General features: G+C 44.7%; 2 protein-coding genes across 5 annotated transcripts; one reads left to right on the forward strand and one right to left on the reverse strand.

Moving 5' to 3' along the window:
* The first annotated feature begins 16,538 nt into the window (after window positions 1-16,538).
* Window positions 16,539-72,067, forward strand: TBCE (tubulin folding cofactor E). Of its 2 annotated transcripts, XM_004578523.3 has the most exons (16): window positions 16,539-16,658; window positions 25,815-25,899; window positions 50,076-50,258; window positions 56,914-57,002; window positions 59,434-59,533; window positions 61,176-61,278; window positions 62,242-62,318; window positions 63,113-63,208; window positions 63,715-63,779; window positions 63,866-63,930; window positions 64,242-64,400; window positions 64,968-65,121; window positions 66,981-67,049; window positions 67,503-67,562; window positions 71,238-71,329; window positions 71,554-72,067. In XM_004578523.3, exons 1-16 carry the CDS (start codon window positions 16,559-16,561, stop codon window positions 71,644-71,646), a joined length of 1,590 nt encoding a protein of 529 aa, XP_004578580.1. In that variant the 5' UTR covers window positions 16,539-16,558; the 3' UTR covers window positions 71,647-72,067. The 2 variants fall into 2 exon arrangements, 1 of the variants encoding a protein (XP_004578580.1); XR_009246194.1 differs by lacking the exon at window positions 71,554-72,067 and having other exon boundaries at window positions 64,968-65,180; window positions 71,238-71,317.
* A 138-nt stretch (window positions 72,068-72,205) lies between these two features.
* Window positions 72,206-115,820, reverse strand: B3GALNT2 (beta-1,3-N-acetylgalactosaminyltransferase 2). 3 transcript variants are annotated; one of them, XM_058669374.1, is made up of 12 exons: window positions 115,498-115,819; window positions 105,793-105,940; window positions 100,639-100,739; window positions 98,915-99,108; window positions 94,263-94,310; window positions 87,879-87,989; window positions 84,743-84,821; window positions 78,206-78,389; window positions 76,634-76,759; window positions 76,059-76,218; window positions 75,085-75,141; window positions 72,209-72,903 (listed from the first exon to the last, which is right to left on the reverse strand). In XM_058669374.1, exons 1-12 carry the CDS (start codon window positions 115,607-115,609, stop codon window positions 72,769-72,771), a joined length of 1,455 nt encoding a protein of 484 aa, XP_058525357.1. In that variant the 5' UTR covers window positions 115,610-115,819; the 3' UTR covers window positions 72,209-72,768. The 3 variants fall into 3 exon arrangements, with proteins under 3 accessions (XP_058525358.1, XP_058525357.1, XP_058525356.1); XM_058669373.1 differs by having other exon boundaries at window positions 72,212-72,903; window positions 94,215-94,310; window positions 115,498-115,818; XM_058669375.1 differs by lacking the exon at window positions 76,634-76,759 and having other exon boundaries at window positions 72,206-72,903; window positions 94,215-94,310; window positions 115,498-115,820.
* Window positions 115,821-141,162: the final 25,342 nt, after the last annotated feature.

Genomic DNA, 141,162 nt, shown 5'->3' on the forward strand with positions numbered 1-141,162 from the left:
ATTCTAGGCTTTCCTTGTTGTTCTCTATCTATTCTAGATTTTTTGTATGTTTGTTTGTTTGGTTGGTTATTTGTTTTGAGGGGCTTCCGGAGCGATCCTGATGGTCATTGCCAGAGAGGGTGTGGACTCAAAGTTGTAACCAAGTGAGGACCAGAGAGAGCTCCCCTCCCTAGTCCCGAAGGAAGTTTACTGTTCTTCTTTTTCTGCAGACTGCTCAGGGCTCTTGGCTGTTGTTCTGATGCTCTTGGATCCTGCGAGGAAGGATTTGGGTTCCTTCCATCCCATGTGGTAGATTCAAGCGGGAGTGGATGACCTCAGAGTTCTTGGCCTCCGAGGGCACTCCAATTCCCCGTGGTCTCCTTGGTAGTTGGGATGTAGTCCTTGGTGCTCGTACTGATAGACCTTGGTGAGGATCCGGGAGTCTTCAGGGTTGGGATACAAGCCTCCTCCTGTCCCCCTGCTCTGCTCCTCTCTGGGGTCCCCCCCGCCTGCTCCTTGCATATGACCTCCTCAACAGGCTTCTTAATCACTGGTCCAACTCCTGTCCCTGTAGTTGCCTCCCCCTCCCCTCTTTTTTAACGATGGCATTTACTTTAATTCTGACTTGGGTGTTAATGATAAAACAACGGTTGTTGTCCCCGACTTTTAGAGGCATCAAAATTGTCTCCATAACATCCCCGCTGCGTGACAGTATGAAGAAACACGTCAGTGAATCTCACAGGTGTGTAAGTTAACTTGCTTGCCGCGATGCCTGGCAAGCTGCAACACTGCAGGGCTAAGTGGCTCCATCAGGGCAGGTTTCAGTCCTGGGGGCGGGCCCTGGCCCGGGGGCGGGGCCGGGCGCGGGTTGAGAGGGTCAAAGCGCCTGCGACGGTGGCTCACTTTCCGCGGAGGCGGGACTTCCTGTCGTGTCACACTTCCCACTTCAGCGGAAGTTAAGTGAGCTGGAAGGCGAGTGAGCGGGAGGCGTCGCGCCCACCACTGGCTTGATCTTGGGGAAGGTGAGCTTGAGGGGATGGAGGAACTGGGCTTCCCGAGCATTGCTGGCTGGCTCTTGCCCAGACGATGTCATGCAGTGCTCTTGAGGTCTTCTTTCCTATTCTGAGCCATCGTAGAATGCCCGAGTTGGGCGTTGCCTGCCCTTTGCTGTCCAGTCCGGAGGCAGTGTCAGGGTCTGGGGGCGCGGGGCTGCCCGGGGCTGGCTGGGCTGGCACCGTGGAGGAGGTGAAGTGGGCACTGGCGACCGGCTTGATGTCACCTTGGAGAACCAGCCCCGGTCCTTCCAAGGCAGTTAACACGAAGGGGGAAAGAATGTTAAGAACATTTGAAAGGAATCTCCTTACACTCGGATTGCTGCCCACCGGGGACTCTTCTGAGATGCGGTTATCTCCTACACCTGCCTGTGTGGCCGCCCCGTCCGGTCTGTGGGGAAGACAGGGCTAACAGATGGCAGCGATTACGGGAGGAGGCAGAGATGAGGAGAAGAGGCGTTTCTTTTGTCAGACTTAATGTATGTATACCTTCTGTTGCTCTTGGCCCCAGCTTGTCACTTTGTTTTGATTTTTCTTTATGCTCGTGTTTTTGTGTTATAAGAGGATGTTGGTGGAGTTTTAAAAGTGATTTGAAAGAAGCAGTGGCAGAGCTAGCGATCCTGCATTGGTTCATTCCCAGGCCAGCACTGAAACTCCGTGCAGGTCTCCCGTGCGGCTGACAGGTGCAGGTCGGCAGGAAACTGGAGTTGGACCTGCAGGCAGGGTTCAAACGCTGGTACTGCGGTATGGGATGCAGGTGTCGGGCGATGTCCACGCTGGATTTTTTTTTTCTGTGCTTTGTCATCCAAGCCATAGTTTCAGTCCTTTGACCGGACTGTTAGGCTTATTGTATTACATTCATGACGATAAAGGAGATACTTGTTAAGGGCAAAAGCTTTGGAGTCATTCTTGACTCAGCTGTTTGATATATCCACTCTGAGCAAATCCTGTAGGCTTTATCTTCAGAGTTGTTCAGAAGCTCAGATCCTTTTTTTTTTTAAGGTTTATTTTAGGGGCTGGCCTGGTAACACACAGGCTAATCCTCCACCTTCAAGCACCAGCATCCCATAGGGTCACTGGTTCATGTCCTGGCTGCTTCACTTCCCATCCAGCTTTCTGCTTGTGGCCTGAGAAAACAATGGAGGATGACTCAGGGCCTGGGACCCTGCACCTGTGTGGGAGACCAGGAAGAAGCTCCTGGCTCCTGGCTTGCAATCAGTTTAGCTCTGGCCGCGATGGCTACTTGGGGAGTGAACCAGCAGATGGAACATCTTCTCTGTATCTTCCCTCCCTGTGTGAGTCTGCATTTCAAGTAACAAATAAATCATTAAACAAAGATTTAAATCTTTAATTTTTTTCCAAAATATTTCACTATTTGATTTGAAAGATTTATAAGAGAGAAGGCGAGAAAGACAGAGATCTTTCATCCTCTGGTTCACTCCCCAAATTGCCACATGGCCAGAGCTGAGCTGATATAAAACTAGGAGCCAGCTTGATTGCAAGGACTTGAACTGGCACCCGTGTGGAATGCTGGTGGCAGTAGTGGCTTTACCCACTACACCACAACACGAGTCCCTCTGAACTCTTCTTATTATGTTTATTAATCCAAGTTCTGATTGTCTCTCGATAGCTTCTTGGCCTTTCGGCTGAGATCTAATGTGATTGTCTCTCCCTTGTGTGGCTGCATTAGCCATCTAGTCTCTCTGCTTCTTTTTCAGTCTTTGTATCACAGCATCTAGGTTGATTGTTTTAAAGGAAATAATCTTTCTGCTCTAAAAAATATCCTCCAGGGACTGCCTCCTTAGCTCAGAGTGAAGGCCAGGGTTTCAGTGTGGTCAGGTGTGATGGGGGCTGCCTCATGCCTCACCTCTGCTCTAAGCTCCTGGTACTGGCTGCTTAGGTCTGGGACCTCTTCAGCACATCCTGCCCCCTTGCCTGTGGTAGCCCCACCCTGACTGTCCCCAAGGCTTGGTATCTTGAAGGCTTCTTCAGTCCTTAAACATTTTTCATGTGATGTCTTGTCCTTGTGCTTGTCATCAAAAGATGTGCTGTGTGGTGTATTCATTTTTCTCATTTTTCTTTTTTTTTTTTTAAGATTTATTTTTATTGGGCCCGGTGGCGTGGCCTAGCGGCTAAAGTCCTCGCCTTGAAAGCCCCGGCATCCCATATGGGCGCCGGTTCTAATCCCGGCAGCTCCACTTCCCATCCAGCTCCCTGCTTGTGGCCTGGGAAAGCAGTCGAGGACGGCCCAATGCATTGGGACCCTGCACCCACGTGGGAGACCCGGAAGAGGTTCCAGGTTCCCGACTTCGGATCGGCACGTACCGGCCCGTTGTGGCTCACTTGGGGAGTGAATCATCGGAAGGAAGATCTTCCTCTCTGTCTCTCCTCCTCTCTCTGTGTATCTGACTTTGTAGTAAAAATAAATCTTTTATTATTATTATTATTATTATTATTATTGGAAAGCCGGATATACAGCGCCAATCCGATGCCGGGACCAGGAACCTCTTCCAGGTCTCCCACGTGGGTGCAGGGTCCCGAAGCATTGGGTCGTCCTCAACTGCTTTCCCAGGCCACAAGCAGGGAGCTGGATGAGAAGTGGAGCTGCCGGGATTAGAACCGGCACCCAAATGGGATCCCGGCGCGTTCAAGGCGAGGACTTCAGCCGCTAGGCCACGCCGCCGGGCCCATTTTTCTCATTTGTTATGTTTTCCACACTGTGATAGAAATTTAATGAGGGCAGGTATTTTTCTTTGCTTTTGATTCCCTGTGTATGCCTAGTGCCTAAAAAAAAACCCTATGATTGTCAAGTGAATTAATTTAGATTTTTTCTGATGTTTTATGCTTTGTACTTTCTGTGCCTTTTTTTACTTTTGTTGTCTGGATTGAGTTTTTTTTTTTCCTGCTTTCACTTTTCATCATTTACTTGTTTGTAAGATATGTACTCATGTTCTTACAGTGGCTTACATTTGATTTTAAGTTTACTGTGCATATTTAACTGAATCTAATCAAATTTAATCCTGAAGAAAAATTTTGATTTAATTTTTAAGTTGTTGATTTTAATCAGATTTTCTGGGTCATTTCAGATTTTAATTCTTGTAAGATGTGAATGTTCAACAATAAAATTAGTAATTGCTACTATTTTCTAGTGTTTCATTTTTTGGTTAATTAAGTTTATCATATATTTTAATAGAGTATTTATTGTATACCTAGTAATTTTCAAAAGGTTTGTGATACTTTCATTGTATTAACATTTTGCTGGTAATATGTATAGGATGGACAATGAGAAAACAATGTGATAAGAATATTATGAAAGGCGAAATCAATATTATGTAGAAATTAGATGGGGACTACCAGAAAAGGAGCATGTAGTTTGCCAGTTTTAAGGAGTAATGGAATGAATTTGAAAGATTTGTTAGTGCAAAGACAGTCACAAAGTTTAAGACATTTATTTTTATTGGAAAGTCAGATAACAGATTTACAGAGAGAAGGAAAAACAGAAAGATCTCCTGTCTGCTTGTTCACTGCCTAAATGGCCACAGCAGCCAGACTTGAGCTGATCTGAAGCCAGGGGCCAGGAACTGCTTCTGTGTCTCTTATGTAGGTCCCAAGGCTTTGGGCTATCCTCTGCTGCTTTCCCAGGCCACAAACAGGGAGCTGGAAGGAAGTGGAGCAGCTGGGTTACAAATTTGTGCCCATATGGGATCCTGGTGTGTATAAAGTGAAGATTTAGCCATTGAACCACTGTACCAGGTCCAACTCACAAACTTAATGCTACATTAGCATTAGTAGCATTGGTAGTACATTAGTATACAATGTACATTAGTATATTAGTACATTAGTAGTATTAATGCTACATTTAGTTACTTTTATTCTATTTGTTTATTAAAGATTATGTGAAATCAGAGTTAGAGGAAGATCTTTCATCAGCTGGTTCACATTCCTGATGATCTCAACAGCCTAGGCTGGGGCAGGCTGACACCAGGACCCCAGAGTTTCTTCTGGGTTTTCCTTGGGAATTGCAGGGGCCTGAGGGCTTGAACTGTCTTCCACTGTTTTCCCAGGAGCATTAATAGGGAGCTGGATTGGAAGTGGAGCAGCCACTTCAGTCAGTACCTGTATGAGATATTGGCAATGCCGATGGTGGCTTAACTCACTGTACTGCAGTGCCTTTGATATAGTTTTATCATAAAATTGTGTGGTATGGAATTAGGTCATTGGTATTTTGGAGACATGCTTTCAGGCTCTGGAAATGCTACTTAAAATGACAGGAAGAATTCACTTTGTGATGTGAGATTTTTTTTAGTTATTTTGATAATCTTTACATAGTTGGTTAGGGTATAAAGGGTCAAGGGCTACAGGAAAGTCGGTAAGACCATTGGTTACCCCAGATACATGAAAAAAACCAAGGTGGAAATAATAGTCTTACCCCCCCACACACAAAAAAGACCATTGTTTCCACATTTTTTTTTCTGTGTCAGGAGTAAGGAGGGGGGGGTAAAGGGAGAAGCCCCACCCAGCCTCCACCCGTCCCAGGGTCCCTGACATGCAGCATGCTCCGAGGGCACTGCTCAAGTGGTTTTGATAGTTCAGCAGTTCTGAATTGCTGCCAATCTCGCCATTCCAAGCATGATGAAATCTCTTCAGAATCCACTGGCTGACATAGTCTACTTTAGAGTTTCCGTTTGCCCAGATTTGATAATTTAATATGTAAGGGGAAGGAAACTGTGAGTTCGTGGTTCAGTTTTACACAGGCATGGGCAACAGGTACCAGGTCTGTAAAAGAATAGCCGACAGTATGCTAAGTGGAATAAACCTCTATAAGACCGTGCCAAATAATTCCATTTACAGTAGGTAAGGAGACTATGAAACTCAGGAACAAAGTATAGGGACTGAGAGAAAAAGGAAATGGGGAGTTGTTTCTGGTTTGGGTATAGTCTGTTTTGCAGATGAAAAAAATTGGAGATTGGTTGTATGTAACGTAAATGTACTTACTACAACCGAAGTGTATGCCTTAAAATGATTAAGATGATTGTGTATTTTATTAGACAGTTAAATAGGATAGCAGTAGAGTTGTTTAAAGTTAGAATTACATCCTTAAAAGTTATTAATTTTTGTTGGTGATTGAAAAAACAAGTAACTTTGCCCCATAAATGATTATGGGTATTCCCACACTCTTCATTGAGTCTTCAGCATGAACCTTCGCTCAGTGAAACCCTCTTACAACTCACACTTGCAAAACTGCTCTCTGCTGCTGTGGAAGCTGCCCATTCACATCATTAACTACTATATAGTTCCATGTGGAGCCTTCCCTCGCTCTTACCCATCTGCCTTGAACTTGATCCTTGCATTCCTAATTTTAGACATTACAGTTTTTTTCTGTTGTCTTTTTTAATGAGACTAAACTACTTGTAGGAGGCTGTGTTTACTTTCTTATACTCTTCAGCATGACAGAAGGCACTTTGCAGTGCCTGAGCCAGGATTATTGCCCCAGAGCCCCTGAATCTCATTTAAGTGTCACTATTTTTTTTTCTTGTTTGAGTAGTGTCAAAAATAATATCAGTGTGTGAACAGTACTTCAGACCTTATAAATGTGTTTTTGGTAAACCTTTGAACAAACATTGGAGTGATTTAGGAAAATAAATTTAAAAGTACAATGGAATTCATGTTGAAAAATCTTTGATATTTACACAGTGCTATGGTTTTTTGTTTGTTTTAAAGATTTTTAAAACGATTTATTTTTATTGCAAAGTCAGATATATAGAGAGAGGAGGAGAGACAGAGAGGAAGATCTTCCATCCGATAGTTCACTCCCCAAGTGACTGCAATGGCCGGTGCTGTGCCGATCTGTAGCCAGGAACCAGGAACCTCCTCCAGGTCTCCCACACGGGTGCAGGGTCCCAAGGCTTTGGGCCGTCCTCAACTGCTTTCCCAGGCCACAAGGAGGGAGCTGGATGGGAAGCGGGGCTGCCGGGACTAGAACCAGCACCCATATAGAATCCCGGTGCGATTAAGGCAAGGACTTTAGCTGCTAGGCCACGCTGTCGGGCCCTAAAGATTTATTTTTTATTGAAAAGGCAGAGTTACAGAGAGCAGGAGAGACAGAGTTCTTCTTTTTGCTGGTTTACTTGTCAAATGACCACATTGGTTGGATCTGAGCCAGTCTGAAGCTAGGAGACAGGAGCTTCCTCTAGGTTTCCCACTTGGGAGCAGGGGCCAAACACCTTGGGCCATCTTCTGCTACTTTCTCAGGCCATAAGCAAGGAGCTGGATTGGAAGTGGAGCAGCTATACTTGAACCAGCACCCATATGGGATGCTGGCCACAAGCAGAGGATTAGCGTACTACATCATCACAGTGGTCCCAGTCTAGTATTTTTAAAACCTTTCTGCCATGTATCAGATGGCTTTTTGAGAGACAGAGAAAGGGAGAAAGAAAAAGAGATCTTCCGTTCACTGGTTAACTCTCCAAAAGTTTGGGACAACCAAGGCTGGGCCAGGCTGAAGGCAGGAGCCTAGTCTATCAGGGTGTCCCATGTGGGTGCAGGGGTGTAAACACATGGGCCATCCGCTGCTTTCCCAGGTGCATTAGCAGGGAATTGGATCTGACAGAGCAGCCAGGTCTGAACTGATTTCAAGATGGGATGCTGGCATCACAGGCAGTAGCTTAATGTGCTGTATCACCAAGTTAGGCCAAGCCTTTTGCATCTCCTGATGGTGGTAGAAGAAGTTAGCAAAAGTGCTACCAAAATAGCAAAGCCCGTACCTGGTGTAAATAGTATGCTTATTCACAACTACTATAATTCTGAAATTGTAATATAGTTCTTTGGGCTTACAAATTATTTTTCTGTTGTGTAAACATAGAATCTAAGAAATTATTCTTAGTGACTAATACTAACTGTGTATCAGTTGTTAATATTTATCTTGTGTATCAGTTGTTAAATATTTATTTTAATTGTCACAACAGCCCTGAAGTGGACACAAATATTGCCTACATTTTACAGAGAAAAATAACTAAAACAAAAAGTTTAAATGATCCACTACTATAGCTAGCATGGGGTGGGAGCAGCAAGTTTCTACCCAGTGGAGTGGCTGCACAAAATACCCACATTGGCATTGCATGGCAAGTCATATCACCTAAATCTTGGGTGTTTTTCAGGAACCATTGATTTGCAGGAGAAAGAAACCAAGCTCAAATTGGTATAACAACAACAACAAAATAAGAGTAGTCATTGGCTTAACTAAGATAATGACAGCTTTTAGTCATTGTTGGGCAACTCTGTGCTTATTTTCAGAGAAGGGTTTTTGTTTTGCCAGAGTACCTTTCAGTTAACCCAGGTTGAAGTAGTATTTTTGTTTGTATTTTTGTTTGTAGGTTTTAGGAGAAAAAGGTGAATTGTTGCTTAAAGGGGCAATGTCATTTCCCAGAAGACTGACTCTGTTTGAGTCACGGTGTTCACATGCGGGTCAGTTGCTTTACACGAGGAGTTAGAGGTGAGGAGCTATCAAATGGGCTGTCCGGGACATACGAGTACATATGATGTCCACCCATGTGAGCAGTGACAGCCCTACCAGGTAGTAATAGTGCACCGGGCAAAAAAAATGGTGGACTGAAACAGACAGAACATAATCGAGGTCCAATTTAACAGTACAGGTGGAACTTTCCAGGTCAATTTCCTTCTGTGTTTTTTTTTGTTGTTGTTGTTTGTTTATTTTTGTTTGTTTGTTTTAATGAGTCATTAAAAAATTTACTTATTTGGGGCCCACCACGGTGGCCTAGTGGCTAAAGTCCTCGCTTTGAACACACTGGGATCCCATATGGGCACTGGTTATAATCCCGACAGTTCTACTTTCCATCCAGCTCCCTGCTTGTGGCCTGGGAAAGCAGTCAAGGATGGCCCAAAGCTTTGAGATCCTGCACCCGTGTGGGAGACCTGGAGGAGGTTCCTGACTCCTGGTTCTCGATCGGCGGAGCACTGGCCGTTGAGCTCACTTGGGGATTGAATCATCGGACGGAAGATCTTCCTTTCTGTCTCTCCTCCTCTCTGTATATCTGACTTTGTAATAAAAATAAAATAAGTTTTAGAAAAATTTACTTATTTGAAAGGCAGAGTTAGAGAGAGACGGAGAAATCTTATATGCTGATTGATTCCCCAAATGACCGTAACAGCCAGGCCTGAGCCAGGCAAAAGTTAGGTGCTAAGAGCTACCGTATCTGCAACATGGACCCAAGTACTTGTGTCATCCTCAGCTGCTTTCCCCAACACATTAGCAGGGAACTAGATCAAAAGTGGAGCAGCCAGGAGTTGAACCAGTACCCATGCCTACATGGGATGCTGGCATTGCAGGCAGCAGCGTAACCCCATGTGCCATGATGTCGGTCTCTGTTTTCTTTTGTTTGTTTTTTGAATTTTATTTATTTAGAAGGTAAAGTGACAGGGAAAGAGCTCTTCCACCTTCTGTTTCACTTCTCAGATGCCCTCAACAGCCATAAATGGGAACCAGGAGCACCAGCAGGGTCTCCCATGGGGGTGTCAGGGTCCCAAGTACTTGGGTCTCCTAGGTGCATTAATAGGAATCTGGATCAGAAGTAGAGGTGAAACTTGATCCTGGATATGCTAGAATGGAATGTGCATATCCAGGTTGTGGCTAAAGCTGCTGCATCATAGTACCCACCACAGATCCTTTCACTCTTAAAATAACGAAAAATTATTATGATTTTTGACTAATAGTAGACCACAGAAAAAATGAAAGCACTTCACAAAATCGTATATATTTTTTATTTCTTTAATACACTTTATTATTGTTGTTAATTTTTTATAATACAGTTGCATATTCCCTTATCCCTTCCCCAGTCCCCTCCCCCCCAGTTCCTCTATATCATTACTAACATATAGTTCTTCATACTCAGTCATATGTCCATCATTGCGGGCATAGACACTGGCAGAGAGTCCAGAATCCTATTGTCAAGATATAGTAAACAGTTTCATTCTAAGTCCATCTTTGTCTGAAAGTAGAAACGCATACCATGCTATATCCTCACATCTGAATGTTAGTCTCAATTTCACAGCTACTGTACATCTCCTTAAATGAAAAGTCATGATTCAAAATCAACACTAGAAAGAAGAAATTTACAATGCCATAAAGTTAAATGCCATGTTACTAGATATGACAGTTTCCATTACACAGCTACTAAACATCCCCTTAAATGAAAAGTCATGATACAAAATTAACAATAAAAAGAAAAATAGAAATTTACAATGCCTGAAGTTAAATGACATGTTACTAGATATGACAGTCTCCATTACACAGCTGCTATACATTCCCTTAAATGAAGAGCCACAAAACAAAATCAACATCTGGAAGAAAAAAGAAATTAACTGTTGGCAACGCCCGCGTCGCCGTGTACCCCAAGCCGAGCGGAGGGGCTAGGGTTACAGACAGACAACACATAAGACAACACAAGACAACACGCAGTGGGTCACTCTTGTACACAGAATGCCAACTTTATTTGGGGTCCGCCTGCATCTTATAGTCTGCTTAGCCCCTCCCAGTATTATCCCAATGTTCAAGCAACATCTAAGCCCCCTGAGGGCATCTTAACAAAAGGCAAGTAAGGAAGGGCGAACTTGCAGTCAAGCCAGGGGCTAAATGCATTAGGCCAAGATTTCCCACTGTGTTACCTCTTAGAAACAAGCTAAGCTGTGGAATTAACCCTTGGGAGACCGGGGCCTACAATTAACAACATAAACAAGTTGAATAACATGCTATTAAATGACTAATGTGTAGCTGAAGAAATGAAAATCAAGAACCTTCTTGAAGAAAATGATGCCACTTCATGATCTGCGAGTCATTGAATGATTTAATCAGAAGGAAGTGTTTTGAAGAGATGAAAACAACAGAAAACAACAAAACCCATGTGATACAGTTTCCTCTGATATCTGTTGGTGAAATGTGTCTCCTCCAGACAATAAGCAGATGGGTTTTGTTTTTTAATCCATTCTACCAATCTATGACGTTTGATTGAGCTTAAGCCATTTACATTCAGAGTTTAGTATACATGGGTGTTACTTTGGTCCTGTCATTTTAGGAATGGGTTGTTCATTGGTTTAGTCTTCTGTTGTCATTTTATTGGGATGTTCTTCCCATTTGCCTTTGGTTTTGGTAAGTGCTATTCCTCTTTTCTGTCTAGAGAACTTCTTGAAGTATCATTTGTAGGGCAGGTTTGGAAGAGGCAAATTCTTTTAGCTTTTCTTTACTATGGAAGAATTTTATTTCATTTTCAAAGACAAAAGAAAGCTTTGCTGGATATGTTATCCTAGGCCGACATTTTTTTTCTTTTAGAATCTGGAATATGTCACTCCATTCTCTTCTTGCCTGTAGAGTTTCCTGTGAGAGATCTCCTGTGAGCTTAATTGCCATTCCTTTATATGTCAGTTGATTTTTTTCACGTGCACATTTCAGGATCTTTTCCTTATGTTCGATTGAAGTGAGCTTGATGATCATATGTTGTGGTGAAGATTGCTTTTGGTCAATCCTGTTGGGAGTTCTGTGCCCCTCCTGGAACTTGTTTCCCAATTCTTTCTCTAGATTAGGGAAATTTTCCTTAATTATTTCATTAAATACATTTGCAAACTCAGCTTCACCTTCTGGGACTCCCATAACTCTTAGATTTGGCCTCTTAATAGTGTCTTTCAATTCTTGAATACTTTTTTTGGCCTGATCCAGCTCTGCTTCCAGCTTTTTGTTTGCTTCCCCCTGATGACAGGAAATACCTTCCAATTCTGAGATTCTTTCTTCTGCTTTCTTCATTCTATTTTGGAGACTCTCCACTGTACTCTTAATTTGCTCTACTGTGTTCTTAATTTCTGATACACCAGCCTTGATTTGCTTTATTGCTTCCTTAAATTCTTTGAACTCTTGCATGAGCTTCTCATTGTTGATCAGAATCTTTAAAATGAGTCTTATGGATTCTGTGTGCCCCATGTTCTTGATGTCTTTCTCAGTTAACTCTGAGGTTGGCATAGGGTTTTGCTCCTTTGCAGGGGAGTCTTTGGTAATATTCATTGTGTCTTTGTCTCCTCTTTTGCTCTTGTTCATTGTACTTCTGGTTAGCAGAGTCTTGAATTCCTTGGGGCAGGTTTCTAAGCTTTGTCACCCACAGATCTACAATGCAATTTTACTTATTGCAGTTGGTACACAACTTTTTCCTTGCAGCCACTTGTGCCACAACCTCCAGCAAGTTCCAGGTCTGGGTTCTTACGTCAGATTTCCACCGTGGTCTCCACAGCCCCAGCTCTTGGCTCACCACTCTCCACCTCCTGTGATACCGTGCTGAGGCTGCACTGTTGTCACTGCAACCTGTCTCCCACTTCCGGTTGGAGCAGGTCCCAGGATTAGAGAGACACCAGGTGTCCTATATAATTAGGTTGTTGTTGGTGCTGATCTTATTGGAACCTGTTGGACTTTAGGTTTGGGTGCCACACGGACCTATTTTAACCCGTACGCTGCCAGAGTCAGTATTAATTTCCTGTGCGACCTGTGCTATCACGGACCTCAGCAAGTTCTCCCGAGATCAGCACATGCGCAGTTCACTATTGTCCCCTGCAGTCCCAAAGCTATTGCCACAGTGCCCAAAATGGCGCCTGATATACAACCACTACAGTTTTTTTTTTTTTTTTAAGATTTTATTATTATTGGAAAGCCGGATATACAGAGAGGAGGAGAGACAGAGGAAGATCTTCCATCCGATGATACACTCCCCAAGTGAGCCTCAACGGGCCAGTACGCGCCAATCCGATGCCGGGACCAGGAACCTCTTCCGGGTCTCCCACGCGGGTGCAGTGTCCCAAAGCTTTGGGCCGTCCTCGACTGCTTTCCCAGGCCAGAAGCAGGGAGCTGGATGGGAAGTGGAGCTGCCGGGATTAGAACCAGTGCCTATATGGGATCCCGGGGCTTTCAAGGCGAGAACTTTAGCTGCTAGGCCACCGTGTCGGGCCCCACTACAGTTCTTGATCTGCTGCCCGTCAGATCTGAGGGCTACCCAGATCTGTCCTGGGTGGAACCCATAGAATGCCACGTCGTTGCAGTTCACTGAGACAGAAATGAGCTCACTCCCAGCTCAGCGCATGCTCTGTCCCTTCCCTTGCCCTTTTCTCCTTTCGTAAAATGGCGCCCAATTCAGCTCTAAGGAGCTGACTGGGTGTGAAATCCACTCTGTTCTCGCACTGCCCGTCTGAGATCTGCTGCTCTGTCTCTGCTCCTGGTCAAATCAAACGGACCAGCAGAATGGACAGTTCTTTGTCTGGGTTCACCACCCGAGCTCCCAGTGAAAGTCCCTTCCCACCTGGTTGCTGGTGGGGTTCCGGATGCTGTTGGAGTTCAGATCGCCGTGCTGGAGTCTCTACAACTCCACACCGCTGTGTCTGCTGCTTTCCTGTGTCTGTCAGTCTCCAGGTACCCCTCTGCTGTTGTTCTGTCCTTTCCTATGTCCTGAAATATGTCCTCTATGCTTCATCCTGATTAAATGTTTTTCTGTTCGCATAAACGTGTCCTTACCCTATTCCGCCATCTTGATTCTCCAAAATCGTATATTATTTAGTGTTAAGAATTTGTTAATGTTGTTGGGCCCTCACTGTGGTGTAGCCGGTTCAGGTGTTGCCTGCCATGTTGGCATCCCGTATAGATGCTGGTTTGTCTACTAGGTTTCTGATCTAGCTCCTGACTAATGTGCCTAGAAAAACAGTGGGAGTTGGCCCAAGTGCCTGGTCCCAGCACCTATGTGTGGGATGACTCAGTCGCTAAGTCCTCACCTTGCATGTGCTCGGATCCCATGTAAGTACCAGTTCATGTCCCGGCTGCCCTACTTACACTCCAGCTCCCTGCCTGTGGCCTAGGAAAGCAATAGAGGATGGCCCAAAGAGAGAGATTGACCTTCTGTCTGTTGATTCACTCCACAAATGGCTGCAACAGCTAGAGCTGAGCTGATCCAAAGCCAAAAACCAGGAGTTTCTTTTCGAATCTTCCACATGGATGCACGGACCCAAGGAGTTGGGCTAGCCTTTGTTGTCTTCCAAGAAGCAGTAGCGGTGAGCTAATATCCACCATATTTAGCCAGTCCTGACACTAGTGGATGCTTAGATTGCTACCAGGTTTTTGTTATTACACAGGTGAAATCCAACACAGTGCTATCTTATTTTGTGCTGTTTTGATAGTGCTATTTTTTATAGTGTTAGGAGAGTAACAATGTTATTCTTTCCAAATTTTCTAAAAAACTACTAATACCCTCTGCTGCTGCTTTTTTTTTTTCTTTTAGTTTTGTTTATTTTGGAGGCAGAACATGGCAGAGAACTGTCCCATCTGCTGGTTCACTCCCAAATGCCTACAACACGTAAGCCAAAGCCAGGAGCCTGATACTCAATTCTGGTCTCCCAGATGGATGCCAGGAACTCAGCTACTTGAATTGTCATGTTTTCCCCATCTGGCCATCACTCAGTCCTCAAGGGCCAAAAATGGTTAGGCTGAGGTCAGGAGCTTCATGTGGGTCTCACGTGGGTAGCAGGAGACCAAGCACCTGGCCCATTTTTTGTTGCTTTTCCTAGGCCATTAGCAGGGACCTGGGTTGGAAGTGGAGCAGCCAGGATACAGACCAGTGCCCATATGGGATGCTGGCATCACATACCGTACCTTTACCTGGTATGCCACAACAGCAGCCCCACAACTGAACTCAGAAGTTATTCTTTACTAGCATCAAATGTACCTTGTTCAAGATTTGAACTTTCTCATTATTTAAAAGCCTATTTGCAGATTTTTTCTGTTAAGTTTTTAATAAGAATCATATTGCAATTGATATATTTCTTGTTTTAAAAGATATATTTATTTGTTTGAAAATCAGAGAGAGAGATAATTAATGTTTGCTGATTGACTCCCCACATGGCCACAATAGCTGGGGGTTTGCCGGGATGACACCAGGAGCCCGAAACTGCATCTGGGTCTCCTATGTGAATGGCAGGGGCCCAAGCACTGGGGTCATCTTTTCCTGCCTTCTCAGGTACATGAGCAGGGAGCTGGATCAGCAGTGGAGCAGCCAGTGGAGTGCCCGTTTATGATGCCTGCCTCACAGGTGGCAACTTAACCTGCCAAGTTCTAATGTATTTCTTAAATTTCTTGTGTCTGTTTCCCTCCATCATTCTTTTTCACTTGGATTTCCTATCTTGAAGAAAATGACTTGGTTTGTTGGGTTTCCACTTAGTCTGGTTCCAGCTGACCACACCACGGCAGTGTCATTAGCACATCCCCATCCTCTGTGAAGGGAGCTTTGCATTAGTCATTTTTTTTTCCATTGAAGTTTATGCAACTTTATAGAAAAAGAGTAGTACAAAAGTCTGTGGAAGACTGGAATTAAATTTTATTCTGATGCAAAAATTCTGAAATCAGTTATTTTAGTCATTTCTATAGAGATGAAAACTTGTTCTCAGGTGCCTTTAAAGACCTCTCTTTAAAAACAAAAACAAAAAACAACTTATTAGAGAGGCAGACACAATTTCACCAGCCCCTTCACTCCCCATAAGCCTAGGCCAGGTTGAAGCTTGGATCTGGGAACTTGATTCAGTCTCCTCAGTGGGTCCCAGGAATCCAATTTCTGTCTCTCTTTTCCCTTCTTTTAAAGGTTTGTCGATGTAAAAGTCAGTTACAGAGAGAAGGAGAAACAGAGATCTCCCACCCACTGATAGACTCCCCAGATAGCTGCAACAACCATAGCTGGGCCAGCCCAAAGCCAGGAGCTTCTTCCAGGTCTCCTCTGTGCTGCTTTTCCCAGGAGATTAGCAGGGAGGTTGATTGGAAGTAGAGCAACCAGGACTTGAACTGGCACCCATTTGGGATGCCAGTGCCAAAGGCTTTCCCTGCTATTCCACCCGATGCTGGTCCTAGGAATCCAATTTGCTAAACATCACTGCTGCCTCCCAGGAGGGTGGAATGAGCTGCTGCAGCCAGTACTTACTTAGTACTTAGTTATGTGACACAGGTAAATCAATTGGAGTCTTAACTACCAGGAACAGTGCCCACCCTACTCTTAACATTCTGTATCTTCGCTAGAGTTTATTGTTTGCTTGTCATTTATTATGTATGTTGCTTCCTATAATATAGGTTTATGTTTTTTTTCCCCTTGGGAGAGAACATTGCCCATGATGTACATTCTGTTTTTTCATTTTTAGCCTGCTCCCTTCTAGTCCTCTTTCCTTCCCACCACTTTCAATAATTGACAGGTCATGTGCTGTGATCTAATTGGAGTGACATAAGATTTTAAAAATGCTTATAAACACTTAAATAGTAAGGAAGAATCAACGTTTTGCTGAGTAAGGTCCACAATCACTAGGTTCATGTCTTCATCTAGTGTGAACTGTGAGCTGGTCAAAAGCACTAAACACCTACAGGAAGAGAGAGAAGAAAAACCTGTTAAAGGAATTTAATTAATTTCTTGTTAATGCTATAATTTCTTTCCCAGAACTCATATTTTGGCTGCACTATAATGACTGACAGTTGTACCTCAGATGTCATTGGCCGAAGAGTGGAAGTTAATGGAGAACGTGCAACAGTGCGCTTTTCTGGCATCGTCCCTCCTGTGGCAGGTAAGTTCAGAGAGAGAGAGAGAGAGAGTGAGTGTGTGTGTGTGTGTGTGTAGTTACTCCTTGGCATCCTCAGAGGATTTCAGGATCCCTCCCCTATGCCTGCATGGATACCAAGATTTGGTGGTGTTCAAGTCCCTTATATAAAAATCATATAGTATTTGCATATAATCTACAAATCCCCTTGTATATATGCTTTAAAGAATAGATAATAGATTACTTAGAATAGGTGATAAAATGTAAATGTGTAAGTTATTGTATTTTTAGGCAGTAATGCCAGGGAAGTAAAATGAATACTGCTTGGCATATCACAGATACAAATATATGGGATAGGTGGATGCTCTTGCATGGCTTTTAACACCTATGAACACCTACATATTTTTTTTAATTTTTATTTAAAATTGCCTGCAAGTAATACTTCATCAATGATCTCTGAAAATAAACTTGGGAAAGAATGGAGGATGGCCCTAGCTTTTGAGGCCTTGCTAGCTTGTGGGTTACCTGGATGGATTTCCAGATTCCTGGCTTTACCCTTGCCCATCCCTGGCTGTTATAGCCATTTGGGGAGTGAACCCAGTGGATGGACTCTTTCTTTCTTTTTTTTAAAGATTTACCAATTTTTTTTTTAATTGCAAAGTCAAATATACAGAGAGGAGGAAACCCTCCGTCCGATGATTCACTCCCCAAATGACCGCAACAGTTGGTACTGTGTCGATCTGAAGCCAAGAGCCAGGGACTTCCTCCAGGTCTTCCACACGGGTGCAGGGTTCCAAAGCTTTGGGCCGTCCTCGACTGTCCTCCCAGGCCACAAGCAGGGAGCTGGATGGGAAACAGGGCTGTTGGGAGCAGAACTGGCACCCACGTGGGATCCTGGCACGCCAAGGTGAGGACTTTAGCCACTAGGCCACCGCACTGGGTCCTGGACTCTTTCTTTATGTGTCTCTCTAACTCTATAACTGTATTTCAAATAGATAAATGAATCTTTTTTTTTTAGGAAATTACTTAAATTTGGACCCAGTGTGGTAGTCTAGTGGTTGAAGTCCTCACTTTGCACTTGGTGCAGGGTCTCAAGGCTTTGGGTCATCCTCTGCTGCCCTCCCATACCACAGGCAGGGAGCTGGATGGGAAGTGGAGCAGCTAGTGTTAGAACTGGCACCCATATGGGACCCCAGTGCTATAGGGGAAGGATTAGCCAATTGTGTAGAAGTGTGCAGAATAATGACTTCTGAAAGATATCCATGGGCCTTGTGGTTATGTTAGGTTGTGTGGCAAAGGGGAATTGGTTGCAGGTGGAGTTATGGTGGTTGATCCGCTGCTAGTAAGATTGGGAGACTATCTTGGTTTATCCAGGTGAGCCCAATGTAAGCACAGGCATATTAAGAACCGAAAGAGAGGGCAGAGTCAGTTTCAGAGTAGTGCGAGGATGGGAAGGTGCTACGAGTGTGTGTGCAGCCATCAGAAGCTGGAAAACCCTTCCGGGTAGGGAAGTCACCAACGTGTAAGGTTTACCTTACTTTTTTTTTCTCTTTGAAAGTGGCAAATAGCACTTTGAGGTTACAGGCAGCATTGCTACTGGATTGGTCATTGTTTCTAGGCCTTTAAATGGGTGTTCTCTAGGATTAACTGCTGGATATATAGCAGATTAAAAGGTTGCAACATGTAGGACAGGAGAAAGTATTACAATGAATATCTCTATGCTTGTCAATATAATTCTTAGCATTTTGCCATATGTACCTCATCCTTATTTTTGCTTAAGTGTTTAAAATTATACTTATAGTGGCATTTCATCCCAAAATACTAAACTGCATTTCTAAAATTAGGTGTATGTGCATGTACATTCTAAACTTAAGTTTTGGTTTCTGCTGTCAAATTGGTGAGCAGTTTTTTTGTAACCTTTTAAAAAAGGCAGAATGACAGTCTGAGAGCTTCCGTCCATTATTCACTCAACTAATGTCTGCAACATCCAGGGCTGGGCCAGGACAGCACACATTGCAGGCACTGACTTTTTTTTTTTTTTCCAATTTTCATTCTGGTTTTCTTTTTTTCTTTCTTTTTTTAAACATATATTTTTATTGCATTTAATTTTTTTTAAATTAATTACATTGCATTATGTGATACATTTTTTAGGCGCTGACTTAATTGGCTGCACCACAACACTGGTGCTGGGGCTGCTTCAGATTTTCTGCCCTTGCAAGTTAAGTACTATTTCTAAAGCTCACAGTCATGTCAGAGTGGTCTGCATCAGAGATGCACTCATTCATATGTATGAAGCACTCAGAATGGTGACAGGAAATACAAGCATTTTAAGTATTTAGAGGTTTTTGATTTTGCTGTGGTGGATATTTTAGTCACATTAAGTCATTTTATTTCCATTTGTAGGAAAATCATCATAATACAGTGATTTTTGTTAGCATATGATGCTTCCTTGTCACCTGTCAGAAACTTGATATAACAGAAAATTTCAATATATGACCCCCAGGCCAGAAAAGGTGATTTTTATTTCTCAGACTGAGCCGTGATTCAGATCAACCAGGGCGTAGTATCTAATATTATCAATAGAGCAAACCTGTTCTTCAATTCACTATGAGTGACTTTAGATAGAAATTTCTGGTATGTGATTGTAGATAGTGTTGGTACAAACAGTGTCTTCTCAGGAAGGGAAGTGTGATGTTTTTAGCTGTTTGCTCTACTTCTGGAACCATAGAAACCATTGTCACCACCCTATTCAAACACGTATGCACACGTTTGTTCTGTGGAAGGAAGAAACAGGTGTGGCTCATCTGCATTCTATCAACCTGCTTTGAAAAAGAGTATTATACTTAGGATTAGGGTTGGCGATCTGTTGTTCCTGTCACATCTGATTGTATAAAAACTGAAGCATTCAGGTTTTGTGCCCAGAGTCGAAGGGGCAGGTCTGAGTCAGGGTGCCCGAGCTTGCTCCCTAGATGATCCTGGTGCCTACCTACGAGAATGGTTCAGTTATTGTTACTTAAGTTAACATTCCTGTGAAAGGTGACATCACCTGTAAGGTGAATAGAAGCATCTGGGCCTTCTCACACAATGAGGCTGGCTGGCCTGAGTGCTGTTGAGGCCTGAGTTAGCAGACAACTAATTCTGTAACTCCTGTGGATGAATGTGATATGTCAATATCTTATTCCATGTACTTTTTTTTTTTAAGATTTATTTCATTTTTATTACAAAGTCAGATATACTGAGAGGAGGAGAGATAGAGAGGAAGTGGAGCTGCCGGGATTAGAACCAGCGGCCATATGGGATCAAGGCGAGCACCTTAGCCACTAGGCCACGCTGCCAAGCCCCTTTTTTATTTTTTGAAAGTAGAAGTAACAGAGAGAGGGAGAGATGATGGAGAGAGAAGTCTTCTATCTGCTGGTTCACTCCCCACATGGCTGCATTGGCCTGAGCTGGGCTGATCCAAAGCTGGAAACTAGGAGCTTCTTCTGGGTCTCCTGCATGGGAGCAGGGGCGCAAGGACTTAGGCCATCCAAGGCTGTTTTCTTAGACTATGAGCAGGGAGCTGGATCTGAAGTGGAGCACCTGGGACATAAATGGGTCCATTCGATGACAGTGCGTGTAGACAGAGGGTTTGCCAATTGAGCAATCGTGTGGTTCCTTGTGACAGGTTACTATTACCTTAGATGAAATGAATGAAGTGTTTGCATCTAATGACTGATTTCAGCACTGCATTTTCCTTTTTGTAAGGAAGCTCGGCATCACATTTTGTACTTCATTGATGTTTTTTTAAATTGTTCTCTGCTAATACTTCTCATCTCCCTGCCTACTGCATCCCTCCCATCGCCACCCTCACTTTATTTTGTTAATAGCTTTTGATCTTCTAGTACCAATTTTCTTCTCCTGAAAAAATTTTTTTTGAGAGGCAGAGAATGAGTGAGCCCCTTTTAGTGATGTACCCTGAGTGCCTCCAACTGGGAACTCAACCCAAGTCCTCTGATAGGTGACTGGGACATAACCACTTGAGCCTTCACTTACTGCCTTCCACAGTGCACGTTACTAATTTTTTTTTTTGTAAAAAAAAAGATATGTAAAAATTTATTTGAAAGAGCAATAGAGAGGGAGAGATGGAGAGAGGTTTCTATCCATCGATTCACTCCCCGAAGGCCCTCAGAACTGGGGAAAGCCAGGCATAAGACCTGAACTCTATCCAGGTCTCCCAGGTTTGAGCCAAAAGCTCAACTTCTTGGATCATTGCCCACTGGTTTACCAGGAAATGAACAGGAACCTGGGTCTGTTCCTCAGAGTAGCTGAGACGTGACCTGCACTTCCATGTGGTTTGTGGTGTTCCAGGTGTTCCAAGGGGCAGCTCAGCTGGCTGTACCACAGTGCCTGCTCCATGGGTACATAATAGCAGCACCTAGGAAGAGTTGGAATTCAAATGCACGCACTCAGGAAATGTGGACTTATAAATGATGTCTAAACCAGTATGCCAAGTGCCTGCTCCCTGTTGTTTTTAAATTTTAAGTTATTGCTAATCTTTAAAAGACATTTTCAAGTTACAGATTATAAAAGCAAGAGTGGGCCCGGCGGCGTGGCCTAGTGGCTAAAGTCCTCGCCTTGAAAGCGCCAGGATCCCATATGGGCTCCAGTTCTAGTCCCAGCAGCTCTACTTCCCATCCAGCTCCCTGCTTGTGGCCTGGAAAGTAGTCAAGGATGGCCCAAAGCTTTGGGATCCTGTACCTGCTTGGGAAATCTGGAGGAAGTTCCTGACTCCTGGCTCCGGATCGGCGTAGCGCCAGCCATTGCAGATCTTCCTCTCTGTCTCTCTTCCTCTCTGTATATATCTGACTTTTCAATAAAAATAAATAAATCTTTAAAAGTAAAAAAAAAAAAAAAAAAAAGCTCTCCAGAAGACACTAGAACATTCCTAACTTGTCTGCCCAGCATAGTACTTTAAAAAAAAAACAAAACAAAACCCTACTTGGTAATCTCAAATTGTGTGTTTTTGAGAGTAATCTCGAAATCACCAGATTCTAGTTGTAGAGATATTGAAACCTTGGCTTTGTTTTAGCTATTGGCTTTATTTATTTTTTTTTAAAGATTTATTTATTTTTATTACAAAGTCAGATATACAGAGAGGAGGAGAGACAGAGGAAGATCTTCCATCCGATGTTTCACTCCCCAAGTGAGCCGCAACAGCCAGTGCTGCGCCGATCCAAAGCCGGGAACCAGGAACCTCTTCTGGGTCTCCCACACGGGTGCAGGGTCCCAAAGCTTTGGGCTGTCCTGGACTGCTTTCCCAGGCCACAAGCAGGGAGCTGGATGGGAAGTGGAGCTGCCGGGATTAGAACCAGTGCCCATATGGGATCCCGGGGCTTTCAAGGCGAGGACTTTAGCTGCTAGGCCACGCCGCCGGGCCCAGCTGTTGGCTTTAAAGAGATGATTTCTCTGAGACTAATACTGTGGAAGTCAGCAGAGCATGAATCAGATTAGTAATGTTGAGGTAGGTAAGAAGATAGTCCAGGATCCAGAGAGAGCTGAAGGAAATACGGCTTCGGACTCTCCCCTAGAGTTGGCCGCTAGAGCGCCTCCCTAGCTGAGCATCCTGAATTGGTATTGGCTGCAGAACTGCTCCCCAGAACCAGTGCCTCCTTGTAGATGGCACCTGCTCAGGGTTGCTTGTAATAACATTACAGTAAAGTATCATAGCAGACACTGCTACTCTCTGTCCTTGTTCACCTGATCCCAGGACACTTCTGAGACTTCCTACGAAGTCCAGAAATGGGGAAAAGATCAAATTCCTAGAACTCCCCACCAATTCCTGGAAAAGCCTGCCCTAAAAAAATCTTTCTCTCTGTCTCAATTAATTAATTAATTTTTTTTTTTTAAGATTGTATTATTATTGGAAAGCCGGATATACAGAGAGGAGGAGAGACAGAGAGGAAGATCTTCCATCCCATGTTTCACTCCCCTCAATTAATTAATTAATCTTTTAAAGATTTATTTATTTTATTACAAAGTTAGATATACAGAGAGGAGGAGAGACAGAGAGGAAGATCTTCCGTCCCATGATTCACTCCCCAAGTGAGCCGCAACAGCCAGTGCTGCGCCTATCCGAAGCCGGGAACCAGGAACCTCTTCCAGGTCTCCCACACAGGTGCAGAGTGCCAAAGCATTGGGCCGTCCTGGACTGCTTTCCCAGGCCACAAGCAGGGAGCTGGATGGGAAGTGGAGCTGCCAGGATTAGAACCGGTGCCCATATGGGATCCTGGTACATTCAAGGCAAGGACTTTAGCCACTAGGCCACGCCGCCGGGCCCCATTTATTTATTTTTATTGGAAAGTCAGGTATACATAGAGGAGGAGAGATAGAGAGGAAGATCTTCCGTCCCATGATTCACTTCCAAGTGACCACAGTGGCCGGTGATGTGCCGATCCAAAGCCAGGAGCCAGGAGCCAGGAGCCAGGAACTTCTTTCAGGTCTCCCACGTGTGTGCAGGATACCAAAGCTTTGGGCTGTCCTCGACTGCTTTCCCAGGTCACAAGCAGGGAGCTGGATGGGAAGCGGGCTGCTAGGATTAGAACCAGTGCCCATATGGGAACCCGGCACATTCAAGGTAAGGATTTTAGCCACTAGTCACCGTGCCGGGCCCACAACAGCTTTATTTATCGTTGTAAATCAAAAAACTTGTATTCTAGTGTCTGCTGCACTCATTTGTGCATTTGAATTTGCTGGCCTGAGGCTACTGGAGTGTGAGCCTGGGCTGTGGCAAGAAGCCTGGATTATTCCCTGTTAGGACCTGAATGGCGAGGTGGTCTTACCCCGATAGCACCTCTGTCAGCACCCACTGTGTAATTGCTTTGCTTCTTACCTTAGCACCAGAGGGCTGACTTCCCGGTGAGAGCTTGCCAAACAACAAACATTTTTCATGAGTTAATAGGTAATCACACCCTAGTTCTTACTCCCTCCATGCACATCAGCTTGAAAAGTGAATTGTTCTGCGCCATGTAGAACAGTAGTGTGGTATGGGACTGTGTATTAAGATCATCATCCCAGATAGTTTTTATTATGACTAACATTAATTGTACTTCTTACACAGATAAATGCCTTGATTTGCCAACAGGTGTAGTAGGACATGAAATATATGAGTGTGCATTTGTGTGTGTGCACGTGTGCTAGTCCAGTGTCGAGTCCTTGGTACTGGTGTTATTTTTGGAAAGTCACACACTTTCTTTGAACTTCAGCTTCTTTTCTTGGAAAATTCAAATCATTTCTGCCATGCTTATTGAGTCAGGTTTCTGTGAGCAGCATAGAGACCAGGTTCTCCATATTGTTGTATGAGAGTTGAATAATAGGACCTGACCTCTTGTAATCAGGGTTCAACACTATTCATCCTTTGTTTCAAACTTATATGCCTACCCTGACTTCTGAGTGACAACTCTGCCTATATTGAACTTCTTGAAGTTCCCTAAGCAGGTAGAGAAGTCTCACACTGTTTATCTCAGCTCTTTTCTCTTTGGAGTTGCTACTGCATGCCTAAAATGTTAGTACTGCTTTTCTGTCTTTCCCATATCTTGCACCAGTAGTGCTAACTGTTTTTTCTATGTTTCTGTAATATCTGTATTTGCCTTTATTGCCAGGTGTCTCTATCCTGTTAGAAAGTGATCTAGGAGCTGGCACGGTGGCGTTTGCAAACTAATCCTTCGCTTCCAATGCCAGTATCCCCTATTGCCTGTCTCAGCTGCTCCACTTCTGATTCAACTCTTGCTGGTGACCTGGGAAAGCAGCACAGTATGGCCAAGGTCTTAGGCCCCTGCACCCATGTGGGAGACCAGGAAGAAGCTGTTAGTTCCTAGCTTCGGAGGTACCCAACACTGACCATTGTGGCCATGTGGGGAGTGAATCGGCATATGGAAGATCTCTTCCCCTCACCACCTTCTCTCTGTAATTCTGCCTTTCAAATAAAAGATCATTAAAAAGCAAACAAACAAACCTCCAGTCTTACTCATTTCTGCTCTTTAGTATGTTGGTTCTATCTTCTATGGGCTTCATTTTCATGTTCCAGTGCCTCTCAACTTGATACGTACATGTAAGACCATTTTCTATGTCTTTAGCCACATCTTTTGGCTGTGTCCCACAAATTTGAGTATGTATTATTTCTTCATCATTCAGTGAAAATATTTCTGACTTAAGTTGTGATTTGGTTTTTGATGTAAGGTGATTTGGTTTTTGATGTAAGGTGATTTGCAATGGTATTGTTTACTTCCTAACTTAAGGATTTTCTAATTCACTTCTTGTTACTGATTTCTCACTAAATTTTCATGTGGTCCAAGATCATACTCTTTGTGATTCATCTCGCCTAAACTTTTTTCAGTCCTCGTAAAATTTGTGTAATGTACAATTGACTGCCCTATCCATTTTTTAATGTATAGTTCAGTGCTATTACATTCATGCTGTTGTGTTGTTATAACCATCCTTCTGCAAAACAATTTTACCTTAATAAACTGAAATGCCAAACTTTTTAAACAATTTGCCATTCCCTGATGCCATTCAACTTTCTATGAATTTGATTAGCCTAAATGCCTTTTAGAAATGCATCCGCACAGTAATTTTTCCTTTTGTGACTAATTTACTTCACTCAGCTTAATGTCCTCATGGTACACCTACGTTGTGGTATGTATGTGTCATAATTTCTTATCTTTCTGTGCATTTGCTGCATCAATAAAGGATAACATAACAAGAAATGAACCAAGGAGAAAGAAAACATTGCTCAGCGAAAGGAAAGAAGATGAAAGAAAGTGGAAGATATCCCAATATTCATGGACTGGAACACTATATTGTTAAAATGTTAGTCTTCCCAAAACAGTGGTAGTCTATGTATTCAGTACAGTCCCTTATCAAAGTCTCAACAATGTTTTACTATAGTAATGATAGTGTTTAGGCTATTTGTATTTGAGATAGTTGATAATTTGTGTTATTTGCTTTTTGCATTGCAGATCTGTGTTCTTTCCTCATGATGATTGAAGTTCTGAGTGTAATATTACCTTGTCTGTTTCACAAAACATTTCTTTCCATGGTGTGTGTGATAGTTTCCACTGCAAATCCTATTTGCTTATAGGAAAATAAAACTTTACTGTTATCATTATTTATTATTTATTATTCAACTGGCTTTTCTTATCTTTCTAGGACTCTGGTTGGGAGTAGAATGGGACAACCCCAACAGAGGAAAACATGATGGGAGCCATGAAGGGACTGTGTATTTTAAATGCAGGTAATTTTTCTTATGAATTGGCATGAAAATTTGATCAAGATAATATTTAATTGTTAAATAAGGAGGAATGAAGAAGAAACACTGTTTGTCTTATGGTATGGTTATAGTGGAGAATTTGAGATGTTCAAAAATGGCACTTTTTTGATACTTTGCCTTAATCATTGCTGTTTATAGAGATCTTAATTCTGACTCAGTAGTATCAGTGGGGTTGCTTTTTTTTTTTAACAGTTTTTAAAAATTGGATTAGTATCAGCCTTTCTTATTGTTTCATTAACAGCTGACCATGTATTAGCTGAGAAATAACCTATATATCCGATAAGAATAGATTGTTACACAAAACACAGAACATCTGAATAGTAGACTGTTCGCCTAGAGTTAGAGTTCTTGTTGCAGAGTTAACCATTGTGTTTCTGTGTTTGGCTGCCTGATGTCAGAAACTCCACAAAGTTCCGATAAGAGTTGCAGGAAGCTTACAATGTCGAGCCTCTCTCACATGTGTGTGTTATTATGTGTTTTCCTTAGCTTTCAGTGTTTTTGTAAAGATCTATTCCTTGTGAAACTGTTTTTCCTTAAGTGTGGTAGGTGAGCCCACTACTCACCTGGAAATCAGTTCTCTAATCTGGTTTTAATAATCTTGATGGTCCTGAACAAGACCCAGTTGACTGACCTTCAAAATGAATTAGATAATGGCAAATTTGATTCCCTCTTCAAAGTTTTAAGAAAGAAAAATCAGCATGTACTTACCAGACCAGCTGTGTTGGCAGACATGAAGGGGGTCAGTTTCAAGTCTGTTAAGAGCTAGTGGAGGGTTATAATGGGGGAAAATAGTTCAAGCATTTATGCTGTTGTGGAAGTAGAAATCACAAGGCAAGGATCCCTTACATGCATGGACCAGGGACTTACAAATTGTTCAATGAAAAACTGTTTTTTTTGTTTTGTTTTGTTTTTTTAAAGATTTTTTTTTTATTACAAAGTCAGATAAACAGAGAGGAGGACAGACAGAGAGGAAGATCTTCCATCTGATGGTTCACTCCCCAAGTGGCTGCAACAGCCGGTGCTGCGCCTATCCGAAGCTGGGAACCTGGAGCTCTTCCAGGTCTCCCTCATGGGTGCAGGTTCCCAAGGCTTTGGGCCGTCCTGGACTGCTTTCCCAGGCCACAAGCAGGGAGCTGGATGGGAAGTGGAGCTGCCAGGATTAGAACTGGCACCCATTTGGGATCCCGGTGTGTTCAAGGTGAGGACTTTAGCCGCTAGGCCAATACACTGGGCCTGATTCTTTCTTATTTTACAAAATATAAAATTTTTCCAGTGGAGACATAAAAATGTTCTGAAAAGTTTTATTGAAGTTTTAAAAATGTTGCTGCTATTTTTTAAGATTGATTTTGTTATTTTATTTGAAAGAGTTACAGAGAGAAGAAAGAGGAAATCTTCTATCTCCTCAAATGGTCACATTGGCCGGAGCATGGCCAATCTGGGGCCAGAAACTTCTTTTGGGTCTCCCACATGGGTGCAAGGGCCCAAACGGTTGGACTGTCTTTTGCTTCTTTCCCAGGTCATTTGAAATGAGCTGGACCAGAAATAGAACAGCTGGTAACATAGGCCATAGGAATGCTGGAATGGAGGATTAGCTTGCTGTACCACTGTGTCAGCGTCAGATTTAAAGTTTTTAAAATTATCAGATCATAGTTTTTTTAGATATGATTACGAAATAGTTGGCACAATAGTGGTATACCTGTGTTTAATTTTTTTAAAACATTTACTTATATAAAGTAAGCAGATTTCACATTTAATGATACAGATGTAGGAGCCTGTTGATGCTTCCTACCGTAGCCTCCCCCTTGCCCACATTCCCCACCCATCCTCATCCTCTTTTATTTCTATGTTTTCACAAGATACACCTGTTTCAAATAAGCAAAATCTGAGTCAAAAACTGTCAGGTTTCAGGGAATATTTGGCGTATTGTTGAAGTCATTGCTTAAAATTCTCCTGAGAGCCTGGGATTTGAGTTCCAACTCTAGCTTGATTTAGCTTCCTGCCAGTGTGTACCCTTGAAGGCAGGCGGTGATGGTGTAGGTAGTCGAGTTCCTGTTATTCCTGTAGGAGACTCTGTGTTCTGGGCTCCTTGCTTCAGCCCATCCCGCCCTGACTGTTGCAGGCATTTGGAAGGTGAACTAGATGATAAAGGATTTCTGTTTTTCTGCTCTTAAAAAAATTGATGTCCTACAGATAGAAGTATGTCTTAATATCATGGCTGATGGCATGTTGGTTGTATAGTAATGTAGTTGTTGACTTGGACTTACAGATCTGGAAACTTAGTTCCTAGCTTGTAGAGAATATCAGGAGGTGTGGTGTGGAAAGTCTGGTGAACTTATGAATCTTCCCAGTGCCTGGTATGGATGCTGTTCTGTTGTCCAGTTCGGATCTGGGTCTCCAGGACACAATTTAGGAATAGACAATGATGTTTCCATGGGCTTTCACCCATGGAATGGATAGTTTTCATAGTTCATTATCAGTATTTTCATATTCCATCACATGTTCCTTACTCCAATTCTTTTGAGGTAGTTACAGTAAGTATGATTCATTTCTTTGGGGGCCAAATAAAGTAGTCATAAATGCAACATTAAAAAAATCTAGCTTGAGCAAAAATCCAGGTTATAGACTACTTTTCACTTTAGGTTTCTAAAAGCAAGCAGGGCTTTTTGTTTGTTTTGTTTTTTGTTTTTTTTCTGGACTAGTTTGTGGGATACTGTCAGAAAAAGATGAGATAAAGAACCTGAACACCGAGTTAGGATCCCCTTTAAGCATGCGTTTTGATGTTTTTAGGTCACTTTAGTTTCTCTCTGATCTTTTATTTTTGCTTGTGTTAACCTGCTAAATATGGCAATCTGCTGAGCTTTTACATTTATAACATTATCAACTAGTAGTTGCTTATAATTGCATTCAAAGCTATGGCCGTGACCCCATCCTCAGCCTCTTTCCCAAAGATCTTAGGGCATTGAGAGAGATGAATTCACTGATCATTCTGGAAGGCCTCACTGCCTTGTTCCAAGCTGGGAGGATTTCCAGTTTCTTTCTTTGAACCTGAAGTGCTGAGGGTATTCTAAACTGAACTGTGTGGGTCAGTATTCCACCCACTCAGCTTTTATTTCAAAGTTTGGTTCCCAAGCAATGAGAAGATTTCTCAATTCTGGTGAGAAATACATCTTAAAGTGTGGCTTTTCCACAGTACCAGGAGTGGAATCTAACTTTAATACTTGACATCAGAGAGAACGGACTGTTCCAGACTCTGTACATGAAACTGGGCAGCCAAGGAAATAAAACCCTTGCTTGATTCATTGTGTATGAGTCATAAGATTGTTGGAAACTATTTGGAAGCTTTTAGATGTGCCTTATGGATTGGTATTAAAATCTTCTTATATAGTCTAAATGATTAGAGTATTTAAAAAACAGAAACAAAAGTGACAAATATAATGAGAGTTTTCAGGTAGGGCACAGCTCCTCCCAAAACATAAATTTATTTCAGTTTTTAAAAAAAATTTATTTCATTTTTATTGGAAATTTAGATTTACAGAGAGGAGGAAACACAGAAGAAAAAGATCTTCCTTCCGCTGGTTCACTCCCCAAGTGACTGCAACTGCCAGAGCTGAGCCGATCTGAAGCTGGGAGCCAGGAGCTTCTTCTGGGTCTCCCACATGGGTGCAGGGTTGCAAGGCTTTGGGCTATCCTCCACTGTTTTCCCAGATCACAAACAGGGAGCTGAAAGGGAAGTGGATTAGCTGGGATTAGAACCAGTCCCCATATAGGATGCTGGCAGATGTAAGGTCAGGATTTTAGCACTAGGTTATTGCACCAGGTCCTATTTCATTTTTTTATGGTTTATTTTTATTGCAAAGTGAGATATACAGAGAGGAGGAGAGACAGAAAGGAAGATCCTCTGTGTGGGGACTCACCCCCCAAGTGACCGTAATCCCAGAGTTGAGCTAATCCAAAGCCAGGAGCCAGGAGCCTCTTCCAGGACTTGCACGCAGATGCAGGGTCCCAAGGCTTCGGGCCGTCCTCAACTGCTTTCCCAGGGAGTTGGATGGGAAGCGGGGCTGCCAGATTAGAACTGGTGCCTATATGAGATCCTGGCGCATGCAAGGTGAGGATTTTAGCCATTGGACTACTGGTCCTGGTTCCCTATTTTTTTTTTTAAGATTTATTTATTTTTTTATTGGAAAGTCAGATATACAGAGAGGAGGAGAGATAGAAAGGAAGATCTTCTGTCCGATGATTCACTCCCCAAGTGAGCACAACGGCCGATGCTATGCTGATCCAAAGCCAGGAACCAGGAATTTCCTCCAGGTCTCCCACATGGGTGCAGGGTCCCAAGCTTTGGGCTGTCCTCGACTGCTTTCCCAGGCTACAGGCAGGGAGCTGGATGGGAAGTGGAGCTGCCAGGAGTAGAACCTGCACCCATATGGGATCGCGGTGCGTTCGAGGCGAGGACTTTAGCCGCTGGGCCCCCCTATTTTTTTTTCAAAGATTTATTTATTTTATTACAAAGTCAGATATACAAAGAGGAGGAGAGACAGAGAGGAAGATCCTCTGCCTGATGATTCCCTCCCCAAGTGAGCCGCAACGGCCGGTGCTATGCCAATCTGAAGCTGGGAACCAGGAACCTCTTCCATGTCTCCCACATGGGTGCAGCGTCCCAAAGCTTTGGGCCGTCTTCAACTGCTTTCCCAGGCCACAAGCAGGGAGCTGGATGGGAAGTGGAGCTGCCGGGATTAGAACCGGCGCCCATATAGGATCCTGGTACATTCAAGGCAAGGACTTTAGCCGCTAGGCCACGCTGTCGGGCCCAGCTGTTGTTTTTGAAAGCCTCCCTTGAGTCGGGGAGAAATCATAATTGGATCACTCAGACAGTCTACAGCTTTACTATTTGATTCCCCTTGCCCTTCCCCTGTGCAATGGAGAGGCAGCCTTACAGATCAGCTCTTTAATTATTATAGCATTGAAAGCACAGATTTATCGTGAATGGTGGTTATGTGATCTTGCTGAAACGGCTCTAATTATGCCTAGAAAAAATCATCAATATTAACAATATTGTCAAAGTTCACAGAGACCTGGTGTTCCCTAGCATGCTGTATCAAAGGCAGCCTACTGTGGGCACTATAAAATCTGCTGGAGAACCTTTATATGTATGTAGCATTGCCAAATTCTGCAAATGAAAACACCAAATGCACAGTGAAATTTGGATTTCAGGTAGATAGCAATTTTTTTAAAAATACAATAAAGTGTCCCATAGAAATATACTAAGAAGCAGCTTGCTGTTACTCTGTAATGCAAATTTTGCTGAGCTCCTAAAATTTGTCTGAAACCCTCCTGGAGATACAGAGCATACTCAGTTTTGATAATGGCTTTGTGACCCTTTCCAGGAGGGCCATGGTCAAGAGCTTGATTTTTGTTATCAGTGTTTATAATTGGAGGACAGAAGGGGGAAGAAACTTGATAAAGCTGGATTCTTTGAAGGTAACATTGTGAATTCTCCTTCCTATTATTTCCACCCTCCCCCTTGTCCCCCATTTTTCTTTAGACAGTGTCAAACATTTCAGTGTTCAGATGTACATCTTTTTTTCTTCCTCCTTAAAAGGTAATTTCTGTGTAGTCATGTTTAACCTGGTAGTCTGGTGTATGCAATTTTGCCATTCCCAGTTATGTGCACACATTTTTGTCAAGTCCAAAAATGTAATTTAAAATGTTTCTCTGTGAACCTTCATTTTGCTGACTGTGAGAGCGTGCCTCTCCTTGGCAGGGACAGCGCTAAGGGTGGCCACTAGTGACAGGCAGAGCTTCTCAGTTGGCCATTTTGCAAATCTCGTCCACGTCATCCCTATTTAATCTTTCTGATTATTGCGACACTGCTGGATTCTGTTTGGGGTGTTTATGCTCTGCCTAATGTTGGCCAAGTTCATGGCTAGGCCTCTCTTGCCTAAGTGGTTGGTACACCCAGTCCATTGTGGGTAGATCTCATCCAGGTTCCCATCCGAGTCCACAGGAAGGCTGAAGCTGATGATGACAGACACTTGTTTTACATAGACAGCACAGGTACACAAGTTGGTGGTCACTACTTCACTTTGCCTGCTGGGGAGTGCTCAGTCACAGGCACTCTCAGTTCCACCAGTTTTACATCTCAACAAAGCTTGCTGCCAGCCTGCTCGCTGTTATCAGTTATGGAATAGACGGCATAGAGGGGTGATGGTGGCCCTGTACAGGTTGTCCAAGCCTGAAACTTCTTGTCTCTGTTACACACGATGTAATGCTGCTTGCACATGGCTGGTGTTTCCTCCTAACCTTTCAACTTGATAACATTTGGTTCTAGAACAACTTTCTGGATAAGCTTGCACTCCAAATCCTCAAAGGTGGCAGAGGAAAACAGCATCTGGCAGGCAGTTCCTGGGCAGCAAATGGCTCTGATCCTTGTGACCCTGAGGAGCTGTTACTGTGTTAGCCTCCTCTAGAACATCTTGATTCTTGGGGGGTGGTCGGGAGGGGCCAATGAACTTGACCTTGGAGCATCAGCCCAGAGTAGTCTCCATGGTGCCAGTGATGATCTGGTCATGGAACTTCTGACCTCTTCCCAAATTTATTGCCTTGAATAATGTAAGTTAGCATTAGATCACGGTAAAAATTGTCCATCTGCTTGTTTACATTTCCCATTGGGAACGCAAGTTCATGTGTCAGGTGGAGGCACAGGCTGTACTTGGGTGAGCATGACCAACAAAACAGCAGCTGCTTTACCAGTGCCAGACTGAAGCGGAGCCACTAAATTCTGTGGAAGTGCAGTATGCAGCAAAGGCAAAACCTCTTATTTCTTGGATGACAGTTGAACCCCTTGGCAAAGACCCCAGCTTGTTTCTGATAATCTTGTTGAGCATGGGCTGATAGGTCTGTTCTCTTTCTCTTCTCCATCTGTCTTTTTCACATTAACATTGGTCTTGACAGCAACACCAATGGCATCTAGTTCGATTTTGCTCTTGCTTAAGATGGAAGTGGCAGGCGCATTGTAATGGCTCAGTGGCTTTATCTTCGCTTTACATGTACCAGGATCCCAAATGGGTGCTGGTTCATGTCCCGGCTGCTCCACTTCCATCCAGCTCCCTGCTTGTGGCCTGGGAAAGTAGTAGAGGGTGGCCCAAAGCCTTGGGGCTCTGAACTCTTGTGGGAGACCTGGAAGAAGTTCCTGGTTCCTGGTTTTGGATTAGCTCAGCACCTACCGTTGGGGAGTGAAACAGCCAATGGAAGATCTTTTTCTCAGTATCTCCTCCTCTCTTAATTTGTCTTTCCAATAAAAGTAAATGAAAATCTGGGCCCAGTGCCGTAGCCTAGCGGCTAAAGTCCTCACTTTGAACACACTGGGATCCCATACGGGTACTGGTTCTAATCCCGGCAGCTCCACTTCCCATCCAACTCCCTGCTTGTGGCCTGGGAAAACAGTTGAGATGGCGCAAAGCCTTGGGACCCTGCACCCATGTGGGAGACCAGAAGAAGCTCCTGGCTTCGGATGGGTACAGCACGGGCCGTTGTGGTCACTTGGGGAGTGAATCATCAGACGGAAGATCATCCTGTCTCTCCTCCTCCTCTCTGTGTATATCTGACTTTGTAATAAATAAATCTTTTTAAAAAAAATGACAATAAGTAAAAAAGAAAATAATTGAAAATCTTTTAAAAAAATATGTAAGCTGCCCAACTAAATTGAGAATATGGAGGGCAAAGTGTCAGGAAAATCATTTCGAAAGGATGTTTTAAATCAGTAGAGCCTCTAACTCAGCTCAGCTCATCTGCTGTGGGAACCCATTAGTCAATGGTTGTGGCCTCTTGAGTTGTTGGGATTCTCACTTGGGTGGATGTGCCCATGGCCCAGTTGTGTGCTCTGGGGAATCACAGTGAGCCCCCAGATGTAATGGCTTTAGGTTAATATAGGATCTCAGTGTGTAGTCTATGTAAATCATGACATGTTTTTGGAGGTCGCTGTTACTATGTACCCAGTCAGCTGGTGTTTTGATTACTTGGTGGTCTGTTGTGTTTTCTGAGAAACCTGCTGGGATTAATCAGGACAGGTTGGTCTTTGATGTTAGTGTTTGTTCTGTGAAGGACAGAGCATACACTTTGCAATCACCTAATACCACTCCTAACTTTCCTTTCATCTGCTTGCGTCAAAACACTAATAAAGCTCTCTTCTGGACTACTTGAAGTGTACATTATCTTAAGAAGTGTAAATTTAGGACACAGCTGTAAACCATGCCTTTTGTATTTTTGCAGTTGATGTTTGCTCATCATAAGTGTGCCAGTAAAATGTACATTTTCATAGGGCACAGTATTTCCAAACATATATACAGCATAAACTTATCAAACCAGGCAGCTAATATTTCCATTTACTGTGACTTCTTTTTATGCTTGGAGCCCACCAGATCCTCTCTTCAGTTCTTCATATGGGCACAAATTATTGGAACCTGGCTTCTTCGTTGTGCTGTAGATCAACAGAACCTATTATTTCCACCTATCTGGGTTTTGATGCTCATTATTCAAACCTCTGTCTGTCCTCCCCCACAACACATACACCCTCCTCGCCTCTACTAGCCACTGTCCTAAGTTCAGGTCAAATTTTTCTTTTTTGCTCCTACAAATGAGAGAACATCCATGTATATCTTATTACACTTACTGCCTTTCAGTCTTTCCACATTTACAGTGTTTCAGCTGCAAATGTCAGGATTCATTCGTTTTTTTCTTTTCTTGTATGATTGATTTATTTGGGGCTAGTGCCTTGGTAGAGCAGGCAAAGCCTCCACCTTTAGCACTGTTGTCCCTTGTTGGTGCTGGTTCAAGTCCCAGCTGCTATACGTCCTGTGCAGCTCCTTAATAATGCAACTGTGAAAGCGGTGGAGGATGACCCAAGTGTTTAGGCCGTGCACCCACGTGGAAGATCTGAAAGTCCTGGCTCCCACCATTGCAGCTATTTGGAGAGTGAATCAGTAGATGGAAGATTTCTATCTCTTCTGTTACTACTTTTCTTTTCTTTTATTTTTTTAAAGATTTATTCATTTTATTACAGCCAGATATACACAGAGGAGGAGAGACAGAGAGGAAGATCTTCCTTCCGATGATTCCCTCCCCAAGTGAGCCGCAACGGGCCGATGCGCGCTGATCCGAAGCCGGGAACCTGGAACCTCTTCCAGGTCTCCCACGCGGGTGCAGTGTCCCAATGCATTGGGCCGTCCTTGACTGCCTTCCCAGGCCACAAGCAGGGAGCTGGATGGGAAGTGGAGCTGCCGGGATTAGAACCGGCGCACATATGGGATCCTGGGGCTTTCAAGGCGAGGACTTTAGCAGCTAGGCCACGCCGCCGGGCCCTGTTACTACTTTTCAAATAAAGAGATGTTTTCTCAAGAATTTAAGTTTGAAAGGCAATTACGAAGAGAAAAAGAAACCTTCATTCTGGTGGTTCACTCCCTAAATGCCTGGTAGAACCGTGGTTGAGCCAGGGCGAAGCCAGGAACTTCATCTGGGTCTTCCATTTGGTGCAAAGCTTCAAATACTCAGACTGTCTTCTGCTTTCCCAGACCATTAGCAGGGAGCTGGATTGGCAGTGGAGCAGCTGGGACTTGCACCCATTAGGAATGCCAGCTCTGCAGGCAGCTTTACCTGTAGCACTACAGCAATAGCCCCAGGATTCATTTATTTATGATCAGATTAGTATTCCATTGGAAAAAAATACATTTTCTTTATCCATTTGTCTACTGGTAATCATCTAGGTTGATTCTGTATCTTGGCAATTATGAATAGGATTACAGTGATATGGGAGTGTGTCTTAACTGCAGTGAGATAGTATCTTCTTGTTCTTAAAAACTTAAGAGATAGAACCTATATTTATGCTTTTGTATCTGCTCGTTTATTCCCCAGTGGAGTCAGTCAGGAATGAGTCTGGCCAAAGCCAGGCTAGGCATTCAATGGAGGTCGCCCAATTTGATGGTGGGATCCAATTACTTGAGTCCTTAGTGGTGACTGCATTAGCAAGAAACTGGAGTCAGATGCCAGGTGGCAGCAAACACCTTTCTTCATTCTGTGTGTGTGTTTAAAATTTATTTTTATTTGAAAGGCATAGTTACATAGAGACAAATCTCTCACCCACTGGTTCATTCTCCAACTGGCTGTAATAGCTGGAGCTGGGCCAGTTCAGTGCCAGGAGCCTGGAACTTTCTCCAGGACTCCTGTGTGGGTACAGAGGCCAAAAATCTTGGACCATCCTTGGATGCTTTCTCAGGCACATTAGTAGAGAACCGGGTTCGAAGTGGTACAGCCGAGAACTTGAACCGATGCCACAGATGGAGGCTCAGGCTGCCACACCACAGTGCCAGTCCCTCTCATTGTGGTTTTCATTTGTATGTCTATAATAAGGATACTGATCATTTTTTCTGTATATATTTGGCCATTTTAATTTTCTTTTGAAAAATATATTTGGATTTACTGTCCACTTTAAGTTTTTTTTTTTTTCATTGATTTTGGAAATTATTTTTGTATCTGGAGATCAGTGCTTTCTTGGATGATTAGTTTGTAATTCTTTTCTCCTGTCCTGTTGCTGCACTTTTGTTTCCTTTGCCCTGCAGAGCTTTTTAAAGATGTTTGTGATCTTACTTGCTTAGTTTTGCTTTTGTTGCCTGTACTTTCATGGGCTTACTTTAAAAAATCGTTGTACCAATGTCTTGAAGTGTTTCACCCTCTATTTTTGAGTAGTTTCATGTCTTATGTTTGGTAATTGATGCATTTTGAGTGTTTATATGGGGAAAGATGGCTGTCAGGCTTCAATCTTTTGCATATCCATCTGATTTTTTTCAGCACCATTTATTAAAGAGACTGTTCTTTTTCCAAAGTATATTTTTCTGTACCTTTTGAGAATTGGTTAGCTGTAGATGTGTGCATTCATTTCTGGGTCTCCTATTTTTCATTGGTGTGTATTTTTATATTATGTGTTTATTAAAAAAATTTTTTTATTGGAAAGGCAGATATACAAAGAGAAAGATATTCCACCTGCTGGTTCACTCCCTAAGTGGCTGCAGTGGCTGCAGCTGTGCTGATCTGAAGCCAAGAGCCAAGAGTTTCTTCTGGTTCTCCCAGTCAGGTACGGGGTCCCAAGGCTTTGGGCCGTCTTCCACTGCTCTCCCAGGCCACAAGCAGGGAGCTGAAAGGGATGTGGAGCAGCCTGGAAAGGAACTGGGTGCCCATATAGAATCCCAGTAGATGCAAGGCAAGGATTTAGCCACTAGGCTACCATGCTGGAACCCCCTCTTTTTTTTTAAAGACTTAATTATTATTTGCAAAGTTAGAAACACAGAGAGGTTCTCCATATGCTGGTTTCCTCCACAAATGGCTGCAATGCTAGGAGCAGGGCTGGTCTGAAGCCAGTAGGCAGGAGCTTTTTCTGGGGGGCCCACGTGGGGTCAGGGGCCTGAGGACTTGGACCATCTTCCTCTGCTTTCTCAGGCCATTAGCAGGGAGCTGGGTAGGAAATAGAACCCCCATGACATGAAGTAGCACCCACGTGTGATAGTGGCACTCATGTGGAGGCTTAAAATGCTACACCATGGCGTCAGCCTCATGTGTCTGTCTCAGTGTCAATACCATGTTGTTTTAGTTACAGTAGCTCTGTAATATTTGTTGAAATCTGGTGTTGTGACTCCTCTAGCTTTGTTTCTTTTGTTTAATATTGATTGACTACTTGGGATCTTTTGTGTTGCCATGAGTTTTAGAATTGTTTTTTTCTAGTTCTCTGAAGAATGTCTTTGGTAATTTGATGAGGATTGCAGCAAATCTGTTGATTGCTCTGGGTGGTATGAATATTTTAATATTCCATTCAGTGCCTATGTTGTGGCATAGCAGTTAAACTACCATCTGCAAAGATGGCATTCTTTATGGGAACTAGTTTGTCCCAACTTCTGTACTTCTTGTCCAACTCCCTGCTAATGGCCTGGGGAAAGCAGTGGGGGATGCCCAAGGGTTTGAGTCTGTGCCATCCAAACAGTTGACCTGGATATGGCGCTTGCTCAGCCCTGGCTGTTGCAGTCATTTAGGGATTGAACCAACAACTGGAAGATCTTCCTTCCTGTCCTTCTCCTATACCCTTCTTTCTCTCTGTGTATCCCTCTGTGTAACTCTGATTTTCAAAGTAAGTAAATCTTTTTAAAAAATAATTCTTGGGCAAGCATTGTGATGAAGGGTGGGGTAAAGCCACTTCCTGTGACTCTGGCCTCCCACATGGGTGCAGGTTTGTGTCTTAGCTAATCCATTTCCAATCCAACTTCCTGCTAATGATCTGGGAAAGCAATAGAATAGCAGGATCTAGACAATTGGGCCATTTTCATGTCAGAAATCTAGAGGAAGCTGTTGGCTGCTTGCTTTGGCCTGGCCTAATGCTTGCTGTTGAGACCATCTGAAGAGAGACTCAGTGGATGGAAGATCTGTGTGTGTGTGTGTGTGTGTGTGTGTGTGTCTGCCTCTTTCTAATTCTTTCAAAAATAAGTAAATAAATCTTTGAAAAAAATTCTTCTAATCTGTGGATATGGCAAATCTTTTTTCCCCCATTGTCCTCAATTCTTTGTTTTATAATAGGCATTTTATAGGTTATTCCCATTTTTGGTTAAATTTATGAGATTTTTAATGTAATTTCGGATAGCTAGTGTGAATGGAATTGCTCTTATAATTTCTTCCTCAGTGAGTTCCTTATTGGTATATGAAAATGCTACTGATTTGAAAAAATGCTATTGTTTATATTTTGATTTTGCATTCTGAAACCTTACCAACTCTAATAGTCTTTTAGTTTTTTTTTTGTAAAGATGTATTTTTATTCTGAAGGTAGAGTTACAGAGGGAAGGAGAGAGAGTAAGCGAGCTTCCATCTCCTGGTTCACTCCGCAGATGGCTGCAATGGCCAGAGCTGTGCTGATCCAAAGCCAGGAGCTTCCTCTGGGCTTCTGTTGTGGGTACAGAGCCTCAAGGACTTGAGCTATCAAGCTTGAGTTTTCCCATACCGTAAGAAGAGAGCTGGTTTGGAAGTGGAGCAGCCAGGACATGAACTGGTGCCCAGAAGTTATGCCAGTGCCACAGGTGGAAGCTTAGCTTACCATGCCACAGCACTGGTTCTAGTCTTTAGGTTTTCTATGTATATCTATATCTATATTACATAGATATATAGATATCTATATACATATAGACGTATAGATATACATATAGATATAGATTCATATTATCTGCAGACGGAAATAAGTCAACTTCTTTCTTACTATTATCTTGTTTGTTTGCCTTGCATTTCTTTCTTTTGCATAATAGTTTTGACTAAAACTTTTGATTCTATATTCAGTGGGAGCTGTGAGATTTGACATTTTGTGTTTCCAGATCTTAGAGGAAATACCTTGAATTTTTTCCATTCATTTTAATGTTGGATATGACTTTGTCATATGTGGCCTTTATTATTATGTTGAGGTAGATTACTTCTGTAACTTAATCAAAATTTTAAAACAGATGTTGGATTTTACCAAAGTTTTTGAGTCTGTTGAGATGATCATATGAGACTGAGCCTTCATTCTGTTGATGTGATGTATGTTTTTGACTTACATGTATTGAACGATCTCTATATCCCTGAAATATATTCCACTTGATTGTGATGAATGAGCTTTTTGATTGGCTGGATTAGGTTGCTCTGCTTTGTTGATTTTTGCATTTCTTTTCATCTGAGATACTGCTTCTCAGTATTTTTGTGTCCTTGTTTGGTTTTGGAATCAAGGTAATGCTAGCTGGTAGAGCAAGATTGGTAAGGTTCCCTCTCAGCTATTGGGACAGTTTAAGAATAATTGATGTTAGTTCTTCTTTAATGTTTGGTGGAATTGATTTGTGAAGCATGTGGTCTTGAGTTTGCCTTCACTGACTTAAATGTTAGAGAAGAGGAGGATGGGGAGAAAGAGTGCTACTGTTGACTACCTTCTAAATGCCCACAATGGCCAGAGCAGGGCCAAGAGAAAGCAGGAAGCTGGGAATTCAAGCCAGGTCTCCCGAGTGGGGAGCAGGAGCTCGATTACTAGAGCCAACAGCATTGTCAAAAAGTTGGAATCAGGATCTGAGCTGGGAGTCAAACCCAGCTTCTCTGACATGGGGACACAGACACTCTAGAATCTTAGCTGCATGGCCAAACATCACCCCCTTTCTTGACATTTTATTCATGATTCTCTTTATTACTCATTACTAGTCTGTTCAGCTTTCCCTTGTCTTCACAATTTTATTTTAATAACCTATATGTCCACACATTTACTGATTTCTTTAAGTTTTCTGATTTGTTGACGTATAAGTGTTCATAGTAGTCCCTAAAGAGTTTTGAACCTCTGTGTATCAGTTGTGGTAGGTATTTCTTACTCTGATTTTATATATTTACATCTTTTTTTGTAGTTAGTGTAGTTATAGATTTAGTTTAAAAAAAAAAAACAGCTCTTTTATTCATCTATCTTTTATATTTTTTAAACCTCTGCTTAATTTATTTCTACTCTGACATTATTTTTTTTCTAATTTTGAATTTGGTTTTTTTTCTTGTTATCTAAGTCCTTGATGTGTATTTATTAATTTTTTAAAGATTTTTTTTATTTTTATCGGAAGGGCAGATTTACAGGGAGAAGGAGAGACAGAAATACCTTTCATCCACTGGTTCACTCCCCAAATGGCTGCAATGGTCAGAGCTGAGCTGGCCAGGTGGGTACAGGAGCCCAAGACTTTGGACCATCCTCTGCTGTTGTCCCCAGCCATAGGCAGGGAGCTGGATGGGAAGGTGAGCAGCCAGGACTTGAATTGGTCCCAAAATAGGATGCCAGATTGGCTGGCTGAGGATTAGCCAATAGAGCCGTCATGCCAGCTCCCAATATCTATTTTTTTTTAAGATTTATTTATTTTTATTGCAGTATCATATACAGAGAGAGACAGAGAGGAAGATCCTCTGTGCGATTATTCACTCCCCAAGTGGCTGCAGTGGCTGGAGCTTAGCTGATCTGAAGCCAGGAGCCTCTTCCTGGTCTCCTATCTAGGTGCAGGTTCCCAAGGCTTTGGGACGTCCTTGATTGCTTTCCCAGGTCATGAGCAGGGTGCTGGCATATGAATCCACGCTCATGTGGGATCCTGGTGCGTGCAAGGCAAGAACTTGAGCCACTAGGCTACTGTGCTGGGCCCTCAATATCTGTTTTCTAATGTAGCTGCCTATTACTGTATATGCACCCTCAGTACTGTCTCTGCCAAATCCTATACATTTTATTAATTTTTTAAAATGTTTTTAAAAGATTTATTTTTTTTTAAAGATTTATTTTATTTTTATTACAAAGTCAGATATACTGAGAGGAGGAGAGACAGAGAGGAACTGGAGCTGCCCGGATTAGAACCAGCAGCCATATGGGATCAAGGCAAGGACCTTAGCCACTAGGCCATGCTGCCGAGCCCAGATTTATTTATTTTTATTACAAAGTCAGATATATAGAGAGGAGGAGAGATAGAAAGGAAGATCCTCTGGCCAATGATTCACTCCCCAAGTGACCGCAATGGCCGGTGCTATGCCGATCCGAAGCCAGGAGTCAGGAACTTCCTTCAGGTCTCCCACATGGGTGCAGGGTCCCAAGGCATTGGGCCGTCCTCGACTGCTTTCCCAGGCCACAAGCAGGGAGCTGGATGGGAAGTAGAGCTGCTGGGACTAGAACCGGCGCCCATATGGGATCCTGGTGCGTTCAAGGCAAGGACTTTAGCTGCTAGGCCACGCTGCTGGGCCTGATACTGTACATTTTAATGTTGTGTTTTTGTTTTCATCTGTTTCAAGAAATTTGACAAATTTCTTTTTAAAAATGATTTGACTTTATTTCTTCTTTTCCCATAATTTCTTTTTTATTCTTATCATGTTATGATACAATTCCATAGGCTCTTGGATTTCCGCCACTCCCACCCCAAGCTTTACCTCCTTCCAAATTGTACCATGTGATTACAGTGGCATAGCTCCTCATAAATAGTCATAAGTTCATCATTGTGGCTATGGATAGTGGCAAAGAGTCCAGCATACCATTATCAAGACACATCCAACAGTTGCACTGGGAGTCCATCCTCAATCTGGAAGTAGAGATGCATACTGCACCACTAGCAGATCTGAGTACCAGGACAGCATGCAGGAGGAGCCAGATCAGACTGCAACACCAGCCAGTTCACATTAGGACTGGGACAGCAATCAGGCTGGGCTGGGATAGGCTGCAACACCCACCAAAAGGAGCTGGAACAAGGGGCAGACTGGACAAGGCCAGGCTGCTCAATAAGATTATGGATGCTGAGGTGAGGCAACTCATGCCAGCCTTGGCCCAGTGGGGGGCCGGGTTTGTGAGTTCCAGGGATGGGGGATCTGACAGGGCTCAGGTGGCTTGGCTTAGGTTCTGGGGCCCACCTGTGTGATGGGCTTGGGTTCCTGAGCCCTGGAGATGAGGGAACTGGTGCAGTTTGGATTGCTTGGCCCACATCCTGGGACCCTGTCCTCTAGGTGGTTGATGGTTTTATGAACCCTGGGATTGGGGTATCTGTTGTGACTTGGGTCTGCTGGCCTGGGTCTTGGGGCCTGCCCACTAGGTGGGTGTTTGGTTTGTGAGCCCCAGGGATGTGTGATCCAGTGGGGCTCAGGTTGCCTGGCCTGGGTCCTGGGCCCAACCCATGGAATGGGTATCAGGTTCATGAGCCCCAGGGGTGGGGCATCTGCCTGGGCTGGGTCACCTGGCCTGGGTACTTGGACTCACCTGGAAAAACATGTTCTTCTTAATGAAAAAGCTGGAGCAGTAGACATAGGCCATGTTTTAAAAGGAGAATATGGCAGCTCGTTTGGTGCTGTAACAGAAGTGGAACAGAACAAAAAGGACAACTACTCCAAACAATTATGACAGCAAAAATCTTGGTGAATGGAGCTAATGGACATTGAGAGAGTGACATCATCCTTTGATCAGTGAAAACGGCAGCATTTCAGAACTATCCAAACCACTTGGACAGAAGCCTTGAAATATGTACACTTTGAGAATCTGGGTTGATACAACATGGCAGTTCCTCATCCCTGGGTACTGGGACATGTGGAAAGTCTTGAATGGTTTCCCCTTTTGTCTCGTCTCTTCCCCCAGGAACAACTAGAAGAAATAGCAAATGTGAAAGCAATGAGTTCACCCAATTTTCTCTAAACCTTGATCGTTCCCACCCTGATCAACCATATAATCATAATTAAAAAATAAAATTTAAGAGCCCCATATAAAATTGAGATATTTGTAATATGATAGCACTTAGCACAATTCTTGGCACTTAGCACTCAAAAAATATTAGTTAACAACAGTATTTTCTCAAAGGTGTGAAGCTCTCATATAACATCCAGAACATTTGTGTTTAATGTACTTCCATTGTGTAAGCTGAGTGAAAGGAAATTTACAGATTAGTGATGTCATATTTCTTTTTTTTTTTTAAGATTTATTTATTTTTAGTGGAAAGGCTGATAAAGCAAAGAGAAGATACAAAGAAAAAGATCTTTGTCCACTGGTTCACTCTGCAAGTGGATGCAACGGCCGGAGCTAAATCGAAGCCAAGAGCCAGGAACCTCCTCCGTGTCTCATGCAGGCACAGAGTCCAAGGTTTTGGGCCATCCTCCACTGCTTTCCCAGGTCACAGGCAGGGAGTTGGATGGGAAGTGGAGCAGCCAGGACATGAACGGGCATCCACATGGGATCCTAGCACATGCAAGGTGAGGACTTTAGCCACTAGGCTATCGTGCCAGGCCCATTGATGCCACATTTCTTAATTTTTGCTCACAAGATTAAAAACCTTGTTTAAAGATTTATTTACTGGAATAAATATTTACACACAGAGATCTTCCATCCACTGGTTCACCCGCCAAATGGTTCACCCCCAAATCACCCGTGATGGCTGGGTGGCTGGAACTGGGCTGGTCTGAAGTCAGGAGAACTTCTTCCAGGTCTCTCACATGTGTGCTGGGCCTCAAATGCTTGGGCTATCTTTTTCTGCTTTTCTATGCACATTAGCTGGGAGCTGGATTGAAAACAGAGTAGCTGGAACTTGAGCTGGCACTCCTATGGGATGTGTTTGTGACAACTGACAGGCCCTAGAAAAATCCTTTGTTTTTGTTTCCCCTCATTTTAAAATTAATGACTTGAACTAGCTCACTTTTGATTGTGTCTGCTATAGTAAGTTTGGCTAATACAAATCCCATGGTGGGTGATGCTGTATTGCTGTTTGTTTCACAAGACTGGGGCACATCGTATCCTTTGAGTCCACAGTCAAGCTGTGGTAGAGGCTGTGTTCTGCCTCAGCAGTGTTATGTTCATGGAAGTGAGATCACTAGGCCTGGATGGTGAGACGGGCAATCCAAGCTTGCTTAATGGGATGTCTGTTTCGGGAATGAGTAGGGCAGTATGGTAGATTGTCACCAAAGATGGCTGCCAATCCTTGCTAGCCTGGGCCAGCTCAGCCTGCTCCCAACCCCATTTCCCTTGAGTCTCTGAGTTCCATGGCCACACCTAGCTCAGCCCATCACCATCCCCAGCTTTTGTGCGAACCAGTGAGTACTACAGTTCTACAGGGGCGAGCCCACAAATCCCCCACAGAATCTGCTTTTGGATCCATTTCTCTCGTGGGCTGGTGTCATGGCCCAACATTTTGTGGCCCATCCACTGCCCTGACACCCACTGAGGTAATGTGGCCTAACCCTTCCAGGTAGGCCCCCAGCGCTAGCTTTTGTGTGTGCTGGTGTGCAGTACCACCTAGCCCAGCCCGGGGCTCCCATGTGGGTGTCTGCATTATTCTGACCCAGACATGCCCTCCAGTTTTCCCTCTGTTAAACCACCCAGTCTCATCTCCCTCATTTACCTGAGAGTGCTATGGCCTGGTCAATGAAAGATCCCAGAAGTCATTTCACACCTCGTCAAATATTCTCTCTGCAACCCCCCACTCCCAGATATCTCAAACCTCCTTTCCCTGGCGATCCATGGCTGCCCCCTGCTGCCTGCTGGTGTGGGCCCCAACATGGCCTCGTGGAGCTGTTTTGTAGTAAGAGGCAACTGAAACAGTTAACAACTTTCTGAGACTGTTGCTTTTTATTGCTTGTATTTATTACTGTATTTGCTGATGGCAAAGGCTTGCACAGTTCATGTGATGAGATTGTGTCCTCCCAGGTGCTGCATGTCCTCAGGGTTTATCTGACCCAGTGTGGGAGCCACTGGTCCACTTTAGAGAGTATGACCTTCATGTTACTGCAGTGTTTCAAAAGAAGCAGGTGTATTTCTCACAGGATGTTAGTTGCAGTAACTGTTGATAAGTCAGTCAAGTGGTAGGCAGTGAAGGAAGTGGTTTATTCAATCTGCATAGACAGCCTCATTGGATAGGGCCTTACAAATGAGGAAACCCAGGTGGAGGACACACATTTAGTTACCTGAAGACCCAGACCTTGTAAGTAATGGGGCCAGGAATTAAATCCACTTTTGTCTGACTTCAGAGCTCATACTGCCTTCTTTCCTACCTCCATTTTTAGGAATGTGTGTTAATTAGGGTTTAAATTCAGGAGTTATATTTCATTTACACAAATAAGCCACTGATTTGTGTCTGTAAGCCAAGAGAGAAATGTAGGGAAGAACGGAGCATTGCCAGTTAGGGAAGCTGGAAGGAAGAGTCTGTAATCCTGGATAAACCCAGCCTTCAAGTTTGAAGTTCATGCTTTTCTGTGGCTGTACTGCTTTTGTTGGAAATACTCGTTGTTAAGTTGTTGTTGTTTTTTTTTTTTTTTAATTTGAAAAAGTGGCAGAGGAGCCATTTTCTATCTACTGATTCACTCTCCAAATGGCTCACTTTGCAAATGCCTGCGGCAGCCAGGCCTGGGTGAGGATGAAGCCACGAGGCTGGAACTCCATCCAGGGCTCGCACGCTGCAGGCAGGGACCCAAGTACTTGGCGCATCATCTAATACTTTTCCAGATGCTTTAATAGGGAGCTACATCACAAGTGGAGCAGCCGGGACAATAGCCTGCACTCTGATGTGCAATGCTGATGTTGTAAATGGCAGCTTAATGTACTATACCACAATGCCATCAAATTTAGATTTCTTAAACATTAGCGAAGTAAAACTTTCGCTCATGTATTCAACAATTCTGTTTCTTCTAGTGTTAATTGTTTATAAGAATTTTGCATTCCTGTATAAATTTATAATCCTTTATGATCAAGCAAACTTTTATTATTTCTCTTTTACAATGTATTTTATTTTATTTTTTTATTTAACATATTCTACTATTATACCTCAAATACCAAAAATGATAGAAGCAACATACAAAGTAAAATTATAAAGCAGCTTAACACATAAATAAAGATAGAAAGATTCTTGACAAAATGTTGTTAAGTCTTGCCTGGCAAAACTTAAAATGGTAATACATCAAGACAATATATTTTATATCCCTTAAATGGAAGGTTAGTTCATCTTCTAATACCTATCTAATCAACAAAAATATTATCATAACAAATTGGCAAATAAAAACCATGACCATCATCATCAAAGAAAGGGCCTTTCATACAATTTGAACACATCATTTTTAAAAAAGAAAATACTCCTATTAACGGGACATAATATGATTAAACCATCAAAGAAAATTACTTTTTTTTTTTTTTACTATTTTTCGGATTGATATCATTTCATAACAGCCACATCGATCACAGCAACAATAACAACAACAACAAATTGTAGCACACTGATAAAATAATGTGCCACTGAGTAGGCAGCACATGCTTAACTAAAAGGAAACACAGAAGTCTCTTAGGAACTATGTTGCCGTCGCACACTTCATGGGCACTTGATGAATTCTATTAGAGGAAAGAGATTATTTGGAAGCAAGCAAACCGATATAAAAACATCAAAACATATGAGATACAGCCAAAAGAGCAGACAGACACTCAAAAAACAGTATAGATTGGACTGTTGGAGTTATCCTTTCCATGTTGGCTTCCCTATATGAGAGAGAATATATGGTATTTGTTCTTTTGTGATTGACTCATTTCACTGAGCATAATGGTTTCTAGTTGGGACCACCTGGTTTTAAATAGAATAATATCATTCTTCTTAATAGCTTAATAATATTCCATTGAGTAGATGTGCCACAGTTTCTTTAACCACTCTTGGACGCACATCTGGTTTGTTTCTATGTCATTGCTATTGTAGATTGTGCTGCTGTGAATATAGGATTACAGATCCCCTTCTCATGCAGATTTCACTTCTGTTGGGTATATTCCTAAGAGCGGGATTGCTGGGTCATATGGCAGGTTTATTTGCAATTTTCCAAGCACTCTCCATATGGATTTCCACAATGATTGTACTAGCCTACACTCCCACCAGCAGTGAAGGAGGGTGCCTTTCTCCCCACATCCACGCCAGCATATTTTTCGAGTTCTGAATGTAGGTCAGTCTCACAGAAGTTAGGTGGTACCTCAAGGTGGTTTTCATTTGTATCTCTCTGATAGCTAGAGAGCTTGAGCATCTTTTCATATGTCTGTTAGCCATTTGAATCTGTTCTTTTGAGAAATGTCTGTTCATTTCCTTTGCCCATTTTGCTAAGGGCTTGTTTTTTCACTGTCCCTGGGTTTCTCTTTGTAGATCCTAGATATTAGTCCCCTATCACTTGTGTAGAATGCAAAAATTTTCTCCCATTCTGTTGGTTGCTTCACTTTGTTAATTGTTTCCTTTGCTGTACAGAAACTTTTTAGTTTGATGTAGTCCCATTTGTTCTTTTTGGATTTGATTGCCATTGCTTTAGGCATCTTTTCTAAGAAGTCTTTCCCTATTTCTATATCTTGGAGTGTGTTTCCTATGTTTTCCTTTAATAGTTTGATGGTTTCTGGGTGTAGGTTTAGGTCCTTGAGCCAGTTAGAGCTGATTTTTGTATAGTGCGACAGGTGTGGGTCTTGCTTCTTTATTCTACAAGCTGCTATCCAGTTGTCCCAACAGCATTTATTGAATAGACCAGGTTTTTTACCTGGATTGTTTTCAGTTTTCTTGTCAAAGATTAGTTCACTATACATGTGTGGATTCCCTTCTGATGTTTCTATTCTGTTCCACTGATCTTCTTCTCTGTTTCTGTACCAGTAACAGACTGTTTTGATAACCACTGCTCTATAGTATGTCTTGAGGTCTGGAATTGTGATTCCTCCAGTTTGATTTCTATTTTTCAAGACAGCTTTAGCTATTCGTGGTCTTTTGTGATTCCAGATAAACTTCTGTATCATCTTTTCTATTTCTGAGAAGAATGTTGCTGGGATTTTGAATGGGATTGCGTTGAATCTGTATATTGCTTTGGGTAATATGGCCATTTTGATAATGTTGGTCCTGCCAATCCAAGAACATGGTAAGGTTCTCCATTTTTCAAGGTCTTCTATTTCTTTTTTAAATGATTTATAGTTTTCATCATAGAGGTCTTTGAGATCTTTAGTTATCTTAATTCCTAGGTATTTAAGATTCCTTTCCTCTATTTTAAAGGGAACTGTACTTACAATTTCTTACATTCTTTTTTTTTAAAGATTTATTTTATTTTTATTACAAAGTCAGATATACTGAGAGGAGGAGAGAGAGAAAGGAAGTGGAGCTGCCGGGATTAGAACCAGCGGCCATATGGGATCAAGGCGAGGACCTTAGCCACTAGGCCACGCTGCTGAGCCCAATTTCTTACATTCTTACAATTACTTACATTCTACAACACAATCAAAGCAATTTACGATAAACCCAATGCCAGTATCATACTAGATGGGGAAAGATTGGAAGCCTTCCCGCTAAAATCTAGAACTAGACAGGGATGTCCACTCTCACCGCTACTCTTCAATATAGTTTTGGAAGTCCTTGCCAGAGCTATTAGGCAAGAAAAAGTAATTAAAGGAATACAGATTGGAAATGAGGAATTGAAATTATCACTATTCGCAGATGACATGATTCTCTACATAGGAGAACCAAATGACTCAGTCAAAAGACTATTGGAACTCATAAGAGACTTTGGCAGAATAGCAGGATACAAAACTAATGAACACAAATAGATGGCACTAGTGTATACAAATAATTCCACCGCTGAGAAAGAAATTGTGAAATGTATTTTAGAAAGACACACACACACACACATCTTCCATCTCTTGGTTCACTTTCCAAATGAGTGCCCCAGCTAGATCTAGGCCAGACAGAGGTCAGGAGCCTAGAACTTGGTCCAGATTACCCATGTGAATGGCAGGAACCCAAGTACTTGAGTCATCATCATCTGCCGTCCAGGCTCTGCATTAGCAGGAACCTGTGTCAGAAGTGGAAGCAGAACTTGATCCTAGAAACTTTGAAATAGACTGCGTACATCCCAGGTGACAGCCTCGCCCAATATGCCCCCATATATACATCTCTTTTCTTGTTTGGACTGTTTTTTATTTTTTTTTTAGCATATAAAAGTGTTTGAAAACTTTCATACATTGGATTTATACAGTTTAAACATTTATTGGAGGTCTCAGTCTCTAATCCATTGCTTCATTCCCAAGATGCTTGCAACAGCTTGAGCTGGACCAGGTCAAAGCCATAGCCAGGAACCAGCTGGGCCTCCTTAGGTGCCTAACTACTTGAGCTGTCATCTGTTGCCTCCAAGGGTATACCATATCAGAAGTTGGAATTGGAGGCTGAGCTGGGATTTGAGCCCTGGTATTCCAATAAGTCATGTGGGTCCCGAGCAGCCTCCTAGTTGTTAGGCCGAACAGTTGCCTCTATGGCCTTCCCTGATGGACTAGGTTTCCTCTTTTTTTTTTTTTAAGATGTATTTATTTTTATTGGAAAGGCAGATTTACAGAGAGAAGGAGATAGAAAGGTCTTCTGTCTGCTGGTTCACTCTCCCAAGTGACCACAAAAGCTGGAGCTGAGCTCATCTGAATCCAGAAGCTTCTTCTGGGTCTCCTGTGTGTGCAGGGAAGGGGAATGGGACAGCCAGTACCTAAGCCGGTCAGTGCCCATATGGCACCCTGGTGCATGCAGGGTGAGGATTTAGCCACTGAGCTATTGAGCCAGGCCTGACTATGTTTTCTATGTTCTGTTTCTCTCAATTCTCAGGCACCCAACTGGAGGATCTTTTATTCGTCCAAACAAGGTGAATTTTGGAACAGACTTTATTACTGCAGTTAAGAACCAGTATGTGTTAGAAGATGGACTAGAAGAAGATGGAAAAAAAGAAATTGTTTGGGGAAATAAGCCTGTCAAAACTGTTGGTTTTGACCGTCTAATAAAAGTAAAAAGGTAAGTGGACTTAATAATAACAGATCTGGATTTTCTTTTCTTCTTTTATTTATTTTTATTGGAAAGGCGGATATACAGAGAGGAGAGACAGAGAGGGAGATCGTCCATTTAATGATTCTCTCCTCAAGTGACCTCAACGGTCAGTGCTGCGCCAATCTGAAGCTGGGAACCAGGAACCTCTTCCGGGTCCCCCATGTGGGTGCAGGGTCCCAATGCATTGGGCCGTCCTCAACTGCTTTCCCAGGCCACAGGCAGGGAACTGGATGGGAAGTGGAGCTGCTGGGATTAGAACCGGCACCCATATGGGATCCTGGCACGTTCAAGGCGAGGACTTTAGCCAGTAGGCCATGCCGCCGGGCCCAACAGATCTGGCTTTTCATGGTTTCATTAAGGTTCTGGGATGAAGTTCCCCTTGCTGTATTTGGAGTCTGAGAACTTTGCTCCCAAATTAGTTTATCCTTTCTATGTTAATAGTGAATGATAATCTGAGGAGTCCACAGAGTCAAACATTGATTTGGTTACTATTAATGCTTATACCACATGATTATGTGTTGACTATTAAGTAACAAATGCTGTCATTTTGGTCCATTGCTATTGGGTGGTGACATTTTCAGTTGAATGACAAATTAGAAATGGAAGTTGTTCTAAATTGTTACGCGGATCACATGTCTTTATTCTCTGGGGACCTTTGAACCATGCATTTAGAGACAGAGAGATCTTCCCTCTGCAGGTTTATTCCCCAAATGGCTGCAATGATCGAGGCTGAGGCAATCCAAACCCAGGAGCCAGGAGCTTCTTCTGGTTCTCCCACATGGGTGCAAGGTCCTGGAAAGACCGCTCTGCTCTACTGGTGATGCCCAGTGCCCTGGGATTTAACCTAAGGGAGACATCTCTGTAGTGACACCTGGTGGCCGTGGGGAGGAATCACTTGTAGGCACATGATAGAGGTCTGCAGTTTTTTGCTTGCTGAAAAGAATTAGGGTATGGTTTTTGGTTCTTCCAAAGTGAATTCCTTGCCGTATGTTGTCAGAAAAATTTAACGTAATGTAAAATGGAGGTGTACATGAATACAATGAAGAAATTCATTTGCTGACACCTCTTTTTTTTTAAAGCATAGACTGTTGGAAAAAAAATCTTAAAATAAATCCATATATTTTAAAGTACTTGACTTTAAAGTACTTTTAAAGTACTTGTTCTTTATTACAAAACAATCTACTTTTTTGAGAATTTAGAAGATGCAAATTGATCAAAACAAAGTTATGGCTAATGCTGTTATCTGGAGGGCACAGCGCGGTAACCTGGCAGCTAAAGTCCTCACCTTGCACGCGCTGGGATCCCATTTGAGCACCAGTTCTAATCACAGCGGCCCCATTTCCCATCTGGCTCCCTGTTAATGAACTGGGAAAGCAGTGGAGGATGGCCGAAAGCCTTGGGACCCTGCACCCACATGGGAGACCCGGAAGAGGCTTCAGGCTCCTGGCTTTGGGTTGGCTCAGCTCCAGCTGTTGCAGCCAACAGCTGGAGTGAATCAGTGGACAGAAGAGCTTCCTTTCTGTCTCTCCTTCTCTCTGTATATCTGACTTTCCAATCAAAAACAAAAAACTTGATTTAACTAGAAACTAGAAGTTACTCTATGTGAGGGGTTTTTGCTGTTTAATCTACCAAGATTTACTTGGATGTCAGGAACCAACATGCATTCATAGTGTTGAACATCATTGCTTTATTTTTCCATTTAAACACTGATATTTAAGTATCTTGACTCCAAAAGGCAGGTGTTATTTTTTCCTTATTAGTTAATGTCTTTGAGAGAATCCTGTGGAGCAGCAGATGCTCCTCCCCTGGTTCATACACAGCTATTGTGTGACTCCTGAATTCTACTACTGAGGCTTCTTGCATTTAAAAATTTTCCCTGACCAAGAAACTGAACCAGCAGAGATGCTGCGACACTCTGTTATTTATGTTGGCTAGAGATGTATTTAAGAAATCATGATGGACTGGACCCAGGGTCCAGGTCAGGCATGCCGGGTTCAGCTGTGAGCTGCGGCACTCTTCTGGCTGCAACACACGCTAGAAGTTTCCATTCCCTGGTCTATTCTGCCAGCTACAAAATATTACCCAATATGTTGGTCCTGTTGTGAATAAGAAGTGTTACTGTGTACTTCATGGCAGCTGTTCTTGTTAGGGACTGAAACCTCGACTGGAAGCCATTTTTTGTCTTTTTTAAAAAAAAAAATTTATTTTATTGTAAAATCAGATATACAGAGAGGAGGATCTTCCATCTGATGATTCACTCCCCAAGTGGATGCAACGGCCAGAGATGAGCTGATCTGACGCTAGGAGCCTATTCTGAATCTCCCACGCAGGTGCAGGGTCCCAAGGTCATCCTCGACTGCTTTCCCAGGCCACAAGCAGGGAGTTGGATGGGAAGCAGGGCAGCTAGGATTAGAACCCGCTCCGTTATGGGATCCTGGCTCCTTCAAGCCGAGGACTTTAGCTGCTAAGCCACCGCACTGGGCCCATTTCGTTGTCTTTTTTTTTTTTTTTTTAAGATTTATTTATTATTATTGGAAAGCCGGATAGACAGAGAGGAAGATCTTCCATCCGATGTTTCACTCCCCAAGTGAGCCGCAACGGGCCAGTGCGCGCCAATCCGAAGCTGGGAACCAGGAACCTCTTCCAGGTCTCCCACGCGGGTGCAGGGTCCCAAAGCTTTGGGCTGTCCTGGACTGCTTTCCCAGGCCACAAGCAGGGAGTTGTATGGGAAGTGGAGCTGCCGGGATTAGAACCGGCACCCATATGGGATCCCGGTGCTTTCAAGGCGAGGACTTTAGCCGCTAGGCCACTGTGCCGGGCCCCATTTTGTTGTCTTTTAAAAGGTTATCCTATTTGAAAGGCACATAGATCTCCCCATCCACTGGTTCAATCCCCAAATGTTATCTTTTAATATTCATCTGACCAGCTTTGAGTTTGTTCTTCAAAGCAAAGCCTCCTACAAGAAAAGAATGAAATCCAATGAAAACCGGTTGTGTGTAGTTTCTCTTGGAGACACTTTTGTCTGCCGGAGTCCAGCTCCAGCCGAGAGTTCGGAGCTCGGGAAGGGTGCGTGAGATAGGCGTAGAAAGAAGAAGAGAGAAAGAAAGGAGAGACGGACCACTAGGATTCCTTGATGATTGTGGACATTGCGAGAAAGCTGTCCGCTTTATTTATACAGAAGCAGTACAAAGTTTTCTTTTAGGGGCATTTTGACATAGCCTCAGGGGGGCACAATTCACAACTTCTTGAGAAATGATTGAGGAAGGATCCCATATTCCTTGCTTATCTTGGTTTGCCAGTCTTCATCCGCTCTCCTCAGGTCTGGGCTCTAACCTTGGTGCCACCTGTGACAACCAGGCCCCTACCTTGAATTATGTATGGGTTAGTAAGTCCGGGGTCTTGGTCTATGGGGATTACGGGCCATTGGCACTAAAGGCCATTAGGTCAGCAAGCTCACACAGTTTGTTATCTGAACAAGTAAAGCAAGAGTTATAACGGCGGAAAGAATTGTAATTAGCAATGAGCCAAATTTACTCCATTTAAGTTTCAATTCTACAATGGACAAGTGAGTGTTTCCAAAGATAATTCTACAAATTATTTCACCTTAAGACAGGGCATTATCCATTCCAACGTTGCAGCCAAGAATTTCTCAGTAGACAACACATCTTATTCAGTAATACACTCTTACTACAATTCTTATTCTACAACTTATCCATCACTTAATGGGAGAAATACATCAAAAGAGAAAAAACAAAGATCTAAGACAAAAGGTTCCAAACATTAAGTTCCTCTACAACTGCAGGTTCTACAACCTCATAAGTGATCAAACAATAATCAAAAGTATATCTTTGTGATGTTAGTGAAATCAGCCTGTATTTCCTCTAGTTAGAAATTATGAAAGCAGCTAAAGCAACTACAGTTTCTATGTTCTAAAGAGTTGCAAGGACAGGCTAACCCTTAAGGTCACAGTAACTATATTTTTTGCCTTAGCAGGATAGCCTTTAGGGTCCCAGTAACAGGATAGCGTTTAGGGTCACAGTAACAAAATAACTTTTAGGGTCCCAGTAACAAGATAGCTTTTAGGGTCCCAGTAGCTATATTTTTTGTCCTGACAGTCTTAACCCATACTCCCATCATTTCCATTAGTTTGTAAAATTCTTATCGAGCCATTTCCCAGAAAGCATGCTAAATGTCCGGGCCAGATTTTATGGCAATGGGTAGGTACACAATAAGGTGTCTGGAAACAGCATGGGCTTGATTGTACTCCTGTGTGCAGTTAAAGGCCCACTCACCAGGACATTATCAGTAACATTAACTCTTAAGCTCATGTTGGTTGTAAAAGCCATCTCACAGGGGCAGACAATGCCTCAATACAAAATTCTTAGTGGGGTGGTTGAGTGCCCACGCGAAAGGGAGTGAAAACTGCATCAAGGTGGTCAGAGATGAATCCGCTAGGCCCTGCCAAGTAGCTGGAAGCTCCCTGGGCCCTGCCATGCAGGGAGCTGTTCTCTTCACACCTTTGTGTCATTCACACCTACTGCACGGACCCTGGCATTTGTCTCTGGGGCGATGCCTGTTTTGAGACCTGGGTTCCCAAGCTTTGTGCCAAGTGTCTGGGCCACGGAAGAATAGTTCAAATTTTAGAGGGAAATTGCGCCACCTGTCAGACACAGTATAAATTACTAGTTTGAGGTAATTCACAGGTTGGTGAGATTTCTGCAGTTCCTTTTGATGATGTCATATGCCTACAAAGCTGGGTGTTGGATAAGTGCCATGATGAACAGTGGTGTGGAAGAGGAAATAGAGGCTTTGGTGTCTAATCTGGTTGCAGGCTGGGGAAGTGTACGGTGCCCAGCAGACACTAGGTTGGCAGGACCTAGCTGTCATGATATTGTTCAGCCCTAATTATACCCCAACTTGGAACATTAGTTATTTTGGCCTGGGAACACCATGAAAAAGTCAAACACTAAGGGCCCTGTGGACTGAGAAAGGTGGGGGGCCTGTGCCTGGCATGCTGCTGCTGCCTTTGTAGATTTATTTTATTTGAAAGGCAAAGTGTCAGAGCAGGAGAGACAGATCTTCCTACTGCTGGTTCACGCCAGAAATAGCTGTGATGACTGGGACTAGTGCGGCCAAAACCAAAAGCCAGGAATTCCATTCGGGTTTTCCATGCGGGTGCAGTGGCCACTTGGGTCATCTGCTGCTGCCTTGCCAAGCGGATGAGCAGGGAGCCACCACATCGTAAGCAGAACAGCCGGTCCTCTGATGTGGGACGCTTGACCTTCAGGCAGCGGCCACAGTGCCGGCCTTTGCTGCTGTCTCTTCTTCCTAGTTTCTGAGGATCGTAATTGTTCTTGCCTTGCATTTTGATCTTGTATTCCCCTATTGTTGTCAGTTTCAGGTTTATTTTTTAAAATACTTACAATCTGAGAGCTTCACAAATGTTAACTCACTATATCTTTATTTTTAAAAGTTGTAGCAGAACATAAGTTACATAAAATTTGCTTCTGAATTCAATAAGTGGTTCTGTAAGCATTTAGAATGTGCTAGTTCTGCAGTGCTCATGAAGCGCCCAGTTCCCCCTCCCCCTCCTCTGGCTCCTGCCCACCACTGCACCCTTTTCCATGTCTCTGAATTTGCCTGTCCCAGGAACCTCAGGGAAGTGGAATCCAAAGGCAGGTCTCTGTTTGCAATTGGATTAATGAACTCTGTGTAGTATCCTCAAGGGTCCTCTGTGTCAGTGGCGCCACAACTTCCTTTCTTAGGGCAGTCACCCAGTGTGCGCATGAAGCACTTTGTGTGCAGGCTGTTCCCACCATTTGGCTGTCAGGAGTAAGGCTGCTGTGTGCGAACTTGAACATGCACCAGAGCTCTCTAGATCGGGAAGCACGAAGGTAGTCTGTTCCCAAAGCAAAGGAGGTGCTGGACTGCATTCAGCATCGTGATGGTCTGGCTCTGCTTTCTGTGTTCCCCCCCATATCATAATGTGTGGATTCTTTGAGTGTAGCTGGTGGGAGCAGGGAGATAGGGGTGGTAGGGAGGCTGGAACTGTGCATGCTCCCTGGGACCTGCCTTGAGACACGCTTGGGAGTGCCAAAATAATGTGGACATGGCTGGGGCTGATCTAGATGGCAGGAGGAGGACAGATAGGTTTTGACTTATTCCCATGATGGGAAACTGAATGTTCTAGAGCTGCAAGTGCCAAATGTTGAGGGAGAGGAAGGTAAGTTGTAGAGGACTCAATAGAGAATGTCATCTGTGTCAAGTTGTATACTCTACAAAAAGTGCAGGAGTGTTTAGGAGTTCGGAACTATGTAGCAAAAGTAATAAGAAAAACTTAGGATTAAATAAGCAGCATGTGCCTCTGTGGCAAGGGGGAGGTGAGGGCTCTGTTGTGGAGAGGGCACAAGGGCTTCAGTCACATTTGCCACACTTGATTTCTTCTCTGTTCTTCCTCCTGTTTTGGCAGTGATATCTTTCTTGATATGGGGTAGTGGGGATTGGAGTTGGCATATTGTGTTTGCTGTTTTTCTATTTGTCTGTAATGCCTTTTACTTTTTGTGAGGGCCAGGACACAGCCTGAGTGCTCATGTGTACCTGTACACTTTTGTTTCTCATGCAGCCAGCTGAGCAAGTTGGAAAATGCTTGTCTGCAAGGTTGTACAATAAGCTGTGCCGGTGACGAAGGAGTAATCGCCAAAACATGTCCCAGTATCCTTTTTACTGACACTCTGGTGCTGGTCTTGAGCCTTGCTCCTGTGCTGGCTACCCTACCCCACGTCCATTCTACTACCCTCCCTTCCTAACAGACACTCTGTGATGAGGGTTTTCTGCCACATGGTGCTTTTATGCCCCAAATGAGAAACATAGGAGGTCTCTGCTTGACAGTTGATGCTGAAGGTAGCCCAGCTGCTTATGATGGGTTTGATCTTCAGGAAAGATACCAGATGAGCAAGATGCCCTGAGGAAATCAAAGCAAACCTTTTCCAGTCTGTGTGCCTGAGGGGCCATCCCCACAGGCAACAGCTTGGAGATCTTTCTGTCCCCAGCACAGGATGGCTGCTGGCTGAGTGGGTGAGGCAAGCAGTGGCAGTGAGGGACGGCGATGGAAGGGGGCGTGGGAGAGCCCTGGTGAGGAGCATAGCGCACGCTGGTCTGTTCAGAGCAGAGACGGCACCCACGGCGGTTGCTGAGCGGTCACTGCAGGCTGTCAGCACTCCTCACACGCTGTCCTCTAGCAGTTCGTAGGGCCCTCACCTACGTGACAGGAAGTAGGAGTGAGTGCAGAATGGTCGGACATCAACCCTCTGGAGCAGCCTGCTGAGCCTGACTCAGTGGGACTGATGGACAGAAGTGGGGCCGAAAGCACCGCAGCCGGCAGGGCAGACGTCAGGAGTTCGGGCTGCCAGGGGCACCTGGTGGCCAGCAGTGAGCCTGGAGCTGCAGCGCAGGAACGGGTCACGTCGACTGCCCCCTAACCCCAGGCCACTGGACAGCTGTGTTGCCGCAGTGAGGTGGGAGGAGCCCAGGGACTTGGGCAACCTGCGCTGTGTTCATTTCTTGGGCAGTTGGCACCTGCGGCTCCTGCCCGGTCCCCTTTTGTATGTGGCATGTTTGGATGGTTGGCTGTTTTCTTGCGACTATCACAGCTCAAAGCCTGACTTTTCCTTGCCACTTTCCTCTGGCAGTAGTAGGCTGTGCAGGCGCTAGGGCGCAGGGCATCCCGTGGGTGACTGCTAGCCTGGGTTTCTTGGCTGTCTTTTTTCCGTCCTGTACCTGGGCCCCCATTAGGTCACCTTGAGATCAGGGCTTGGGGAGCGTTTCCTTGGCCGCTCCAGGCCTGTGAGAGCAGTAGGTAGAACCGTGTAGGTACCTGTATTGCCACTGGGAATGTAACCATCCAAAAATAAAGAACTATTCTTGGCTCCTGAGCCGTAATAGCCCAGGCAGCTGCTGGCTGGATCGGGGCCCAGGCCCAGCCAACCAGGCTTTGCATCGCTCCGGCCCTTGCATGTGTGCTGCCTTCCTCTCTGTTCCCCAGCCACATACATAGTTTTCCTGATTGGTTCCTGCCCAAAATGGTTTTCTCTCGAGCTAGTCCTTGGGCAGGATACTGCTGGCTTTTTGGAGCAAACAAAAACCATAAGCAAACCAAACCCTTTCCCTATGTTTCAGACATGGTCGGTGACACTAGGTCATGGTAAGGGTATAATGACTGTTAGGTTTTACTTCTCCCCGCAGTGTTAATTTGCACAGCCTAGCATGTTCCAGATGACATCCCCCAAAGCTGGCCATCCTGGAAGCTCTCAGTAAATGACAACCCCACTGCAAGGTCCCAAATCATGGAGTGATTCGGACGGTTTCTCTCCCTCCCCACATGCAGGCGATCCGCATGTGCTCCACCGGCAGGGCGGGGAGTCTGCTGAACTGCCTCACTCCCCTGCAGTCTGTTGTCCAGTGTGCCGCCCCTCCCCCCCCCCCGGCTTTTAGCACTTGACCCTACACCTCTGGTGGCTGCCATATCTATAGACTGGCCCAGATGGTGAAGTGTTCCTCCTGGCCTTCCTCCCCTTGGAGTGGTGGGTTGATCCTGCTGCTCTCCCACATTTTGCTTCCTGTTAGTTCCCTGTCCTGGGACAGCAGGGGCCATACAGACTGGTTCCTTGCCACTGCGGGTTGCTTGAATGAATGTGCACCCAAGCTAACCTGTGGTGTCTACCCGGAGGATGTTCTTCCTTTAGTAACGATATGCATTTTGGGCACAGGGCATGTGCTGGGTGTGAGGACTGTGGGTGCCAAGCTGTACAGAGGGCACGGCCCAGGGGCACACTTGAGGTGTCTGTCCTTTCCTGTTTTGTTGAGTAATGCTAACGATTCAGCTGTGACTTTGGTTCTTACTCATTTGATCATAGATTTTTGCCTCACATTTTGAGTACATGACAAAAAAACCTTCCAGTTTTTGAATGAACAGTTGCATAAGAGATTAAAAAGTGCTGTATGTTCATGAAAAAAATTCCAAGCAAAAGGAAGGCAAAGGGTATGAAGTGAAAACTGAATTCTAGAGCGTGGAATCTTTAAGAGGTAGCTGCTTTTTTATCAGTTCCATGAATCTTTTAATTGCTGTTTCTTAACGTGCTTGTAGATATTAAAACACTAGATTTGTCAGAAAACTTGCTGTCATCTTGGGAAGAGGTGACACGCATTGCGGAGCAGCTCCAACACCTGGAAGTTCTCATTCTCAGGTACGGACTCCAGCCTGTCACACACCCTGCCATTCCCGGCGTCTCCTGGACTGTCCGTCACATGCCATAACATTCCTGGTGTTTCTGGGAGAACAAGATAGGGAAGAGGCTGGAGAGAAAGCTGCCAGCTGAGAGATGTCCTAATGAGGGCAGGTTTGCAATACTGGGTTCACCTGATAGTAACCAGCTGCCAGGCAGCGATCCTCAGGAAGTTTCGCTGCTGTGATCGGGTGCAGGATAAGGTGAGGTAAGCTGATGAATTGAGCTAGACGATCTTCATACTTCTTGTATGTAAGCCTGACCATGAGAAAGTGGAACAATGGGAGAGGTGACACATAGCTGGGGAGAAGGAGAGGGGAGGGATATTTGTAAAAGAGCTGGTCTGTTTGGAAGCTGCTAGTATTTAATTGCATTAGGAGTGAATCATTTCATTGGCCTTCCTAAACTGATGATGATTAGTTTTAGTTGTTTTTTTTAAATTTTGAAAGGTAGATTTACAGAGAGGCTTCACTCCCCAAGTGGCTGCAATACCCAGAGTTGACTGTATCCAAACCCAGGAGCTTCTTTTGAGTCTCGCACATGGATGGTGGGGCCCAAACATCTTCCACTGCTTTCCAGGAATGTTAGCAGAGAGCTGGATCAGAAATGGAGCAGCCAGGATTCTAATCAATGCCTATATAAGACGCTGGCACTGCAGGCGGAGGTTTAACCTACTACAACATGACACCAGCCCCAGATTTTTTGTTTTTGGTTTTAAGATTTATTTTTATTAGAAAGGCAGATTTACAGAGGAAAGGAGAAACAAAAATCTGTCTCCTGGTTCACTCCTTAGGTGGCTGCAACAGCCAGAGCTGAGGTAATTTGAAGCCAGGAGTGTCTTCCCCTGCAGGTTCAGGGTCCCAAGGCTTTGGGCCAACCTCGTCTGCTTTCCCAGGCCACAAGCAGGGAGCTGGATGGGAAGCGGTGCCGCTGGGACACAAACGGGCACCCATATGGGATCCCAGCTCGTGCAGGTTGCAGATTAGCCACTGTGCCAGGCCCCAGCCCCTTTCCATGTTTCCATTTCAGAACCTAATTTTCCAGGGGCTGAGCCAGGCCTTTCAATTTGAGCCGTCATTATGTATCCAGGCCAGTGGTGCTTGGGGAAGGCAGGTAGCCAGGCCTAAATTAGTTGTGCCTCAAGCAGGGGAAATGGGTGTAACACTTGACCCGGGGGCCTCTCCTGTTCTGGAGATATGAGTAATGCTTTTTAATGAGATGGTCAAGATACAGCACTTCTGGAGAGTGGGCTCTCAGGCAGAACTCCCGAGGCTCATGATTTACTTCCTCCATTCTCGCCCCTTAGCAGAAGGGCAGGCTGTTAGATAACTTGGAGCTCCCCACCCCTAGCACTGACACCTGAGGGTGGACTTGGTTTTGCAATGGCCAGAGCTGTCCCCAGCCCTGTTGACACCTCGCGTTGCCTGTCCGATACCCAGAAGTTGTGAGTTGCACATCCTAAACATCAGATGGCCTGGACTCATCTCGGTTTTACTAATTACTGTGAGGTCCCAACAAGCTCAGCTCCTCCGATTCAGTCCCAAGTCGCTGCTGGCCAGCCCTGTCGGTGCCAGGCTTACTGTGTCTGCTTCTTCCTACACAGCAGAAACAAACTCAGATTCCCTTCGGACTCACCGTCTCTAACGGGGACATTCTCGATGCTGAAGGTTTTAGTCCTTAACCGAACAGAAATAACATGGGCTGAGGTAATCCACGTTTCTTTGCCTTACTACACAATCGAAAGTTTTAGATTTAAGAATTAAGGACAATTGTGTTAAACTTACAAAGAGGAAGTAAGTCATTGCTGTTAAACAGAATTTTACATTTAGGGATTCATATTCCCATTTTCTCTTTGCTTTTTCTGGTGTCTTAGCGCCCCTGTTGGTATGCAATGGGCCTGCACCCGGCGCTAACAGCCCTGGTGCAGTTGCCTGAGCTCCGGCTTCCCTGTAGACTGTTCCAGGGAAGGGCCAAAGAGCAGGATTCTCGCATCCTTTTCTTGTCTGAAGTTCAGCTCCTAGAAGCCACTGTTTTCAGCAAAGCTCAAAGTGGATGTGTAGGTGACTGACCAGGGGCACTGGGCACCTCTGGCACACCTATTTCTCAAGGGTGTTAGTGAATCCCCTTGTTCAAGTGAAGTCTATTCCCAGCTCATGAATGAAATGCCAGAGGCAGCGCTGCCCTCTTGCATGACTGCAGCCGTGGCACTCCCTGCCTCAGCTCCTTCCTTGGGAGATACCATCTCCCCCTGCAGGTGCAGGGACAGCCTCTGGACAGAAAGGGTACCTAGCTGGTGGAGAGGGCAGGAACACGACGTGCTTTCAGAGCTGTTGAGAAATCCTCTCTGCCTGGTCCGTTCTTTACACACCCGGGCTGCAGGCGAGAACTGAAGACAGGTGCTTGCCGTCAGTCTCCTTTCTTTGGCCAAGCCAGCTCCTGTGATCAGTCAGTCTCTCCAGGTCACACCTCTGACATCCACCTTGGTGTGTCTATGTTGCGTGCACGCGGGCCTGGGACGTTGTCATCTCTCTCCCATCCCCATACCACACTGGGCCTGTGTGGAGCCTGTACTGAGGTGCCCTGTTTCTGCATCAGTAACTAACTTGTGGTGCGGGGGCGGGATGGTCAGTGGAGGCTGCTGCCTGCCCCGATTCGAGACTGTCCTCCAGGTGCTGGCATGTGCCTCCGGGTGGCCCGTCCTCGAGGAGCTGAGTCTGGAGTCAGACGGGATCTTCATTTCAGAAAGGTAACAAGGCTTGACTTACATCTAGTCATCTGGAATAAATACATGGTTCAGTATTATGGAAATGGTCGTTTTTTGAATGTCTGCAAATAACTTGTGCTTTGTCTTCTACCTCGGATGTCAACTAAAATGTCACCGGTGGGCTTGAATTGAGGGAAACTCATTAAAGCCCTGAGTTATATACACACACAGTCATGAGTTTTTTGTTTTGCATAAATATTTTTCATTTGCCAAATGGAAGCTCTACAGGCTATGAAGTAGGGATTAAGTAATGTCATTAATTATCTGTTTAAGGCTAGTGTTCAGTTAAGCCAATATGTGGCTGCCTTATCTCCTTTTGTTAGTATCACTGAATTACTATGTGAACTTAACATGGGAAAATTTACAGCAAGTTATCAAAGGATTCAGTTTAATAAACTTTGTGCAGAATTTCATTCACTATAAAAGCACATGCAGGTATCACACATTTCAAAATTTCGAGGTATAGACTCACAGATTCACATGCAGTTGTAAGAAGTAATAGGGATTAAAAAAATAATAGGGATCTTCTGCACCCCTTACCCAGTTTCCCCACTGGGAACAGCTTGCAAATCTGGTCCAGTGTCATGGTCAGGACAGTCACGCTATAGTTGGCAACATTCCCATCACACCAGCAGGATGCCCCACGTTGTCCTGGTAGGCAGATCTATTTGTCTCCCACCCCCATGTCTTATCACACTAAATGCAAGTGCTGGACGGGTGTGACCTGGAGATGATTAAAAGGTGATTCAAGCTGAAAACGTTTATTTTCCATACAGGCCAACCAATGTTCTACAGACACTCAAGTTGCTAGACCTTTCCTCTAATCAACCAATGGATGAGAATCAGCTGTTTCTGATAGCACATCTGCCCAGGTAAAACACCTTTTACATTAGTCTTACATTAGTCTTACTTGATTTTCAGGGAATGAATTTTCATGTGATTATACACACACACGCAATATATATATGGGTTAATAATGATGAAAAATTCCTAAATTGAGGAATTTCCTTTGGGGAATTTTTCTTTGAATTAATTTAGAGACTACTTGGGACCCATGTACAATGCAGATTCTGCCTGTACCAGTTAACTGGAAGAATGAGTGATGTGACCCTGGTGAAAATGTCAGAGGGAAGGCCTGGGACTGTCCTAGACCCCCTCGGCACTTGGCGCAGCAGCACACTCCCAGTAGCTGTTAGAGGACTGTGGAATCACCTGGATGCCGTCTGTCTGCATTTCCAAACATGGACTTTGTGGTTCCTATGCATTCCCAGAAAGATGGAAAAAGAGAAACAGAAAAACCTGCAAAGCTAGGCTGGTTGATAAGCCTACGGTGGTTTATAATGTTCTGTGTAATAAAATTTAACGTTTTAAATTTCAGGTTAGAAAAACTAAACCTCTCCAACACTGGAATTTCCTCCATCCATTTTCCAGATGCTGAAATTGGTATATGAGATTGCTAAAGTTTCCTTCTCCCATACTTGGGCTGTTTCTTTCACTTTGACTGTGTAACTTAATTCTCCCTTTTCTAGGATGCAAAACATCAATGTTCCCGTCCTTGCAGTACCTTATAGTAAATGACAACCCAATATCACAAGTAAGAGCGTCTGCAGCATGCAGAACCTATTACTGCTTATTTCCCTTCTCATGGTGGGGCTGGTGGGTTCCTTTAGTTAATCACAGTGAAACTCCTCTTAGAAGTCAAATTCCTCTTAGGAAGTGGGCATGATGCACATCAAGTCTGCCCCGAAATGGCACGGTTACAGAGCTGGTGCGGTGCACAGGCATGACAGGATTCCTGGCCTGGGATCAGAACTCGGGCCTTGGCTTTCCTGTCTCCACTTCAGATCACTGACCATATAGCCTGCAGCGTGGTGCCTTCTTTCTCTGTCCATTTGTGGGTTTCAGTGGTCGTTCATCAACGAGCTGGATAAGCTGCAGAGTCTGCACACCTTGTCCTGCATGAGGATCCCCGTGGTTGGCGTCCCAGACAGCAAAGCCGCACAGACGGCCCGGCAGTTCATCATCGCCAAGATTGGCCAGCTGAAGATGCTCAACAGACAGGAGGTGAGCACCTGCCTCGGGTGGGGTCCCTTTCAGATTGACCAGTAGGTGATCACAAACTCGGAAAGGAGTTATACCTGAGTGTCGCAGAGGCCTGCACTTTGCTTTGGGAAGGTAGGATGTGACCCTAGTGCCTTTGGGTAATGGTTCTGTTCTGACTCCCAGGGGCCCAGGCATTACTTGTGAGACTCCTGCAGAGCAAACCTGCTGTTCTGCCCTGCCTGGCTTCATACCTCAGGCAGCGCAAGGCTGGTCGGCCACTTCTTCCTGGTCTGTGGAACCATGTAGGGAAAGACCAGAGCACAATGTTCCCCTTCTCTGCTTCCCAGCCACTCTCTCCTGCCCGGCCAGCACCCTTGTGCCACCAGAGTGAGCCAGCTTCTCCTGGGTGGGGACTCCAGGCCTGTCCTAGAGAGGTGACTTGAGGCAGCTGGCCTTGTCCTGGAACTGGCTCAAGGACAGGCACTCCCAGGAAGAGAAGTTTGGATTGGAATTCGTTCCCTCTTACTTGCTGCACACCGAGAGTGACAGACTAGAAAACAGACTTGCCTGAATCTCACCTGCACCTAGATTGAACCAGGGGAAAGGCATGGAGCCGAGCTGGATTACCGAAAAGCCTTTGGCAATGACTGGAAAAAGGCTGGTGGCCATCAGGATCCGGACAAAAACAGACCGAGCAGAGACTTCATCGCAGCCCACCCCCGATACCAGCTTCTCTGCCTGAGTATGTACCTGGAAGCAAGCGAGAGCCTGGCTCCAGCAGCTGCCTGTGGGCTGTGCCAGGTGCTCCTCGGGCACTGGGGGAGGTTCTGGATGTTGCTTCTGTTTCTCTTTCTTGGCATGGTCTGCTCTCACCTAAATGACCTCTAGGCCCCTTTGGGCACACAGATGAGCAGGAAGACAGCATAGGTCCCCCAGAGGGAAAGATGAGCTTTTGGTGAAGGGAAGGCACCCTTTAAATAGAAGTCACTCTCCTATCACCTGTTCATCAGAGAGGCCAGGCTGCAGGCAGTGGGTCCTGTTCTGCACCCAGCTAGAGAGGAAGCAGTCCAGGACCTTGTTCCAAAAGCTGCCAAGGATTCACTAAGTCACAGGAAAGTTCTGGAGCCCGTAGTTCTGCCTAAGCTCTGTCCTGAGGGCGTGCTATATTCTGCCAGTCTGGGTGCTTGGTATGCAGGGTGGCTAAGCACTCAGAAATCTTTGTCCATAATGTACTTTCCATTTTGTTTTGACTTCATTATCATTCTATATTTCGCTTTTATGTGATTTTCTTCTTTTATGTATTTCCTAATGCGAGAAGCTCACTGCATAAATGCTTCAGGCTGGAACATTATATTTGAGGAAGAAAAGCTGCCTAAGGGAATTGCTTTCAAATTACACCATTAGCTGGCCCAATTTCCTGGCCACTTTAGGTGAATTCGGAATCCTGTGAGGGTGGAGGTGGGGGCGCTGCAGCAGTGGGCAGGTGTGGGGTTTCACTAAGAATGCCAAGGTCAGGAGCAGCTAGGTGGGGGTTTGCGAAGAAAATCTGACACCCCCCCATCTGAGGCTGCTTTTCTGCAGTTTTATATCATGTGCCATTCTGACGTGCTGAATTGTTGGGACACAGAGAATCCTTTGGTGTGCCCATCCTGTGTGTCCTACCTGTCCTGTAGCCACTTAAGTCACTGTCAGCCTGTCAGGGTGTCATGGTACCTGTATTCAAATAAGCCTTATTTAATAACGGTCCCAAAGCACAAGCGGAGTGACGCCAGCAACTCAGATACGCTAAAGAGAAGCTGTGAAGTGCTCCCACTAAGAGGTGAAAGTACACTAAAGGATTGAGAGTGACCACATTCATGTGATTTTTATTATATTGTAATTGCTGTACTAATCTGTGATTCAGAAATTACATTAGCTTAGGAAATAGCATGGTATATCTAAGCTTTGGTACTCTGGGGTATTTCAAATGGTTCAGGGAAAATGGAATGAAAAAAGTTACAAGTTTACTATAGTATAAGCTGTTCTACAATACATGAAAAAACGTGTATCACGAACTATCCATGCATTTCAAAAACATTTTTTGCTACCAGAATAAACTTAGCCTTGTTATTCCATTTTCCATGAGCTTTTGGAAGGTGCTTCGCGCCTGTAATTGCCAGCATTCTCAGGGGCTCAGGCAACAGGCAGGCTGTTGTCCCACTTCCCTTACGCTCTCACGTAGAGGCTGCCCTGCAGGAGGGGGTCAGTGTGCCCTGGAGTCCTCAGATGCCCAGCTTGGGACTGCAGGATCTGCTGAGGCAGGTCTGAGGACTCGTTCCCCAGAAGCCAAGGTGAGAGGGAGCAGACGTCTGCAGTGTATGGAAGCACAGCCGTGTACTGCTAGTTGGAGTCAGGACTCTGAGGAACCAGAAGGTGGCACACAAGTGACAGAGGGGTGGGTTTGCCCAAACGACTGTGTAGAAGGAAATGGATTGCAGCTTCGCGTGTGTGCAGTCACTTGATGTATCCTGGGAGGAAAAGGGCTCTGCTGACACCTCCCTGTAGGCCCTTGGCCTTGCCAGGCACTGGGTTTACCATCATTCCCTTTTCATTTCTTGTCAGAGTACGGTGCGCCTGAAGATGAGGAACTCCAAACACAACAACCATTTGTGATCAAAAAACAGCTGCTAAGTAAGAGTCCCAAATGCAGTACAGCTCACTTGTGTTAGAGTCCTCGGGCACTAATGCAGACAGCAATGGGGACAAATGTTTCTCTTGCATTTGTGCCCGGGGTTTGAGAGAATTCTAAAACGTTGAATGTGAATTCACTGGATGGTTCGGCAGCTCCGGAGCGTTAAGCCCAGTGGTGGGCCAGGATGGGAGGTATCTGAGTAATGCCCTGAGCTGAGATGTGGACACCAGTTCCGTGTGCCGAGAGGCTGACTGAGGGGACAAGGAGAGCTGCGGGATGGTGGTCCATGCACTTGTGATTGCTGGGATTCAGGAGAATATTTCTAGAAGGAATTTTCAAATCAGATCTGTTTGTTAGGAGTGCGTCAAAATATACTGAACAGCTAGCTTTATCATCAACTATGTGGATAATATAAACACTTGTAGATGTTAATTAGCCTTTTTTCTTTAAAGCACTGAAGATAAAATATCTGAATGAAGTGGGTCAGCAAGTCCTAGAGAAACAACTGCCAGGTAAGAGTGAACCCGTATTCCCTCTGTGTGCGTGGGAAAGAAGCACCAGCCGAGATCTGAGTAGAAGGGAATAAAAACATCCAATTCTTGAAGTGTGGGCTGCAGAACTTAGGACTTCTCATTAGCCCAATCTGTTTTAGAATTCTGCACTTCCTGAAAAAATGGAATGGTTTATTTTGGTGCAAAATTTTTTTAAATCCATGCATTGCTTTTTCATGACACACAGTTTTTAGGAACTATGTGAAGGCTTCTTGTTAATCACTCCCCTAGCCTCCAAACTTTGGGGTCTCCCATAATTGCGTCAGCTTATTTAGAAAATAGTTTAAGAGCAGAAGCCCTTGTAGATGGATCTGGTTTTGCACAAAGGCGGCAGAAGGGTTAGCCTCTCAGGAATGCCCCATGCCCACTGCTGTTTGATTCCTAATGGGGTTGGGGTTACTCCCCTTACTGTTACTTTGGGGTAAGTTACTCTCCTCTTCCCTCCATGAAGGAGTAGGCAGGTCCTTGTGGCCCCGGGCCACTGATGCCTTTCCTTGTAGGCAGTCCTGGCTAGGGGTCCCAGCAGTCACCGCTCTCACATGCTCTTTTAATGGACTCACTGAAATAAGCTTTATAAATACGATAAAAGATCTGTTAGAACATTTGTTCTGTTGGAACCGAATTGGTTATGTGGAAAATGCTTTGATGGAAGTAAATTAAATCAACATACTATACCTTCAGTTTCTACTCCAAAGAAAAATTACATTTGAGTATGCCATGGTACTCTGCATTCCAAAGAATTAGCTGGCTCCTAAACAAATGCTGAACTATAAGCATGTTCAATGTGGAACAGTAAGGATGTGAGAAAGAAATGAAATATAAATCAGCCTAAATGACTAGCAAATGACTAAACCTTATGTGCTTGTCAGTGCAGTAAAATCACATTGATTTTTCAGTCAGATACAGTAAGCTTATCTGATAGTGCTTAAGGAAGGCCGTGTCCTTCATCAACTTTCTGAGAACCATCCAGTTCTCCATTACTTTTCCATTTTTATTTGCTAATTTATTCCTGGGATGTTTGGCTCTTATATATAGTGAATTGACCATTTTTCCCCCCTAACTTCAGTAAAGGCTGTCTTAGGGCAGATGGCTTAGAGGGCCAGGAGTCCTAGGTGATGTCACTGGCTTTAGGTGGCTTTGCATTTTTCCTTTCCCATTTCCAGAAACATGGAATCAGTTCTGGGAATGTCAGCACTGTGGAATATTTTCCTGAGAATGTTGTCCCTAGCCTTCATTAGCTTTCCTTTGCAGGCTCAGAGGACTGGTCAGGCCTGTGTAGGGACGTGCCGCTGACTGCGGGTGACAGGCCCTTCCCCTTCTTTCCTCCTGCATTACGCTCGAGTCTTCACAGAGTTGGTTACTTGTATATCCATGCTCTATTTTCATGAACCTTTGAGTAGAACTATCAGAATTATCTCCAGAAATTCTATGTAATAATTACCACTGTAAGCTATTCAGAATCAGTTCTGTATCCTACCTCTACACATAGCAGCACACGCTTACCTAGTGGCTCCCTCCCGAGAAGGCCATAGCTGCCAGCCGTGGCCAGGAGCTTCATCTGATCTCCCATGTGGGCTAGCTGGCACTGCTTTTTCTGTGCCATTAGAGAGCTGGATCGGAAGTGGAGTGGTCAGGACATGAACCTGCACCTTTTGGGATGCTGCTGTTATAGGCAGTGGCTTTACTAGCTATGCCACAATGTCAGTCCCATGTGTTCTTAATTCTTAGGCAAAACATCATATCAAATTAGCAAAAATAATGACTGGCATGAAAAACTGGTATTTCCTTTTTGTCAAGTCATATTAACTGCTCTGTAAGAAAGTAAATATTTACAGTGGGGGAATGGTTAGATAAACTCGGGTATAACCATAAAACATACTACCATGCATCAAGGAGAAAGTCTTGTATGTTATATTCAATACGGCTGCCACTAGTCTCAAGTGTCTGTTGATTTAAACTCATATAGCTTAGTTTGTAACTTTATTACAGAAGACAACCTCCAAAGGTTCATCTGGGGCCCTGTCACTCAGGTTGGGAGACTTGGCCAAGATAGCCAGGCTGAAGGCAGGAGCTCCTTCTATCTGGGGAGTGAATTAGGATGGAAGAGCTCCGCGTCTCTCCCTCTTTCAAATAATTTTTTAAAAAATTCAAAATAGGCAACTTTCATGAACTTTATATAAATCCGTATAGAAATAAAGCCTGGAAGTATACCCATTAAAATTTTAAATTGATTGTGGAAAGGTAAAAAGGCAAGTAGTTATCAGTTTTCTTATTTTCTGAAGGTTAAAATAATCATACATCACCATATTGCAAATAGTACTTACATTATTCTATGCAAATTGTCCTTTTCTTCTGCAGACCAAGTGCAAGTTGGCAGATGCATTTATTTGAAAGGCAGATATTCTTGGAGCTGGCACTGTGGTGTAACAGGTTATGCCTCCACTGCCAGCATCTGCTGTGGACACCACTTCATGTCCCAGCCTCCACTACTTTGTCCCTGGGGCCCTGCACCCACGTGGGAGACCCAGAGGAAACTCCTGGCTTCAGACTGGCTCAGCTCTGCCCATTGCAACCACTTGGGGAGTGAACCAGTGGATGGAGGATCTCGGTCTCTCCTCCTCTCTGTAACTCTGCCTTTCAAATTAAAATAAATAAATGTTAAAAACAATTAAGTAGAAAGCTTGGGTCTGCCAAGTGGGTAGCTGGGGCCTGAGTGTTTCATCTTCTGCCTTCCCAGTTACATGAGCAAGGAGGTGCAAGGGAAGCAGAGCAGCTAGGACTTGAACCATGGCTCAGATGTGGACATGGCAGTGTGGCAAACAGCGGCTTACTAACTTACCATGCATTCACAGCTAAAATTGTTATTAACATTATAAATCTGTATCCAATACATAAACAAGAAAAAGCCAAGATTTTATTCTAAAATAAAGATAACATTTATTATTACAAGTTGCATAAAAACAGCTTTTAAAAAATGATTTAATAGAAAAATATGTTTGAATACATTTTTTTCAGGAATACCACACTACTGTATTGCCATACCTCCAGCTAAAGCTTCAAAGAAATTATAGTTCTCATAATAAAAATAGCCAGTATTTACCACAACCATCTTTGGAAAGAGACTCAAAGCATTTTCTGAATAAACCAAAGCATTTACTCCTCCGCTTCCTTCCCAGGCAGTCGCTTGTGTAACACAGACGTGGTAATTGTTACGAATGAAGGGATCCTGCAGACCGCCTGGTCTACACTTTGATTTTATAGAGGAGTGAGGTTCCTCGGGGCAGCCACTCTCCATGCATTCTTTCAGCAATGAGAAAGTAACCGCAAAAGTTTAGAAAGAAAATGTAATGATTTCAAACCCTTGATTTTTCTGTGCTGCAATCACTACTTCTGGTTTATTCAGAGTAAAGAAAAAACGAGCAGTATTAAAATGAGTGGTATGAAAACTCACTGTCAAAGGGCACTTGGGTCAGTTTCCCACAGCCTGTCAGGTGACTCAAGCCTATCCCTTTTTACCTGGGTGAGGGGACAGCACGGCCACAGTTGTTAGCCCAGCCACAGTCTGGTCATGTGAGCTTGTAGTGTAAGTACCTGTCATTCTGAGAGAACTGATGGGATTTTTCTTTTTCTTGATAGACTCCATGACTATTCAGAAGGTGAAAGGACTGCTCTCACGTCTTCTCAAAGCTCCTGTGTCAGAACTTCAGCTGTCCTATGAAAGTACCAAAGTAAGTTCCTAGTCAAATATAAAGCCTAGCTCCACACACCTGACAAGCGATTTCAGACTGCTCCTAACACTGTCGGAAGGTCAAGGCGGATCATGCGTCCATTAGATGTATAGGGCGTTCTGCTGGTTGGTTGTTTTTAGGGGACATGGAGGATATGTATAACCTTATAATGTGCTTTGTTAGATCTGTCATAATCACCCTCTCAACCTTTCTTCTAATTTTAGATGCCGGGCAGAGAAATTGAACTAGAAAATGACCTAAAGTCATTGCAGTTTTATTCTGTGGAAAGTGGAGATTGTCTGTTAGTGCGATGGTAACACCAACAAATAAAATTTAAGAGACTAAACTGTATCATGATTAGGGTTCCCCAGAAATCAATGGCTTAGGTATGACAAAGGATGTATTTTTTTACGGGGAGGAGACTTTGTATATAATAGTAATAATAAATGCTTTAAGCCTAAGAGCTTTCTGATCTTCATATTTAAAGTTCACTGTATTTCATTATGTAAAGATTTAAATACATAGTTAATGTCTGTGATAAAACCAACAATCAAGGTCACTACCATGATCTGGTTCCTCTTGCTAGGAAATGTCCCATCCTCCACCAGGTGTAACACACTATTATCTCTTTTCTCAGCTTAAAAACCAATCACATGCTTCCCCTACAGTTACAACTAAACTGAACACATGGGAATATAGGCACTGACAGGAAAAATTCTTTCGAAGTGCCAGTGATTTTGAAATCTTTCTTAATGGCACCAAAAACCCTGAGAAGTACTTGCTTTTTCTTATTCACAAAAATTTGTTTAAACTGTCATCTTTAGGGTTTATTAAATGGCACAGATAGCTACCAATGTACTACACAGACGAACCTGAAAAACCAAGGGCCAGAACTTAGAATGCTATTGGTTCTTTTTCACATTCAAACTGTACTTCAGAGACCTGCACAATCTGACTGTATTTCCATCTCTCTCTCCAGCTCTGGTTTCTGTGACCACCCCGTGATCACAGGGCAGCTGCATTCTTTTTGGTTCATAATTATCTTTTTGAAGCTCCTCTAACATTCATGCTAAAATTCTGTATATACTGAGATTTTCTGAACTAGGCCAAGTTGTAACAAAAGTGATAGGAAATCATTACTAATTATTACTAAATTAGCCATGATGCATTTAGAAATCTTTTTTATAAAATAATTTGGTACTTTTCCTAAGCATCTTCAAATATATGGTTTAAAAACTTCTTTTATGCTACAGTATCCATTGGTTTTTACCAAGGACATCCATGCAAACAGTAAGAATTACCACACTGGGTACAGGTAACAGGGCCAGCTCACACTCCGCCCAGAGGCTGCACATTCTACCACCCGACCAGGAGCCAGCGTCAGCCTCCATATAGCATTCGCCTACCACACCTTTCAACATGGTGGCATCCAGTCACTGCTATCTTGCTTCACACAGGCAGGGGTCACCACACGACTCCTTCCGTTTCCACAGTTCCGTCAGTTCCTGCGGCGAATACTGTGGAGAAGACAACATCCCCGTCTCGCAGGTCTTCTCACAGAGCCACAGGCTGTCCTGTTGGAAAGCAAGACAAGCTGACTTGAGAACTGGGCGCTGTCTGAAGAGATACAGCATGCACACCTGTGGCTTTCCTGTGTCCTATCAGCTGCCAGGCATTTTATGATGGTTCTGGGGTGACTGCCTTGGAGGGGTGCAGCTGGTCCCTCTTATTTTTAGGGAAGGAGCAGCTCCACAATCCAATGGCTGTGGAATACAGAAATCACGTGGTGCGTGCACTAAGGGCAAGCAAATGGAATCCCTATGTGGAGAGTTTCATAGATATATCTACTACTATAATGCAATGTTCAGACTGTACCAAGTGTTAAATATAAATATGACTGAGTTATAGTACCCCTGTGAGGGAGGAATTATTTCCCTTTTACAAACTGAGCTTACACCATTTGCTTAAGGTCAGTGATGTCAAATGCTGGGCAGGATTATAGACCACTGAGGGCAAGGGCTTACCTACTAGGGTACTTTCTAGATTTCTGACATGGCATCTGTATCCAGAAACACAGCAGACTACTTAGCAAGAAACCCGTTCAATGAGAGACTGCAGCGATGTGGGATAGCCAGGTGGGGATGCTAGTGTGAGTCCCAGCTACTTGGCTTCCAATCCGATAGTTGGACCCTGTCACCCACGGAGGGTGATGGAATGGCCGTTATGTCCATTTAGTAAGTAAATTAGCAAAGGGAAGGAAATGTGAACGGTAGAGTTGGAAAGACACTATCTGCTCTTGACTCCCTAAATGGCTGTAATGGTTGGGGTGGAGCTGTGCCAACGTGAAGCCAAGGAGCCTGGAACTCCATCCAAGTCTTCCACATGGTAGGCAGGGGCCCTGACATCAGGGAAACCCTCTGCTTTCCTAGTCACAGCAGGGAGAGGGCTTAAAGCGGAGCAGCCAGGACTAAGTCTCCTAAGATGCGGGTAGTGCAGTTGGTGGCTTAGTCTGCGTGCCACAAAGCAGGCACCAAGAAAACCAGACACTGTATGAAGGGTTTTGCCTTCTCAGGCCTGCTCAAATGGCACAGCAAGGCCTCCTCCATGAGATCTGTCACCATGCAAGCAGGCAGTCATTCTGCAGCCCCCAAACACCAAGTGAGACTCTAAAGCAATCAGAGTGGGGCTCTTGGGTGCACAGCAGAAAAAACACACAAATTAAGAATACATTTTGGAAGTTGGCATTGTGGTATAGCAAATTAGGCTGCTGTCTGCAACGCCAGCATCCTGTATGAGCTCTACTCGAGTCCCAGCTGCAATTTACACCTACTTCCTTGCTAATGCACCTCCTAAAAGCAATGGAAGCTGACTCCCATTAGGGCCTATGCAGACCTGGATCATGTCCAGGCTCCTGGTTTCAGCCTGGCCCAGCCCTGGCCACTGTAACCGTTTGGGGAGTGAATAAGCTGATGAAAGATCTCTCTCTCTGTAATCTGCCTTTCAAATAATTTTAAAAATATACATTTTAAATACTCATCTCCATTTACAAAGATGAGGTCATGATTTAAAAAGTCTCAATAGATAAGCTCACCCTTTCAGCAACCACAGAGCAGCTTCCACAGTCCAGAGTCCAGAACTGAACAGAAACATGAGGCCCACGGCAGCCAGCTCTGGATGCGCTTCCTCCAAGGCTCCCACATGCCCTTTGCTCTCTACAGAAGCAACCTTTTTTCTGGCTCAACAGTTAGTGGGTTTTAAATGCTCTTACAATATTGTATTTATTTAGATAACAGATTGCTTTACAACCAGAAGCTCAAGCCAGCAGGTTCTATCATTTTCAAGATGCAAAGATTCTAATCTACATAGATTCAATTACTGTTTAATGGTAAACCTTCCATTTCAGAACATTTCTTGTTGAACTAAGAAAAATACTGAGTGAGGGGTAGGCACTGGGCAGAGTGGTGAAGAGGCGGTGTAGGCCATCCACATCCCCTCTCAGCTTCCTTGAGTTGGGGTCCCAGCCATCCACCTAGGAGACCTGCATGGATTCCTAGCCAAGCACTGGGTATTGCAGGGACTTGCGGATGAATCAGTCAATGGAAAGATCTCTTGGTCACTTAAATCAAAAGCATAACGATGGCAGATTTTCTATGACAGGCATGGCAGGACTCTGAGCAGCTACTTCAGCATGGGGCCAGATGCCCGCCCCCATTTCCTCAGCTCTCAGCCAGTGCCCTTTCCCCACGCCTGCTTACCTGGTACCTTCTGGGTCCTATGGCAGCCATCCAGATGCCCATGCTGACATCTTCACCCTACACATTTTCCGTAAAGTTTAAAAGCAGAAGTTTACATGCTATTTCAGTTGTAAAGACAATGTCATAGCCATTCTCATAACAAAATCTTTCCATGGCTTTGTTTTGTTATTATAAGAAATGCCAAATATGGATAAACACTCATGCACAAAGTAAAAGCTATGGCCATTAATTTGAAACACCCATAGCACAAAACGAGAATACAGTCCACACTTCCCATGCACCCTCAACTTCAGAGTTTAGGCACTAATAGTATTACAGACACAGAGCTGTTTATCGGCACCATGGCTGGCATCAGCAAGGAGGTACCAGTCTCCTTAGTCTTCTTCCTCAAGGACAGAAGTATTTGTATTCCTGCAGGGGACTGCACGGGTGAAAAAGGCTTGAAAACCAGTCAGGAGGGCCTGGCAGCGTGCCCTAGCGGCTAAAGGCCTCGCCTTGAATGCGCTGGGATCCCATATGGGCGCCGGTTCTAATCCTGGCAGCTCCACTTCCCATCCAGCTCCCTGCTTGTGGCCTGGGAAAGCAGTAGAGGACGGCCAAGGGCTTTGGGACCCTGCACCCACGTGGGAGACCCGGAGGAGGTTCCAGGTTCCCGGCTTCGGATCGGCGCGCATCGGCCGTTTCGGCTCACTTGGGGAGTGAATCATCGGACGGAAGATCTTCCTCTCTGTCTCTCCTCCTCTCTATATATCTGACTTTGTAATAAAATAAATAAATCTTAAAAAAAAAAAGGAAAAAAAAAGAAAACCAGTCAGGAATAGATGGGAGCCAAGGGTTGAGGGCTGGCTACCCAAAGAGGGCTCCCACCCCGGAGGAGTGCCTCCCCAGGAAGACACCTCTGCTTTGGGGGATGGGATGCAGGTCTGGGGAAACTTGGTGTGATGAGTAAGTGCTTAGGTCAGAATCTTTGTTACCTGATAGGTCTTTAACCAGCCTGCGTTGCTTGCCAACCAGCCGACAATGTCCCTGGAGATGACGTACCCCGACCCACAAGCAAAGGCAGGGTAGGCAGGACTTGGGTATTCCAACTCCTGCCACTTCCCAGTTCGGTCAACGGCCCAGTTCAACCTGAAACTGAGAGTCCACATAACGTGGCTACAAAGGCATATACTTGCAGAGGGTGAAATAACAAGAAAACACATCTTAATTTCATAATCATCAATGCTGCATATAAATTATTAATATATTAAATTCTCTCAAAGTTGTGTTTGTGGAGTTGCTGAACGGAATGATTCAGATCACTGTGTACTTTTGGTATATCCCCAACAAACACCCAAATCACAGACCCCCCCCTCAAAATCATGAATCCATATTTCTGAAGAAGCACAGAAAAAAACGGTTTCAGAAATGTGCCACGAATGTATTCTAACATTGGATATTTTATATCTTAACCACCTTTTTCTGTGACAAAGTAACCTGCATGTTTCATTCTGTACTAATAACATTTTGTCAGGTACCTGAGTGACAATGGGTACTAAGGCTAACTTACTTTCCCCACCAAAAGTTGGGCCCATCCAGATTCTTCTGGGTGATTCTGTTAAACACAGCCTCTAGGTCTACGTAGCAGTCATCATCTGTCTTGAGCAACAAATCGAAGCTGACAGTGGCCACAGTCCTGTTGACAAAACAAGATGTGATGGCACTGAAGGGTCTGGGAAGTGACGAGAGACTCTCAGGGCTGCTAAATTTCACTGAGCCTTCTATGTGAGGTTACTTCAAAAGGTTTGTGGAAAATGGAATTAAAACATCACAGAAAAAAAATGTTGAAATCTGTGCATAGTGTTTTCATAATATATATATATATATATATATATATATATATAAAAATATATACTTTCCATCTAAAAAAAAAAAGGATTGATTTATTTGAAAGAGTGTGAGAGGAAGTGACAGAGCGAGATCTTATATCCACAGGCATGCTCCCCAGATGGCCACAACAACTAGGGCTGAGCCTGGTGGAAGCCAGGAGCCAGAAATTTTGCCCAGGTCTCCTAGGGGGAAGCAGGGGCCCACACACTACGCTGCCTCACTCTGCCTTTCCCAGGCCATCAGCAGGGAGCTGGATCAGAAGTGGAATTACTAGGACACGAAGCAGCTCTCAAATGGGATATTGGTGCTGCAAACGGTAGCTTTACTCACTAAGTCACATCACTGGCACCCTTTCCATGAACTTTTTCAAGACTCCTAATCCACCTGGAATTCCCCCCATCCTTTTTTTTTTTTTTTTTTTTTTTTTTGAGCCAAAATAATCTTTTATTTTCCACAAACTTTTTTCCAAGTACTTTTGCATTAGAGTCTCAGACTCGGAACTGACGTGGTGGCTTAGCAAATTAATCTACCACTTGTAGCATATGGGGACCTGTTCATGTCCTGGCTGCTCTATTTCCCATCCAGTTCCCTGTGTAGAGTCAGGGAAAGGGCAGCTGACGGCCCAAAGCCTTGGGACCCTGCACTCATGTAGGAGACCCAGAAGAAGCTCCTGGCTCCTGGCTTCAGATCAGCTCAGCTCCTGCCTTTTGGCCATCTGAGGAGTGAACCAATGGACATGAGATCTTTCTGTCCTTCTCTAATATCTGCCTCTCAAATAAAAATTGAACAAATCTTAAAAGTTTTGAATCAAGGCTGGCAGTTTTTAAATGGGTAGACAAGAGAACGGAAGTAGAAGGCAGAAACTCAGTTGAACAGAATCTAAATCAGTAACCCAGGCATAAATGAATAAGAGGGTCGTTTGGGACTCTGCGTATGAATACAACTGAAAGAGACCATTTCCAAATTCGCATTTTCAGCGAATGTGAGCTTGGCAACCAAGGGGTCCAGGAATGACTCAGCACATCCATTTTTTGCCCTGACTTTGACTAGTTCATGCCCTTCACACTGTGACCTGGTCAGTGGAGGAGGACAGGAGCAGCATTTGTAGATGTGTTCCCAAGGAGCTGGGGCACAACAGGTCACATGCCAGGGGTTCGGGAGTCTTGGACTTCTTTATTTTCCTTTCTGGTTTAATGTTGCTATTTCAAAACAACAAGATCAAGCAGTAAATAGCACAGCAGTTTTAACCTACCAGCTATAGAAGTTGAGCAGTTTTGCGGGAACATTCCGGTAAGTGTCGACTACATCCACAAAAACGATATCATCATAGATGCTGCTCTCCTCCTTCAGTAAGGCATCTTCCTCGTGGAGACTTCTTAGGTGATCAATGAGTCTCCGAGGGCGAGAATGAAGGCTGCGTAACAGAGCATCACCTTCTACAAGGAAAGTGGAGAGTTACAGAAAAGTACTTGTATTGCACACTTAAGACCCAGAATTTAAATGATGCACACTAAAGCTCTTTTTGCAGGAACAGTGTATCTGTTAGACATTTTAGGGAGGGAAGTGGGAATGCTCACACATGGCTAATGGGAAAGTAAACTGACACATGCTTTGTAGAGCAGCATGACAGCATCTGGCCTGAAGCTGGCTGGAGGTGCCAGTCCCGGAGACGGCACTGTACATGGTCACAGGGTATTCATGGCAGCGGGTTCGTAATACGGGAAACAAAATATGGGGGTGGTGTGCAACCAACCTCAATGCCGACAGAAAATAGCCACCGCATGGTAGATTCTTCTAACAGCATACATTGTCTAACCTGACTGTGCATGTTAGAAGGAATGGTACCCAAAATATAACACTGAGTGAAAATTGCTAAGTGACAGTATACATGCTGTTATACCATCGCTATTGCTTGTAAAACACAACTATAAACTACTTAAGATATGCAAATATGTAGCATGACAGACAGTGCTTACGTGAATTTGAGGGTAGTGCATCCGCCCCCCTCCAAGGGAAACAGAATGGAGAACTAAAAGTGAAGGTTTCAACTCTACCTGCAATGTTTTATTTCTTTAAAAAAATTGCAAACAACTATCACAAAACTACCTTGTATTAATTCAGAGCAACTGGTACCTGGATGTGTTTTACAGCACTATTTTTTTCAAAGGAAATTTACTTATTACAATTTGTTTGCTTATTTGTGTGTGTTAGGAGGTAGGGACAGATCCCATCTGCTGGTTCACTTCCCAGATGCCCTGACAGTCCAGAGATGGGTGGCGGGAACCTTGCTACTCAGTCATCCCCACTGCCGCTCAGGCTGTTAGCAGGAACCCAGGAAGAGTGGAGGGAGGACTTCAACCCAGGCCCTGAGATGGGACACAGGCGTTCCAAGTGGCATTTTAACAAAAGACCCTCTCCTATTTCTGATATTAATAATAGAAACAATAACAATGATTAGTGTGACTTAAAGATACCTCTTGTAACTTGTGATGTGTGCAGGAACTACTCTAGGATCCAGGAATTTAAGACAGCCATTTTTTCACTGAAGCAGAGTAGATCAGAATTTTCTTAGTGTCTCATTCATTAAAGGAAACCACTGAAAACAGCCACTAATTACTGTATACTTGTCAATAAAATACAGCAGTGAGATAATTAACCTGACCTGAAGACTTCCTAAATAAACAGCTGCTGAGGCATGGGGGAAGACAGGATAAAGTGGTGTGGCCCTCCACTCACTGCAAACCGAAAGTGTGGGGTGGGGCCCTGAGGACCTATAGGACACCTGACTTCTGCTCCGCCACTATGTCAGTCACAGGACACATTACAGCGTCCCAGTAACCCCAGGGCTGCAACATCCTCATCCATAATGTACCATCTGGGTAAATCAGTGGTTCTGAGGAATGCTTACTAAAATACAGGACCCTGGGCCTCAAGCTAGAAGTCCCAGGAGGTCTGCGGTAGGGCCTAGGAAACTTTTTTTTTTAACATTTTATTTTGTTTTATGATATAGTTCCATAGGTTTTGGGGTTGCCTGTGCCTTTCCCCACGGTCCCTATGCCACCCCCCCCATTTATTTCCCCTCTAGTTTACAATGGATGTCCTTCATGAACAGTCGCAAGTCCATCATGGTGGTGGTGAAGTGTTTCCCAACAATGTAGGCATGGACATTGTCAGGGAGTTCATCATCTTACTGTTAGGATACTTTCAATTCTTTCACTGGGAGTCCATCTCTGGTCTGTATGCATACAGATACTATGGCCTTATCCATGGATGTCCCTAGGCCGTAATTCCAGATCCCCCAAGACCCCAGAGCTCGTAGCCAGGTGGTCAGCAGGTGAAGCCTGGCTCTGTTGTCACTCTGACTGCCCACAAGCCCAGGATTCACCCACTGCTGTGGTGTGGTGGATGGGGAGCTGGGATCCCCAGCAGGAAGCCAGGCTCGGCATGGGTTCTTCCAGTCACAGCCATGTGGCTAGAAGACTCAGACACCCGCACCTCTGAGCGGACCTACCTGGACTCCACCCTATTTTTAATGGCTATCTCCATGAAGGTGAGTCAGAGACTATGCTTCCAGAAGCACAGTCACAAAGCAGGTCTCTTCCCTTTAGACTCCTTACATTCTATTGTTAATATCCCTTCTTTAACATAAAGGATACAGGTAAACGATTTAACACTTAAAGGGAAGTGTGACAAAATCACTTTAGCAGAAAATAGTTGTCAACAGCATGAGAGAAGAAATTAAATATAAGCTTTTCAACTAATAAGCTAAACCTGAAATAAGAGTAAATACAGCAGGAGTAAGAAAGGATGCTCACTCTAACCACTTCTCCACACACTCTACTGTATATTCTATCCAGGATGATTCCATAAGAAAAAAACCCAAGGTATTCAAATTGAAAGCAACAGCAAAACCATTTTTACGCAGGGCCATTACTCTGCTGTAGCAGGTAAAGCTAGTGCCTGTGGTACCAGCATCCTATATGGGTGCTGGTTCAAGTTCTGGCTGCTTCACTTCCGATCAGTTCCCTGCTACTGTGCCTTGGAAAGCAGGAGAAGACAGCCCGCGTGCTTGGGACCCTGCCTCCCAAGAACTCCTGACTTCTAGACCCAGCCCTGGCCATAAAGGCCATTTGGAGAGTGAACCAGTGGATGGAAGGTAACTCACCCTCTCTCCATTCCTTTCAAATAGAAAAAAACAAACTCTATGTACAGGAGACGTGATCACGTATAAAGAAAATCCCAAGGTACCCACAAAGCTATTAACTAACAAATGAGTTAAGCAAGGTTGCAGCATACAAGAGCAATACACAAAAATCATTCGCATTTCCATATAAAAATGAACAATCTAGAATTCAATTCAAATTATAATGGAGCCAAAGTTAACAAATCACTAATATATCTGAGAAGACATAAATGGAATAACATCCCATATTCATTGAGGGCAGAATTAGAGAGAAGGGAAGGAAGGGAAGATTTTTGCATCTGAATGAGTACATCAAACTCAAATATTTGTCATCCCAATTGTTTAATTTCTTGTGTCAAGAGCATTTGAAATGTATTCTCAGTGACTTTCAAATATACACTATTATTTTTAAAAAGATATTTACTGGGGTCCATGTTGTGGCATAGCACATAAAGCCCCTGGTTTGTGATGCTGGCATCCCCTGTGGGCTTTGGTTTGAGTCCCAATTGCCCCACTTTTGATCCAACTCCTGTTAATGACCTGGGAAAGCAGCATCAGATGGCCCAAATGCTTAGGCCCCTGCCACCCATGTGGGAGACGGGAAAAAAGCTCCGGCTTCCACCTGGCTCAGCCCCAGCCACTGCAGCCTTCTAGGGAGTGAACCAACAGATCTGTTTCAAATAAATAAATCTTTTTAAAAATGTATGCATGCATGTATATATGTGAAAGGCAGTGTGGGAGGGCAAGAGAGAAAGGGACAGACTGTTTTTCTATCTACCAGCGTACCTTCCAAATACCTGCTACTGCAGGGGTTGGGCCAGGCTGAAGCCAGGAGGCAGATCTCCAACAGGGTCTCCCATATGGATGGCAGGGGCCCAAGTGCCTAAAGCTGTTGCCCACTGCCTTCTCAGGCACATTAACAGAGAGATCGATTATAAAGGGAGGTGCTGCTATGGAGGAACCAGCTCTCTAACATGGGATTCTGGCACTGCAAGTAGTGGATTAGCCTGCTATGTTATGCTGCTGGCTTCAGTATTCAATTATAAGCTATCTCCACTATGCTGAAGAATCAATCTCAATAAAAGAAAAAGAAAAAAGGTTAAGTCACTGCATAGGATGCCTGTGTCCTACATCTGAATACTTGGAGTTGAGTCCTGCCTCTCCTTTCCAGTCAAGGTTCCAGCTAATGTGCACCTTGGGAGGCAGTAAGGGATGGCTCGAGTCCTTGGGTCCCTGCTAGCAACACAGGAGACCTGGATGGAGTTCCAGACTTCTAGCTTCAGCCCGGTCCAGCCCTAAATACAGCAGTTGTCTGAGGAATGAACCAATGGTTCTGAGTTGTCACTTCCCCTTTCAAATACAACTAAAGGAACATATTCCTTTCATCTTTGTAGCTCTTCATTACAAGCTTCCCACCCCTCAACACTCCCCAAACTCCAGTACCTACCATCCTCTCTGCTTCTATGAGTTCAACTGTTTTAAATTCCAGATAAGTGAGAACATGTGGTATGTCTTCTTGTGTTTAGTTTATTTCCCTTAGCATGTTATTCAATCCCATTCATCTTGCAAAGGCAAAATTATCTTTTAAAAAAGATGCATTTCTCTCAAAGTCAGAATTATAGGGAGAGGGAGACAGAGATCTTCCACCTGCTAGTTCACTCTCCAGATGGCCACAATGACTGGCTGAGCCAAGATGTGGGTGGCTATTTTTCATTGTTTTTCCCAGGCCAGCAGGGAGCTGGACTGCAAGTGGAGCAGATGGGATACGAACCAGTGCCCATATAGGATGCTGGCAAAGCAAGCAGCAGCGTTATCCATTATGTCAAAACACTGGCCTCCAAATTACTTTTTTTAATATTTATTATTCTTTTTTTAATTTGAAAGTCAGACACAGTGAAGAGCAGAGACAGAAGATCTTCTGTCTGCTAATTCACTCCCCAAGTGGCCACAACGGCCAGAGCTGAGCCCATCCCGAACCAGGAGCCTCTTCTGGATCTCCCATGCGGGTGCAGGATTCCAAGGCTTTGAGCTGTCCTTGACTGCCCTCCCAGGCCACAAGCAGGGAGCTGGATGCCAATTACCTTTTCAAAACTGGAATAATATTGCATTATACACACATACCCTATATTATCCATCTGTTAGTAAACACTAGGTTGATTCTATAACTTGACTGTTTTCAACAGTGTTTTAATGAACACGGGAACGCAGAGATCTCTTGAACAAACCGATTTCAAATCTTTCAGGTATATGCTCAGAAGTGGGACTCTGGGTCATATGGTAGTTCTGTTTGTAGTTGTCTGATGGAATGTATTGTGTGCCATAGCGGCTGCACTGCTTCACATTCCTGCGGTCACCAGCTTTCACACAGTGCTACCAGGACACCTTGATCTCCACATGCAAAGGAATAAAGGTAGACCTCTACTTCATGCTGTCTATAAAGATGAATTTCATACAAAGTCCTGCATGCGAGTGCTGACCATCAGCCTCTCAGAAAGCACACATCTCTGTGACCTCTGATCTCAGCAGTTTCTCAGATGCGAGTCCAACCATCTAAGTGATAATAATGGACTGCATCACAGCTTACGACTTTTATGTGTTAAATGGCACCATCAAGAAGCTGCAGAGACAACCCCAAAGCAAAAGTATTTAAAAGTCTTATATCTGATAAGTGACTTATATCTAGAACATATTTTTAAAATCCTTAGAATTGAAAAATAAGAAAATAAATCATCCAATTGTAAAAATAAGCAGAGGCCCTGAACAGACATTTATCTGAAGGATACACTAAGGTCCAGTGAGTACATTGAAAATATGCTTAAAATCATTAATCATATGGAAATACAAGCTGAAGTCATGATACCACATCACACCCACGAGGACAGGACTGTGAAAAGCAGAAGTTACGTGCTGATGAGGACATGGACAGGTTGGAACCCTCACAGGTCAACCATGGAAATGTGAAATGAGGTGGCTGCTCTGGAACCGGTTGGTGAAACAAAGAATTGCCACACAACCCAGCACGTCCACTTCAGACACTTAACCCAAAGAAATAAAAATACGTCACCACACAAAACTTGTATATGAATGTTCACTGGGGAATTAATTATTCATAACTGTAAAGTGGAAGTAATCCAAATATCTATCAACTAATGAGCAGACACATAAAACGTAATGAGGGTAACTATGCAATGGAAGGAAGTGAAGTATTGGTACACCTGTAACATGAACTTTGAAAACATCATGTCAGACCAAAGAAGCGAGACTCAAAGACCACATGCTGTATGGTTCCACTTTCATTAAATCATCAAGACAACGAAAAATATCAGATCAGTAATTTTTAGGGGCTGCTAGCAAACCACAGGGAGAAATTGCTAGTAAATCTGCATGGAGCTTCTTTTGCAGTGATGAATACGTCCTTAAATTAACGGAAATGGCTGAAACGCTTTATGAGAATCTTGTGAATGAACTATATACTAAATATTTTTAAATGTGTGAATTATATTTCAATAAAAATACTGTTTAAATGACAAAAATATGTTATGCCAAAGGATAATCAGAGTAAGACTGAGAATATGGATTCAGTATGCTTTCAAGGAGCCAACTTACCCTGGATAGTATAAATAAAACCACCTGCGACTCCCTCCACACCTTCCATGAGTTCACGAGGCAGTGCACCCTCCCCAGCCTGGAAGAAATGAGAATGGAAGTGCTCAGTGCTCCGTCACTGAAACAGAACCTGCTCCACTTTGAAGCTGCCTGGACAAAAGCCACATTATGATTCCTGTGCAGCAGATAAATCCATGTCAGATTTGCTGGCACACTGGAGTAGGCTGGCATCTAACAGGCTACTATTTCTGTTATCTAAGATCAGGTATTCTTAGTAGTGTTAAGAATTCCAGCTGCTTGTTCTTGTACTTGCTACCATCACAGTACAAAAACCAACTGTTTACAACCTAATATCTGAAAAGAAATTATTATAATAAAACAAACTAATGCCACCTCCAAGTTGGTAGAGTGAAAATTCTCCTGAGTTCAAACACTCTTTGGCATGTTTTACAATGAAATGACCAAGCTCTTGTAATTCAAAAATCTGTCTAAAATGGTTCAGCCAGACGACTGATCAGTGCTGTGGTCTAACAGGTGCAGAGACACCGCACCACTGCCGGCAACCGTCCTTTCTGCCTCCTACCCTACAAGGAGCTTTAGTTATTAGGCCTCTCTTCACCTCAAGTTCCCCTGGCTGTGTGCCTCTGCACACTGCAGGCCAGCAGGCACATGTAGCACAGCCAGTCCCTAGCTGCCATGACCTCGACCAAATAGTTACGGCTCAGCTTTTTTTCAATAGTGCTTTTTTTACATGTTCGTCTATTTAAGGGAATATTGCTTGGTTCTTCTTTTGTAAATATCTTTGCAACAGAGTTGTACTATATGCAATATAAAATTTGTAACTCAACATGGAAGAAAGGGGATTATCTAGAAGAGAATGCTGCAGAACACTGACAACAGGTCAATGCCAAGACCAAACTGTGCAACCCCTCCTGTAAAAGGCTGTTATTTAGTATGATACTCCATACTGTTTCATTTGGTTAGAAAATGGTAGCATTTTCTGTTTACTGGGTTTTTTTTTTTTTTCCTCTCAAGCTGGCTTTTAGTTTGGTCCTAAAATATTTCTGGCATCCTGCTGCAGAGACAGCACTGCTTAGCAAAAACTCCGCTCATTTATGATCAGCACTTTCCTTCACAGGAGAGCTTTCTCAGAACAGACTAATCACCTGTTTTTTTACAGTTAGTTGAGTATTTATCTTTCAACCTCCTGTAACTATTTTTGAGTATTCACACTTGAACTTGGTTCTCAACTCAAAAGTAAACTTACTACATTGAGTGTAACCAACTCAGATAAGAATTTCAGCATATCTTGGATATTTTTAAGTTTCATAAATAGAAAAGGAGGCATGATATTAAAGGCACTTGTCAGGGAAGAAGGAAACAAAAAGCAACTATAAATTCCACTGAACTCTATTTCAATAAAGAACTTTCCACAGTAAACATAAAATTCTGAACACAGCCATAAAGCTAAGTGTGTAATTACATATAAAAACTGACTTTGTCTCTCTCACTCCCTGGATTCTAAGTTCCACTGTGGGCATATAATTGAGCATATTTTGCTTGTCACTATGACTGCTTTAAAAAAAAAGGTTGCAATAAATGTTTTTTGATAATCCTTTCATAATGCAGAAATCAATGCATATGAATAGGTTAATATTTAATGCACCAAACTCATGATTTAATTGGCAACAGTATCCTTATCATGAGATTGGAATATGAAGAAGAACGAAAGAATATCTAAGAAACCACTGTGCAAAGCACATGGTTACTTAAAAATTATTTATTTCAGAGAGAGTACACTTTCAACCACTGGCTCATTCTTCAAGTGCCTCCAACAGCTGAGGCGGGAGCCAGGAGCCCAATCCAGGTCTCAGACCCTCCAAGTGGCAGTGACTCAAGCTCTCCAGCTATCACCTGTTGCTTATGAAGGTCCACACTGGCAGGAAGCTGGAGCTGGAACACAGGCCAGTAACCAAACTCAGACATCCTGACATGCAATGTAGGCAACATGACCCTAGGATATAGGCCTGCCCTGAAGTTTATGACTTTAGGTATGGTTATATATTTTTTAAAAATTTATTTATTTTTATTGCAAAGACAAATATACAGAGAGGAGGAAAGACAGGAAGATCTTCCATCCGATGATTCACTCCCCAGATGGTTGCAACGGCCGGTGCTGAGCTGATCCGAAGCCAGGAGCCAGGAAATTTCACCATGTCTCCCACAAGGGTGCAGGGTCCCAAGGCTTTGGGCCATCCATGACTGCTTTCCCAGGCCACAAGCAGGGAACTGGATGGGAAGCAGGACGGCCGGGATTAGAACCGGTGCCCATAGGGGATCCCAGCGTTCAAGGTGAAGACTTTAAACACTAGGCCACCACACCGGGCCCTGCTCATGCTTTATTATCCTATCCTTACCTTGAGAAATTTACCTGTCAATTTTGTATTTCTTTTAAATTTGAAGCAAACTTAAAGCAGAAATCTGAATGTCAGAAATCCGAGTTGTTTCAACAATATAAATAAAAAGCATTCAATCTTATTTTACAATCTTTTCATGTATAGCATTTTAACTGCAATGATACTATCAGAGAGTGAACATTCTGAATAATACTGACCAAGTGTTGAAGGTGAATTCAAAAAGTCGGGAGGCAGTAGGAGCTCGGCCTAGAGGATAAAATGCCTGGGTTCCCTTTCAGAGCCACTGGGTGTGACTCTCAGTCCTGACTCTTCCTGCTATTGCAGACCTGGGGTGGTTCCAGTGCCGGCTTGAGCACCCGGCCTCCCCACCTGTATCAGCACTTACGGCATGAACCAACTTATGGGAGCACTCTCTTCTGTACTTCGAATTTAAAAAGGAAAAAAAAAACCGAAGCAGTGAAACATTACATTTAAACATGCACCAATCATAAGGCAAATTGTATGTTCCCTAATATACAATCATATAGGGCATCAAAATTTTTTAGGTATTACTATGACAACTCAATATTTCTTGCTACATATGCTCAAAAATATATAATCACTGTTTCATGCTGCCTAAACTCACGTGAAATAAATTTTAAGGCACTTTTATGCATTAAAAGAAAAAGCCAAAAAAGTTACTAAATGATGTAAAAATGATAATACTGAAGATGCCTTACTGTGATGACTCTGAGCACTCCTCCGCCATCATTCACCGTCACTCTGTGGAGATTCCGTGACACCAGGCCCAGCACGTCCTGGCTCTCCCACACTATGGTGCCTTCAAAGCTCTGTTGTGGAAACACGAACAGTCAGTCAACTCCTTTATTGCTGCCATGTATTTTTTTTAAGATTTCTTTATTTTTATTGGAAAGATTTACACAGAGAAGGCGATATAGAAAGATCTTCCGTCTACTGGTTTACTCCCCAAGGGGCCGGAACAGCTGAAGCTGAGTTGATCCAAAGTCAGGAGCTTCTCCCGGGTCTCCTACATGGGTACAGGGTCTCAAAGCTTTGGGCTGTCCTCAACTGCTTTCCCAGGTCACAGGCAGGGAGGTGGAAGGGAAGCGGAGCTGCCAGGATTAGAACATGTGTCCATATGGGATCCTGGCGCTTTCAAGGCGAGGACTTTAGCTGCTACCCTATTGCACCAGGCCCCTAAATACTTCTAAAATACAATTATAAAGAGAGAATTTGGCATGCTGCTCTTGGTCATTCCCTATTATTATCAAACCTTTTCTTACGTTGTTGCAGGTATTAACAATCATTCCCTTTCCTGGGTGTAACCTGCCTTGGGTAGATTCACCCAAGCACACAGACATTTCCAAATGTCTTCAGACACTGGTCTCTGATCAGATATGTACTAAAATAATGCTGGCACATTCTGTTGTCAATGCTTACTTGTCCCTCAATTTAAAAATTTTTTAAAAAGTTCCCAGAGATGATATTAATGAGACAAGAGGTATTTTTGTGGGTTGCACTACACATTGCCAAATTGTTTTTTCAAAGATTTATTTATTTTTATTACAAAGTGTGATATACAGAGAGGAGAGAGAGAGAGGTAGGTCTTCCGTCCGATGATTCACTCCCCAAGTGAGCACAACGGCTGGTACTGTGCCAATCCGAAGCTGGGAACCAGGAACCTCTTCCAGGTCTCCCACGCAGGTGCAGGGTCCCAATGCATTGGGCCGTCCTCCACTGCTTTCCCAGGCCACAAGCAGGGAGCTGGATGGGAAGTGGAGCTGCCGGGATTAGAACCGGCGCCCATATGGGATCCCGGGGCGTTCAAAGCGAGGACTTTAGCTGCTAGTCCACGCCGCCGGGCCCCAAATTGTTTTTCAAAAACATTTTTACTGTATTACGGGGTCATCAGCAGTTTGAGAATCCCAACTGCATCACATGTTCCCTAGGATGACACATTAGCAAAACAAGTTTGTTAGCTTAGCAGATGTGAGGAAAATGCGTCCTCATTGCGTTGTACTTCTGTGTCCAAATTCATGTGAAACATTGGCTGAATGGCTTACAAACTTGTAAAAATCAAAACTCCCTTCTCTACAGGTTAGCTACCGCAAGTGTCCGGGTGCCTTGGGCTGGGAGTCATTTTCTGTTTTGCTACTTCTGAAGTCCTAACGGTCCCACGTGTGACCCCTCAAGTGATGAGAACATGCCATGATGGACACAGTAAGGAAGAGAAGTCATCCAGCTGGGGATCTCAGCATGAACTTGCAATGACCATGAAGCTGCGCAGGTGGGAGCAGCAGCAGCACACTCAGAAAGACGCACTGCCGTGACTTAAGACTGGAAACGGTGGGGCTTAGGGGCATCAAAGGCAGGCTGCAGGCCGTACAGCCTAAGCAACAGTCGGCCTCTCCTGCTATTCTGACCTCCACAGCCGGCGGCGGGGAAGAATGAGGGCTGTTGCAAGCACCAGGGTGATACACAGTTCCAGCTTCAGCAAGGCCACCCCAGCGGCAGGGGAGAGTTTGAGGAGGACAGTGGTAACTAAGATACTGCAAAAAAAAAAGTGGGGAAAAGCACCTATTTAAGGCTGTGACTGGACAGCAGGCAGACATTAAGTTTGCCCTTTGAGTTGATTCAGCAGTTACATAAAAAGAGCCCTTGTGTCTCATGGTTTGGAAGGCTGTAGACTGAGGCTTAAGAAGTAAAATCATGGGTCAGGAGCAACAGCCTAGCAGCTAAAATCCTCGCCTTGCACGTGCCAAGATATCATCTGGGCACCACTTTATATCCGGCAGCCCCGCTTCCCATCCAGCTTCTTGCTTGTGGCCTGAGAAAGCAGTCGAGGACAGCCCAAAGCCTTGGGACCTTGCACCTGCGTGGGAGACCTAGAAGAGGCTCCAGGCGCCTGGCTTCGGATCAGCTCAGCTCCAGCTGTTACAGCCACTTGGGGAGTGAATCAACGGATAGAAGATTTCTGTCTCTCCTCCTCTCTGTATCTCTGACTTTCGAATTAAAAAAAAAAAAGTAAAATTAACACCTTAGAGCAATGCATTAACTGGCTATAACAAGAAAACTGCGGGCCCAGCAGCGTGGCCTAGTGGCTAAAGTTCTCACCTTGAATGTGCCGGGATCCCATGTGGGCTCTGGTTCTAATCCTGGCAGCTCCACTTCCCATCCAGCTTCCTGCTTGGGGCCTGGGAAAGCAGTCGAGGACGGCCCAAAGCCTTGGGACTCTGCACCCATGTGGGAGACCTGGAATAAGTTTCTGGCTCCTGGCTTTGGATCGACGCAGCATTGGCCATTGCACTCACTTGGGTAGTGAATCATTTGGGGAGTGAATCATCGGATGGAAGATCTTTCTCTCTGTCTCTCCTCCTCTCTGTATATCTGCCTTTCCAATAAAAATAAACATATCTTGGGCTCGATGGCATGGCCTGGCAGCTGAAGTCCTCGCCTAAAATGTGCCGGGATCCCATGTGGGTGCCAGTTCTAACCCCGGCAGCCCCACTTCCCATCCAGCTCCCTGCTTGTGGCCTGGGAAAGCAGGAGAGGACGGCCCAATGCTTTGGGACCCTGCACCCACGTGGGAGACCCGGAAGAGGTTCCTGGTTCCCAGTTTCGGATTGGCGCAGCACCTGCCGTTGCGCTCACTTGGGGAGTGAATCATCGGACTGAAGATCTTTCTCTGTCTCTCCTCCTCTCTGTATATCTGACTTTGTAATAAAAAAAAAATAAATCTTTAAAAAAAAGAAAGAAAATTGTGACAAGAGAAAAATTTCCATCATGTAGCAAAGTCTAGTGGGAGAAAGGAGCAGTGACTCGCAGACAGAACCATCTGGTCACAATCTACCAGGAAGAAACAGCACTGCAACCACTCACTGTCTTTAATGGTCATCAAGTTCAATGTGCAAACCAAGCACTGTGCAGATGCCAGTCTTGTTAGCCCCTTACATAGCATGCTGAAGCTCCTAGAAAGGGATTATGAGCACTCACATTATCCTAACGTGCTGGCCCGATCCAACACCACAGCTGGATCAATGTCCACCCTCTCCTGTGACTGGCCGAGTGCCCTTCCCACGATGGAGTGCTGGTGCAAGTCCCAGCTGCTCTGCTCCCGACCCAGCTTCCTGCTAATGTGCCTGCAACGGCAGCAGAGGGCCAAAGTACACCGGTCCCTGCCACCTATGTGAGAGATACCGATGCAGTTCCCGTGTCCTGACCCAGACCTGGCTGCTGTGACCATTTGGGAGCAGGAAACAGTGGAACGATCTCTGTCTGGCTATTCTTTTCTTTCTCTGTAGCTCTGCTTTTCAAATAAACAGAAAATAAATACATAAACCCATCTGAAAGAAAAAGTTTCCACCTTCTCAATAGTGTAACATGGAAGACTTTAAGAATCAAAGTCCTGGGACCTGGCGCGATAGCTAGTGGCTAAAGCCCTTGCCACGCACATGCCAAGATCCCACATGGGCACCGGTCCTAATTCCAGCAGCCCCGCTTGCCATCCAGCTCCCTGCTTGTGGCCTGGGAGAGCAGCTGAGGACGGCCCAAAGCCTTGGGATCCTGCACCTGCGTGGGAGACCTGGAAGAGGCTCCTGGCTTCGGATTGGCACAGCTCCGGCTATTGCAGGCACTTGGGGTATGAACTAGCAGACAGAAGATCTTCCTCTCGGTCTCTCCTTCACTCTATAAATCTGACTTTCCAATTAAAATAAAAATAAATCTTAAAAAAAAACTCCTGCATAAGTTCGGGTAGAAGAAATGATATTCAAGCCATGACACCTGTGCTGTGTACTGTACTTTCCTCTAAAACTCCTTGGTACTGGCAGGGTCTCAGTGCCACAGTCACCTCCCAGAAAAGGCTTTCTGCCACGAAATGACAGAAGGTACCAGCTCCCAACTTCCAGGACAGCTGGCCTGAGATTCCTACACCATTTGCCATTCTGCCCATAGCAGACTGGAACAGAAAGCAAAAGCTGACTTGCTTCAGTACCAAAAGAACTTAACAACTAGTTAAACACACACACACACACACACACACACACACACACACACACACACAGCTAACAGTAGTACACAGCACAAAGCGTTAGTTCTTCTTTCTCCAGCAGTGAACAAGCTGCTTTCGGGGCAAGGCTGTCTGTCTTGTATCTTAACAATGGCCCCAGTGCTTAAGTTCTCCATAAATACACTGAGTAAATAAGTCAAAGAATGGTTTCTTTGAAAAACTGAGATCCAGGGCCTCGACAAGACTCTCACTGGAGCCACTATTCTAGTTAAATGATTAACCTTATGGCACAGTCTATATTTAAAAGGCAGTAAAGTTCACATATGAAAGTTAAGAAATTAAGATGCACAGGAAAACAGATGTTCTCACATACTGCTAATGGCCATTCAGGCTGATACAAACTGCTTGCTACTACTCAGAGGAGGACTGCACGCTTTAAAAATGTGTATACTTCCTAAGAAAATAACCAGCTATGTATGTTCAGTCCTCATTCTAGGGCACTGAAGCACTAGAAATATATCAACATCCACTGTGGGGTTAAGTAACAATATTTCCACACAATGGTATTCTGCGCAGCCAATATAAAATAACGAGTGTATATCCAAAGAGGGTTATGGCAAGTTGAAGAAAGGAGGTAGGAAGATGGGATGAACGGAACAGTCCTAGTGTCGATACATGCAGAGAAGCAGCACTGGTAAATGTGATTAGCTCTGGATTATGGAAACCTGATCATCTTTAGTGCTTACCTTTAGCTTAACCATGCTTTCTACTATCTTCTAGTGTGCTTCAGTTGTGCTTGTGCTTAAAATGTTTTCATAGAGGCTTACATACAGGTGTAGAGGGCATCTCTCTCACAGTCACATAATTCACGTAAGTAACTTTTTTTAAAGATTTAAAAAAAATTTTTTTTATTGGAAACTCAAATATACAGAGAGAACGAGAAACAGAGAGGAATATATTCCCTCTGCTGATTCATTCCCCAAGTGGCCACAGTGGCCAGAGCTGAGCCAATCCAAAGCCAGGAGCCAAGAGCCTCTTCCAGGTCCCCCACGCGGGTGCAGGGTCCCAAGGCTTTGGGCCTTCCTCGACTGCTTTCCCAGGCCACAAGCAGGGAGCTGGATGGGAAGTGGAGCTGCTAGGATTAGAACCTGTGCCCATTAGAACCTGGTGTGTGCAAGGTGAGAACTTTAGCCCCTAGGTTACTGCACTGGGTCCTCATGTGTGTAACTTTAAACACATGCTCTCAACTTAGAAGACCTGCAGCATATTCATATGAGCACATTCCAAAAGGTAAGTGCAAATAAAGTCTCCCAGTTAGCCGGGAGGGTCAGTTGGTTGTGCAGCTTTCACAGCCTGAGTCAGCTTTGGTGCTGTAACAGGAACCCTACGGCAGATCCACAGCAACTCTCAAGAGATGGCCAGTAAATAGATTCGCTATTCTGGTTCCCAAAGCACTGCACTCAGGAATGTATGCAGACCACACTAAAATAGCCTGGGGAGGCTGAGACTCAGGCAAAGCATGTGTTTCTGCAACCACCCTGTGTTTAATCCCAGGGCTCAGGACACTGGGGAGATGCCAGCACACGTCTACTTAAGAATGGACCTAGAGAGACCTACAGGGGACAGGCGTTGTCCACCACTGTCCACCCTGCAGGGAAGGTCTTATCCAGACTGCAAGTTGGGCCCATCTGATTTCTTCCTCCCATTCTTCAGGTAAGTAAACTATTTGATTTGTTCTTCTGGTCTTCTATCAATCCATCACTAGTTTTCTCCTTTGCTATTACAACATTCATGCAGTTCTCTACTCCAGAAAGTAAAAACAGGCCACGTGCCACACCTGTCAGAAAGAGTGACCTTGGAATCTGAGGTATCAAGTTCTCTGACGAGGCAATTATGGAGTGCCTCAGTCAGGACATCCACGCTGGGTCCCCTCACCTGCCACTCTGAGAGCTGCCCTGAGAGGACATAACACCAAGTGCCCACCTTGCAGAGCTCATGTCCCACTTCCACGGAGGAGCAGATGCACACACCTCATTTCACCCCGTACCTCTGGCAAGATGAACTGTTCCACAGGCTTGTACCACAGCTTATTCACCTGCACACCACAGCTTGGAGGACTAAAGCGAGCAACGAAGAGGGCCTCCTACAAATGGGGGAGGGGAGAAGAGGCAGAAGAAAGAGAAAAAAACCTTGATGTCATATACTACATATGCAGTAAGTTTTTAAACACCTTTCATCCACAATGGCCTCAACCAGACACGAACATTATTCTGGAATTTCAAGAGCACTTGGGTCTTCTAGTTATCAGTTTTAAAGATTTATTACTGGAAAGGGAAAGTGACAGAAATTTTGGGACAAACAGATCTTCCTATTGAGTCATTCCCCAAATAGCTGCAACAGCCACTGCTGGACCAGGCCAAACCCCCAAGGGTGGCAGACCCCCCAAGTACTTGGGCCATCCCCTGCTACCTTCTCAAGTGCATGAGCAGGCAGCTCAATGGGAAGCAGAGTAACTGGGACTCCAACTGGTACTGTCATACAGGATGCAATGTTTGCAAGTGGTAACTTAACAAGCTGTGCCTCAATGTCAGTGTCTCGTGGTTATTAAAGAGACATTAAAAATAATTAAAGTCGTCATGAAATTCTCATTTCATTTCTCACTTAACTTAAAACATATATAAATTGACCTTGCGATGAAAAGCACCACAGGATATAAGAAGTGTTATTAAGTTAGGCCAAGTTCCTAGATTCCTAAAACTCCCTCCAGGGGCAGGGGATAAAGGGAAAGGTCCCAGGTCTCAGTTGTCAGGAGTCTCCACAACCAACCTTGGGCAGTGGGGCGGGGCGGGACATGCAGTGACGTGGTTAAGATGCTGCTTAGGGTGCTCCCATTGCAGACCAAACTGCCTGGTTTCAGAGTCCTGGCTCTGTTCTCCATCCCAGCTCCCTGCTAATGTGCGCCCCTGGAGGCAGGGACTGATGATTGCTCCAGTACACGGGCCCTACTACACACACAAGGGAGGCCCAGATTGAGCTGTAGTCCTCTGGCGCCAGCCTGGCCCAACTTTATTTATTGTGGGTAGTGGGAGGAAACTAGTGGATGGAAGATCTCTGTGTCTACTTCTGCCCTTTAATTAAATTTTTTGTTAAAAATTAAACAACTTTTGGGCAGGGAGTTGTGAGATAAAACATTAAGCCGCTGCTGCAGCCTGAGTGCTGGCACTCTGTGGGGCATCAGTGCGAGACCCAGTTGTTCCACTTTCAATCTATCTCCTTGCTAATGTATCTGGGAGAGAAGCGCAAGAAGGCCACAGGGGAGGCCTGAAAGACACTCCTGGATTCTGCCTGGGGGACTGACCCAGTGAATAGAAAATCTCTGTTATCTTCTTATCCAACTCTACTTTTCAAATAGATTTTTTAAGAAAATTCTTTAATAGAAACAGCAGCAACAACAAAACCTTCAAAGACTAACGAGCGAAATAAAGTAGAGGCCTGCTCCTCATGTTCATCACTCTTCAGCCAGAACATCTCATCACTCTGATATCTCACCTTGCCACAGGGAAAGTGTCTGGAAAAGATACCAGGAGCATGCCGAAGGCCAAAGTTAAGAGTGCTTCAATGGAGTATGTCTATTTCCTTCATGCATGCCAGCTCTTAGAAGGGCATTAAGTCCCTTCTGCACTGTGACCACCCATGAACCCATCAGCACACACCTTAAACTAGTCTTTTCTTGAAGACAAAGATTATTAACTCCTCTGGCTATAAACATGGCAACTGAAAATATCACTCACAGAACCACAAGTATGAAGCAAACCACTGGACTGATAATTGGGACATTATTAAGTTAAAAGGAGACTCTATATCAAGCAAGTAAAACAACTACTTCAGAAATTCCTAAATGAGCAAAACAATGGAATTCAGAATATTATTTCAAATACCTATTTGAGGTCCAGTTTTAATTAAACTTTAACCAACTCTTAGTTAAATAATTCCAAATAACTCCCGAGTACCCTAACCACAGTTAAATTCTCAAGTAACTTGAGAAAGCTCTTCTCAGTGTAATCCAAATGGTCGCAAATATCAGAATTTGTTATTTATGTGTGTGAACACACTGCTAATTTTTTAGACTAGGAAAAATAATAAAAGAAATGTAATTTTAATTTGTGTATTTATTAATGATGCTTTAAAATGCACTATTTGTTAACAATTAACATCAATAAAAAACAATCCAAGAAAACTTGAATGAGTTGCTGCCTCTGGTAATAACAGATCAGTTCTCCTAGAGATAACTAAATAGCAAACAGGTAGAAACTAGAGGACAATCCATTCTCAGAAGAGAAAAGCATGGGGTATGCACCCTGCCCACAAGCACCAGTCTGAAGGCACAATTTTAGGGCATAAAATTTCCAATGAAAACTTAGTAGAGGGCAGAGGTTGGTATTGTGGTGCAGCACATTAAATTTCTTTTTGCAACCTTGTCATGTCATGTTGAAATGCAACTTTGATTCTCAGCTGCTCTGCTTCTAGTTCAGTTCCCTGCTAGCATGCATGGGAAATCAAGATGACCCAAGTACTTGAGCTCTTGCTACCCACCTGGGCAATTGAGAGTTCCTGGCTTTAATTGTTCTGGCAATTTTGGGGAATGAACCAGTGCATGAAAGACTTTACCCTCTCTGTTACTCTTTTCAAAGTTAATTAATAAATGTGTGCATGCGAGAGACACAGAATATGGATGAAAGAATTTTCTATGTGTTGGCTCACTCCTAGATGGCTGCAATGACCATCACTGGGTCAGGCTGAAGCAAGAAGTTTCACTGGGTCTGCAACATGAGTTTCACAGGGCCAAACTCTCGGACAATATTCGGCCGTTTTTCCCAGGCCAATAGCAGGGGGCTAGATGAGAAGTGGAAATTTTAGGACACCAGTCAGTGCCCATATGGAACATAGGTGTGGCAGGCAAGGGGTTTACTTGCTATGCCACACCACCAGTGCCAATAAATAAATCTTTTTAAAAAATCAGACGAAAGTTATGGCAAACACCTTAGCTAAAAAGTGAGAATGAGGGGTGGCATAGCAAGTAAAGGTGACACCTGTAACACCAGCATCCCATATGGTAAGCCATTCACGCCCCAGCCATCCACTTCTGATCCAACTCCTTGTTGACACACTTGAGAAAGCAGCACTTAGACCCTTGCATCCAGATGGGAGGCCCGGATAAAGCCCTTGACTTTGGCCTGACCCAGTCCCGGCCACTAAGCTCCATAGAAGGAAGATCTCTCTCCCTCTCTGACTCTCTAACACTTTTTAACTCTGCCCTTCAAATAAAATAAACCTTAAAAAAAAAGTAGGATGATAACTTTCCAGATAGGAAAGAATCAGAGAAAGAATCACACATTCTTCACATAAACTCTTCCCAAATCCGTGGCTGACTCATGAAATACACATTCAATACAAAACCAAAGCAGCCCATCTAAGGCCAAAACTGAATAGAGATGTTAGCTGCTGCCTTTCAAGGAGAAACAGTTTCAAGTACACTTAACCAACAAGCAACAAGCAAAGCACTTGCAAGGATCCAGAGCTCTCAATGAACCACTCATAGTACCTAGGATATAATCTGAAGTTTCTAGGCATACGATAACACAGGAAAATGCTATCTATTCTCAAGAGGAAAAAAACGTAATCAGTTTCTTTACATTTATTTTCATTGGAAAGGAAAATCAGATTTATGGAGAGGCGGCAAGACAGAAAGATCTTCCATCTGCTGGTTCATTCCCCAAATGGCCACAATGGTCGGAGCTGAGTCAATCCAAAGGAAGGAGACAGGAACCTCTTCTCGGTCTTCCACATGGATGCAGAGACTAAGGCTTTGAGCCATCCTCTACTGCTTTCCCAGGCCATTGGCAGAGAGCTGGATGGGAAGTGGAGCAACTGGGACACAAATCAGCATCCATATGGTGATGCCGGCACTTGTAAGAACATTCAGCCATTGAGCCATTGTGTCAGGCCCTCCCTGTCTGTTTCAAAGCAAATAAATATAATTTAAAAAAAAGATTTGAAACAGCTATTAGTCTTCTTTCCAGACTTCTAGGGCTGGAAGAGGCATTGATTCTCTTATATCCTAGGAGTTCTAAACATTTTATGCGTCAGTAACAACTTTCAAAATTCCTTCAGCTTTAAAAGATTTTGGGTTAGGAATTTCTAATCCAGACCAACTCTTTCTCTTTAAAGACTGATTCATCCACTTGAAAGGCAAACTGTGAGACACACATACAAAGAGCAGGAGGTCTTCCATTTGCTGGTTCTCTTGACAACAGCCACAGCTGGGCCAGGTCAAAGTCAGGGACCTGGAACTCCAAGTTTCTCACATGAGTGGCAGGGACCCAAGTATTTACACCATAATCCACTGCCTTCCCAGTCACATTAGCAGGAAGCTGGAATGGAAGTGAAGGAGCTAGGTCTTGAATTGGCACTCCAATCTGGGATGCTGGCAACACAAACTGCAGCTTAACCCATTGCACCACAATGCAGGTCCCAACTCCTTTTCTAGGTATAACACATTTATTCATAGGTAATTTCCCTCAAACCAGCATTATAACATACTATACATTCATGCATTCAATCAATGAAGAACAAATTGTAGGAAGTCTCCCAACCAGACAGAATTATATAACCTTCCAATCCACCATAGGAAAACATTGTTTTTTGAAAAAGAAAAATGGGGGAAACCCTGTATGGAACAGTACACACCTCCTGTTCTGCCTGGTAGAGCTTGACGGTGATGTTCCTCTGGAAGCCCACATCACTGGCATCATAGAACACTCCTAGACTGGTAATCACGATGGGGTAGAGAACGCGGAAGCTCACGCTGACCACCCGGTCCTCAGGGAGTCCTGATGAAGTGTCTTCAGGAAGACTGAAGGCTTCAATCTCCTGATTCAAAACTAAGGAGACAATGACAACAGAGGCATCACCTAAATACCAGGAAGCTTTTACATTCATCACGTGAAGCACGTGATGTAACTGACAGCATCATCCAGGCAATTACACTGGTTATAATTCCTTCACACATTGCAATAATTTATAAAACATTCTTGACACACATGCCTGCTTCCAGAAATTCAAAACATTCTGAATTAAGAATGAAGTTTTCTGCCACATATGAGTTATTCAATTGTCAGAATTATCTTAATGTATTCCTGCATACACATGTGTGTATATCACAGAATACTGTATTTAAGTCAACTGGAAGCAACCACTTGAAAAATGTGAATAAATAGGAACAATAAAAAGTCACAAATAATCAGAAAATTTGGTCTTGTTCTGCAAATTGCAGGAACATTTCTTCTTGTTGGGCAGTTCAAAACATGTTATCTGCCACACAATTAGTATAATATAAAATTAACAGAAATCACTTAAAAAACACTGAAGACTTCTTGCTATAGAACACTGATAAGATTGTCAAACACAGTGAGCATTTACTGTGTGCCGCTCCTTACGAAATTTGCATCCTCACAGCCATCTTGTATGATGGTGGCATTGTCTTTAAGCAATTGTTGATTACACAGCTTTATCATTCAAAACAAATTCTATATGTACACTCATAAAACACACATATGTATTGTGTTCAACCTGCATATTCAGTATTAATATAGATTACATTTTTCTTATTTTCAGATAAACAAACTTCATTTTTCTTCCCACCCTCTTGCAGATCACCTGGCTCTCCACTGTAGAGTCTCTACAAGCTATTTTATACTTAGTAGGTGCCTAATCAAATATGACTTCAGGAAAGCGATGGCTCCTGCCTAATTACAGACATGAACAAGAGGGAAAAAAGCAAGATAAAAGATTTTTGCCATGAGCTAGGCAAAGTACTGATGGACAGCATGACACCTGTACTGGATAATAACAAAATTTTTGCTTTAAGATATTCAGTAAGTAAGAACATCTACAGAAGAACAATATGTATTAAAAAGCAAAGAGTTAACAAATGACAGTATTTTTTTAATCTATTTTTATTTAAAACAAATGCACTTACACTTCAAGCCACCAGGGCATAGGAAATCCTGTTGCATTGATAACACTGTTTACCAAACTTTCCTCACACCCACGGCATCATGAGTGATGCTCATTAAGACTTCCAGGCACGGAAGTAACCCTAAATGATTTTTGTATCATTGAAAAGTTAAAATTAGCTACAATTTTAACCTAGTTTTAAGTAAACATTTTAAAAATTCTGTTACCTATCAATACATGTATGAAAATTTTCTACTAATGAAAAGTGCTGCTCCTTCGCTATTAATGTACAATAGTAAAAGCTTTGCTGATTTTAATCGCTCGAAAAAGGATGAGACATAAACATTAAAGACAGTCATGTAGTCTATTAAAAACAGACTCTATACTACTAAACTTGGCAACTTTTACTCAGCATCAAACTCATACATGGCACTCTTGAGAAAAAGCTGACCCACCTGGATTGGTGATGTTGAGCAGTCTGCAGGAGTAAGGGTCCTCCCTGTCTTCCACAGGCACTTCACAGCCTTGAGCACCTATTATGAACTTCACAAGCACACTGAGAGAAGTGGTAGTGTTAACGTCAGTTACTGATCTTCCCTTTGCTTATGCACGTGTCCTCACGCTCATCTCAGAGCTTTTACTGTGAGACACAAGTATTTAGGAAGCTTTATTCTCTTTGTTCTTCCAGTCTAGCAAAAAGGGAGAATAAGAAATCAAAATTGCTCACTACCAAGTGACTTAGGAATGAGAGCTCTACTGCAACACTACACGAAAGGAACATGAATATGACCAGCCTAGCTACAGCTAACGCTCAGATCATTTGAAACCAAAATTCTCAAAACCGCACCCATGCCTGTCATTTTCCCTTGTGCTTTCCCTCCGTATCAGACATCGTGAAATCTTACTAGTGATTTCTATTAAGCCACCATCCTTTCTTACTGCCTGATACTGAGGTCCTATAAAGAAGTTAATTAAAATGCCAGCCTATAGTTTCTCACTTCCCACCCATTTTATAAAACAGGAGTTTTAGCTTCAATGAGCACTACTGTAGACATCTCCTGCTGAGGGCTGCTGTGGAGCTGTCGCTGTGTTACATTGCTCTCTCTACGATGTGACACTGCTGATCTCCCCAAAATGTTCCCCTCCGTCTTCCGTGGCCCTGCTCGTCAGCTTCACTGCTTCTGCCTTAAACTGAGAAGACTGGACTGAAAATGGCTGTTAGTCACTGGCTTGGTCCTTCTGTGTCTTCCCGATCGATTTACTCATTCCTTCCATGCCCTCTTCCGGACAATGCGTTTATTCCTAGGACCTCAAATAGACTGCGCATGATACCTACATTAGAAGCTCTGGTGACCCATCTCACAAATTAAGCATCGTCTAGGTCAGAGCTATACTACTTTTTCCATTGCTATCTTAAGCTGATTAGAGGCAAGATGTCCTGGCAATTTATAAGCATCAAGTGACTAAAGGAATTTACAGGAAAAAATATGCTACGGCTATTATGAGTATGTACAATAAACTTGAAGGTAAACATGCATGTACACATGGAAGCACACTTCTTTCTTTCCGCAGTCAGTAAACATTTACTAGTATCCTGCTGCCTGCAGGACCTCAAACAACCCGACAACCAAGCCGTCTTCCTATGAAACCCGCTCTTCTCATCTAGTCCTGTCTCCACTGGGCTTCGACTCCTCAGTCATAAAGTTAATAGTCAACCTAACCCCTCCTCTTCCTCTGCTCAATGACCTTACTCTCTGATGAGGTCACCACATTAATTCAGTCCCTCAGCGGCCCTGGTCCGAAAAGGCCTTTCCTTCTGCTTAATCTTCCACAGAGTTTTCTGCACGCTCTGGTTACTGTTCATCTCTCATAGGCCCTCCTTCCTCTCTTCCAGGGGTGAGGAATCTATTTTCTGCCAAAGGCCATTTGGATATTAGAAACATTACTTAGAAGCCATATAAAATTAGCACTTAAAAATTAGCCTGCTGGGGCCTGGCGCGATACGTAATGGTTAAAGTCCTCACCTTGTATGTGCCCCGGGATCCCATATGGGCTCTGGTTCTAATCCCAGCAGCTCCACTTCCCATCCAGCTCCCTGCTTGTGGCCTGGGAATGCAGTCGAGGACAGCCCAAGCCTGGGGACCCTGCACCTGAGTGGGAGACCTGGAAGAGGCTCCTAGCTTCGGATTGGCACAGCTCCAGCTGTTGCAGGCACTTGGGGAGTGAACCAGCAGATGGAAGATCTTCCTGTCTCTCCTCCTCTCTGTACATCTGCCTTTCCAATAAAAATAAATAATTCTTTAAAAAAAATTAGCCTGCTGTAAATGTATTAAACTGAGTTCCACCTGCAGGTGCCTTGGCAGAGCCAGACCAAATTATCTCACAGGCAATATACGGCGTGTGAGCCACAGTCCTGCCCTCCTGTAATCTGCTTTTCTCTGTCCCTCATTCCTTCCGTGGTGCATGCTCGGTCAACTTATCAACATAATGGTACTCCCTGGACTGCAGGTACATAGAACTGCTAGAAGTTTGACAAACACTTAGGCTATTTGATATATCTTTACAACACAACATATATAACACCTTGTTACACTATCACATCTGTTTCCTCCTATTAACCTCAAGTCCCCTCAAACACTTGGGTTATAATGCATCTACCTTTGTATTCCATGGCACTACCTATGTAATCTGCCTGCTACAGACACATAATGAATATGTTAAACTGACAAAATTATGGTTTTATGACAAAGACTTAGACTGAACTAAGTTAATCAAAATACATTTGAATTTTGCTCCTCTGGAGAAACATTAGTTCTAAGAGTGTGCCATAACCGCAGAAACACACTTTCTTCTAATAATGGACAAATAAGGCTATATGGTTTCTATGAACTGGCATTTGAAATAAAGGTATTGGCAGAATTGGACAAATATGCTAAGTTATCAAATATATGCTACATCAGAATTGTCTTTTAGCTATCTTTTTTTTTTTAAAGATTTATTTATTTTCACTGGAAAGTCAGATATACAGAGAGAAGGAGAGAGAGAGAGGAAGATCCTCCATCTGATGATTCACTCCCCAAGTGAGCGCAATGGCCGGTGCTGTGCCGATCCGAAGCCAGGAGCCAGGAACCTTCTCCAGGTCTCCCACGCAGGTGCAGGGTCCCAAGGCCCTGGGTCATCCTTGACTGCCTTCCCAGGCCACAAGCAAGGAGCTGGATGGGAAGTGGAGCTGCCGGGACCAGAACCAGCGCCCATATGGGATCCCAGCACATGTAAGGCGAAGACTTTAACCACTACGCTATCGCGCCGGGCCCCCTTTTTAGCTATCTTAATTCCTCTGACTACATTCTGAAAATTACTCCGCTCCACCAAGTCATTTTTGGCTTTATCTGTTTTCATTAGATAGTTCACCATTTTCATAAAAGAAAACACTGTACTTACTAAATTTCAATTAAACCAAGACTGCTATGATGGCAATGAATTCCTGCTGAATGTCTCAATGTGAAGTTTACTCACTACTTTTAGTTTTGAGTCATCTGCCTTTCTCTGTGCCAAGGTGGGTCTTAGGTATTGGGGATCTTTTAAAAGTTCATGGAAGATGGAACTGAAAGATGTGCTTTAAAAATTGAAATCTGTGCAATTTTTTCCTAAGAGGCACTCTTCTCAGGCTTCCTACAACCAAACAATGGAAAGCCCCCACTGCTTCCAAATCCTACCTTCTCATGGGCACAGATAAATAATTCATAAACGTACAACTTAATGTAATAAACATGCCAGCTGGCTGTGCTAACAAGAAAAAAAAATCAAGTCAAGGAAGGGAAGATGGACACAAAACAGGACTGGGACGCTATTTAACAGAGGGCTTATCTGTTAGCGTGACATCCAAGGTCCCAAAGGAAGCGGGCCTCAGGGACATTCAGTCTAAGAGTGGGGTGGGTAGGCAGGCAGGACGGCAGGAGCCAAGGCCACTGGGAGCAGCAGGGGTAGTGTACTGAAGCATAGCATGGTGGCCACTGCAGGGGACAGTGGTGTAGACCTGGTCAGACCACAGGAAACCTGGCATTTCACTTGAACAGAGAAAGCAAAGTCAACAGAAAAGTATGGGAAGCAAACTGACATAACATGATTGATCTGAAAAGGACCGCTCTGGGTGTTCTTCTAAACAGAATATGGGGTGGGGGTGCGGATCAAAGGCAGGAGCAGGCAAGGCAGGTAAGGAGCTCCAGTAATAATGCAGGTGAGAGACTGGGGTGGCTTAGGTCAGGAGGGTGGCAATGACGGTGGAAAGAGGTTCAGTTCTGGACCTGAAATGCAGGGGACACCACGGAGACGGCCTGACATAGCACTGGGGCTTATGGTCCGGGCAGTAAGGAGAAAGGAGTTATTTTCTGAGATGGAAAAGAAGCTCAGGTTTTAGAGGGGGTCTGGTAATAATGATGAAAGTTTGCAATTGCCTGATATTACGTTCTATTATCATTGTGATCTTGAACTGAAGAAATCTGTCTGAAAGCAAATGAATGCTGTTAGGAGTAAGAGAAAAAATCTATAAATGCTCACTACCGGTGACAAGATAATTCACAACTGCAATTGCTTATAGAGCTCCTCAGTCACAAAACTGCTAGTTTGATAAAATCTCAAGAGTACTTTCTCTGCTTATCACCTAGGTTCTCGCCCTAATGACAAGTCCGACTTCCCACGCCACTCTCTCCCATGTGCCTCAGGATAACATCTCCAAGGCTGGGCTCCCAGGGAACGGACTCGGGCCTGGAGGTGCCCACCAACAACTGAGCCATCTGACATGGGCAGGACGGGGGCTGCGGAAGCTCTGCTGTCTTAGGGCAGCCTGGAAAGAGTGTGGCATGTCACACACACTGCAGGTCAACCTAGTAAAGACTACTACAGCACACAAAAACTGGGCCCGGCAGCGTGGCCTAGCGGCTAAAGTCCTCACCTTGAATGCGCTGGGATCCCATATGGATGCCGGTTCTAATCCCGGCAGCTCCACTTCCCATCCAGCTCCCTGCTTGTGGCCTGGGACCGTTGCACTCACTTGGGGAGTGAATCATCGGATGGAAGATCTTCCTCTCTGTCTCTCCTCCTCTCTGTACATCTGACTTTGTAATAAAAAATTTAAAAAATCTTAAAAAAAAAAAAAGAACACAAAAACTATGTTACAGGAAAAACCTACTCAAACTGAAAAAAAAAAAAAATTAAGTTTCTGAGTAGTGGGAAAAAAAACCCGATTTACACACATGTGTGTCTAAGCAGAAATCAAGTCTGGAACAGAATCTTGTAAGAATTGCTATTCTAAAGCAACCGCCCCCCCCAAAAAAGAAACAAAACAAAAAACAAAATCCACATTCAACTAGCCATAAATACCAAGTCTGTGAACTAGTCAGCTTACTATTCTTCAATGAGACCAATTTTGGTTTCAAATTTTTGGCTGACTTTACTTTTGGGAATCAATTCTACAATGGGGGATTAAAAAAAAAAAAAAGCAAAATTCAACGGCTACATCTCCCAGAGAGACCACTTATCTGAGTCCCAATCCTGATTCCTCAAATCACGTTTTTCTTTCTGTAGACAGGGGAGTGACTCCAACAACCTACCGCTGACTTAACGCTGGATGTTGCAGCAAATGCTTCAGCCAGGTGCTTCTTATCACGTTTCGAAGTTCATGGTTATTGCGAGCTGATAACACTCCCACTACCACATCATAGTGCCTAGCTTTCCAGTGTGATGATAAGGCTGAATTATCTAGAAATAAGCAAAAAAAAATAAATTAGAAATAGGTCATCTCAACGCCTGTGAGCTCAACATGTAACACTAAATTAAGTTCCTAAGAACATGTGTAGGTTTACAGAGGATGACAAAGAAAACACTGTAGTTACCCATAAACCCAGAGCACATCTGACCTAACAATTATGAGCAGGAGGAGGGATGTGTGTTCAGAATTTGGCCTGACAGTATGGATGCCGACGTCACAGGCAGAGGCTCTACACACTGGATCTCGACAGCAGCCGCTAAAATGTTGCCACATCCATGGCAGAAAATAAGACAGTTGTGCAAAAACTCCTGTGTTCCCATCGTCATAATCTTCTAAAATTATCTTAGCATAAGAATCTGCTCCTTGACTTTAAAAAAAAAAAAAACAACTTTATTTGGTCTTTGAAAACATCTTAATCTGTTTTTGTTGTGCAGACTAAATACCTAGAGCCTACTGCATTAAAAAAACATTGTGGCTAATGTAGCAAAGATTTCTAGACTTCAATAATTTATTCTTGTGGATATTTTGGATCATTTCCCACCACTGAATAAAGATGAAATAGGTTTCCCATCAGAGCCATACATAATTATGTAGCTCTCCAGCCTTAAAAATGGTGATGAAAAACAAGCACAAACTATCTTTCCATCTTCTTTCTAAGTTTTTTTTTTAAAGATTTATTTATTTTTGGAAAGGCGGATATACTGAGAGGAGGAGAGACAGAGAGGAAGATCTTCCGTCCGATGGTTCACTCCCCAAGCAGCTGCAATGGCTGGGCCTGAGCTAATCCGAAGCCAGGAGCCAGGAGCCTTTTCTGGGTCTTCCACACGGGTGCAGGGTCACAAGTCTTTGGGCCATCCTGGAATGCTTTCCCAGGCCACAAGCAGGGAGCTGGATGGGAAGCAGGGCTGCCGGGATTAGAACTGGCGTCTATATGGGACCCCAGGCGTGCAAGGTGAGGACTTTAACCACTATGCTATTGCGCCGGGCCCTCTAAGGATAAGTCTTAGAGATTGAAATATAATTCTACCTTCTGAACCTTGACAGTAAAAAATGAACCATTCACATGATTTGCTATTTGAATCAGCCGTGTCTACCTCGCCTTCTAACTCTGCCCTCCAAGTAAATAAAATAAATCCTCAAAAAGATTATAGTTTAATTCCAAGTTAAACAAAGATATTTGTTATTTCATCCTACTGTGAGTTTCATGCTAAAGTGAATTCTTCTAAAAGAAGAACCTTCAATGTCAATCTAAACTTTCATGGATGAAGCTTGCTGATTAACACTTAATGTTCACAACCCTGTGAAGGAACTATTTATCAAACAAATGAAACAGTTACAGAGAAGTCAGCTATCTGTCCTAAGCTGAAGGGCTAGAGGGCCAGTGCATTAGCAGGTCAAGCTGTGGCACCCACAGGAGATGTCTGCTTGACTCCAGCTGTTCCACTGCCAATCCAGCTCCCTGCTAATGCGCCTGGGAAAGCAGCAGAGGACGACCCCAACTACCTGGGCCCCTGCACCCACATGGAAGACCTGGAAGAAACACAAGGCTCCTGGCTTGGGACCAGTTCAGCTCTGGACATTCAGATACCTAGGGAAAGAATGAATGGATGGATGGAAGATCTAACTCCCCCTTTTTAGTAAATAAATAATTTTTTTTTAAAAAAAATCTTTTTTCTAAAAAAAAAAAAAGCTAGTACATGCCTGGGTTAAAATTTAATCCAAGGCAAGTTAGTTCCATTCATCATCATTGTTCTATTCTGGAGCTATGCAGCTTGATGTAGCTTATTGGACTAAACTCTGACCTCTTGATTGGTAACAGCAGTCCAAGTATTAAGCTAGTGACAAGCAGTTCACTAAAGACCAGGGTCAGCTCATTCACTTTTCTGAATTCATGGCCCAGAAACATCTTTTTCTCAGACACTTAACTCATGAAAGTTGCATCTATCACTGAAATTCTAAATGAGCCAGAATTTGGAGAACCTAAACGCTGATATGAAACAATAATGACCTGCTCCTCAACAACATAACAGAAATACTAAGTGCATTCTAATGACCAGAGAGGGGCAGATGCAGGCCATACTAGTGGTCCCATACTCAACATGCTGAATGAGCTCCACAGAAAGCTGCTGAAATCCATAACCAGAGAGACACAGATATCCAAGCTTTCCCAATCTCCCTTTACAGATCTGAAAGGCAGAATTAAAGACAGAATGAGAGGCAAAGAGATTTTCAATACACCAACTTACTTCCCAAATGGCCCCGATGGCCAGGCTGAAGCCAGGAGCCTGACAGTCAGGTTTCCCACATAAGCAGCTAGGGCCCAAGCACTTGGGTCTTCTCCCACTGCCCTTCCAGGGAGCTAGACCAGAAGTGGAGCAGCCAGGACTTGGAGACTTGCTCCGAGGGGCTGCCACGTCACAGCTGGCAGCTCAGCCTGAGGTGACACGTCTCCGGATATGCTTATATCTGTTTCAAAGCACCTGCTGGGCAGCAGCTCGTGGCACCCGAGTATCAGGGAGCCAACTTGAGTTCTTACACCTCCACTTCCGATCCAGCTTCCTCCTAACAATGCTTAGGCAGGCAGGGGATGATGATGTCCCAAGTACTTGAGCCCCTGCCATCCTTGTAGAAAACTCCAACGGAGTTCCTTTGGTTTGGCTGGGCCCTGGCTGTTAGTCACCTGGAGGGCAGACCCGGAGATCGAAGAACTGCTACTCTGCCTTTCAAATACATTAAAAAAACGGGGCGGGGAGGGCAGCGCAGTGGCCTAGCGGCTAAAGTCTTTGCGTTCAACGCCCCGGGATCCCATATGGGCGCCAGTTCTAATCCTGGCAGCTCCACTTCCCATCCAGCTTCCTGCTTGTGGCCTGGGAAGGTAGTTAAGGTCGGCTCAAGGATTTGGGACCCTGCGCCCATGTGGGCGACCTGAAGGAAGTTCCTGGCTTCTGGCTTCGGATCGGCACAGCATTGGCCGTTGGTCACTTGGGGAGTGAATGATCGGATGGAGTATTTTCCTCTCTGTCCCTCTTCCTCTCTGTCTTAGCAATGAAAATAAATGAATCTTTAAAAAAAAGAATAAAATTCCATTTCCCCTAAGTGCCTGGTGTACCTCTCATCAGGAACCAAGGTGAAGGGCCCAGTGATGGAGACAGCTATGTCCCGCATGCGAGTGCCTGCACGCAACTCCCGGCTCTGGCTCCCGAGGCCACACTCTGGCCAGCGTAGACCCTGGAAAGCACCAGTGAAGGCTCTGGGTTCCTGCCACCCACCAGGGAGCCCTGGCGTGTGCTCCTGGCTTCCTGCTTGCCTAGCCCCACCTGCTGCAGGCACTTGGCGAAATGAAGCAGCTGATGGGAAACACCCCCTACCTGCTGAACCAGTATTTAAAAAGAAAATAAAGTTGCTGTATAAAAGCAAATTTTCACAATAACAGAACCACTCTTGATGACAATTATTTCTTTATGGAAAGCAAATCATTTAGAAAGATTGAATGGAACACAATTTTTCTTCATGAATCAAAATCTCAATGACAAGTTCCTCCAGTCGATCCCTTGTGTGTCATTAATTCTAGCTGCTGTTCCTGTTCACTGTTACCATCCATCTGGACTAGCACAAGAGCGGATCTTAGCCGACTTCTCCGTATCACTGCCTACCAAGACTTTTCTAAAAATAAGCGAGTAAATAAACACAAAGAGAATCATGTGGCATGTGAAAATCCCTTGGATTGAGGAGGTGAACCACTTTTTGATCTTTCTCCACCTCGGCCACTGTCAGTCCTCCCTGCTGCTAATCCCCGTCTAAGCTGCTTCTGTATTTCTTGCAGAGAAGTACACGGCCTTTTGGAGAACTACTGTTTTCAGATACCCTCAGGTCAGGCTTCAGAAAAAAAACTCCTTCTACGACATACCAACAATGTAAATTGGTCCAACAGACTCCGGGGTGCTACATGCACAGTGTAAAATTGATGTCGTACATGTGTTGAATACATACTTGAGTAAGGACTCAGCTCCAGCTCCTAGACGCCCCCCCCTTTATTAATTCGGGACTATACTCCCATTACTTTCTGCTTTATGTTGCAAGCACAGGGTACCCAGTTTGACACTGATGCCCTGAAACAGAAAAGGGGGGGCTAAAAACAGGACAAACTAGGAAGCCAACTACAACTATTACAAAATGTTCAACTTCGCTAGGAATCAAACCTATGTCAGCAGATTCCAATTTTCTCCTACATTCCAATCAGACTGACAAATGTCTCATTAAATAATAACCAAATGATGGGTATGCCAAGGTAACGTTGATAACAATTTCAAAAACGGCTTCACTGCTGGCAAGGAATGTCACCTGGTGCAATCTTCCGCAGCGTGATTAGTCCATATGCACCAAGGACCCTAGCACGGTCTTTCCAGCGAATCAACAGCTGAGAACTTGTCCTAAATAACCAGAGATCACCTTAGAGATCTCTACTCTTCAGGGTTCCTTATTAACAGTAAAAGGCTGTAAGCTGTACCAAAGCACAAGAAATGAGACCCGTTCTATAACTTATGGCACAGGTACATGATAGAATACTATGCGGTCATTAAAAACAATGCCAGAAGCACATCACTAGGTAGGGTTTAACATCAAACGAAGTCAGAAAAGCAAGCTGTCAGAACGGTCCATGGAACTGTCTGCTTCCATTCCTGCAACGTCCAGAGGCAGTTCACTGGCTGCTGCTGCAGAGCAGGCTGATGGTGGCCACCCTGGGCAGCGGCAATGCGGAGCACGGAGACCACTTCAGGGCACTGGCAATCTCCTTGCTTTACAATCTGGGTGCTGATCAGTGAGGTATGGCAAGAGACACCAGACTGTACAACTACATGTGTAAAGAACGCACACTGCACAGCAACACACATGTTAAAACATTCATTTTCTCAGAACACTACACTGGTGTGCTTTAGATGGAATGTTTTACTTTTTTTAAAATTTCAAACATTTCTACCAATAACTTGTTTAATCATTTAAGAAAAAAAAATGACATGGTCATCATGACTTGTAAGTGCTTAATAGGTGATTCACTCTCTTGATTCACTCATTCTACCAGGCCCCGACACAGCAGTAAACAGTCTTCCAACTGGCACGAGCAAATCACAACCTCAAGCCATCACCCCAGGGACACAGCCATTTCGTTTCTTGAAGATATATGTAATAGATCCTCAGAGTCTGGCAATCTGCTGGGCGCTTGTGAGAGTGGACATCCAAAAGTACATTAAAGTCTAAGCGAGGCTGACTTCAACGCTAATGCTTTAGAAACATGCCCAGGGACTTTTAAAAATCACGCCGAGACTCCACTTCCATGTGCGTGCTGTGTGATGTCACCAACCCCAAACAGGCCAACATCTTAAACATGAGACATGCAAACCCACCACACATCTAAGGATAAGGACAGGGCCTGGCATGATTGCTCAATTGGCTAACCCTCCATCTGCATGCCTTGGGATCCCATATGGACAATGGTTTATGTCCTGGCTGCTCCACTTGCCATGCAGCTCCCTGCTGATGCCTGGGAAAGCAGTGGAGGATGACCCAAAGCCTTGTGGCCCTGCATCTGTGCGGGAGACCCGGAAGTGAGTCCTGGCTCCTGGTTTTAATCGATTTAGCTCCAGCCATTGCAGCCACTGGAGGAGAAGACCTGTCTTAATTGTCTCTCCAAAAAACAATGTGCAGGTTGATGTAGACCATTAGTGTGCTCTCGCCAATCGCGAAGGTAGCTCCCAGACCACAGCAAGCACAGGCAGCCACCGCACCGTTCCTGCCTAGGCTTCCTGCAGTGTTTACTACAGACTCTGTTCAGGGTGTTTTATTAATTCAATCTTCACAATGGCCCTATGAGATCATCATTTGATAAATAAGGACACCGAAGCACAGAGACATAATTAGCATCTAAGGATAATTTTGGAAGACTCAGCCTTAGGCAAAATTGCAAAACAAGCTCAATTTGTCTTGACCTCCTACTTGCCCTACATCTATTTCCATCCAAAGTCAGTGAGCCCCCTGAGAGCCAGGCCCATACACTCAGCACCACACCTGACACTTAGATATTTTTCGAGTAGAAATGCTCTTTCCCTTTCTTTTGATTTGCTTCTTTCCAATATCTAGAAAGAAAATTCTCCTTTGTCGCATTTTTTCCTTTATTTTCTTTCTTTAGCAGGGCCAGCATGATGGCTCAACTAACTGATCTCCAACCTGCAAGCACCAGCATACCGTATGAGCGCCAGTTCATGTCCTGGCTGCTCCACTTCCCATCCAGCTCCCTGTATGTAGCCTGGGAAAGCAGCGGAAGATGCCAAAAAGTCTTGGGACTCTGTACCCGCGTGGCAGATCCAGAGGGCTCCTGGTTTTGGATCTGTTCAACTCCAGCAACTGCAGCCACTTGGGAAGTGAACCAGCAGGTGGAAGATCTTTTTGTCTCTCTTCTCTGTAAATCTGCCTTTTCAATCAAAATAAGTAAATCTTAAAAAAAAAAAATAATGAAAAATTTAAAGGTGGGGCTGTCACAGTGGTGTAGCAAGCTAATCCTCCACCTGCGGCTCTGGTACCCATAGGGGCACCCGTTCAAGCCCTGGCTGCTTCATTTCTGATCCAGCCCACTGCTAATGGCCTGGGAAAGCAGCAAAGAATAGTTCAAGGTCTTAGGTCCTTGCACTCACATGGGAGACCCAAAAGAAACTTCTGGCTCTCAACTTTAGGCCGGCCAAGCTCTGGCCATTGTGGCAATTTCGGGAGTGGATGGAAGATATTTCAGTCTTTTCCTCTCTGTGTATTTCTGACTTTCAAGTAAAAAATAAATCTCTACAAAAGAAAGAAGAACTGAAAGGCAGGCAGGCAGGCAGGCAGAGATTTCCCAACTACAGGTTCACTCCCCAGGTGCCTGTAACAGCAAGGATCGGGCAAGACCAAAGCCAGGACCCTGGAATTCAATCCAGTCTCCCCCAAGGGTAGCAAGCACCTAGCTGCTTGCGCAATCCATCACCTGCTGCCTCCCAGAGCACTTGTTAGTAGAAAGCCGCCTCCGGAGTAGGGACTCTGAAGCTAAGCACTCCAACTTGGAATACAGTGTCCCAAACACTGTCTTTACTCACTGTGCCAAATGCCTGTCCTGTCATGCTAGTTTTAGAGACTAGCCATTCTTGCTAAGGCACTGCCCCCAAGTTGTGCGTTGCAATGAAATCCTGTACCTATTCTCCCCGGCCCTTGACACCCACAGGTGTCAGGAATGTCACTCACGCTTCCTCTTTACTGGCTTCAGCTGTTCAGTGCAGCCGCACCTGTGCTGCTGATCCTGGTACTACCAGGACATGTGCCCTTTTGGTCCCTGTGTGGCCTTCCCCAACCTCACAGCCGCCCCTCATCCTCTATCCTTGCACACTCCTTCCCTCTCCTCCAGCATACTCATCACCACCCCGGTGACAGCTATGATTATTTCCTATTCCCTTGTAGACTGTAAGCCACAGGAGGGCAGGTGCTTCGGCTTGATTACGGCAGTAATTCCTACAACAGGAGCTAGCAGGGTAGGTACCCCACTATCTGTTAAATCATCTGCCAGTCAGAAGGCCTTTTTCAATACTCAGGAAAGGTAAATTTCCTTCCAGAATTACTGCTTATGGCTTAGTGAGACTGAAGACAAAGGCAGATGACAGAGAGAGAACCAAAAAAACCCTTATATGACAATTTAAGGGAAGAACACTGCAAAATCTAGGCTTTTCTCTTCCTAGTCAGGCTTAAAGTGTACGGTTAAGATGTAAAAACATCTAAACGTTTTCATTTAAATATAATAGCTCCACAGAAAAAAGAAAACTTAGCAATCAAGATGCTACTACTTTTAATTCAGAAAGGACAAAAAGAGGGGGAAAAAAGGAAAGCTCATCAGGTTCAGTTCAAAATAAAATATCCTACTGATTATCTGACCAGAAAAACTAGAAGTTAACCAGAAGTTAACGTATACGGCTAGCACTACACTTCTCATTTCTTTATTAATCAGCATCTAAAATGATCTACTTCTTACCTTCATGTAGGTAGTCTAGCTGGAGGGCGGATAAAGACACCCTCCAAGCACTAAGGGAACGGGAAAAATTTGCAAATTTGCGTCAAACTAAGAAGCTATCAGGGGGTCTTCTTAGATGTAATCTGGGATGTAGGGTTTTTGCCTTTGTATTGAACTCCAAGACGCGATATAGGTCATAAGTATCTTAAGGCTGTTCCTCAAGCATATTCCACTAGGGCTTGTGCAAGAAGCAAGCAAGCTATAACACCAGCTCCAAAGGCATTACCAAGCACTTCACGCCCTCTTCTCTCAGCTCCACTTATAAAACTTAAACCAAACACACGTGTTAACAGATCGAACCACCTTACTTGGATGAGATAAACAGTAATTAATTCTATTGGCCCCAGGCAAACAGGCTTTCAGAGAGCTAGCAGTTTGTCTAATGAAGAAGAAAAAAAGATCGTTATCACAACAACCCCAATATAATCTCATTTAACAGCGAGACTGTTCCAAGGACTGCCAAGTACTCTACTTGTAAGCTAAGACACAGAGCCATCTGCTGAACCGCAAATAATCAACGCTGACTTTTAAAAATCTTAACATAAGTAAACAACTGCTGTAGGAATGTGCTTAAAAAACAAAATGACTATTATTTCATCTCCAAAACAGCTTTCAAGGTTTTTATGCCTATCCTAGGACAAGCTCTCATAAAGAAACCAAGAAAAACCTACTGCTGAGGGTGATGAAACCCACTAGTAAAATAATGCCCTGGGCACCTGCCCTGGGCAAAGCATTCTATCAGGTTCGCGATCTTTCGGAACAAAGATTTCACTCCCACAGAGATTGCGTTAATACAGCAAATGGGCACGACTGTTAAAGAGAACCTGCTTATGACCATGTGTATGTCATGACTCCAATTAAACTCAAAGGAAGACTTCCACTCACAGCAGTGCCCTATTTCAGATTTGTTAACCGACTTCGAGCTTCTTCTAAGAATGCAAAACATAATATTCTTTTCAACAGCAAAATTATTCCTTAAAAGTAAAACCCAGCCACCTTTTCACACACGCACAGGCAAGATCCATGGCGCTATCAGACTCAGCGTCTTGACCTAGCAAAGATTCACAACTTGGGAGACGCACACACAACTTGCTAGCCCGAGCTCGCAGAAAGCAGCGGCTGCAGGGCACTGGGGAGGGGGGCTCGGCTCCGGCCAAGCAGGACTGGGGCGCCGCCCGCGAGGCCTGGGGGACAGCCGAAGGACTCGCGCTGCGGGCACCGGCCCCGGGGGCCAGGGAGGGGAGCCAGGAGGTGAGGGGCGGCGGCAAGGACCCGCAGAAACATCCCACAAGTTTTGTCCCACGTTCAGATTCCGAGGGAGAACAGAAGCATCTGTCTCGTAGGGGGAACCGCGGTGTTCGGTCGCTTTCCGCACCCCCCTCCACCTCGCAGCCATTCCCGGAGGAGCTCCGCGGCACCCAACTCGGAGCCGGGCCTCCCGCCCCTCGCGCCGCCCCAGGACCTCACCTGCGGGGCCGGCCTCGGAGGCGCGGGCGGGCGGCGGGGAGCGCAGCCGCAGCCAGAGGTGCAGCGCGGCCCCGAGCACACACGGACACAGCAGCACCAGCCAGTTTCGCATTGGCCGCCCCCGCCGGCTCCACCTCGCGCCCCCGCCGCGCGCGGGGCTCTCGGGCGTCCCGGCGGAGAGGGAGGGGACGTGGAAGTGCCGAGGCCGACAGCCGAGCGACCCCTCCGAGCGCCGTCACGGGATCCCCGCGCTTCCTGGCCCCGCGCCTCGGGTCCCCCTAGACCGCCGGCAGCGGCGGCTCAGCCGGCCGAGGCCCCACCCACTCCGCTCGGCCTTCCCACCGACTCCGCCCACCTTTTTCTCTCACTCGCCCCTCCCTCTTCTCCTGCCGTCCCCACCCGCGCCCGCTGGCCTGCCGGGAGCTGAAGTCGTGTTCGGATCCCTGGCAGGGGGCGCGCGCGGAGAAGCCGGAGACTCAGAAACTACATTTCCCATAGTCCTTGGCACGCGCTGTCGTCGCGGCGGTGGCAGAGGCCCCGCAGCGGGCATGCGCATCCCTACTGGCCTCCTCTCGCCACCCAGTGGGGGAAGCTAGGTAGTGCGGGTCGATAGCGGCACTTGCCTCCCACGAAGCCGGGAAAGGCGAACGCCACTGAGGCAGAGTTCGGGGGGCGTCTCAGTTTTGAAGGAGAAGGCCAAGCAACTCTAGTTTGGAATCCTGTGGGAAGCAGGAGTTAGGAGGTGGGGGGATCCGTCTGACGTGTCCTTGGCCCCGGGGAGCTGGCCGAGGCAGCCCCAGTGCCGGTGCTGGGAGCCGTGAATCATCAGGGATTAGTTCTGGTGCAGCGTGTTCCCGGCGGCGTGCCCGAGCTGTCCTCTAGGAATGCAGGAGAGCAAGTCGGGCGGCTCCCTGGGGGCCAGGGTGGGAACCGAGCGTGGTGCCTTCCTCCCGCAGGACGGGGCCGGGGTCGTGGGCTCCGAGGGACGGTTGGCAGGGCTTGTCCCGCGCCCCTTGGAAACGGACACCGCCCGGCGGTGGCTTAGAGGGAGTTGGGAAGGTGTCCGAGTTGCCACAATTTTGGGGGGTGGGGATAAAAAAAGTTTTTAAATCTATGCGGAGTTTTCCATAATACACAATTCCACGATATTTTTGGAAGATGCCCAAGACACAAATTGGGAAAAGTAGTTGGCAGAAAATTCACCTCAGCCTGGCGAAAGGGGAGCGGGCACTAAGCACAGCAACACTCTGTCAAAACGACTGTGTGTGTGTGTGTGTGTGTGTGTGTGTGTGTGTGTGTGTGTGTGTGTGTGTGTGTGTGTGTGTGTGTGTGTGTGTGTGTGTGTTTGCAGTATGCCTACTGCCATGGTCTTTTAAGTTGTAAAACTTGTTTGGTTTCATGATTGTATAAATGCTATAAGCCTACGGAATTTATACTGCGGGTGTGCACTGGCACATCGCACCGCTTGGGGTGCTGGCATCGGCGGTGGACTGATTGCCCAGCTTTGAATCTGGCCCTGCTCCCGTTTCCAGCTTCCTGCTAACGCTCTGAAGAAGACTCAAGGGTCTGCGTGCTTTGCCACTCACGTGGGAGACCTGGACAGAGTGGCTGGGCTCAGCTAGCATTGGGAGTGAGTCAGCCAATGAGAGAGCTCTGTGTCTCCCTGCCTTTCAAATAAATACAAAATGAATATTTTTTAAGTAAAATAATAAAGATGACTTGTGTAGGGTAATTTTTTTTTTCCCTTAAAAAGGCATTTGTCAGGACCCGGCGCGGTAGCCTAGCGGCTGGAGTCCACACTTTGAACACACCAGGATTCCATATGCACACTGGTTCTAATCCCAGGTGCTCCACTTACCATCTAGCTCCCTGCTTGTCGCCTGGGAAAGCAGTTGAGAACAGTCCAAGCCTGTGGGACCCCACACCTGCGTAGGAGACCCAGAAGCCCCGGGCTCCTGGTATTAGATCAGCTCAGCTCTGGCCATTGAGGCCACTTGGGGAATGAATTATCAGAGGTAAGATCTTGCTCTGTCTCTCTTCCTCTCTGTATAAGTCAGACTTGCCAATTAAAAGGCATTTGTTGGATCCGTGAGCCCTGGGGGCTGGGGGTCCAGCATGGCCTGGGTCACCTGGCTGGGGTCCATAGGCCCATCTGTGAGAACTGGCCCTCCTTGGTGGAAAAGACAGAGAGTGGATGGCAGGCCCTGATGTACACGGAGGTTGTGGCAGCCATTTGGGGCCTGAAGGACATCTGGTACTATAGCAGAAGACACAGAACAGAACAAGCTAGACAACCACAGAACAAGTTGGACAACTACAAGCGATGACAGCAAATATCTGGCAAACGGAGACTCTGAGGTTGACTGTCAGCCAATGGACATTGGAAGGGTCTCCTCTTCTATGAACCAGCAAGATCGACAGCATTTCAGAACTATCACAACCACCTGGGCAGAACCCTCGGAGAGTGCGCCACACCAGGATCCTGGGTGGATATCAGGTGGCTGATCCCTGCCCCAGGGTACTGGTGTGGTTGGAAGGTAGGTATGGCTTCTCCCCTAATCTCCCCCTCCCTCAGAAACAGGAAGGAGAAATAGAAAATTTAGAAACAGTGATCTCACCCACTTTTCCCTAATCCTTGATTCTTTCCCCCCCATCAACTATGTAAACACCATCCAAAAAAAAAAATTTAAAAAGACAGTTGTATATTTGCTTAACAGATTAATTCAAGGCTCTTAAAGCAACAACAGTATATATATATATATTTTAATATGTATTTGAAAGGCAGTGTTACAGAGAGAGGGACCTAAAGAAAGGTAATAAATGGCTTCTATTGAAAAAAAATTTCCATTGTGAGGGGCCAACTTTGTGGTGTCATGGGTTAAGCTGCCACCCACAACATCAGCATCTATTTCCTCCTGATGCGCCTGGGAAAACAGTAGAAGATGGTGGTCCAGGTGCTTGGACCCCAGCACACCTGGAGGTCTGGAGGGAGTTCCTGACTTGGCTTCAACCTTGCCCAGAGCTGGTTCTTGCGGCCATTTGGCCAATGAACCAGTAGATTTGTCTCTGTCTCTCCCTCCTTCTAACTTTGCAAGTAAGCAAAAAGATAAATATATAGGAAAAAAAGAGACATTTTTAGCAAAGAATTACAAGTAATCACTCCTAATTCTGCAGACCTATCCCACAAATACTAACGAACATGTGTTATGTGCCAGGCACTTTAAAAAACTTTTCATGCCCAGCAAGGTAGCCTAATGACTAAAGTCCTCACCTTGCATGCACCGGGATCCTGTATGGGTGCCAGTTCCAATCCTGGCTGCCCTGCTTCCCATCCAGCTCCCTGCTTGTGGCCTGGGAAAGCAGCTGAGGACGGGACAAAGCCTTGGGAACCTGCACCTATGTGGGAGAACAGGAAGAGGTTCTCAGCTTCTGGCTTCAGTTCGGCTCAGCTCCGGCCATTGTGGCCGCTTGGGGAGTGAATCAACAGACAGAGGATCTTCCTGTCTCTCCTCTCTGTATATCTGACTTTCCAATAAAAAATACAATAAATCTTAAAAATTTTTATTTTCATTTCTTATTTTGGAAGGGGGCTGAGAGGGGAGATCTTGCATCCTCATTCTGCAAACGCTTGAACAGCCCAGGCTGGGCCAGGTCAAGGCCAAGCCCAGAACCCTATCTGGAGCTTCCCTGGGGAACCTGGGCATCATCTTCCACCTCCCAAGTGCATCGGCAGGAAGCTGGGGTCAGAAGTAAAGACCAGGCTGAAACGGGCACTCCAGTATGGCATGTGGGATCTGCTTTCTCACCCGCTGCCCACCAGCCGCCCCTGGCTTTTCTGACCATGACATCCAGTCAGTATTCTTTTTTGTTTAAACTTACCTTTTGAATCCATCAGGAATTTGAGAATGTGATGTGATGTAAATATTTCCTTACTGTACATGTATAATGCATGTAGCTAACTATTGTTCTTGGTCCGTTATATCCCTATTATTTAATGTTACCGTTTTGTTTAAAAAATGTAAAAACAGTGCTTGTTTCCAAGTCACATGTTTTGATTAATCTGTCCTTACCTTAGCACCATAATCCTTAATGGTTTTAGTTTTATATTATCTTGTAATGCAAAGGGCAGTTCTCCCTATCAGGGCTCTTAATTCTCACAAATATATTAGGTCTGATAAATTTTATAATTGTTTTCAGTTATTCTCTTTCCTCCTAAATCTTATGCTTAATGCAAAATTAATGCATACTTATAATATATCCAAGGAACACATCAAATGAAAACAAAAATGCAGTGTTGAAATCCACCTTGCAGCTACGCCAGTCTTTCTCTCTATAGCCTAGATATTTCTTGTTTATAGATTGCTGGGTTTTTCCCAAGAGGGAGCTCGGTTCCATTTTAATACCCATAAATACAAGTCAGGACGTTAACCTGTGTAATTCCGGAGATTGTCTTCCTCCCCCTCGGCTGGTAGGAGCATCCCGGAGTGATGGCTTTCCCGCAAAGCTTACCTTCGCTCCCCCCACCCCCACTGCTCTTCAACACTGCGTTTCTGTCAGCCTGCTCCACTCACAGCCACTAGGCCACAGCGTTTTTTACTTCCGCTTTGACCCCAGACATGGATGTGGTGCCTCCCTTTATCCCCTAAACCTCAGCTAAGCCCTGGCTGGAATGTTTAATAGGCTTTACCAAAGAGCCTAAGAAAATACAGAATGGAAGATTTCAAATTAGATATGAGATAAAAAAAATTGTTCCTAAAATCAATCATCAGAATTCCTTATTGGTCCTGGCCCACTCTCCACTACTCCCACCTTTTAAAGATGTATCTGTTTATTTGAAAGGCAGAACATCAGAAAATGAGGGAGGGAAGAAGAGAGAGGCTTCCATGTGCTGGTTCGCTCCCCAAATGGCTGCTATAGCCAGGGCTGGGCCAGGCTGGACCAGAAGCACCACCCAGGTCTCCCACGTGGATGATACGTTTAAGTACTTGGGCCATTTTCTGCTGCCCTCACAGGTACATAAGCAGGAAGCTGGATCAGAAGCAGAGCAGTCAGGACTCAAACCCACACCTGGATGTGGACGTTGTTGTAGGGTATGAAAGAGACCATGCCAGATGGTCTCTCGAAGAATATTAAAGAATCTTTATTAACCAAGCTTGCTGATGGCAGGGACCACTAGAAATTAGCAAATGATAAGTCCATGTAGCAACCCTGAGAGAAACAAATGGTCATGACCATGAAGCCTGTCCATTAAACTTAAGACCTATGTTGCAGCTTTCCCAGCACTATAAATTATCCTGAGACATGCAGGGAGCAACCTGGACACACTTAAAGACCTGCAAACATTCACCTTTTTCTGGCTTCTCTGTCCATATTCCATTACCACTAGGCCTCACTTCTCCTGGAACTCTTGAAAGTTCATGAATTAGAAATACAGAGCATCTTAGCATTTGCATCTTCATTGACTCACCCAAGCAGTGAACAGAGCGCAAGGAATACAGACATACAGGGACCATGCTCAGGGCTTACCTTTCCTGGGACTCTGTCTGCTAAAAGCCAGGTAGCAAGCAGGTACTGGAGGCCAACAGTGAGAGTGCAAGAGCAACAGAAGCATGTGACCAAGAAAGAGAGCCCCGTTATGGGGGCTTGCAAAGGGGGTGGTTATGTAATAATGCATTACTGTCCCCTCTCAGGTTCCAGATAATAAATAATGGGTGAACATCACAGGTGAGCAAAAAGGACCAGGTAGATGGGTGAGGTGTGACTTTCACACTCATGATCCTGAACTGGCTGCCTAAGACCACAACACATGCCAGTGTCACAGCAGTGGCTTAGCCTTGGGCATCGTATTACCAGCCCTCCTAGTGGACATCTTTCAGCTTAGTCCCACCCCCCTTGCTGCCAGTACCAAGGGTCTGCTCATCTCCTCCGCAAGAAGGTCACTTCTTGCTCATTCTCCTTTCTTGGGACAAGCCCCAGTTGTATCACCAAACAGTAAGGTAAAATTTGCCCTTAAAAAATGTGTAATATGCATTTTTTACAAGTTTGCTTTCAGTGTGCCTCTCTGTAGAAACTTCTCTAATTATTTTATCCTTGCTGACCTCAGTTGTCCACCTTCTTCCTCAAGGAAACAAACTTGCCTGTCACACAATGTAGTTCACTTTCAAGGATTTTTAATTGGAAAGGCTGAGCAACTGTGTGAGAGAGATCTTTCATCTGCTAATTCACTCCCCAGGCGCTTACAATGGCCAGGACTGCTGCTGGGCCAGGCCAAAGGTGGGAGGCCTGATTGCCATCCAGGCTTCCCCAGAGTGACAGGGACACAAGCACTTGAGCCCCGCCACCACTCCCCCACCCTGCCTCTGCTGTTTCCCAGGATGTATGTCACCAGGGACTGGATGGGAGGCAGAGCAACCAGTACTTAAACCAGGTACTCTGAAATGGAATATGGTTCTCCCAAGGCATGGCTCAACCCACTGAGCCACACAACCTGTGCACACATTTTCAAAAAGTAATGATTGGGCCCAGCACAGTGGCCTAGCAACCAAAGTCCTCACCTTGAATGCGCACCAGGATCCCATATGGGCGCCGGTTCTAATCCTGGCAGCTCTACTTCCCATCCAGCTCCCTGCTCGTGCCCTGGAAAAGCAGTCAAAAATGGCCCAAAGCCTTGGGACCCTGGACCCGTGTGGGAGATATGGAGGAAGTTCCTGGCTCCTGCCTTCGGATCAGAGCAGCACCTGCCGTTGCAGTCACTTGCGGAGTGAATTATCGGACAGAAGATCTTCCTATCTCTCTCTCCTCCTCTCTGTATATCTGACTTTGCAATAAAAATAAATAAATCTTTTTTTTTTTTAAGTAATGGTTGTGAAGCCTTTAAAAGCAGTCAGACATCATTTTCCGGTGTTTTATGCATCTTTGTCTTGGGCACATACTGCCCTAGTACATTCATTCATTAAATGATTGCTTCATTTTCTTTTTAGTTAATACTTGAATCTAATGCCTATATGACTACCAGATAATCTTGGGAGAAGGTAACTTTACATAGTCATGCAGAGAATTCCTAACTCTCAGGCTGAAGCATCTTGACTCCTGTGTGCATTGTACTCCTTGGAGCTTTTGCAGGAGGAGCAGGAAAACAGGACACTGCCCAACTGTCCTTCGTAAGTGTGCTCAAGGGCCTGGCGCAAAGGCTAAGTGGCTAAATCCTTGCCTTGCAAATGCCGAGATCCCATATGACCACGGTTCCTGTCCTGACTGTTCCACTTCCCTTCCCTGCTTGCGGCCTGAGAAAGCAGTCGAGGACAGCCCGAAGCCTTGGGACTCTGCACCCATGTGACAGAACTGAAAAAAGCTCCTGGCTCCTGCTTTTGGACTGGCTCAGCTCCGGTCATTGCAGCTGCTTGGGGAGTGAAGCATCAAATGGAAGATCTTCCTCTCTGTGTCTCCTCCTCTCTGTATATCTGACTTTACAATAAAAATAAACAAAAATTTTTAAAAAGGACTATTTGAGGAAGAGGAGGGAGACTGATGCAATAGGATTAGTGAGTGATGAGCACAAGGGGTGGGATTAAGCATGTGTTTTCAAAAGATTTATTTAGGGCCCGGCGGCGTGGCCTAGCGTCTAAAGTCCTTGCCTTGAACGCGCCGGGATCCCATATGGGCGCCGGTTCTAATCCTGGCAGCTCCACTTCCCATCCAGCTCCCTGCTTGTGGCCTGGGAAAGCAGTGGAGGACGGCCCAATACATTGGGACCCTGCACCCGCGTGGGAGACCTGGAAGAGGTTCCTGGTTCCCAGCTTCGGATCGGCGCGCACCGGCCCGTTGCGGCTTACTTGGGGAGTGAATCATCGGACGGAAGATCTTCCTCTCTGTCTCTCCTCCTCCTCTCTGTATATCTGACTTTGCAATAAAAATGAATCTTTAAAAAAATAAAAATAAGAAAAATAAAAAATAAAAGATTTATTTAGACCGAGAAGAGACATAAGCACACATCTTTCTTTTGTTGGTTCACTCCCCAAATGGCTGTAACAGCCATTATTGGACCAGGCCAAAGTCAGGAACCTGAAACTCCATCCAGGTCTCCCATATAGGTACAGGGGCCCAAGGACTTAGGTCATCTTCTGGTGCTTTCCTGGGCACATTAGCAGGGAGATGATTGGAAACAGAAAAGTCAGGATTCCAACCTGCTCTCCAATATGGGATGCTGGCATTACAAGGGGTGGCTTAACCCAAAGTACCACCAATGCTATCCCTGTCACTAGCCCTTGCCCCCCATTTTTTTTGAAAGAGAGCTTTCCCATACCGTGGTTCATGCCACAGATGTGCACAACATCCAGGGCTGACCCAGGCCCAGGCCCAGAGCTGGGAGCTAAATAGGTGTCCCCATGTGAGTGGCAGAGACCTGCACACTAGAGCCACCACTTGAGGTCTCTTAAGGTGCACATTTGCAGGAAGCTGGAACTTGGAGTGATGCAGGCATCCCAAGGGGCATCTCAGCTGTTGTACCACATGCCCATCCATCCCTTGAGCAGAAGAGTATAGGGACTATGGTAAGGATTTACTGCTCACAACAAGATAATGCACCATCCATGCTTGGATTCTGAGAGCAAAAGGGAGCAGCATAAATTCTAAACTCGGTGGATGCCAAGATAGCAGGGACTTTCTGCAAACCAGGCTGAGAGGAGGGGCACCTTGGGTCACCCTAACCATACCTTCTCTGTTAGTCATTCCTTTCTGCACTTAGCAGGCTTTCTTTTTTTCCCCAACGGTAGGTGGCAGTAAAAAGCTTGATGTTTTGTTACTGATTTTTTTTTTTTTAAGAAAAATTTTGGATGGCAATCAAGATATGTAAAGGATAGTTTAGCCATAGATATAATAAGCTCATAATAGGAGATTTCAGCTGTGGATAATTCATATTTTACGAGAAAGAGTATATTGGTCCTGAAAGAGATAATAAAAATTGCTTTGTCCCTATAATATATGCTGGTTGTGGGCCTGGCATGATGGTTCAGTGGCTAAATCCTCACCTTGAATGCGCTGGGATCCAATATGGGCACTAGTTCATGTCCAGGCTGCTCTACTTCCCATCCAGCTCCCTGCTTGTGACCTGGGAAAGCAGTAGAGGATGGCCCAAAGTCTGGAACCCACATGAGAGACCTGGAAGAAGCTCCTAGCTCCTGGCTTCGGATCGGCACAGCTCAAGCCATTGTAGTTAGCTGGGGAGTGAACCAGCAAATGGAAAACCTTTCTCTGTCTCTCCTCCCTGTACATCTACCTTTCCAATAAAAATAAATATTTTTTAAAATGTTGGTTGTGTGTGTTTAACAGTCATTTAAAAAAAGATGTACATCTGTCTCTAACACAGAAGAATTTCTATTAATTTTGTCAGTTCAGTTTTGACAGATGTACTGCCCTAGGTATATCTTACTTATTTGTATATAAAGATTTCTAGTCAAGTTCAGTTTCAGTAGACTTTGGAGACTCTTACTATCAAAGAGTATAAGTATTTTTTAAAGCTATTATGCGCAAAGGAAATTTTTGTTATCATAGCATTAGAAAATTGAAGATAAAATTCTTCATAAGTTAAAAATGATGAAGTGAAGGAACACATGTTATTGACTGTCTAAATTTAAAGTCCAGAAATCTCTGTAATAGAAGAACAGGATCAAGTTGCTTTCTACAGGGATGGGTATGTGACCTAGTGATTAAGACACTGTCTCCCACCCTGGAGCACCTGCTTTGGCTCCTGACTCCAGCCTCCTGGAGACCCTTGGAGGTAACAGTGTTAGGTCAAGTACTTGGGTCCCTGCCACCCACGTGGAAGATACTTGGATTAAGTTTCTAGCTCCTGGCTTCACTCCTGGTCCACTCCCTGCTATGGCCAGCATTTGGGAATTTAACCAGTGTATGGGAAATCTCATGTCTCAATCAAATTAATAAGCAAATTCTGTTTTTCAATTCTCTTTCAGGCTCATCAGACAACGTTGAGTTCTGAACCCAGACCTGAGGGTTGGGCTTGTGGCAATGTATGCTAACATGGCATCTGTGACACTGACATCCTGGTTCTAGTCTTGGCTGCTCTACATCCAATCCAGCTCCCTGCTTATGCCACCAGGAAGAGCAACAGAAGTTGGCCCAAGTACTTGAGTCCATGCCACCCATGTGGGAGATCCAGATAGAGTTGTAAGCTCCTAGTTTCAGCCTGGTCCAGCTCTGGCCATTGTGGCCATTTGGGGAGTGAACCAGCAGTTGGGACATCTCTCTGACTCTCCCTTTTTCTGTAACTCTGCCTTTCAAACACATAACTAAATCTTGTCAACAAAAGTAAAACAAAACCATGGATGTACACGAATTAGCTATGTAACCTTCAGCAAGAAAGAACATTTTTTCCCAAAGATTTAACCTTAGTTATTTCTTAAGGGTTTTTTTAAATGATATTTACATAGTTGATTAGGGCTCAAAGGGTCAAGGACTACAGGAAAGTGGGTAAGACCATCATTTTCACATTCTCTTTTTTCCTTCCTGTATCTGGGGGAAGGGGAGAGACAAAGGGAGAAGCCACACCCAGCCTCCCAACCAATCCAGGGTCTCCGATATGGGGCATGCTCCGAGGGCACTGCTCAAGTGGCTTTGATAGTTCAATTGGTCTGAATGAGCAAGAAAGAACTTTACCTCTATGTCTCAGACACCTAACCTCTGAAATGAGACTTAAAGGACATACTCTGGTGGCAAGTAGTCAGGAATAGCACACTAGAAAACAGGGATGTGAAGACACTTAGAGTAATATTTGGCATATTCAACACTTAACACCTTTGAAAACATATCACAAGGATTAAGGGAAAGAAATGGATTCTCACAATTGTTATAAACAAAACCAAGAAGTCTTGGATGTATTTGGATTCAGTAATTCTTAGCTTTGCATCACAGATCCCAAGTCTTCCCAATGGCCATGAAGGTAAATCTTCCCGTTGATTGGCCATGTAAACCACACCATGGCACTGGCTTCTACATTAAGTATTGCAAATGACAAAACAGAGAACATAATATGTGTCAACAGATCATGTATCCAAAAGTTTGGACTACTGAAAGTTTAAATTAGTATAACTTGTTGGGAGCAAGTTTATCTATTGCTAAATAGGGTCCAGTGCAGTAGCCTAACAGCTAAAGTACTCTCCTTGCAAGCGCTGGGATCCCATATGGGCGCTGGTTAGTATTCCGGTGGCCCAACTTCCCATTCTGCTCCCTGCTTCTGGCCCAGAAAAGTAGTCAAGAACGGCTCAAAATCTTGGGACTCTGTACCTGTGTGGGAGACCCGGAAGAAACTCTGGGTTCCTGGCTTCGGATGGGCGCAGCTCCAGCCATTGAGGCCACTTGGGGAGTAAATCAACGGATGGAAGATCTTCCTCAATGTCTCCCCTCCTCTCTGTGTATCTGCCTTTTCAATGAAAATAAAATAAGTCTTTAAAAAAATGGCTAAATAAATCACCCTGTGCCACCACTTCTCCATGGCAGTTTCCTTTCACCTGCCCAGCATCCCAGGACCACCCTCAGCCTTAGCCTGGATGGCTCACATCTGAAGCTCCTGACGTGCTGCCAGCTGGTCCTCTCTTTCTGGCTCAGTTGCTGCAGATGGAAGTGAGGACAAGGGCAGACTTCTCTGAGCGGTCCCTTAGGCCAGTTCAGTTGATCATACTAAAGTCAGCCACATGGAGCCCCTGCACGTGGGATGGCATGGGAGGATGAGGACCAAGGATGAGCAGTGGACGAGTGCAGCATAAATGAAGGTAAAGCGTGAGGATGTCAAAGAGCGTAGCCAGGATCAGTGCACGTGAGAGAGAACCAGTGCACAGAGCTCTCTCATTCTGCCTTTCCAGTATAAACATTTTCTTTTTGAATCTTGTTTTTAAGGGTTCGGCAGCGTGGCCTAGTGGCTAAGGTCCTCGCCTTGATCCCATATGGCTGCTGGTTCTAATCCCGGCAGCTCCACTTCCTCTCTATCTCTCCTCCTCTCAGTATATCTGACTTTGTAATAAAAATAAAATAAATCTTTAAAAAAGATATCAAAGAAAAACAAGTTTCTCCCACACCATCACTTTTGCTTAGGTTAAACATCAGAATTATTTTTGTATTTGTCCAAGCACACTATTAAAATTCAAAGCTTTTAAAACAAGGTGTGTGCTGAGAAGCTTTGGGCTAAACTGCTGAGCTATTTTATGAGGAATGAATTTAAAATGCTAGGGAGAATGGCAAGTTTTCCAAATGATGTTTCAGTAATTAAGAATATCTCAGAATCGTTCTGAGTCAGATGGCAGGATGCTACTTTGATGTTAAAAGATAAAAGAGCAATTTGATCTGGCTAATTAAGCATAGGTTTCATTCTCCACATTGGCATATGATACTAGGGTGTTTCACTTTTTTTTAAGATTTACTTATTTTTACTGGAAATACAGATTTACAGAGAGAAGGAGAGACAGAGAAAGATCTCTCCATTGGTTCACTCCCCAAGTGGTCACAATGGCCAGAGCTGAGCCGATCCAAAGCCAGGAGCCAGAATCTTCTTCCAGGTCTCTCACATGGCTGCAGGGTCCCAAGGCTTTGGGCCATCCTTTGTTGCTTTCCCAGGCCACAGGCAGGGAGCTGGACGGGAAGTGGAGCAGCCTGAACACGAACCAGTGCCCCTATGGGATCCCAGCACATGCAAGGCAAGGATTTAGCCACCAGGCAATTGTGCTGGGCCCAGGGTGTTTCCACTCTTGCACACAATTTAAAAGTGTTTCCTTCTGGTGGATGTGCAGTTAGGTGAATGAATACCTGTCCCTGATGCATAAATGTGGGGGAACAAAACCTGTAATTATCTCTTGTGGAGATGGCCACTGAATACCCCACCAGTAATTCATCAGGTAAGCAGGCTCTTGTGAGGCTCAAAAGGAAGAAGCTGACCGTGCAGCTGCTGCAGTAGGAACATAGTTTGTCTCCTAAACGCACGTCTCTCCCCACTCATGTAGGAGCTGAATCCCCAAAGTCATGGGTTAGTGGTTTTCAGAGAGTGGAGATGTGCCAGCTATGGTGTTCAGAAATGAGATCTTTGGATAGCCATTAGATCTAGATTAGGTCATTAGGGTGGGGTCCTATGATTGAATCCCAGTGGTGTTTATAAGCAGAGGGAGACACTCAGAGGGACACACAGGGGCAGATGTATACGCACCGTGTCTTGACATGTGTTGCTCTGTGTGATGCTGGGACTCTGCCTGCAAGAAGATCATTACCAAATGAGGTCCCTAGATCTTTCCCTTCCAGGATCAGGAGCCAAAAGAAACATCTTTAAAAAGGAGTCTGCCTCAGGTACTTGGGTGTAGTCATGAAAACCACACTACATCGAGAATGGTAGGCCAGTTTCTACTCATTCCATCATCCATATAGGTTATCCAGAGCATCTACTCTGTGGTAGGCTTGTGTTCGGGAAGTTAACATGCAGGGACTACTAGAGAGACAGACAACAATCACAACACAGTGTGACCAGCAGTACATCAAAGTAAATCCGGATGTTAGTGGAACACAGAGGAATCAGGAAGATTAGCCTTGTTTTAATGATGCAATGTGACACCAAAGGGAGGGGTAAGAGCTGAGTAAGGTTTTTGGTCATAACAGAATAAGGTATAATTCTTTTTTTAAATGGAGGTTTCATGCTCAGTTTAGCCATACAAAAAATGAGAATATGGATGTACATGCCAACAGGCAGGAGGAAAGTTGATGTGATAAATTGTGGATTTAACTTGATTAGGGAGGGAAATGAGGAAAAGAAAGGGGTTGTTTGTGTAAGAGGAAGTAGAGGGACCAGTGTTGCAGAGGACGAAGGAAGGGGTGAATACAGCTGTAAGACAGCGGCCAGCCTCAAAGGTGGGAAGGTGCTGTGCAAGTGAGTTCTTTGAACTTGTGACTTCAGGAAGGATCCCAGTAACCAGCGCCTTAAGTTTATCATATGACCTTAGTGTCATTATTCATTTATTGCTCAGAATTAATGTAAGTTGCATCCTCAACACTCAGCACTTCCTTCTGTGTCCTTCCAACAGTTAAAACAGATAATGTTGCTAATGAAGCAGCAATGGCTCAAGGAACTGGATTCCTGACACGCAGGAGAGAGGCCTGCATTGCATTCCTGGCTTGTAGCTCTGATCCAGGGCATCTGTGGGGTGAACGAGCAGATGGGGGTTCTCTCTTGGTTTTTCTCCCTGAAACCTCTCCAAACAAGCAAACAAAACAAAACAAAACAAACAAACAAACAAAACATCTGCCAGGAATGCAGGGCAATGAAGATTAGCTATACAGAAAATTCCAGCACACTGACTTCCCCTGCCTGGGCACCTGTCTGCTTCTAATTATGTATCATTTCTTAGTGGGTAAAGAAATTTGTAGCTAAAACAACAGCTTAATCATCTGCACCATCACCTAAGGATCTCTCTGGAACAGAGGATTTTTATTAAAAACAAAAACAGAGGCTAGTGCTGTGGCTCAACAGGCTAATCCTCTGCTCCGTGGTGCTGGCATCCCACTTCCAATTCAGCTCCTTGCTTATGACTTGGGAACACAGCAGAGAATGATCCAAGGTCTTGGGCCGCTGCACCTGCATAGGAGACCCAGAAGAAACTTCTAACTCTGCTTTCAGATTGGCTCAGCTCAGGCCATTGCAACCATTAGGAGGGTGAACCAGTGTATGGAAAATCTTTCTGTCTCTCCTCCTCTTTTAAATCTGCCTTTCCAATGAAATGAAATGAATAAATCTTTTAAAAAGAAAACAAAACCAGAAAGACACAGCTTTTCTCCAAACTTAACTATCATATTTGTCTTCTCCTCGCCCCTCCGAGAGTCAGATGCTGTTTGCCGCCTAGCCCATTATTCTTGCTCAGGTGCAGCCCTGGGAGTGTTGGGTCCTCCTTCTGGCCTCTCTTCCTTCCCCCTTGCAAGTTATTCTTCCTGGAAACAGATAACATAGAGGTAGAAAACATGAACGTTCTTTAAAATTAAAATTGGTTGAGTTATTTGAAAGGTAGAGTTACAGAGAGGGAAGGAGAGAGTGAGAGGTGGGAGGCAGAGAGAGATTCCACTCGCTGCACGGCTTCAGTCGCTGGGGTTGGGTCAGGCAGAAAGCCAGGTGTTTCTTTCAGGTCTCTCACATGGGTGCAAGGGCCCAAACATCTTGGGCCATCTGCTGTTTTCTCAGGTACATTACCAGAGAGATGGACTGGAAGTGGAGTAGCTAGGACTAGAACTGGTGCCCATGTTGAATACTAGCATTGCAGGTAGGTGGTGGCTTAACTTGCTACACCACAATGCCAGCCCTGAACATGAGCTTAGAAGTTAGACATCCCAGGTCCAAATCATAGCTTCACTTGATTGTGTTAGAACTTTGGTTAGAGATGACTGACTGTTACAGTTTCAAGGAGCTGTGTTCTGCCAGTCTATTAGCTTGCAACTGGCCTTGGTGGTGATATTTACACCACGAAAAGGGGCAAATGCTATAAGTCAGTCCTGGTTCATTTTTCTCCCCCAACTGGTTATTACCATTTACCAGCAAATCATTGCCCTCAGTCTCCCCTTCTGTCAAATGGGAACGATAATAGTGCAGACCTCATGGAGGACTTTATGGGAGTTCAGCAGCTTAAATGTGCTTCACTGTGCCTGGCAGGTATTTAGTGAGCCACTCTTGCCATTTCTTTTCTCCTTCCTCCGTTCTTTAAGATTCATTTTTTAATTTTTATTTTAAAGGCAGAATTGCAGAGAGAGAGAGAGAGAGTCTTCTCTCTCACTTCTCTCTCACTTCCCAAATGGCCACAACCACCAGGGCAGAGCTGGGTTGGTCTGAAGTTGCGAGCCAGGAGCTTCTTCCAGGTCTCCCATGTTGGTGCAGGGTCCCCAGTCCTCTGCTGCTTTCCATGCCATAAACCGGGGTTAACTGGAAGTGGGACAGCCAGGGCACAAACTGGTCCCCATGTGGGATGCTGACAACAGAGCCTGGCATTGGCCCTGCACTGGGCATTTTCCCCCTCTTGCACGGTCCAGTGGCTTTTTGCTTCATGTGTGTCTTTCAAACACAGGGTCAGCCATAGACATAGCACACACATTGGTAACACAAAATTGCAAAAAAAAAAAATCTGAGCTTGATTAGGGCCTTAAAACAACAAGCTCATAATTGGTAAGAAATGTGTGACCTAATACTATTCATCTCATCTTAAGTAATATATTATTGTAACATTATTTATGAGGTATTTATGCCATGTGGACTACAAAAATTATAATTCTAAGTGTAGCATCAACTGCTTTTGTTACAGACTTCATTTGAATAGCTATGAGTTTTCTCTTCAAAATCTCAATTTTTCTTCTCTCAGGTAAGGTCAAGGTTGTAGGGTTTCTAGTAGCATCTGGTAGTCCAGTAAGTAAACATTTTCTAAAAAATTGAAATAGCTGTGTTGAAGTAACAAGGGTCAAGAATTCAAAGTAACTGGACACAAGTTATTCAAGACTTTGATAGCAACGTCTGGTGACATATTGCTGTTATCTGAGTGCTAAAAGTAAATATATATTGTAAATATTTGATTCCACTTGGTCACAAATGAATCATGTGCCCTTTTCAGTCCGGATAAACTGGTACAGCTTAAATGCAATTTTTCCTCTTAAATGACTCCTTTTATCCTCCATAGGTTTGAAAGGTTTTATTTTATATTGAAATAGATCCACGATTAGTAGACTATTTGCATCTTGCTCTAACGCTTAAATGACACGGAGTGGAAGTGCTCTCACGTACAGGCGGCACAGAGGCGGCTCTGACTCTGTAGCTGGGATGACTTTACACTGCTCATGTCTTCGATCCAGATGCTTAGAAACTCACGTCTTCAGAGGATTTCTCTCTTCATGGAGAGCAGCAGCTTGCAGGGGGATGTTTACAAAACACCAGATGTCAGCTCTGTGGAAGCATTCAAAGCAAGTGGAAGCTCCTGTAGAATGCAGCAGGTGGAACTCAGGCCTTTGAAAGCTGTTCCTCTCCCAAGGAGCTCTGGCATCCACACACAAAGACCCAGGTTGCCTCTGGGCCTTCTCTCCTTAGCAGCAGTAAACCTGCTTCACATTGCAGGCAAATGAAGATCAATCCGTTTGTTTCACATTCTCGCTGGGGAGAGGGCATTCCCAGAGGTCGCAGGGCTGCCCACTGGGGAAGTGCAGCTTGGGCTGTTTCCCCTGCTGCTGTTGCCTCTGGAGTCCTGCATGGTCTGTCCAAGGCTGTGCTCAGGTAGCTCCACTGGAAGGATTTTGTCCCTGTCCCTCCCCACAAGGCCAGTGCGGCCACCACCACACCTGCTCCTGGCGTTCCCACACTTGGGTCTGCAGGATGAGGCAGCAGCTGCTGTGCTCTCCGCCCTTAAGTTTATTCTGGAGAACTCAAGTCCTCCAGACATATTACAGGTATCCAGATCGTGTTGTTACAAGCCACCCTGTCTCTGAAAAACATGTTAGAGTCACTCAAGCTGGCGAAGGAAGCCAGGCCAGTGAGTGCCCCTGGCTGAACCCTTGCTGGCTGCCTGGAGCTGTTTCTCCCCACTGGCATCAGGCTGGGGCAGCGGCTGGACAACCTGAGATTCAGGTCCCTGTGTGACATGCTATTGTGCAGTAGGGCCCTTCCTTGCCTTTGGTATCTTGGCTTGGCGTGTGTTTCTGAAGAACTGTCAGTGATGAAACCCAGCAGAACAGATGGGAAAATCAGCTCGCCACCAGAGACGGCCCTACTTGTTTTTTCTTTTTTTTTTTTTTTTAAAGATTTATTCATTTTATCACAGCCAGATATACACAGAGGAGGAGAGACAGAGAGGAAGATCCTCCGTCCAATGATTCACTCCCCAAGTGAGCTGCAACGGGCCGGTGCGCGCCGATCCCAAGGCGGGAACCTGGAACCTCTTCCGGGTCTCCCACGCGGGTGCAGTGTCCCAATGCACTGGGCCGTCCTCGACTGCTTTCCCAGGCCACAAGTAGGGAGCTGGATGGGAAGTGGAGCTGCCGGGATTAGAACCGGCGCCCATATGGGATCCCAGGGCTTTCAAGGCGAGGACTTTAGCTGCTAGGCCACTGCGCTGGACCCAGACGGCCCTACTTGTTAGTACTTAGAGAATGCAGCCACAAGAGAGACATTGAATGGTGACTCCCTTGGGTGATTAGCAGGGTCCTCTCACAGACCCTGAACCAAGTACTTCGACCTCCTGAACACTGTCATGATCATTCGTCGCAAGAGTTTTGCTGTCCTGGGGTGGATGCTGGAGGCACGGCCACCCCTCTGTGATGGGGTCTTCCCGCAAACCTGGAAGTCCCTTCTCCATGGGCATTTCCTGGAGTGTAGGAGGCCTGGGCTGACTCCACGTGTGAAAGACCTTTGACTGAGGTGTGTCCAGCTGCAGGAGGGAGAGGGGGTACTCAGCTGCTCATGCCCCCCTCCCTCCTTCCTTTAATGCATCTTCAGCAAATGACAGGTGTATTTCAGATTCTGAGTTTCTGTGTGGCTTCACCCCCTGCTCCAACTCAGGCTTAAAATGTGGACGCAACTAAGCATATGGACAGAAAATGTGCTATGTCCCAACCATTGCTGCATCTTTAGGTTATTTCACTGAATCCTGGAGCGCTCCCTAGAAAATAGATATTGTGCTCATTTTCCTAGATTGAGGAAATCTGTGAGTAGTGCCAAACCCAGTATGTGAATGAGCCAGGATTTATTTTGAAAAAGATTTATTTGAAAGGCAAAGTGACACAGAGAGACACAGACAGGGGGAAAGATAGGGAGGGAGAGAGAAAGGAAGAGAGGGAGAGGGGTGGGAGGAGGTATCTTACATCTATTGGTTCATTCTCCAAATGTGCAACAGCCAGGACTAAACAAGCCAAAGCAAGGAGACCTGGAATTCCATCCAGGTCTCTGATACGCATGATAGGGACCCAACTTAGGTCACCCTCCACTGCATTCCCATGAAGTTAGAAAGGAAGTGTAGAAGTTAAGACTGAAACTATCACTCTGACACAGGTTGCCAATCTCACAAATAGTGGCTTAGCCCACTGTGCCATAATGCCAGTTCCACAAGCCACGAGTTCAACCCAAGGCTCTCCAACTCCAGAACCCAGGCTCCTCAACACTGTTTTTTATTTTTGGTTTCCTAAATGTCTTGAAACAGCCATTATATGTTCACCAAGTGGAATTATCTTCTTGGTTCTTGTATTTTCTTATTGTGATATAATTTAAAACTAAAGCAAGGTATGCAAATGTGCATTAAGGGTTAAGAAGAAGTGAGTTGGAGGGACTTCGATAACTAGTATATGCTGGGCTTTGTCAGTGTGACTTCTTGGTAAATGAATGTCGTAGAAATGGGGACCTTGGTTGATTCGACATTGACTTTGTTCATCACTGCAGTATTTCTCTGACTAGCAGTGTGATGATGTAATGATGTTGATTTTCTCATTTAGTAATTTAAAAACTGTATAATGTTTTACAAAGGAAAAAAAAGAGATGTGTTGGTCCCAGCACAATGGCTCAACTGAGTAATCCTCCCTGTGTAAGCACTGGAATCCCATCTGGGTGTTAGTTTGTGTTCTGGCTGTTCCACTTCCCATCCAGCTCCCTGCTTGTGGCCTGGGAAAGCAGTAGAGGACGGCCCAAAGCCTTGGGACCCTGCTGCTGTGTGGGAGACCCTGAACAGACTCCTGGTTCCTGGCTTCAGATCAGCCCAGCTCCAGGCATTGTGACCATTTTGAGAGTGAGCCAGCAGATGGAAGATCTCTCTATCTCTCCTCTCTGTAAATCAGCCTTTCCAATAAAAATAAATGAATAAAAAAAAAAGGTGTGTGCTGATGCAGCAGGCAAAGCCGCCACTTGTGACACTGGGATCTTACGTTGGAGCACCAGTTCAAGTTCTGGTCGCTCCACTTCCAGTGTGGCTTCTTGCTAACATGCCTGGGAAAGCAGTGGAAGATGGCGCAAACATGTGGGCTCCTGCCACCATGTGGGAGAGCTGATAGGGTCTCCTGGCATTGGCCCGGCCCAGATCTGGCTGGTGTTGCCATGGGGGAGTGAACCAGCGATGGAAGATTCCTCTGTGTGTCTTTCTCAGTCTTGCTCTGTTACTCTGCCTTTCAAATAAATAAACAGAACTCTTAGGAAAAAAATACATAGGGTCTTAAAAATATGTAATAATGAATTTGAGCAAGAAGCAGGTATCAGAAGACTGACACCAAGTATAAAACACAGGCTTCATTTAGGGTGGTGGGTTCCTCTATCCTGCCTCAGGATTTGCTTTATACGCAAACTCCAGTTGAATGGAGTCTCTTTTCACATAAAAGCAAAAAACAAAACACAGAAAATGTAAAAGCTCCAAGTAAACAATAACTACTTTTTTTAAGGGATTTGGAATGAAGTCAGAATATGAGGCCTTATACACACACCTGGTCATAGCAATAACAGGCCTCTTTACCCTCTCCTTCCCCCGAGAGAGACATTTCAACACTCCCTAGTCCAAATACGGGCATTAGGTATGAACTTTATAAACTGACTAATGCTACCTTGATACTTTTGGAAACCATGGTTTTTCCCTTTCTGGGGCATTCTTTCCCACCCAGAAGCAGCCCTCCTCCAGGCGTTAATTACCACAATTAAGCTAGTTGTTCAGTCACACAGTGTGAAGGTGCACTTATAGCTGGCAGGTGCACCTTGGAGGGGCTTCAACATCCAGTAAACCAAGACTGTGGTGCTGGGCAAGGTGGCATGACAATACGATAAAGTAAACAGTGTATTTTCACGGTTTCCCAGCTCTTTCTAAAAATACTGCTGTGTAGAGGAGATCAGAATCTTGTCTTCCTAAATTTTCATTTATATGAGAGGCTTAGAAAGAGACAGAAAGATGGAAACAGCAAGCTCCCATCCCTTTGTACACTTCAAGATAATACCATGGCTGGGCTAGATCACAATTAAAACCAGGACTTGGGAACTGAAGGCACGTCTCCCACCCAGGCAGTGGAAACCCAGTTATTTGAACTTTTACCACTGCTTCCCAGAATGTGCATTAGCAAGAAGCTGGAGTCCGGAGCCAGAGTGGGCATCAAACCCAGGCACTCTGGCAGGGAACTGGACATCCTAACTTCCAGGTGCAATGCCCACTCCCCCAATTTGACAGCAGGTGGTGATGGGTGGCAGGCTGATGGGCTTATCTGGGTTCAAACACAGTCACTTAGTAGCTGCCTGACTCTGTCCCTGACTCAAACTGTTTCCTCGTGTATGTGAGGAACACACATTGTTGGAATGAGGATAATGAATCTCAGAATTGCTGTTAGGATTAAAAGTTTAACTCTGCTCCGTACCTGGCACCAGTTGGTATTCAGCAAACCGTAATTTCTCTCCAACCTTGGCTTGGTTACAATGGTCTGGACTTCAGAGGGCGCATTCGCAGCAGTCAGCAGTTTACAGAGATGCCCTAAGGAGAAGCAATCAGCATCAAAAAAGGACCAGCAGTCATAGGTACTTAGGAAACTACTGAACACCTGCCAGGTGATGCTTTAGGAGCTATGGATACAAGAGTGAGCCACTGTGCTGTACTGTAGCACGCTAAGCTTTGGCCTTGGTGCTGGCATCCCAAATGGGCGCCAGTGATCCCTGGCTGCTCCATTTTGCATCCAGCTCCCTGCCCGTGGTATGGGAAAACAACAGAGGATGGTCCAAAGCTTTGGAACCCTGCATCCGTGTGGGAGACCTGGAGAGTCTCCTGACTTCAGACTGGTTCAGCCATGGCTGCAGCAGCCATTTGGGGAGTGAATTAGCAGATGGAAGATCTTTCTCCTTTCTGTCTCCTCTAACTCTTCTTTGAAATAAAACTAAAATAACCTTAAAAATGAAGAAAAATCCTGGGCCCGGCGGCATGGCCTAGCGGCTAAAGTCTTTGCCTTAAATGCCCCGGGATCCCATATGGGCGCCGGTTCTAATCCTGGCGGCTCCACTTCCCATCCAGCTCCCTGCTTGTGGCCTGGGAAAGCAGTGGAGGACGGCCCAATGAATTGGGACCCTGTACCCATGTGGGAGACCCGGAAGAGGTTCCAGGTTCCCGGCATCGGATCGGCGTGCACTGGCCGTTGCAGCTCACTTGGGGAGTGAATCATCGGATGGAAGATCTTCCTCTCTGTCTCTCCTCTGTGTATATCTGACTTTCCAGTGAAAATAAATAAATCTTTAAAAAAAAAAAAGAAAAATCCTAATGCTTCATCTCATGGGGTGTGCAGCATTGTGGGGAGACTGATCTTCAGAGTCACCATGCATATACTAACGTCAAAGTGCAGCGATGGGGGCTGCCGAAGAGGGTTTCACACTCCAGGGAAAGCCTTGGGCATGTCTGACCTGTTCAGGGGGTCAGGGAAGGCCTGAGTTAAGACAGACCAGATAGGGCCTGGCATGGTAGCCTCGTGGCTCAAGTCCTCACCTTGGATACACCAGGATCCTATATTGGCACCGGTTCATGTCTCGGTTGCTCCACTTCCATCTCCCTGCTCTTAGCCTTGGGAAAGCAGTCAAGGATGGGCCAAAGCCTTGGGACCCTGTACCCACATGGAGACCTGGAAGAAACTTTTGATCAGCTTAGCTCTGACATTTGTGGCCTCATGGGGAATAAATTAGTGAATGGAAAATCTTTCTCCATGTCTCTCCTTCTCTCTGTAAATATGCCTTTTCAATACCAAATAAATCTTAAAAAAAAAGATCAATCAGATAGCAGAGGAAAATGGAGTGTCCTGGGCACAGAACAGAGCAGGTGCAAAGGATCTGTGGCAGCCGGGAACAGGTGCGGTAAGTGTGGAAGGGAAAAGGCTGCAGAGCTGAGAAGGGGCGCAGAGTCTTGGAGGCCACCCCGTTTCCACCTGGGGATCTTGGGAGATTAGCACTCACAACAATCCCAGCACAGGTTCAGGCACCATGAAAGGGTCTGAACATTTTGCAAGGTTGTAAATTACACATAGCTGAAACAGAAACCAGGGCAGTGGAATGTCAGCCAGCCACTGGTACATGGATCTCCATATCACTAAAACTGGGTTTGCCCAGCACCATGGCTGCTCCGGGTCCCCAGGCCTTGGCAGGGCACACCTTAGGAAATGTGGCTGAAAAATCAAGGCAGCGCAGGGAGCATTGTTCTGACCTGCCCTAAGAGTTGCTCACCACCTGTTTTTTTCTTTCCACCCTGAAGAGCCAAGGGCGGAAATGGAAGTGTAAATTCTGCAGACTCCATTGCAGTATCCTACATTCTCAGGCCAACACATGTTAGCTGTTGCCATTAGGGTTTCAGCTCACATCTCAACAGTCCCAAGAACAAAATTGCTCCTGGCCTCAGGTTTGCTCCCTTCCCACAGTTCCCTCCATGGGTGGGGAGGGGAGGCTTGTGACAATTGTCAGGTTCACTGCGGGAGTTCGCGGGAGCTCAGAATCAAAGACAAGACCTTTTGACTCCTGTAGCCGGGGTCCCAGTGTGATGCCCCTCTGATCACCCTGGGATTCCACATGGCAGGGTCACATGGGAGCTGACAGCATGGGACAAGGTGCTGGGAGGCACTGAGCTACAAAGGAGAGTCCCTGCTCCTTCTGCCAGGCCCCTGTCTCAGAAGTGAGGTCTCCATTTCTTCCTGAGGGTCAGCAGGCCTTAGATGCCTGAAGCCATGCCATCTTGTCAGGATGTGAGAAGTGTCAGGATTTCTCACTGTCTTCTCCAAGAGACACATATTCTGGAGCAGGGCACCTGTACGTCCCTCATCCTGGGCACTGGCAGCCTGGTGCCAGATAGCCAATTCTTGTTCCACACTGATGGTTACATTTCCCTTTCAGAATGTTGTCAATCATACTCTGAGAACATCCCACCAGTGACAGGGCTTTGGCTTAGTTAAGACACCTACACCAGGGCCCAGCGTGATGGCTCAGTGCCCAAATCCTCACCTTGCACGCGCCAGGGTCCCATATGGCTGCTGGTTATTTTGGCTGCTCCACTTCCAGTCCAGCTCCCTGCTTGTGGCCTAGAAAAGCAACACAGGATGGTCCAAAGCCTTGGGACCCTGCACCCATGTGGGAAACCCGGAGGAGGCTCCTGGCTCCTGATTGGCTCAGCTCTGGTCGTTGTGGCCACTTGGGGAGTGAACCAGACAAGGGAAGATCTTTCTGTCTCTCCTCTTTGTAAATCTGCCTTTCCAATAAAGATAAATAAATTTTTTTAAAGACGCCTACACCAGACATTGAAGTATCTGATTTCAATTCCTGGTTTTGGCTTCTGATCCAATGCTTTTGCCAAGACAGATTCTAGGAGGAATGGTGGATTGGTTCCTCTCCTCCACATGGAGATCCAGATGAACTCGAGGCTCCTGGTTTTGGCCCAGAACATTCCTACCCATGTGTGGAGTGGACTGGCACATGAGCATTCTTGCTCTCTGCCTCCTGGAATTAAATGCTAACACACTCATGAATATACTATTAAAGATGGCATCTAATGAGGAGTATAGAGTTGAACAAAGCATCGGAAAACAAGAACCACATAGCAACCAGATTCTCAATGGTGAACCACAAAGCCAACTTTTTATTGACATACCACACACAGACAATCTGAGGAGCACAGGCAAATTTTCATTTACTGAACACACCCACAACCAGGCAACCAGCTGGGGAAACAGAGCACCCAGAAGCTCACTTGTGCCCCCTGCTGGTTCCCACTGCAGTTACTACTACTGCCACTAGGTAAGATGACCACCCGTTTGTATCCATTCATTCTCACTGCTGTACAGAGCTTCATGACTGAATCACCAGAACGTGTTCATCCATTCAGCACGGATGGGCATTTGGGTGCTTTCTTGTTTTGGGTTATGACGAAGACTGCATCTGTGAATACTCTAATGCATTTATTTTGATTGGATAAACACGTACTAGTGGAAGAGGGAATTAGCAGGTGGTGTGATATTACATCCAAAAAGTACTTTCATGGAAACAGGGGATGTGCTGTTTGGCGCTTGGTGGGCCAAAGAATTGACAGAAAATCTCAAAGGAGACTTTGGAAGATGGGAGTTGACCAAAAACAACAAAAAAATGCTACTGGTGTGGCAAACCGAGGGACAAGCACCCAAAGGGAAGAGGAAAGAGGGAGGCAGGATACAGGGACAGTAAAAATAAAACAAGGCAAGGGAGATCTTGGAAAGACAAGCCCATTTTCTCTTGGCTTGGTTTTGGCACTCTCTGTGCTGTCCTGCCTCCTCAGCTTCTCTGATGTGCTTTCCTGGATTCCTGGCCGTGTCAGGTGAATGAAGGTGACACTGGCCACGAAATAAAGGGATCCTGGGCGTGTCTGTATCAGGCCCTGCGCGCAATCTTGCTGCCGTTGGAGCATACCACTTCCTACCAGCATGGGTATTGCTGTGTGCTTTAGGGAAACCAAGCCTGTGTCTCTCCAAAAGTACCAAGGAACAGAAACAGACTAAAACCACTTACAAGGGGAGTGGGTCCCTAAGTGGGCTTCCCCATAGGCAGCTGGCTGCTGGGTCAGATCTGGGCACTTGGTACCTGGATAGTGGAGCACCTGTCTATGGAGCACCTCTCCATCACCTCTAGGACAAAGGTGGGGGAATAACTGCCTTGACCCC

This window comes from Ochotona princeps, chromosome 10 (genome assembly GCF_030435755.1).
Source record: "Ochotona princeps isolate mOchPri1 chromosome 10, mOchPri1.hap1, whole genome shotgun sequence".
NCBI classification, from domain to species: Eukaryota; Metazoa; Chordata; class Mammalia; order Lagomorpha; family Ochotonidae; genus Ochotona; species Ochotona princeps.

Excerpts from the sequence above, each read along its gene's own strand:
- TBCE (XM_004578523.3), top strand. The coding sequence starts at position 16,559 with ATGACTGACAGTTGTACCTCAGATGTCATTGGCCGAAGAGTGGAAGTT. Across the intron at positions 50,259-56,913 it reads CGTCTAATAAAAGTAAAAAG|CCAGCTGAGCAAGTTGGAAA; the intron begins GTAAGTGGACTT and ends TTTCTCATGCAG. Across the intron at positions 57,003-59,433 it reads AATCGCCAAAACATGTCCCA|ATATTAAAACACTAGATTTG; the intron begins GTATCCTTTTTA and ends ACGTGCTTGTAG.
- B3GALNT2 (XM_058669373.1), bottom strand. The coding sequence starts at position 115,609 with ATGCGAAACTGGCTGGTGCTGCTGTGTCCGTGTGTGCTCGGGGCCGCG. Across the intron at positions 105,941-115,497 it reads CTCCGAGGCCGGCCCCGCAG|ATAATTCAGCCTTATCATCA; the intron begins GTGAGGTCCTGG and ends GCTTATTTCTAG. Across the intron at positions 76,219-76,633 it reads CCCAACTTTTGGTGGGGAAA|TTTCAGGTTGAACTGGGCCG; the intron begins GTAAGTTAGCCT and ends GTGGACTCTCAG.